The 137,431-nt window shown below is 40.1% G+C and overlaps 1 protein-coding gene across 1 annotated transcript; it reads left to right on the forward strand.

Moving 5' to 3' along the window:
• The first annotated feature begins 2,023 nt into the window (after positions 1-2,023).
• OLFM3 (olfactomedin 3) lies at positions 2,024-54,538 on the forward strand. The gene is made up of 6 exons (XM_062003634.1): positions 2,024-2,268; positions 37,114-37,260; positions 39,530-39,685; positions 43,827-44,046; positions 51,626-51,732; positions 53,224-54,538. Exons 1-6 carry the CDS (start codon positions 2,200-2,202, stop codon positions 53,899-53,901), a joined length of 1,377 nt encoding a protein of 458 aa, XP_061859618.1. The 5' UTR covers positions 2,024-2,199; the 3' UTR covers positions 53,902-54,538.
• The last annotated feature ends 82,893 nt before the right edge of the window (positions 54,539-137,431 follow it).

The following is a 137,431-nucleotide window of genomic DNA, read 5'->3' on the forward strand; positions in this document are numbered from 1 at the left end:
AAAAAGTGTGAGAAAAATAAAAGTAGGGAAAATAAGAGAACTAGTCACTGAGGTATCCTATAGAAGCTCTAAATACCTTCATAGCTGCCCTCCTGACTTCAGAACCCATGTTCCTGTTTTCAAAAGAAATTATTTCATTTAAAAACGACATCCACTTTGTTCTTTGGAGAACCTCAGCCTTTCAGGGCCATGGTACCACTACTCTCCTTATTAACGCCACATTATATATGCAACTGTCCCTTTTTTATATTTTTATTGCTATTTCCTAGAAAACAGACCTTTCACGTCTTTTCCACAGAGAAAGAAGTCAATTAAACTACTCTCCTTTCTATATCTTTTCATATTGTCTTTGTAGAAGGAAATTTGCAAGAGTCTGTGTCAGAGCGATTCTCTTTCCATTGTAAGACCCTGGAGTGAGAATGGAAGCTCATTCATAAATTCTCTTCCTGCCACGAGGAACTACACTTTGCAGGTCTATCTTCCATGGAAATGAAAGATCATGTTTTTATAAAAGATAGTGCTGACCAAAAGTGGGTTTTTCTAAGTCATCTTCAAATAAAAAGTACACTGTGATTCACTGTCAAAAGGAAACCTTGTTATTTTGGTCCTAGAAGAAATTCAGAAATCAAAACTCTCATAAAGCACTGTAGGAAAAATTGGCATTTTTGATCTGGGAACGTTATTCCAAGGATATGCCATCTTTTCAGAAAATCAATCTTTTTTTTGTTTGCAGAACAGTTTCTGCTACATCTGTCTTCCAGTCTCAACTCCTAAAGAAAAAAAAGACATCAATCTTATAGACTTGGAGAGAGCAAGTTAGAAAACACGAAAGTTAGAAAGCCCTGTTCATACTCATCCTAGTAGACACGAAACCAAAGCAGCCTCCTCCCAAGCTTAGGACTTTGTGGGTTTGGGTTTTTTATACTCAAGTTTTGCTTCTTTAAGAATATTTTTACCCTTTTGTTCTCTTTGCTAAGATTACACATCCTAAAAATCCACAGTAGTGTTGACCTTTTGTGGTCAATTTTGTGGCTGCTGAAAAAGTTCAAAATGTAGACCCAGAGCATAATCAAGACTCAAGAAAAAAAGTCAACTGTAAAGCTAATATATTTTTACTATGTAAAGCTGAAAAACTCGTGTATAACAACCTTATAGCTAATGTTACCCTAACCATAGATCATGAACTTGAGTCTTGTAAGGGAAAGTAATTGAAACTTCAATGTACTTTGCCCATGCTAATAGGATGGTGGTGTTACAAGCGTGATTTACGTTTGAGCCATAGCCAGCCGTGCTGAACGTGGAAGCCAAATCACATCCCTGTCTGTACTTGCTCATGTGTAGCTTGGGAAGAGTGACTATGAGCTGCTGCACAGGCAGACAGGAGCCCACGCAGAGCCCTGGCTGGCAAACCCGTGTTGTCCGACTACACATGCACTGGCTGATGTACAGAAAATGAGGCTCCTGATGGCACGGCTACAACGCGTCCTTGGGGGCATCCCACAGAGCTCCCCAACCTGTGACCTCTGCAGGCCCTCCCGCCACGCCAAAGCGAGGAGGCACGACGGCCCCTTGCTGGACCACGGTCCCGCTGGACAGCGGAGCGGCGGCTCTCCGCTCCCCGGAGCTCAGCAAAGCCCTGACCGAACCCGCTGGGTGGGAGCGTGAACGGGCGGGACGCGCCAGGGAAAATCCCTCTCCCCGCGGTGCCACCCGCCCGGCGCCCGGCGCTCCCCTCGGGAGAGCGGCTCCGCGGGGAAAAGAGGGGGAAGGCGGCAAAGGGAGGGTGCGGCGAGCCCGGCCCCGCCCGGCGCCGCCGCGGCCCCGCAGCCCGGCCCGCGCCGCACCCTGGCGGCGGCGCTGATGTCACATCCGCCGCCCGCGCCCCGCGCCCGTCCAGCCGCGCCCGCGCCGCCGTCCCCCGGCCCCAAACTTGGGCGGTGGGTTGGTCCGCGCGGGGAGAGGAGGGGCGGGGGAGGGAGGGACGGGGCAGCGCACGGAGGCGCTCCGGCAGCGCCGGCGTCGCCCGCCCTCCCCGCGCCGAGGCTGCCCGCGGAATGAGCGTCCCCCGGGTGGCCGCCGCCGCCTCCTCTCGAGCTCCGGGCGGGCGGGCAGAAAGCGCGGCTGCCGGCGCAGTCCCTGCAGCGGGAGCGGAGTGAATGACCGAGAGGAGCGGCGCGGAGAGGCAGCCCCGGCATCAGGATGCGGGCGCCCGCCAACATCCTCAACCTGCTGCTGCTGTCCTTGCTGGCCGGCCTGGACCCGTCCAAGGTAGGAGGAGCGCGGCGGGCAGCCGGAGCGGGAGGTGCGGCGCGGCCGGGAGGCTGCGAGGCTCCGCGGAGAGGCGGCTGGTTAGCCGAGCAGAGTTGGTGGCGGACGCGGCGGTCTGCGGTGCCGGGATTACCGGCACCACGGTGAGAGGCGGGCGGTCAGAGCGGCTACGGGCGCGCCGCAGCGGGGCCACGGCGGCGGGCAGGGGACGCGCACACCGCGCTCTTCCCCGCGGCGCCCCAGCAGAAGTTGTGCGGGTGGCCGGAGGAGCGGGGCCGCTGCCCGCGGCCGGGAGCTGTCCAGCGGCGACAGCGCCGGCCGCTCCGCCTCAAGGCTAAGAGATATTTATAGTGCTCGGTGACCGCAGCAGCGCGGGGAAGCGGCGAGGCACGGGCAGCGGGGATCCACAGCCTGCCACTAGAAACACATCTGTTCAGAGTGGAAGCGGAGGCGTCACGTGAAGACGCCGATTTCGGTGCTGGAGCCACGCTCCAGGCTGCTGCAGAGGTGTTCAGGTCACCCAAAAGATCGCATCTGACACGGGAAGAGAGATAAAAGTAAAGCCGGCGTTTAGCCACGCAGCCCGGCTCCTGAAGGTGGGTTTAGATTAAGTCATTCTGAAAAATCAGAGCTGCACTCTGACACTTCAGAGCGACAGCGACTGAAGCCCCCTCGGCCTGCAGATGTCTGTAGCGCCGCGTCTCGCAGATGTAGAACTTGTCTCATTTTGCCTTTTTGTCACATGCAAGCTTGTAACTGCGAGGATTACAAAGAAGCGCGGAGAGAAAGAATTCTGACGGTGTTGCCATCCCTTACCCGCAGCGGTCCGCACCGTGTTGCCACAGTTTACACTGCGTGGGGGTGAATGTCATTGTAATGATACCAGGGAGGTACCAGGCAATATTCGGCTCTTCTGGCAGGTTTTTGCTTTTAAAATGAAGGCATTAATCATATAAATTAATCATATATCAATACATATTTAATTGCCAACAATATGGGAGGGATGTTCCTCTTTAAAAATATAAAGATAGAATTTTAAGAGCAATTTAGTGGAAATGTGATTTACAGCTGCAGTATTCTGAGCACTTTTTAGTCTGTAAGACAGTGACAAAAAAGCAAGAGGTGATATAAGATTAATAACATAGCTAAATAATTCATTCTATCAATGTTGTTAGATAGGAGCTATTTGAAAGTAGCAGTTATTGCTATGTCTGTAAAGAGACTCGTCAGGCAATGCACAGGAGTTCCACATCTGTGTGAATAGCAGCACATGGTCACATTATAATTACAGGCTTCCACACCCTCATTTTGCTTTATTTTTCTATCTTCTATCATCCTTCACAAGATCTGTTAAAAGAGACTTAAAGAGACTGCGTGAAAGCAGGAAAGTCAAAATTGGTATCACTGTCTATCCACAGAAGAGTGAAACTGCTAACAGAGCAAGGGGGGATCAGCTGCAGAATTAGTCCTTTAGTTCAGGTGTCAGATATGCCCCAAAATAACAGCGGGAAGAAGCGCTCCATGTTCTGAGGCTGTCACCACCCAGCACTGAGCAGCAGGATGAGCCACTGGGATGCAACTGCAGAAATTAACTTCCGAAACTTTGCTTCCAGCCCTTTTTGCTGTGGCACACTGTGCAGAGGGCAGAAAAATGGCCTTTTGTTCATCACTCTACGTGACATTTTCAGACATTAAAATGTTCATTGCGGGCTCTTCTAACTTTGTGAAGGAGTCATGAGCTGGAAAGCTCAAAAGTCCTTTGGATCATGTAAAAATAAGAGCCCTTAATCAAAGGCTGGTGTTTATCAGAGCTAAACGGGGTTTTGAGAAATAAAAACACGAGATCAAATGGTTACTCACATCCATGGTTAAGATTCCACACCACACTGAGCATACAAAAAGATGCCACATGGCAGATCATCTTTTCTGTTGACTGTGAATAACAGATTTCATATCTCTGTGAAATGGGATATATGTAAAAATGTTTACAGGGTTTGGTTTTTTTTAGCAAGTACAAGAAGTGACTGAAATATTTTAGAAATGGAAGTAGAGCTCAGTTATTCATCTTGCTTTGTGCTAAACTGAATTGGAACAATAATTTTCTGCCCTGCAGGCTGGGAAGCAAATATACCATGTGAAATTATTGTAGGAAACAAGAGCATGTTAAATTCTTTCTTTTCCAAATAGAATTGTGCAACGTGCTCATGACTAGACAGACAACTTTTTACATGCCCTTGGCACAAACTATTCAGCTTGTTTAAATCACATCAGAGTTTTCAATATACAACATACATTCCTATTCATGACCTACATAATTAATATTCAAATAATAACTTATGTTACTCATCAACTACTTTAAAGTAATGCCTGGGGAAAAAGACTTTGATTTAGTATGGGGCCATCACTTACTCAAGGCTGCTGTCCACAGATATTCTTACACAGCTTTTATACTAAACTTACTGGGCTATTTACTGACAGTAAAGTGTTTAAGTATCGCCATCTTATGGTAAAATAAGTAGCAGAAACGATCCGTAGTGTGTTCCAAACTCTCTGGACAGTTTGGATTTTCAACCACAGAAATTTATTGCTCACACTTCTGGGGTTTTTTTTCATGCTACACATGATATAAAATATTGACCAGCTCTGGAAATTCTTTTAACCAATGGAAGACAGCTCACTACTCATTCATTTTAAACACTCTTAGTGCTAATTACAGCATAGCAGTTTTAAGAAGCTTGCTAAATGTTGCATCTGATAATTTGATTCTAACTTTTCTCTCTATTTACATATAAAAATACAAGAAAATAGAATTCTTCATGATAATATATTTCAGTAAAGTTTTGTTTCCAGCAGGGTGGTCAGATATTCAGCAGGAAGGCAGCTATAGGGACGGGGCTTGGAATACAACACCTTTCCTTCCTGCTATACTCAAGTGCAGTAGCATGAAGGAGGAAACTTCAATATTAGGAAATTGCTAAGAGTTACTGCTAGGTGGCATCTCTGTGCTGCTTTGCTACAAGCCTGAAGTTTTCTGTAATGACCTTCATAGTATGCAAAGTGGACTTCTTTCACAGAAAATCCAGCTTTTGCTGGCCATCATTTCAGAATCCCAGCAACATAACCAAGTAAACATCTTAGAGTGATGGAATGCCACTCCACACAGAAATCAAGCTGACCAGGTTTCAACATCTAGATGGTGTTTTTCAAGTTTAACTATGAAAATTTTTCATCTCCATTTAAATGTGTTCATTTTTCAGTGCAGTTACTGAACTTCATGCCCTTAACTTCTGTAATGGCTGCGTGTCTTACATCTGTAGAGTTGCGATTATTTGCAAAACCTTTGTTTTAGAAGAAAACTGCCAAGTACAGTCCCAAACAGAAGGGCAGTTACAGCAAGCAACTGTATTCAACCTGTACTCCTTGCTTGGGATTACAGGGTGTTTGGAAATGTTAACATTAAAAAGAAAAGCAAATTTGAAACCAGTCATCTCTTTTGGAATGCTCAATTGACCTTTGTGTTCTGGTCTGGGGAAAGCCTGTGTTTCTAGATTTTACAGATCTACAGTCTCCACAGGCAATCAGGCTACACAACCAGCCAGTAAAGTCTTTCTTTTCCCAGACTTCAAGAACCTGCCAGTGGAAGAGCGAGCTGCTTTAATGCTTCTTCACAATACAAATTAATTCATCCCTACTGAGAGGTTTTCCAACAAGAATAACATGTACAAACAAGGGTTACCACAATACACCTTTCTTGTTGGAAATATGATTCATAACTCTACAATACACTGCAAAATTAAAAGGAAATCACATCCACTGCTTGGAAATCAACATACCCTGTTTGCTACAGTATTAGCAGTCAACATGAAAATCATATAGAATTATTTAGCCTGCATGATTTAAGAGTGCTCTAAATCATTAACTGTTGAATATGGTCAACTCTAACTCGGTGTCTGCCCTCCTGTATCTGAGCAACATGATTCAGTAGCCATTGCAGAGCATCCCGTTGCTATCAGCATATTCTGGGCTCTCTCCCAGGTGTCATTCCAGTTACATGACTCTCTAGCAACTTCAGTCAACGGGTAAAGACCAAAGACATTTGCTAACACTACTGGTTCTCCCTGCAGTGGGCAACACAATGACTCCTAACCTTTCAGTCCTGGAATAAAAGATACTTCATATGTTTCCTGTTCATCCACACTTAATGGCACACAACCACTGTATGCCACAAAATCACAGCAAGGTGTTTGCCACATCACTTCAAATAACACATATGAAGCTTTTAGAGGATACCATGCAAAATGGGACAGGGACATTGCATGAGTGCTAACTCTTCTGGTGTCACATCGTGTTCCTATGCAACCTGATCTAGGTGGGACCTGCTTCTGCAGGGGGGCTGGACTAGATGATCTCTAAAGGTCCCTTCCAACCCCTACCCTTCATGATCATCATCTTTAAAACAGCTTTTTTAAACTGTTGATGCTGTGTGAAGAGACTTTTCTCCCCCTCTTGCTAAAACTAGACTCCTCTGTTATGCATTACTAATATGACTGCTACTTGAACGTGCTCATACAATGGTTATACACATAATCTAACAAAAAATCCAGATGTATACCCAGACATACGTGTATACATATACTAAGCAGCTCTTTTCTCACAGGAAACTATTTTTTCCCCATTAGATGTACATTGCCCTCAGGTAACCAGGCTTCCACCTTTCTCCTATATTTGGCCAAGTCATAATCCAATAAAGGAGGACCAATTCCCAAAATATGCAGGGAGTAAAAAGCTGAAGCAGAGGAGGTGACTGAGGGGAACAGGAAATGCAGCTGTACTTACAGCTATGAAAACAACATCCAGATAGAGCTTTAAAAACGCTGCTTCTACTTGGCTACAGATTTAACACAGTTATAAATTTCAAGTTCATAAGCAGCCCACCAGCAGGGAATCCTCAGAGGAGATCCAGTCGATTTTGGCCACTGAAATCCCTTTTTTCAATACAGTGGTATGACAAAAATGCTCCAGGGCATCACTAAGGCATTCTTAGTGGATCTTCACAGAAAACCAGTTAAAATTCTAAAGCCTTATATAAATCTTTGCAGCAGCAGCCTGGGAGGAGTCCTCTCAAGGACCATCTTTCACAAGCCCAGCAATCTATCCCACTGCTTCTTTCCACAAGGCAGTGGATTTCTCATTTAAGGTGAAACCTAGCGAAAATGGACTTGGCCTGGGTTCCAATACATCATTCTTTTCATGAGGGAGCATTCAGGAGCAAGTGGAAAACTTCTCTGACTTATAGAAAAGACCTGAAAATGCTAGAAATTCCTGCATTTAAGCCTAAGTGGGATAAAAACAAGAAAGAGCACAGCTCAGAATTCAGATTAGATCCAGTATTCACGTGTCTTAAACCAAGACGTGTGGCACAAGCACATGTTTCTATACACGTCAATCATTCCACCTAAGAACGTAACCTGCAGAATTCTTAGTGCTCCAAGCCAGGGAAAAACAAGAATACAGCAGCAGTACATGCTACTCATAAAGATACTGCACATGGTCTACAGACAAACATTCAGGAGTTACACATTTCTATACAACAATTCTGAAATAAGACCAAAGAGCTTAATTGTGTTCATTTAATCTAAGGATGCAGTATGCACTGCATCCCACACATTCAGCTAATACATGTGCCCTTGGTGCACCTGCAGAACAGAACCATTCACTGTTCACCTGATCTGACCTCATTTTCCAAAAGGGACCTTTTTCACAGAAAAACCCAAACAAAACAAGCAACCAAAAAAAACCCCACAAACAATCAGATCCAAATTTGTCCTTCTTAAGTATTTTTACTCACCTCTTTTCTTTCCTAAAAGGAAATGATCTTAATGCATTCACAGGGAGATCTCTTAAGAACTCTCAGAGCACACAGCATCAATCTCCATATACTTCCTTCTGACATTAATGATGTTTTTGTTGAGTTTGCTAAAAAGAAAGAAGAGGTGATAAATATCTTCACCATTCCTTTATTCAATCAACTAGGACATTTTCCTAACACAAGAAAGAAATTCATTCTCTACAGAAGACAATTCCTCTTTCTTGAGTACTGAGTCATCCTTACCACCAATTCAGACAGCTGATTATTTGTTTATCATATTTGCATTGGAACACTTTGAATGTTAACCAGAAAGGACAGTGTGTGCTTTCCAAGGAGTAAGGTTATAAGGAAAGCTGGCTGTTTTGTACTGAAAGCTACACAGAACTCTAATTTAGAAATGGCCAAAAAATTGCAACTTTAACAGTTCTGATTATGGCACATTATTATCCTTGATAAAATAAGGATACCCATCCACCACCAATGGCAACTTGATAGCTGTCACTGTCTGAAATACAGGAGATGCCCTGATTGCAAGATGCAGTAATTGAACATGAACAGTTAAAGGAGCATTTCTCTCTGTTCATTAATTTCAGATTCATAATAACAATGCTGAGTGATGGTGAAGCCCAAGTAAAAACAATGCTGAGATTACTCCTTAATGTTGTGCACAGCACATTGTCAAGAAATGTATCTGAGAAAAAAAAAAGGAGAGTGCTCTTGGATGTAGCTTCGTACATCACAGTATTACTTCCAAGAATCAATGACACTTCACTGTAAGCACAAACATACTTTTTTCATTAGTGACTCTAATCGTAAAGGCAAATGAACTTCTATCAGCAGCATAATTTATCAGAACACTGGAAACTATTTAAAAACATTGCTATTTTTATCATTATTGGCTTTTTTCCTGTCTAGAAAGGTTTTGACAGTCTAGACTTGGTTTTGTTAGACATTGGAGAATTCATATTTCTGCCTAGAAGAAACACCAAGACACCAGAATGCAAAATAATTAGGCTCCTTATGTGGATAACCCAAATCCCCACTCTGGACCATCTGATTGGGAACAGTACTGAAATACTGCTTTAATAAATAGGGGAAAAAACCTTCGTATCAGCCAAAGGAAGTTGGTACCATTTGTCCAGCTTGCTCTGTGTTGACTAAAACTTATTGATATATAATCTGTATCTTTACTGGCCAGCTTCCAGAAATAGTTTCCTAATAGCAACCTTTTCTGACAATATGGTCAATTCATACTAATAAACTAAGTACAGCACAATGTGCATAGAATCATAGAATGGTAGGGGACGGAAAGGACCTTTAGAGTTCATCTAGTCCAACCCCCCTGCAGAAGCAGGGTCACCTAGATCAGGTCCCATAGGAACATGTCCAGGCGGGTCTTGAAGCCCTCCAAGGAAGAGTCTCCACAGCCCCTCTGGGCAGCCTGTGCCAGAGCTCCCTCACCTGAACAGGGAAAGAGGTTTTTCTTATGTTTAAGTGGAACTTTTTGTGTTCCAGCTTCATCCCATCACCCCTTGTCCTGTTGCTGGCTACTATAGAAAAAAGGGATGTCCCAACCTTCTCTGCTTAGGGAAGGAAATGCAGAGCACAAAATGTTGGTGATGCAATCAGTTGACACTGAGGAGGTAACTGTAGGAAGGGATACAGGAGTACACACAATGATTTGCTTACTTTCACGTTTCATGGTGCTTATCACACATTGCATATGCTTTTTTTGTAGCTGACTTCCCGACCAGGGTTACTTACCAGAAGAACAACAGAAACAACCAGACATATCCTTTTTAACTCAGTAAACAGTCATGAATTAAAAATTGAGTTATAGTCAAAAGTAGGTTTAATAGGAACTAGCAGGCCTATGGATATGGAATTTCATAAGCTTTTCCCCTGCTCTGGTGTCGATGTCTTTTCACAAGGAAGAAAAACACATTATGTAATTCTTCACTAAGTATCCTTCTTCAAGAGCAAGGAATTTTAATGTTCTGATCCCTTCCGAGCCTTTCTCAGACTTTTAAACTCACTGAAATGACTAACTTAAAGCAGCCTTAGGTAACACAAGTGGAAGTTTTTCATCCTACATTCTCCTCAGGAACAGCCACATCTGTCTGCTGCGCTGCCTCCTAACCAAAGGAATCCTTGGAACTGGGACACATTTCATGTTTCTGTTTACTTCTTTCTCTGAAAAGCATGTAGCAGTCATTATAGCAGCAGCTTAAGCAAATTCTGAAAGCAGGCAGCCCTCTCCACTCCTATGGTTTTGGGAAATAGTGTTTACATCCTCCTGAAGCTGTGAAGCAACCTCTAAAGGGTGAGCCAGAACAATTGGAAGGGACTCGCTCAGTTCAGAGACTGCAGCTTCTTGAGCTCTCTTATTAAGTGCCAGTCACAACACTGTGAATAATATTATTCAGAAATTATTGAAGCATGTTATTAAAAACCAGAATGTTATAGAGATTTTCACAGATCTCCTTTCTTAGTCCCATTTCTTTAGGAAAATACTCTACAATGGGTTTTTCAGTGTATCCCTTTCAATGAGATAACTAAGCATCTAAATAATTTTCCATACACTAAACTGTAGCTCTTATTTGAGTTTAGACTTTAGCTTTACAATTGGATTTACACAACTAGGAACTTCAGTGCATTCAGAAGACATTAATACCCATGGTGACAGCAAACACTGCCAATCTGAGATCTCAGTGTAAGCAGAGATCACATACTTGACTTACTCATAATAAATGGTGGTGTTCAGTCTCAACCTCCTTACTGCAATTAGTTTTTCCCTATTCATTTTGTTCCACGTTGTTGTAACAATTCTACCTTCTTGCAGTGAGATTCTCTACGTTTTCAACATGTGGTACTGAGACTTTTCCAAGAAAACAGATAGAAAACAGTGTAGTTGTAACCCTGAGCTACTGTACTGAACAACAGCAAGGACACAGAGTAGATGATGGGAATGAAAAGGTTATCCTTTTTCTGAAGCAGAAAGCAGAGCACATTGAATATTTAGTAACTAATTCATATTTGCAGAAATCAACTGCTGGTTAGGTTTGGTGTCTTCTTACAAAAAAGTCAGATAAGCTCAGGCATCACAAAAGTCTACACTTACATGAGGTAAGGAAAACCATAGATATTAATGTTCCATTTATTGCATCGATAAATTCATTGTGGAAATGAAAGACAAAATACTGGTTGACAAAATCAATTCTCTTGGACTGAGATGTTTTATTCAGGTCTAGAATGAAAGTTTTTGGAAATACCTCATCTGAAAAAAAGGCTTCTGAAAAGCAAATTTAAGCCTGAAAGTTCCTCCTATCACCTCAACTTCTCCAGGGAAGCATCTTAAAATAAGTGTTGCAAACAATGTTCAAAATTGTGGTTGTTTGCATCAAGGTAAAATTGCATTTCCTGTGGCATCAGCATCATTCAACAGATTCTTTTCTTTTGGGTTAGCCTAATATACCCAGTGATTCACTTCTTAAATCAGTAGCTATTTTTCAGATTCACAAGGAGCCTTGTTCAAATTGTCATTTACATTATATTCACTTTACACAGCCAGGACATAATTTCTAGTCTGATAACTGATTTATACTGAACAGCAGTTACTTAACATACTTTCAAGAATGAATTTACTAAGAGGAATATGAGACTTCCCTCAATACTGGTCTCAGCACATTCCCAAGGACCTGTTCTGTGGTTCTGGCTCCCCAGTCAAGATGTATTCATGATAACAGTCCAGTAAAATCCACCAAAATTATCATAGAATCATAGAATGGTAGGCTTGAAAGGGACCTCAGAGATCATCCAGTCCAAACCCCCTGCAGAAGCAGGGTCACCTAGATCAGGTCACAGGGAACATGTCCAGGTGGGTCTTGAAGCCCTCCAAGGAAGGAGCCTCCACAACCCCTCTGGGCAGCCTGTGCCAGGGCTCCCTCACCTCAACAGGGAAAGAGTTGTTTCTTATATTTAAGTGGAACTTTTTTGTGTTCCAGCTTCATCCCATCACCCCTTGTCCTGTTGCTGGCTACTATAGAAAAAAGGGATGTCCCAACCTCCTGACACCCACCCTTTAGATATTTGTCAATGTTAATAAGATCTCTCCTCAATCTCCTCTTCTCCAGACTAAACAGCCCCAGGTCCCGCAGCCTTTCCTTGTATGAAAGATGCTCCAGTCCCCTGATCATCTTGGTGGCCCTGTGCTGGACTCTCTCCAGCAGTTCCCTGTCCCTCTTGAGCTGAGGAGCCCAGAACTGGACACAGGACTCCAGATGAGGCCTCACCAGGGCAGAGAAGAGGGGGAGAAGAACCTCCCTTGACCTGCTGCCCACACTCTTCTTGATGCACCCCAGGATGCCATTGGCTTCTTGGCCACGAGGGCACATTGCTGGCTCATGGTTAGCTTATTATCAATCAGGACTCCCAGGTCTCTCTCTGCAGAGCTGCTCTCCAGCAGTTCAATCCCCAGCCTGTCCTGGTGCCTGGGGTTGTTCCTTTCCAGATGCAGGACTGCACTTTCCTTGTTGAACCTCATGAGGTTTCTCTCTGCCCAACTCTCCAGCCGGTGGAAGTCTCAATTAGAACATTAAATAACTTTTGGAGGTTACCTCTCCTGGTCATTTTTTTCAAGGCAAGTATATATAGAAATTACATTTAAAAAACACATTAAATGCAACTGCAAAACACCCCAAAAGCATAGTGAAATGCTGTGTAATACAACTTCTCTTCCTGAGGTCAAATACAAGGAGTGACTGACTGTGAGTCGATACCAAGTTCAAGGAGCAGTTGGTAGGTGCTCATTCATGGCAAATGCACACTTGACTACATGCCAGAAACCTTGTCATGAACTCCTTAATAGCCTGGAGCCATTTGATAAATAACAGGTCATGAAATTTTATCTCATATATATTCCCAGTGCAATGTTAGCATGAATAATAGTTTTCAATTGAGAGGTTGTGATAGTATAATCTTATTATTTGCTTTTTTTTTATTGGAAGAGGAGATATTGATTTCTCCACATCCCTGTTCTTATTCTAAAGCCATTAAGGCTGAATTTCTGTTTCTCACATTTTTCATCAGCAAACCCAGGGCCTCTGGTTTGCATAGACTCTAGAGAAGGCCCTGGATTGGTCAATTCAGAATGATTAGAGAATTGAATTATCTTGTTGGTGAGATACTGAGGTACCTCCTGGGCAGTTTTTTGTTCCCATGGGAGATGCAGAAATGTACAATATACTGTGATCCATCTTCACAATTTTGTCCACGTCAGCTCTTGATTAACTGACAGTCACAGCCTTGCAGCAACAATCAGTCCTGTTTGAATGTATCCCAAAAGCAGCTCAGGATAGGAAGGTTGCTGCTGACATCCTGTCACTGAATACATGTGCAATTATCAAAACATTAAACCCATATGTGTTAACAGTCTTCCATGAGGATCAGCTTTAGCCACAAGCAAAAAATATGGTCTCCTGCACTTTAGTCTTTTGCAAAGCCTCAGGTTCCCCTCTGACTCTTTAACCTAAAGGCTAATCCTACTTCCACCTCTGCCTGACGGTGGAATAGGCAGGAATGTACTGACTTACAGATGCCTCCTTAGTACCCAACACAACATTTTCAAATGCTCTTGCTTCTCTTTGTGATTGTGTTGATATGAAAACGATATGGACATTATCAAGGCTCAACAGTATGTGTGTCAGTAATGCATGCAGTGAAATTAGACTTGCAGAAATGCAGTTGAAAGGCACATGAGTACACTGGGAGCTATGTCACAAAACATTGAGATTTCCAGTTTTACACAAGTCCCTCCTGGCCAAGAACTACACTGAAACCAGAAGCAAAGACTTAGAAAATTCCTCTAAGGTAGGAAGGTGTATAAATAGTGAAACTGGGTATATCTTTACCCTTCTAGTGAATTTGCACATAAAACTTCTGGAGTTATGTATGCACCACGTATTTCTACATTTCATGACACTGCAGGTTCACTTAGAACATCAAACAATCTGTCAGTTGTGGCTGTCACAAGGTTCAGTAGCTGATGCACGTTCTAATCCTTTTTAATGAGAAGTCTATCAAAATCATTTCAATGACCTTCTGCTGTACTAGTCCTGCAGACTCTGCTAAAATAAATACTTCCATATTAGCAGATGCTATAGCAATACATGTCCTCCTTGTTTTCCTTCCATACTTCTTGCTGTGATCAGCAATCTCTGCAGCACCATTCAAGGAGTTCAAATTTCTATGCCGTGGTCACCTTTTGTTGATCTTTCTTTGCCCTCTGTACTTGCTTTCTCATAAAACCATGTACATATTGTGTTAGTGTTCAAGTCAGTGAGTGGGAATATATTCACTACAGTGAGAGAGTAAAACCAGTGCCTCCAAAGTTCCAATTCCTGGCCTTACATTTACGTATGGTACCCTAATGGCTTTAATGACTGCTGTTCTCCTTAAGTCAATGTCGCTATGGCAGTTCTCTGAGATCTTTAGAGTTTCTTTTGATTTAAACAGCTTTTAAATGAGTTCCCAGCACCACAGCTGGAACATTTATTCAGGTGTCTCTTGCAAAATAATTTTGTAGGCAAGTCATATTGGTTAGTGCTGGTCCAGTCCATTTGAATCAGAAGTACCAGAAATGGCAAAGTACAAAGACTCCTCCCGTATCCTTGTTAGCAGCAACTCTGCAAAGCTCCAGAAAACTGACTTTTAAAGTAAATTTCATCATCCAGAAAAACAAAACCCCAAACCCACTTTCCCCTTCTCATTAGCATTCTTGGACATACGCTATTTGTATTTTGTGATATTCCTCGTTCAATAGCCTCTAGCACTTAAGAGTGACTGATGTCACTATTTCAGCTTCTAATTATTCTGGACCCCTACCTCCAGAAACTAATGTCTGAGGCTTTTTTTCTCATGTTTTTTTCATCTTCTCATCCATTGTCATAAATTTAAATTGCAGTTCTGCAGAATCACTGTATTGTGTCATCCTTAGTTTCCCAAACATCTGCAGTTTTTAAAGAAACCAGTAACTGTGATATCTTTCTTGTCTAATATTTTTGCTTCCCCTGCAGAAAATATGCTATTATTAGCTAATTTTGTACCAAAGTCCTTAGGCTTCTCCTTTCTTCTCTCTCCAAAATGCTAATTGGGATTCTGTACTCATAGATTCCATGTTTGCAATCTTGGGAGGCTTTCTGACTAGCCATGTTCCTCACAGATCCCCTAACTGCTAGGCATTTGCTTTTGGCTTGGTTTTTTTTCCAGGATCCTTGTTGATATTTTTCAGTTCTAAGAGATTCTCAAGAGTTTTGCTAAGTTTTGACAGTTCCTCCAGTCCCCTGCACATCACTTGATATGCTGAATTTTGTTATTTTTATTACTGTTTTTAATAATAATTGAAAGCAATTCCTCTGAGCTACAAATAAGTGCACTTCAAGTGAAATGCATTGATAACCTAAAGGAAGCATCCCAAGATTACAGGAATTCATATGATTATGAATCATGCATCATATGTGTTTGATCTTACTTGGAAGTCCATAACAGACACATCTAGTAACTTGTTCACTGGACTGGAAAGACTTTCAGCTCTCCTTCCAAGGGCATATATCCAAATTCTGCAACAGTTACTCCAATTAGGATCAGTGCAACTAAAATGCTTCATGACAGGCATTGGTGGGGGGAAATAAATAAATAAACCTCTGCCTAAAGGTACCCTTTTCTGATCTATTGGTGGTTTTGAGGAGGTAGCTTTTTAACAAAAGTCTGCTCAAACAAAGCATTGACTGTAGTGGGAAAAACTAGTGATGAGCATACCTACCATCATCAATTTAAAAACAAGCTTCAGAAATATCTCAAATAATCTACTTGGTTATTTTAAAATATAGCCAGGCAGAAAATCCAGAGGCATGTGCACTTCAGAGGCTCTGGTTTTTCTGTGAACTCTTCTTTGAATTCAGAGCATTTTAAAAGTGGCAACATCCCTTCAGAGACATCGTTTTGCCAAACGCAGCACATCCTCCCCATTTCCAGTAAATAAGGCTTTGCACTTCTGTTTTCATTAGGACCAGAGTGCTCAGACCTACAATCATTGATGCTGGAGGAATTCTTGCCTGACAAAATGACAAGGCTGTTTCCACAGTGTGAATGAATGCCATAGTGGTTATTCATTATAAGACACTACTTGAAGATTAACTTCCTTGAAGAGTAACTGGCTAAAAGACCAAAGACAGCACTGGAAGTAATGGGAACTTGAGAATAAACCCTTCAATGCCTAACTGGGGATACAAACGATGCCACTGCTGACTTGTAAAAGTGACCTGCACATCCGATTCAAAGCCACATGCCAGACCACCTGCACTGTTGACCCAGAGGCATGCCAGAAGAAAACCTTTCCAGAAAACTGTTGTATAGTCATATATCCAGCTGCAGTAGGGACATTCCCTTAACCATAGCTTTGGTGCAGCTGAAAGAGCATGCAAAGACTTTTTTGTTCCTTCAGTTGTCACATGGCACAGAAATGGTTTCTTCTGAACTATGTTGTTTGGAACAATGCCTATACATGCTGAATGCAGGAGATGTTGTCCTTAGGGGATAAAACACAAAATCAGTCTCCAATGATTGTCATACAGTGACACAGCTTGTGATGGGAAGAAGGATGGCAGTGATAAGGACTTAGCAGAGTGAGCTCAGTGGTGGGCCCATTGTGAAAAATGTACCAAGTACTCTGAGAAGTAGAAAGAATAGGCTTAGGAAGGGAAGATAACAAGGAAATGCAGGTGATATGATGTGAGATGAAAATAGACAATTCTAATGGAGACAACAAAAACTAAAATATCTGAAAGAAAACACGTCAGTAACCTGAGAACTTTTTTGTCATTCATAAAGGTACTGATCTATTAATAAAAAAGCATAATAAAAATAAGACTAACAAAGGAGACTGTGACTGGGATATGTTTTATTCCAAAAGAGACTGCTGTTTGCCTAAAGAAAGCTCTATGGCTTTACCTGCCTCTGCCTTCCAGCAAAGACAAAACCAAGACATCTCCAAAGAGAAAGCAGTGACCTGCTACAGCAGCAAGTTCCTTACTCACTTGCACCATAATCAGCTGGGAGACAGAATGTTACCATAGCTGTGACTAGGTCAGGTGGCCTGTGCCCACCAAAGATTATCTCTTCCTGGCCAAGCAGATCAGCGCGAGGTGCCGATGAAGAAAATGAGAGTGAAAAAGATCAAGTGGTGCAGTATTTTTCTTTCCTAACACACTGTCCTTGGCAGATAAGAGACAAAACAGACAAAAATCTTCCATTTTTTAAACAAACATAGCTTAAAAATTGTTTGTACTCCTTTTCTAGCAAAGAAAAATGATGACAGAGCAGGTGAACGTTGTCACATGGGTTTGAATACGAGCTTATAACTTGTACGTGCATTTCTAGAGGAGAACGAATTTTGCCTACTCATTTAAGAAATACCAATATATTTTATGGCTTATCAATCCAAAGCAGCTCAAACCTCAGCATTCAGGTTTGTGAATTAGTCATAAAATAGCTATACAGCAGGAACTGTTTATAGAAACACTGCTGAAAATAGTACTCTGCCTGTAGATTGATTCTAGTAAAAGAGGAAGCTAATTCTGTCAAATTGTTTAGATCAAATTATCTGCTTACCCTTATTATTGAGTGTATTTTAAACTATGCAGTGGGGCTCTCAGCACTCCTCAGAATAGTATGATACAGCCTAACACATTCCAGTGCTGCATTTTTTCTCCCAGTTCTTCACACTCAGATTCAGTCTCTGCTGTTGTTTATCAGAAAACCACCCAGAGTTCAGTAGTGCTTATGAAGTAGTATGTGGTTTACTGATCACTAGGGAGGGGAAATATCTGCTTCTCTTGTACTTTCTAAAAAGTAACTCCATAAAATTATGACAAATTAGAGAAAATAGACAAGGCATCCAAGTCATTGTATAAGCCCAAGGATAAAAAGAGAAAGAAAGGGATCAGTCCCTGAAGCCTTACAGAAGGAACGTTAAATACAATTCAGTGGCAGAGAAGAGTAAAAGACTAAGAGGTGATTGATTTTCCTTCAACATATGTCTTAAGAAATGTGTCAGAAAGTAAACAAAGCAAGGAAAGAGATACTGTACATTTGAAACAGAACCCTACACCATATGATTTACAGCTGTTCCCAGGCTTTATCACTCGAGCTAGCCATCAGTCTCAAGTAGTTTGCAACAAATGAAAACGCTCTTTCTTACTAGTTTTCCGGTTTCTTGTGACATCATTTACTAGATTTTTAAGTCATTCATTCGTATCTTGAAACAATGAGCAGAATTACATAAAGGCATGGAAAGGATAAGGGGAAATGACATGCTTTGGTTTTAATTGTTCTGTTTTATTCATCCCAAAGCCAGTAATTCCAGGCCATGCCTGGGGCTGCCACCCACACAGCACTACAAAGCCAGTGAGATGAGACAGAATCTCACCTCCATTATTTACCATCCTCGTCCCCACTTTCTGCCATCTCTCCTCCACACTGAAGGAATCCTAAGCTGGAAAAAACCCATTTTTTAGAGTCATTTCTGTCACCCAAAGTTCTCAGAGAGGTCAGGCAGAGTCAGGAGCTGAACCCATCCTACTGCTGAAGAGAAATTCCACTGCTTGATGTGCAGTGGAATTCTCAATTGCCTTTTCTCCTTTGCTTGAAAGATTTTTAACAAAGAAAGCCACTCTGCTATTTTCCTCCTGTTCATTATTAGCTAAATAGAACTGCTGCATAAATATTTTATGCAGGTAACACCTTAATCTTCAAATAAATCAGTCCATTACTACAGGTTGCTCTAAGTCGACCAGGCACGTATAAAGACAATAAACAGAATGATCATGCTTTGGAAAGGATAGATCACCTTAAGTGTTTTCTAGTGATCCAACAAGCAAAAGCAATGTCCAGAGAACAGTGTAAACAAGGTACTATTCTGAAAAGAGTCGTTCAGGTTTACTCCTAGATATCAGAAAACACAGTGGAACTCAGAACCTTTCAAGACAACTAAACCTGCATCATACCCTGTCATTTAATACTCTGTCACCACTAACAACCACCTTAAGGTAAGCTCAGAGTTGAATGTCATACACGAAAAGGCCTATGGAGCTGCACACCATTTACACCCAGTAAGGGTTTTCTCATCATTTTTCTATGAGGTGTGCAGATGCTGGTTCATTGTTTGCTAACACGAGGACTGGAAGACAACAAAACACAGCCATGATAGTTTTGAATTCATGTCCTTTTTTCCAAGACTACTTTGAGAACAGTGCAATAGCCCTGTGTGAAAAACAGAATGGTATCTTTTGTTTCTGTACACAGTGACAGGCAACACAGTTGCTTCTACCATGAACACTTGCAACCAAGTACTTTTGTTTGGCTACGCAGACAATATGGAGCAAAATCCTTAACCTAACTGGGGAAGAGTTTAGGGATTTAGCTCTACATAACAATTGCTTCTCGTTGTTACTCTTTGGTTCCCTTTCCCATGTTTAACGGTGAGTTAAGTTGTTGCCAAGTGTTTAGGGATTTCTTGTACATAATCTAGAAACAAAGTGCATTTCTGTGACGTTGTCTCAGACATGCACATATATTCTCCACACATTGTGAAACAGCATGCAGACATGGTACTCAGAGTCATATAGAAGGTATATGTATATCATGTGTAGGATACCCTTTTTATACCCAATGTACAGCTTAGGGGAGAGATTTTGTCACAGATGTACTCAACTTCAACCAACAGACTTTACATTCAGTTCTGCCTCTATTGTAGCCCCTCCTAGGTTTTAGGAATTTCACTGTAGTTTCATATCCATGACACGAACCCACACTGTCCATATCACGTGGGAGGTAGCAGGATTTTAGAACTCCTCTTTTTTGCTGGGCTGGACTGACCATGTTAAATTGCTGTGACATCCTTAGACTAAAGTCTCTGTCAAAATTCAAATAATTAGTATTAACAAAAAGAAATTAGGGGGCAATCTGAAAGATAATGAAATGGAAAGGAATTCAGTGAGGCTTATTCTGGACATAAATACCTAATGTCTTTCTGTGAATTAAAACTTGGTTGAACAAAGAACCTGAGCTGGGATAAGCTACTGTTAAACCCATGTGAGTAGTTCTGTGGAGTCCCTCTGAGGAGCTCTGATGGCACTTGGGAGATGGCTGATGAACTGCACAGCTCAGGCAGCTTCCAGCTCTGTGAAATTTGTGCAGCATGCCTATCAGGAAACCCTAACTGTGAATCAGTCTGCTCTTTACTCACTGAACCTCGGAAGTGCAGTAGAATTACTTGCCAAGTGACACGATCTGATCCCTTGTCCTTAATGAGAAGCGTGTTCCAAACCCTTCAAGCTTTTCTAGCGTGCAGAGTAAAATTCATTTCTAGATGATTTAAGGAGATTCTTCCTCTCTTTATAAGAATAAGCCTTCTGAAACTATATAGGTCATGTACCTCCAAATTATGCTCTGAGGATACAATTCTTAATGAGCATCAGATAGTTTTACTATTACAAGAACAGCACAAAGAAATAATTGTTTCCCCCTTTCCTCCCAAAGATGTTAATTATTACTATTAATATAAGAAAGTATTTACTATTCTTGTCACATTGGCTCATTTGCAATGGCAGATTATCTTGGGAAGAGAAGAGGCAAGCCTATATCCATTTCTGTATTCCTCCCTGCCCTGAAATTCTGTATAGCTCTCTGTGGGAAGAACAAAAGAACAGGACTCATTCCTCCTCATTTTCCTCAGCAGTCACACAGCTGATTTCACAGTCTAATGCTGAGTTCATAATGTTTCCAGTGTTTACCAAAAGAAGGGAGAGAGTACTGCTTGTATGTTTGACTTCAAAATATGAGACATTTCAGGAATATATTTTCCTGTATGACCTGGAGGAGGGAGGGAATGGTCCAGAGCTCAGCTGGTTCTTGCTCTTTCCATTCTTATTGCATCCCTGTTTACTAAAGGAATTAAGTCAAAAAAATATTTGTAAAGGCACAAGGAGAGACCCTTCCTTTGTTCATTCTGACACTTCCTTGGCATGCATGCTATCTCCATTTGGCAAAACTACATTGCAGCTGTCTGGAAGTGTTATTTAGTCTGTAATGAACTCTGCATGAGGTATTTTTAGATTTGATTTTGTTGAGCCTCCTCTGTTTTAGTAAGTTATTTCTAATTCATATGAGTTACATGAACCTGAGAGCTCCATTAACCTTTATTATTCCATCTCTGCAGTTCACAGTCTGAGCTCATGTACAAACACAGAGAAAAGATACATGTGAACCAGTGCCTTGAAAAAGACTTAAAATGGATCAAATGAACTACAGATTTAAGGAACAGATAAAAGGAACAACTAGCTTATCTACAGTAGGAAACCACAGTTGTTCTGTTTGACAGTTTTTAGTGGACTAGAGCCAAGCTGATAGTTTCTGACTTCTGTGTCTTGGTTTCTTGGCAGCTGTATCAGAAGAGCTCGCTTTCTGTCACTCTGCTGCCCTCTAAGAACATAGCTCATTTTGATGCTATCTGGGTGGATTTTTTTTCTCCCTTTAATCTGATATGAAGAAAAGTCTCTCTCAGGTACTTCAGAAGCTTGTCTTCTTCCCAGTCCATTCCCTCAGCCCAGAAACAAATCTTGTGCTCCCTACCTTCATCAGAACTATCATTGAAAACAAACCATAGACAGGAGCCCAAAAAGACATTTCATCTGTTACTCTACACCACAACAATTTCCATACTTGCATCATAAACCCCGAGTCCTGCATTGTCTTAGAAATACGGTTGAAAATAATTACCTTTGAGTACTTTATGCTGACAGAGGATGTCATTAAACCTCTTTCTTAAATGGGAAATGAACAAAGCTGTCTCAGGCCAACAGAGACTTCAGGCTATGCAGCTCTTCCTTTTTACTCTAAAGTCTTCAAAATCTCTTACTGAATTTATCATCTAAGCATTACAGAGTTCTCACTCATAACCTGTAACTATGTGGTGTGCTACATGGTGGAACGTGCAAGTGGGATAGAGCAGACCTAAAATACTGTGCTATGGAGAAGAAACTGATCAAGTCAGTGCCACGAAGAGTCACAAATTGTGTGTGGCCTGGAGATCAAGACTGTTATTCTGAACTTAACTGGCATGCCTTATGTTCCCTTTAGGCTTTAAGTCACTTCCAGTTCGTTAATTTCTTTGTTAGTGCTGCCACAATTACAAAGATGATGGCTTATATTGTATTTTGTAAAGAACATAGTACAGAGCAGTGACTTTCCCTCTGTGTCCCTAAACACTTTCCTACAGTATTTACATTTCAACTGATAGGATGTTACTTGTATTCAAACAACATCAGCCTCCTCCTTACAGCACTGTGCAAAGTCTCAATCAGAAAGTGTGGGTGCTGCCATCCTCTGCAAATGCTCTTTGGCACAGGACGGGACACATTCACCTGGAAATCTTTACCTCTGGGCTCCTATTTCAGAAACTCACTAAAACAATTTCTCTTTGATGTTTGGTTGTGCAATGTTGCAAGTGGCAATGTCCTAACTGACGGAAATGATGGCATTTGTAGAGATTCATATGACATTTTACAAAGCTCTTTTATAAGTTGCAGTATGGTTTCCTCATTTCTAAGTGTTCTGTTCCATTCCAGTGACCAACCAATAATTTACATGTTGCTTCAGGAGCAATGGCAGAACTCACATTCACATTCTTGTGCATATTCCTTTCATTCCAGGATGCCCATAAATCTGTATCATGAGTAGGAAAAATTATCTGCTGGAATAACCACCAGGGATTCTTTAAAGTGAAATTAGAGGTTTTCTCTCATAATTTCATTGATTAAACAGTCAACTTGTAGCAGGAAATTCTCTCCAATTGTTGACTGGAATGAGAGATGTTTCAGTGGGTACTAGTTACAGGAACTTTTATCCATATGTACATTCCTTTGTGTGTCAGTAAAACTAAATCAGACTTTGGTAGTATTATTAATTCATATGGAAAAAAAATCACCAAGAAGCACCACTGTAAAGAAGATTTTTTTAGTGAGATAGGCAAACTCTCTTACTATTGATAAAAACTCAAGAAACAGTAACACACCAGCCCTTTTCCTTTCAAAACTGTCACTGCACCAGAGCCTGGCAGTTCTGCTGAAACTTCCTAAAGCTTAACAGGTTTGCTTTTCAGGAACTGCTGACATGCATCCAAGAGCTGATATGATCATAAATCACTTGCAGTACTACAATCCTGGTGCTGCCAGGAGAACCTGTTCATCATACTATAAATCATAGCTGTCTGAAGCCAACAAGTGATTGTTCTCAGAGGTCCAGAAAGACAACGAGCAAGAGAGTAACACAACCCAGAGATCTCTTTATGATGAGACATCTTTTCTTAGCCAGTGTAGGACAGCTAGAGAGTCCCAAAGCATCCAAACAGAAACCAGAAAATATCTGTTCCTTGAATTATTTCAGCCTTAGCTCTTACTCTTCCATTTCTTTCTCCCTGTGGAAGAGCTCAGTTTTCAGCTACAGTGGTTTCCTTTTGGTGGACTCTCAACATATGACCTAATAGGAATCCCATACCAGACTTAGGAAAAGACTTACTAAAAAGAGTCACTACAGAATAAGGAATAAAGACTATTGCCATTTTCAGCTTTCTGTAATCATGTTCCAGACTGATTACTGTAAGCACAATCACCCACTGCCTTTCTTGTGTCTTTACTTTGACTGCCCCTAGTCTGAGACAGAATTATCCATCAGATTGCAGGTTATCCTGTTACTGCCTTTATGTGTTATTTTTATTTGTATGATTCCATTTTCCTTCTTCTCCTCTACTTTCTTATTTAATCTTGTATTAGCCTATCTTTGCTTTTTTCCTCTTTTACAATCGATTGCAGGCAACTGTTTTTCAACCCAGAAGGCTGAAATTACAGTATGAATATAGATTGGGAATTGCCTTACATTCCTCATAATTACTCAAGACTGACTATAGGCAGTAACATAACTGTCTGCATGGGATGCTAGGTTTTTATCCTAATGGTTACATTCCTCTAACATAAAACAGTATACTGTGTTATAGCTACATTGCAGTTCAGGTGCCTTTGGCATAAGCAATGGCTTTAAGTAACATAGAATTTATCATCTGGAATTTATCGTGCCCAACCACATTCTTCTTCAGGGATGTTTTTCTAAAGTATTGATGCCCCCAACTCTCTGTCCTTTCTGTTTCTATTTCAGTTTTAAAGGGTCTGTATAGTCATCTCAGCCACACTGTTTTCTCCAAATTGCCTCAAGAACTGAGAATGTGTTTTATTTTCTTCTCTACAGGAATCTAATATTTAAAAGTTGAACATTTTCACATATAGATTGTAGGGACAGTTTTCTCTCTTTTCCTATTTGTTAAATTCCTGGAGAACTGTTTTGTCTAATGGAGCAGTACTTGCATTTTGGGCTCAGAAACAATGTTGTTTCCAATTCATTACATAAGGAGAAATGAGGCATCTTGTGAAGTAAGCGTTAGAATATGAAGTCAGAAAGTCTGCATTGCTAAGCCAGATTGGTCTTTGGGGAAATGGGATATTTCCACCCCACTAAAAAGCTATTATAATCACATTCTTTTGATTGCCAAGCAAGCTGCACTACAGACCACATTTGCTCCTTCCCTAATGCATCTGATTTCTAATACCTCATTTTTGAGTCAAAGTAAGAGATTTTATCATTCCTGTTGTGAATCTTTTGCACTTCCCAGTTCCCAGCCTTCATCCCCATACTGGTTTCATTAGATTCTAACACCCTTGCCAAGTGAAGGACAACGTAAACTTATGACAACACAGGAACAACATCTTCTGAATGAAACACTATTTCCTCCAAGGGAAGTGCAAAGAGGAAGAGTAAAAGCAATAAATGGCATTTATACCTGGATAGTATTTGTAACCTTTGTACATGAAATCTGCTGATCAGCTCAATATGAATCCATAGCAGGAACAAAAGTCATCCAGGAACACTGGTTGTGATACTGCTTTGTGTTTTGCAATCTCTTCTAAACATACTGCACAGCCCAAAATTTATTTATAGGCCATTAATCATACCTTCAAGGGAACGACTAGGAAAGTCCATACTTGAAAGTCCCTTCGTAAATATAAGTCTGCAGTCTGATACCTCAATTTCTTAACAGAGGTACCCTCAAGCTACAATTCCAAGGAAAGTATTTGATGCTGCAAGGAAAGGTGGAAAATCTGAAGCCAGGGTACAGAGTTCTGAACAGAGATCCAGATCTGGGGATCAGACTCCAAAGTCAGATTGTTCTAAACCCAGAAAGCAGAGTGTAATACACAAAATACTCCACATTAAGGGAACGTTCTGCAGCCAGTGTATGCACTAAGACATGAAAGTTTTACAAAGAGGTCGGAGCATTTATTAAACCAACTGATAAAGTCGTTTGCTAAGGGGGAAATTTGGCAATCTATATTGCTTCAGAAATTGTGACTGAGGTCTGAAGGATCAAAACCACACAAAAACTGCAAACAGCCTCTTCTGAGCAGCTCAGACATGTATCTTAACAATAAACAAACATGAAAGACTGCCAGCAGCAAAACATTCAGTTAGATTTCAGGATAAAACAAGATTGCTTGACTGTCCCTAGTTAAGTGTGTTTTTGTAGCCTGCTTTCCCAGGCTCTAGGTCATTCCCACAGCCTCTCTTGCTTTTAGAGTGTGGCTATATCCAGTACCTTGGTAGACAACAAGTATATTTCATGTCTTTATCATTTTTTCAAAAGAATTCAGGTGCCCTTAGCTGGTATTTACTCTAAACTCTCTGAAACGAGAATTTGGTTTTCAGACCAAAACATCCATTTATGTTACTAAAAAAACCCACTGAATTTATCTCAAGTGAAACAGTTGACAAACTTTCTGTGGATCAAAAAGCAACCTAGAAACTCTTTCACATATTAGTAACTGATTAAAAGGAAGCATTGCAAAATGTTTCCTTTTGTGTCACAGTCATTCAACAAAATTTCAGTGAGAAGTTTAATATCTTAAATTCATCATACTGCAGGTTTTGATTATTTGACTATAACCAGCAAAAACACATTTGCAAAGTGACTGACATTTAATTAAGTTACTCCAGAGCTAAACTTTAGCACTTTATTATAAAACTCCTCAAATTCTTCCAGGAAAAACATGGTATAAATTCAAGCAGGGTTTTACTACAGTACCCTTCAGGAAATGGCTTGTGTTAGCTGGAAAACATTCACAGGGGAGTAAGGAAAAACAGCTCCCAATGGGGATAATTTAGACAAGTATTATTTACAGCCTTCAGCCTCAAGTGGTCATCGCTTGCATCAGATTTAGATCTGCAGAAGTTCATTTCCTGAAGAGTCTAAAATGGTGAGAAGCTGCCACAAGCTAATTAGTAGTTTATTGGGGTTTATTTCTGTTGACAAAGCCAACAACTTCCAAATTATCTGTTGTTGTCTATCCATTAGGCGAGTTTTCATGTTATTACTGGCTGCACACCGCTGAAGTCAGGCGTTCTTAGTTCTACTTTCCTTGCTCTTTGGAGCATTTTCTTCCCCTTTTACTGCGAGGAAGCTTATGAGGAAAAAAAGAACACGTGCAGCAGGCATTTCCCTGCAGCAACCATGTTTGCATGGTACAGAATGTTTTGGGGTACTTTAAAAAAAAACAACTCAAAACTCCTAAACATTAGACTTGACATTAAAGAATCCCACCCAATTGTTGCAGATAGCCCCGTGGCACCCCATCTGGCCCAAAAACAGACAACTATTTTCCTTAAGCATTGCTGAGGTCGTGTCCATCTGGAGTCGCTTTTCTCCTTATTTGTAACAGATTGACTATGTATTATGGTCATTAGAAAAAGCAATTCATGTGGCAGTCCATCAAAAGTGAGAAGTCAATAAAAAAGTATTTGTGGAAGGCAATTTCTTCAGCTTCCCACTTTTGACCTCTACAATATTTTCTTCAGCATCTTCCTATTTCTGCCAACCCATCTCTTTTCACAGAGACTTCAAATCGTTTTAGTTATAAACTCCAAACCGATTTCCAAGACTAACAATGATGGACCATAGAGCTTTCTTATTGCTATTTAATTGCCTTAATGCCAGCAGCACTTTGACAAATTGGCTAAGATGTATCCATTTTTGTTTCAGTTTCACATTAATGGGTTTTACTTTCATGATCTAACGTCTGGGTGCTTTGCAGAAGCAGGAGGCCTGAATCTCAATTTTCTCTTGCTTGGGACAGACAGTTGTAAAATACCAAAAAACAAAACAACTCCTAGGCAGCAGAATGGCAAGTCACAGCCCTGAGGATGAGCAGCTTGCCTGCAACTTGCTGCTAGTTTTATTTGGCTTCAAATAAAGAAAAGGATGCCATCATCATTTTATTATATTTCAAATACTAAATATTTTAAGTTCTGCCAACAACCATCAACCTCCTTATATTTACAAGTGCCTGAAAAGAATATGTCTTTCATTGTGCTCTTAAATCACTTCTCTATGGGATGTTTTGGAAGTACTGAGTGATTCAAATCTGATCAAAAAATATCATTGTAATAATGCTTTACTCAGCTCAGGAAAAAGGTAGGAAATAAAACTGCAGATATATTATATTCTGATCTTTGAAAACCATAGTTCAGTTCTGAGGCACTGACTCTATTGTTCCCAAGGTGGGTTAAGATGGTAAGAGAAAAGCAGGGACATTTTTTTCATATGGATTTTTCTGGAGATATTAAAGACTTGGGAACTTTCTCCTCCCAAACTACATTGGAAAACACTTATTTACACCATTTCATAGAATCATAGAATGGTAGGGGTTGGAAGGGACCTTTAGAGATCATCCAGTCCAACCCCCCTGCAGAAGCAGGGTCACCTAGATCAGGTCACATAGGAACATGTCCAGACGGGTCTTGAACACCTCCAAGGAAGGAGCCTCCACAACCCCTCTGGGCAGCCTGTGCCAGGGCTCCCTCACCTCAACAGGGAAAGAGTTGTTTCTTATGTTTAAGTGGAACATTTTGTGTTCCAGCTTCATCCCATCACCCCTTGTCCTATTGCTGGCTACTATAGAAAAAAGGGATGTCCCAACCTCCTGACACCCACCATGTAGATATTTGTCAATGTCAATAAGATCTCCCCTCAGTCTCCTCTTCTCCAGACTAAACAGCCCCAGTTCCTGCAGCCTTTCCTCGTATGAAAGATGCTCCAGTGCCCTGATCATCTTGGTGGCCCTGTGCTGGACTCTCTCTGGCACTTCCCTGTCCCTCTTGAGCTGAGGAGCCCAGAACTGGACACAGGACTCCAGATGAGGCCTCACCAGGGCAGAGCAGAGGGGGAGCAGAACCTCCCTTGACCTGCTGCCCACACTCTTCTTGATGCACCCCAGGCTGCCATTGGCTTCTTGGCCACGAGGGCACATTGCTGACTCATATTTAGCTTATCATCAATCAGGACTCCCAGGTCTCTCTCTGCAGAGCTGCTCTCCAGCAGTTTGACTCCCAGCCTGTCCTGGTGCATGGGTTGTTCCTTCCCAGGTGCAGGACTCTTCCTATTTCCCTGCTGCTATCAAGATGGTGAAAAAACCTTTTCACCCAAGCAACATGTCACAGAGAGCACACATCATACCTGTGATGTTTCTATTACCAAGGGCACACTGGGTTTCCAGGTGAAAATTAAAGAGTTTCTGCTCACTCTAAAGACCAAAATGGTGCTACATTGGCTGTTTATGAAAGACATGGTGATTCATGATACTGAGTGATGGTTCACAGAAATCACACAGCAAAATACTTCCCCATAATGAAAGAAGTTCACCTTTTAGCTCCAAATAAAGAATGATGACACAATTTCAACAACTTTTGTCTGTTGACAACCCATGCATCAGTATTCTCAGTTACTTTCAGGGGATGGAGGACTGATATATGAATGGTCTGGGTGCCAAAAGGACTATGTTTATGTATCTGGATCCTGAATACTATGTTCTATAACATATGATTGATGAGGCTTGTTTCCCAAGTTATTTTTTGCCCATGTGCAAGAAGTCCCTTCACTTTATCACTGTTAGCCAAGCTGCAGAAACAAATTACAAGACTTAGTAGAGATCTTTCATTAAATTTCTCTTTCATTTGCTAACGAGTTCATTAAATCTCCCTGTAAAATTAGTATCAAGTCTCAAAAGTTATATAAATGCCTTCATTAACCAAAAACTCACTCCTTTTTTATTAATTAGATCTGAAAGCTTATGTAAAGCTTCAACAGCTTTGCCTATGAATTTTATTCTTCACAATCACATTGCTATACAGTCTTTTAAAGACTCACTGACTCATGAGTGAATTTCCACCTAAGCCAGAAAGAAAAATGCCTGCGTTGAACTTGTGCACAGAAACCTTTTTCTCTGGAAATGCAGTTTTGCTTCTAAGCTATTCATTGATGCCCACACTCCTCATCTCATATTTTTCTCCTGTGAGGCAATAGGCCTCTCTACAGTTTTAATTTTGATACTCTGTTTAGATTTAGGGATTTATTAATTTAGGGATTATGGCTGCACACAGGGATTAAGTGCAGATGATGATACACAGTAGCCTTAAACTGCTGAAAAGACATTCTAAAAATATAGGTTACAGATTGTATGGAGAGTGTCAGTAAAAAGAAAGCTTCTGATGGGGTATTGCCTGAGTCTTCATTTATGCTCCTCTGTTGTCAGCTCACTAAATCCCACAAAACTGCAAAATTCCTGTCATCTTGTAAATTGGGAATGACGTCATTTCCTTTGGTCACAAATGCAACTAAAAAGAATGAGTGTAACGTGACATGACGTGTCCTTACTTTTTTTTTAAGAATACTTTGCATTTGGAAGCTGAAATGTGGGATGTCATTGACCAGTTTGATGTCAGAACAGCTTACTATGCTATAAAAGCCTCTTTCACTGCCATAGCCTGTAGGATCAGACATTCCACTGCTTGGCTGCAAAGCGACACAAAGCACAACCATTTTCCACTATTTCCTGAACTGCTGCAATCATGTGCTGTAATAACTGAAAAATCACTCAGTATTAGTCCAAGACCACAGCTTTCTAACTCAGAAAATGGGATGGAATGCCTGTTTGAGACACATTTGAAAAACAAGGTGAAGGATAGCACATTGTAGGGTTGAAGAATCACAAGCACTTGATGTTATGCCTTCTAAAAGTACAGGTGGGTCAAGAAGTTGAGAAATTCATGAAAGAGAGCATCATGAAAGATTGTTGAACACAAAGTTAGAACCCTTGGCCCAGTAAGTACCACGGTTTGCTGGAAGTTACAACAACAATTACTGTATGTTTGTTCTCTTCTTGCACTCGTCTTTTAAGCATCCAGTGCTGCCCATTGAACCATAGAATGGTAGGGTTGGAAGGGACCTCCAGAGATCATCTAGTCCAACCCCCATTGCCAGAAAAAGGAGTTAAGATGGATCAAGGAGATTGATCCACTGCAGACTTTTTTTTTTACTGGGATACCTATTTTGGAACTGAGCAAAAAGATTGTGTTTTCTCACTCAGACATCAGCCTTATCAGCTACCAGGTAGTATTTTGACAGCAGCCTGAGTTCCCTGGAGAAAACAACCCTTGTGTGTTCTTTTGTCCCAGGACTTTCAGTATCAGTTAGACAAAAGTATGTGAAACAAGTCAAAATGAATGCAAACAAGTGTGCACATTCAACATGGTACAGGTAAATAAAAGTACAAGACCTTTAGCATGTTACTGAGGTCGTTTTCATATTTAGGTCTTACTGCAATGTCTGTGTCTACAGAGAAACTAGAACAAAGAGGATTATTTTTTCTGTGCAGGAGCTGGATATGAGCAGACTCACGTTCTTTCACTGTTCTAAAAGGCATTGCTTCAGTGAGTTAGGTTTCTTGAGCATTTGAAACATCTCACAGCTCACCTTACCATCTCAGTCCCAGAAAACATTTAACACTTGGATACACAGAACTTCTGTATTCTATTGCTGGAAGACTCCTTATAAGATTATATAATAGCTCTCAAAATGGATTTCAATTTCTTTTTCAAGTTGAAATAATTGTGTATTGGTAGAGAAAAATCTGGCCTGAATTTGGTATACGAGCTCTGAAAACCTGTTTGCAGGGTTTTTACATGTTCATGATCACACACTCCTATAAAAACACATCCTTTCAGTTTCACTACAGGTTTGCTTCATACAAACTGCCAACATTCCTTAAGAAACATATAGTCTTTTGGAAGCAAATTCAGAAACAAAGTCCATAACTTCCTCTGGGGAAAAACAGACTACTATATCTATCTCCCTGCAAACTTTTCAGCAAGGTCTGCTCTAGAAATCCTTGCTCAGCATTTCTTCTTTTAAAAGTTATTCTAAAAAAAACAAATAAAGCCACTCCAAGGGCACAGTGATTTCCACACTTTTTCTCTGGTGGTTTGGGGTTTTTTTTTTCCACCCCCATACACTTGTGAAATTTAGAAAAAAAGATAAACAGCTACTGAAGATGGAGGTGAGCACTAGAGAACAGGAGATTTAACAGCAGATTACAGCCAAAAGAAGCCTCGAACTTCTACATGAGCAACCCACAATTTGTCCTCTCTTTCTGTCCAAACAGCAATGAAGACATAGTGAGTATGACAGCCCCAGATATAATGCAATATTTCTCAGTATAAACTGACAAGAACACTGAGAAATGTGGATCTTCACTGCTTCAGTGTTCTTTCATGAACAACAAATACCTTAATAACCAACTGTGAAAATTATAAAGTCACTGACATTCGTAATTGATGAGAGAACAACAAATCAAGGAAGGTTCAGAAAGGTTTCTGGGGTTTTCAAGAGCAGACTGAGAGTTCTCTCCCTTCTCCATCCACTTGCACAAATACAGTATCATATTTAGAGATAGACCTGGGCATACTTCTACCAAAGCAGTGATGGGGAGTTGGGGGTTGTTTGTGATTGGGCTTTTGCCTTCCAGACAGCAATGCATAGCACTCTGCAAGGACTACACTAAGTACTAATCGGCTCTGGCACCTGTATAGAGGTGAGTCACCCATGCCATCTCCCACTGGAAACTGCAATTGTTATTAGCCTAGAAAGGACTGTCTGTTTAGTGGTCAGCACAAGGTAGTCCAAAGTATTTGTTAGTAAGAGCAGAAAGACGAGGGGCAAATAAGGACACGAGTGTTCTAATGGATGATTACGTCTGAGTAGCTCCATCTCCTCTCATGCTGTGGCTGTTGTGTGCTGCAGTCACGCCTCTCACTGCCAGCCTGCACTGGGATGTTCATCAGTCACTATGAAAACTCATTAGCTGCACAGCAATGAGTCCTCCACTGCTGAAGCTTGGTGCTCTTCTTAGTACCATGGCAATGATCTCTAACTGGATGTCCCAAACTCTCCCATCTCTGGTAGGACTAAACACCACCCGAATAACCACTTCAGATACTCTAGTAAGTAGCTGTGATGTGTTGCAAGCCATCTTAATGCTGAAGTAGTATTATTTGCTGAAGTGCCAGCAAAAGCTTTAGTTTGTTGCCTCCTTGTAAATCTCTTTTTTAAGCTACTAAACTTCCTATCATCACTTCATGCATGCTTCTCTTTGGGCACCATAAAACTGCACAATGGTCTGCGTGTTGTAGTCTTACTATGAGAGGAAACGTTTTAAAGTAGCATCCTTAAATACTTAAGAACAAATGCCTTCATCTTGGGCACAAATGCTAAAAATCCTATGGCAGTGTCATTGTCTAGACTCTTTTTAACTATGTTTAATGTTCCAGAGAAATGTTTTGCATTATTAAGACAAAACTATCTGGCAGGAGGTTTCTTTTTGTCTGAATACTGTTATATGTGAGCTATTCACTACAATACGCAAGGGGTGTGATTCCTTCCTCTTCTTCTTTATCAGAGTACCTTTAAGCAAATAAAGAACTGCCAGAAGCAAAATAACATTGGTACTGGAAGGCTGGGTACCAAAATTTTAGAAAGGCTAGGATGGGTTACAATACAAATGACACAAATATCCCTTTTTATTGTTGATACTCACATACAGCAGCCTCTGTTAATGAAGACCTACAGAAATGCTGTGACTGCTCATGAGAAGCCTAACAATTAAAGTCATAGTTCAGCCGGACAAGAGGGAACACTACACTGTTATTCCTAAATTCAACTGGAACAGCATTTTCCTAAATGTTTAGCCAAACACTGTTTTCTATGTGTCTTTTTGTGTGGCTGCAATCAGATGTTTACATAACCGTGTGTTATGTAAAATGTAAATGGAATTGTTTGTACAGTAAGTCACTATGCTGAGAACTTGGAGTTTTAGTTGTAACTAAAAATGATGCATTTAGTAATCAATGTTTAATTTTCTTAATATTATGCATTCAGGGAAAACATTACTGCAGAAAAGCTCTGCATTTAGGATGCAAATGTTATTGCTTTAACATTAATTATGTCACAAGAAAGAATTCTGTTGTGTTTAAGAGCAGGAAATTTTATTTTCCTTAAATGTAACTTGTGCTCAAATGTAAACTTGAACTAGAGTATGCATGGCTAGTTCCTGTGCCAGGATGATATTACAAGCCATAAAGTTCCTTATCACATTTAAATCCAGCTTAAATTTGCAAGTGAGTAACTTCAAGATGCACACTAATTATTAGAGCACACATTTGTTTATACACACACACATAGATGTGTTAGTAAATATTGACATATAAACTGTCATACTTGGCTACAGCAGAGCACTGCTGATATAAATGCCTCCCAAGTATCATTTCAGTAATGCTCTTTGCACTCACTGAGTTATAGGCACATTTCATGTTGCAAGAGGGGTAGCAGGAGTGCCAGTAGAGCTAGGAAACAATCATAAAACCCTGATTATCTGAGCTTGGCAGCATCTGCCAAGTAAAGGAAAAAAAAAATATATATATGGACTTGAGTTGTGTGGTTTTGCATAAAACCAAACACCATAAATGCTTCTTTAAACATCAGATGTTGGCTGAGAGAATTTATGCCCCACGTGCTGAGTAACACTGAAGCCATCACTGGATGGTTTTTAACTGCTGTCAAGAGTTATCCCCTGGCAACTCATCCACTGAACACAGTTGCACATGCACTCCTCCAGAAGTTCTCCCCTGGCACAGATACAGCTCATAAATTGTATATATTGTACCAGGAAAAAGAAAGAATCAAAACCCTCAATTTCTTCCCTTCGGCTATAAGAACTGTACAGGGAGGTGGATCAGGGAAAGAGTTTCCTCTTTTGAGCTCTGTTCCATCCAGCCCCAGCATTGAAATTGCAAGCCAAACTGGAAAACACTGTTAATATTTAAGCAACCACATTAAGAATCTGCACTGCCATTTGCCTGTCACCAGTATTAACTGAAGTAACAGTTTTAGCAGAATATATAAAAGTGCAAGTGGAGAAATAAACCTTTTGGAGGTAAATGAAATGAGGCTGTAGCACAGCAGCCTGCCATGGCAATGGTTAATATTGGTCTTTGTAGGGACTCCTCTGTTTTCCCCAGATTTTCAAGAGCTAGCATAATTCATTATCGATGCTGTTCTCCTCTTGTTGTTTTCTTGCTTGTTTACTAAGGCTTGTGTCAGCAGCAAGGCTACATTTGAAGAGTATGCAGTAGCTTCTGGAAGGTTTTGATGCCTTCTAGCTCTTTCCCTGCAGGGCACAGCAGTTTCTGCTTGAGGTAGGGATTAAATGTCAAACTGAAAAATAACAGAGGGGGGAAAAAATAGCCCAGCAAAGTGCACCTAGACATGCATGGTGGGTTTTCTGTGGGATCACTCAGAATACATGTCCTAATGAAGGAAGCACAGAACCTCAAAGAACTGAAGCCTAAATTGTGGGAGTATTATGTGAGCATTTATTTATGCACATGCTGTCAATAACCACACATATACACATCAGGCCTGACAGTCTCTGTGATAAATATTTTCCCAAAAGCAGTTACTTTTTGAAAATCAAGCCATATACGAGATGCCTTAAGAAAATATCTGCTAAGTTATTGAATAAAGGGGTTTTTTCCTTAGACATAGCCAAGATAGACACACAATAACACTAGAATATACAAGTACTTTTGGTAGCACAGGCTGGATTATAATGGCTTTGCTATGAACTCTGCATCATCCTTGTATCTCATACATTCTCCACTATGGAGATCTTATCTGAGAATGCAGTAAAACCAGATGCTGCCAATCTAAATGTAGCAGGTATAAGGCTCAACTATCACAACTTTCTGTACACTCATAACAAGTATTTCTGCCCTGAACACATTCCTGAACTTCAACAAAAGCTTCTTGTCCCCGCTGTTGCATGACAACACTGTCTGGACAGAAGTTCCATGGAGAATCATGGAAACTACTGAAGTCGATAGAGCTTGCTCTATGAAGGGATAGGCTTCACTTGTTCAAGGTCATAGTTTTAGTATCTGCAAATGTAATTTTGTTTAGCTTTTCTTATTCTTCATGTCTTAAACCAGACTCCCTTTGCCCTAAAAATTTAAGGTCAAGACAACACGGTAGAGGCAGTGGAATTTAGCACTGAGCTCTGGGTATGCATGTCTGGCAAGCCCTGAGGCAAGTTCAGCTGTCCTCTTTTACAGTCATCTACATTGTGACACTGTTTTTCCTTGCAAAACCAAGGAACAACACTATTTTGATTTTTCAATTAACTCTGCAATAAGTGAGGCCATTCTTGAGAAAAATCTGTGCTCTTTTCTAACCTCAGTCTACAGAGGCAGTGCATGTCTTCTGAGGTGAGGAATGCTGCAACTTACTCTTCACTAAGCTACCAGTAAAGCATCAGTATCAAAGTTTGTCAGCTTAAATAGTCACTCTCTATGCTGACAGAGTACAACTTAATACAACTATTAATTGATTCCAACTGTGTCCAGACCAAAGTTGCTTCAGTGGCATCCATTAACATCTGCACTATGAAATTCAATAGTCAATACTATATTATTAGAGAAGAATCATACATAATACTAACTTCAAATTACAGTTAAAAATTACTTCTCATGTTCATTAGTTTGAATTCCATCAGTAGAATCTTTCCAGTTATCTTATCATATTGCTTTCCCTCATTCTTATGCTGTGTATTTCTATATGTCCCATTAGATAGCCAGATAGCTAGTCTCACAAGGTATCACACAGGCTTTAAATGCAGTGGAGTGTTAGCTTGGTCTGCAAGCAGTGCTTTTCATTCTCAGTCATGATTGCTGTAAAACAAGAACAGGTTAGGAATTTCCAGAGTTGTTCTGTCCCAGTGAAAGATGTGTAACATCTTAACTGCACTCTGCCACACTTGCCCTGACCCCTGTTCACCTAAACTAACCAAACACTTTCCAGAACTACGATGCAGAAAGCCTCTCCCTTTTGGTGAATGTGCAGTAGAAGTCATAGAATCAAAGTCAATGGAGAAGAGTTTTCTGTGTGCTGCATCTTTAAGAACAAACCTGCTAACCCACATCTCCAACTGCTTCTGAGCCAATTCCCAGCATGAGTCACATACACTGTGCTCTCTCCTTGGGGCTTTATTTTTCTTCTTTTTTTGTCTTTGTTTTCTCCATTAGTCTAAAGTAAAAGTCATTCAGGCTGAAAGGACAGACTTGTTCTCTGCTGATGAAAAACTGTAAGATCTCTTTGCAAAAAGAATTCAATCAACTAGTTTGTGCTGAATCACAAGCAAAAATCTCTTCTCATTCACCCTGGAAATAATGTGTGCTTAATACTTCTAGAGAACTGTTAGAAAGGTGTGAGATGTGGTATGAAACCAATCATCTAATTAGTTAAGAGCATAATGAGTGTTGACTAGAAGGAACCTCACTGCAAGCATGTACTTCAAAACTAAAAATACTCTGAGCTTGTAGGTTTTCGAACAAACAAACAAAAGCTTCAGTTGCCTTTACTTTTACTCTCATTACAGACTCAAATCAGCCCTAAGGAAGGGTGGCAAGTTTATAGCTCAGCCCAGGATCCCGATGGCCGTTGCATCTGCACTGTTGTTGCACCTGAACAAAACCTATGTTCAAGAGACGCCAAAAGCAGGCAACTCAGACAGCTGCTAGAGAAGGTAAGTCTTCCCAAGAAAGTCCTCCTTTTGATCACTAAACTTCCCATGCAAATCCACTCCTTTCCCTCTAAGTTTAGTATATAATGGAGTATTGAAAAGTTAATAGTAAAGATATTTCTTCAGGGTGTATCCTCTGCCTGGTTCTCACCACTGATTATTATTTGTCTGTTTTCCTTGTATCACACCTTTCCCAACCCAAGCCACTTATCTAGCCACCTCAAGTTCCATTTTCTCTCATTTGCTCCTCCCCAAATTCTTCCTTACACACAGATGGGATTGATTTTTCTGTGTAAAAACAGCTTACATATCCCACCTCAAACTAGCCAGTTGCTCTGGGATTTAAACTGCAGCTTCTGTTTCAATCATGAGACTCCTGAAGGTCATTCCTTGCCTCTTCTCAACAAATAACAAGACATAGACATGACAGCATCTGCAAAGCAGACTGCACAGAAGAGAAACAGTTCTCATTTTCTTTCATGGTTCTTTCCTCAAATAATACTGTCTATTCATTCTCTTGTGGTGCATATTTTCCCGAACAACCCAATTCTTTTTTCCAGTATTATCTGCTACTGCATATTAGTGGAACCAGTTACTAATGGTGAACTGTTATTTTGCATTAACGGTGGAAAAAATGCTGCAAGACAATCCACTGTCCTGCATTCCCTGTGTAAGCAACCAAGGTTATAGTTACTGTGTCACAGCTACTGGTACAGAACCTGTGCCCGAGGGTGTGTTTGAACAGCAGCAGAAAGCAACATAAAAGTGTAGCCTTAAAAATGCATTTTTAGTGTGCAATTTTCAGTATTTTTCTAGCTACAGAAAAATCACTCCAGTGTCAATATAATGCCAGTTCCCTGCAGATATTCCCTCCCTAAACTTCTATGATCTTCAGTAGGGACTTAGTTTCAGGTTGTGACAGAGCTCACAGCGCGAGATGCAGGGGGAGGACTCTGGTGAACCAGCACACAGCAGGAGCTACCTCTCCTCATGCTGTTCACTTCACAGAACAAGATTCCAGTCCCCAAACATTAAAATAGTAATGTAAAAAAACCAAACAACACATACTTTGTTTTGGGATGAGGGCTGGAGGTGTTAAGACCTCAACTTAGTTTCTGAGCTACCATAGAAAAGAACCTAAATCAGTGTTTTCTTATGACTGGAACTGTGTTAGTTAAGGGTATGTAATGTTGTATGAATACTTCACTAAGTCCATGCACAGTCACCTAATTAGAGCCTCTATGTGAATGCATCTTTTGCCAAATTGAAACAAAGTTCTTCCAAGACCTGAAGGACTTTGACTGCTTTCAGCAACTAGAAAGCAGGAGCTGCCAATGGCAACTGTGCTATAATAACATGTCCTACTTTAAGAGTGTTCCCTGAATGCACACATTCTGTAGGTCACGGTATAGTCATTTCAAACATGACTATCACTTCAAACATTGCATATTCTTGCAAACAACAGGAATACTGCTGGGTTTGTCTTAGAATAGTAGAGTTTTCTTGGTTTGGGTTGGGGGGAGGGGGGGTTCGTGAGCCAAAACTTCAACATGGTGCCTAACAGATTGACAGCAGTGGTGTTCTTCGTGTTTGGGGAAATCAAAACACTTGCCAAAACAGAGTAGCTGCCCATGCCAAAGGTGCCATTTTTATGGCTGGCAGAAGCACTGCTTTTGTAACATACTTATTTTACAAAACATCGTTTACTCAGATAACAGCTATTCTTGCTTCATTGTGATGAAGGTGCTCCAAAGTCCCTCACTCTACCAAAATAGATAAAGAAGTGGATATTCTTATGAGTTCCTTCTACTGAATTACTACATAAATGCTAGCAATAAAAGTCATGCTCTTCAGACTAACCAAAATCTCTAAGTCTCAGCCCTGTCCCTCCCAGGGTGGAAATATGTGACGTCTGACACATGCTGAGGAACAGGCAGCATCTACTACAAGAGCCAAAGTAGATTCCACTGCCTAACAGCCTTTTTTGAGCCCATTGATAATGCTGCTGAAAGGATTTCTATCTCTCCTCAAAGCAGCTAGCTCAAATCATTTATGGCATCAAGGCCTTGCTCCTGATAGTCCTCTGTTACTCTTGGTCTCCAATTTTTGTACTGTCATGCATGTGTGGAATCTAAAACTATACTGTGGTATAAATGATTTGCAACTAAACCATGGGATAAAGGTGCATTTTATTGCCTGACATTTAACTGCCTAAGCAGGAAAAATAATAAAGCAACAAGAAGTGCACTTAGAGAGTGTTCTTCTTTAACAGGTGCAGAATATGTCCCAATCTATTGAAGTTTTAAATCTACGGACTCAGAGGGATTTCCAGTATGTCTTAAAAATGGAAACACAAATGAAAGGGCTGAAGGCCAAGTTTCGGCAAATCGAAGACGATCGGAAGACGTTAATGACCAAGCATTTTCAAGTAGGTTTGATTTTACCAATAACTTTGGAAGCCTGCTGGAAGCAATGTACTAAGCAGCAATGCATGGACTGCTAAGATCTCACCTTTCAAATGCTCATACAAGAGAAAAGCATGATCAGTCTTCCTTCATGATAATAATCTTTCGCTCTGTTCAATTTAATTATAATAGGGAGTAACCATTAAGTCATAAGAGAAATGCCACTATAAACAGATCCCCGTGTTTTCTCTATCAATGTGCATGTCATACTGAGAAATATCTATTCATTCAAGCTCCAGTGATAAATGGGGAGATCCAATGGATCTAGCAAACAACTAGAGAGTTCTGCACTTCTACTTTTGCCTGACATTTACTGCAGCTGAAGGGAAGAAAGCCTGTAATAAATCAGGTTATTGTAATTTTTATCCAATGCTATTAAGATCTAATTTCATGTCTGAAGGTTTGCTATTTTGAATTTGGGATGGGGGAGGAGGGCAATCATTCCCAGTCACATTTGTGTGATTAAAAAAAGACTTCCAAGGAATTTTAATGACAGCAAAAAAACCCACAAGCCAATGTTCCTGTGAAAGAGGGTTGTAGAGAGTACAAAACAGCACTGTGGATTCTGAAAAAGCTATCTGAAATGCTCTAAAGGGAAAAATGTCACCAGAACATATTTAAGTTCCTTAGATATCAGGTCTGAGAAATTGATATTTCAAGACTGCAAGGCAGTAAAGTACAGAAAATACATTATGAGGATTATGTTGTGTTAACTGAATGTATATTAGGTGTTTATGAAAGTTCACATAAAATAGACTTGATTTCCTAATTGCTGCTAAAGTTAGATACCTAAACAATTACATTCATTTTCCAGAATGAATATCTAATGGGTCTTAATAATGTCAGGAATTGAGTACACAAATGATCTGACTACCCAACTTTATTCTTTATGCCATCATTTTTCGTTTAGATTGCAGTTTCATAGATTCATAGAATCACAGAATGGTGGGGTTGGAAGGGACCTTTAGAGATCATCCAGTCCAACCCCCCTGCAGAAGCAGGGTCACCTAGATCAGGTCACATAGGAACATGTCCAGGTGGGTCTTGAAGCCCTCCAAGGAAGGAGCCTCCACAACCCCTCTGGGCAGCCTGTGCCAGGGCTCCCTCACCTGAACAGGGAAAGAGTTGTTTCTTATGTTTAAATGGAACTTTTTGTGTTCCAACTTCATCCCATCACCTCTTGTCCTGTTGCTGGCTACTACAGAAAAAAGGGATGTCCCAACCTCCTGACACCCACCCTTTAGATATTTATAAATGTTAATAAGATCTCCCCTCAGCCTCCTCTTCTCCAGACTAAACAGCCCCAGTTCTAGGTCCAGTTGTCTTCAGATAATAAAAAACTTCTCCACCTTTTTGCCCTTTATCACTCATTGGTGCAACAGCACCACTTGTATAATGCCATTTTATATTCTGTATTCTCAGGCTACTTTTCCTTGGGAAAAAATACCAATATTTGAATGTCTGATAGGTGACATCAAAGGCAGCAGATTTGTGCAGTTCTCTAACCTTTTAAATATTCGATATTTGTGCTGGCCAGTCATTTAACTTCACTTTGACAGTTTGCCAGGAGTGTAAAACAGATTTCCAGCCAATCAAGCTATAGAGTAATTTAAAAGGTCAACATAATACAATATGCTGCTGGCTTTCTGAAATTTGACTTACTAAAATTTCTGTGCTTTTATCTTCCCTGAGACAAAAGAAACTCATTCTGGATATAGCATAACCCCTCATATCTGCAAGCACACGGTGCCAGAATGTATCTACCACCTCTCCATGTCACAACACAAACTCTTGTGCAGTCATCACAGCAACAAGCTAGGAGTGTCAGTAGAAACCAACAGAGGTATTCTCTTTACCATGAAAATACCAAAACCATCTTTGTATTGTTTAATGAAGTGAAATATTCTAATGCCACAGTTCCATGTTAATGAGAACCAAAGAGTACAAATTTGATCCGTATCACTCTTGAGTACACAGCCATACCTCAGGCAAACCAGCATCATTTATGCCAGGCAGGAGATACCTGATTGCCACAAAAAGTTACAGCAGTTTGCTCAAATGATATCTCATCTGGCAGAAGTTCCATCAGGATTAAGTTACCTGCACTGATTCTCTTAGGCATGTTTCATCTTCCTGGGTCTTTACAAGCTTTGCATTTTTTTCCATCACGGTGTACCCGTGACTTTTAGCAGTTCACTGTCCCACAGAACTAAAGTTTAAGTTCATCCTTTCAAAATGGAGTAACAAAAGCTTTGGCTTCTGGAGCTCTGCTTTCCATGCCACAAAGCCTACTCTCCTTACTGAGGGAAAAAATAACTCTTCATTTCAACAGCTCATTTCAAGCAGGCTCAAGTTAAGTTTTCAATCAGAACAGACAAATAAAGATAGTTTTAACTGTAGACAAAAAGCCTTTCCACTTCTGTTTCAGTAATTCTGCTACTATAATGCAATTGGAAGACCCTTTGATAATAGAACCAATAGAACTCCTAATACTCTCAAATCCCTTTATCTGCTTATAACTTAAAACACAATTTTCTAGCTATTAAGATGACCTGTGTGTGAAATACACTTCCTAACAGTACATATGAGCCTTGATTTTAAGTAAATAACCATTCCAACATGAAAGCCTGTTAAAACAATATAGATACATTAGCCAAGCAATAAAGAGGTACTGCAGAACTCTCAAGCTGTTTTAGACCATGTTCAAGAGGCAAAAATTCAGAGGTAGATCTTCAAGCAGCTCGAATGCTGACCCTGCCTATCAGCTTCTTTCACATCTCCTAGCAAACATGCATTTGTCACCATCATGCTGCTTATTTTGAAAATGCCCCACCCTGTTTATTGCATCCCTTAATACAAGTGATGTAACAAACTACAGCTGAGTCTTTGCACACCTCAGTGACACTAATCTCTAACCACTTTTGCTTCTACACCTCTTTCTTATGCTTTGAGCTTTAATTTAGTTCTTTTCTGCTTTCTCTTTTAACTTGCTGACTACTCCAGTTATTCTTCAGGACTTGGTTTTTTAATCCCTCCAATAGCCTCTCCCTGTGTATCCTCATCTGTTCCCAATCTCTGTTACCACCTTAATGCCTAACGAATGTTTATTTCCATCTTTTGCCTTGCCTGGTCCAGGCTTGCATCTCCTCCTGTGTCTGGCATTTCCTCATGGAAGTTCTGCTGTTTCCTCAAATCATAAAAGAGATACATAAATCTCTACATACAGCTGATACATCAGGAAGAAACCCGTCTGCCTCTCAATAAAGCAAAACCTTTTGACTGCAATGATTCTTTTAGGTTTTCTACAGAATCATAATCAAACAAAAAAACAACCTCAAACAAGGAGTTTAAATTTAACAAACTAAGACAAATTCTCAAAGTATGAGACTCAGCAAAAGTCTAAGAAAAGGGCAATCCAAAACTCTGAGGTTTGCCCTAATTTAACTAATGTTGTAAGAATAAGATTGTCAGCAACTGCACATGGCAGTGACAGTCCAGAAGAGACTGAGGAAGTCCAAAGGCACCTAGTGATGCAGCAGGATGACAAATGCAAAGCACAGTTAAGGATCATGGATTTTTTTACTTTAGAAAGAGTTATTTATCCCTGTGGCCAGAACAGAACTAAACAGTGTTCAACAGCAATGAGAAAAAAAGTAATTGAGTATTTCTAAGGAGCAAAATATAATTAACAGCTCAGCAACTCTGCCAGCACTGTAAAATGGGTGTGACCTCCCTGAACAACGCTGTGTCTTCAGGTCTAATCACCTTCTCTCAAGAATGACACGCTTAGCTGGGGTTTATATTATGACACACTTAACTGGGGTTTATATCCTCTGGCTAGAAAGGCAGACAAGTTTAGTTCAGAGCACTTGAAGATAATTGTTTACGTTCAGTAGAAAAACTATTCTCATGCATTTCATCTGCTGCTTACTACCATTTGTCTGAGGTTTCTAAGACTTTCACAATACACTAATAAATAGATCTGTAACTAAAATAATCATTTTCAAGACATTTTCATAATCAGGCATAAATACAACGTGGAAAAGAATTAGGGAATTGAACTCCTTTAAACTGCTCTAACACATACTTGATTGCCTTTAACAGGAGTTGAAAGAAAAGATGGATGAGCTCCTGCCATTGATCCCAGTTCTGGAACAATACAAAACTGATGCCAAATTAATCACCCAGTTCAAGGAGGAAATTAGGAATCTGTCTACTGTCCTCACTGGGATTCAGGAAGAAATTGGTGCTTATGACTACGAGGAACTACACCAGCGGGTACTCAGTTTAGAAACCAGGCTTCGAGACTGCATGAAAAAGCTCAGTAAGTTAACAATTTCACGGCAAATGTGCTCCCTTCAGCTGTAGATCTTTAATTGTCTCTCCATAGAAAAATGAACTTTTCTTGTTTGATGAGAGACTGCATTATCTTCTGATCTGTGCTACCCTAAGAACAAGTCAATCAGCATCATTCTAAGTTTGGAGCAGTATATCTCACAGAATGAGATACTACATGCTAAAGGAATTAACAGGGAAAATTATGTCAGCAACTTTAAGAGATTTACAACTGATTGATGTTCAGAAAAGCTCAGACAGGCGTTGCTATCCGAGTCATCTTCAGGATGTCAGTGTGTGAAAATATTTGACTGGGAAGTAGATTAATCGGTTTTGAGATGTCCACATCATAATGCTGTCATCTTGCTATGACACCTGAGGGGCCACTGGGACTGTATTGTCTTTAGACCTGTAGTATCAAGAGAGTTGTGCCACTCTCCAAATTGCAGTACAACATAGTTAACTGTTATACCTCATTTAAGGGAACAAAGCAACAATTCCTTGAGCACTGCACTAGATTTACACCAGGCAGCCTCTATCTTAGTTGTTCATGTGCTGGCTGTCAAACATTAAGCATCTCTGAAAATCAGTGCCAGTTCTGTATGAACTATCAGAACTAAAATATCAGGTGTCACTCAACTTCCATTACCCAAAGAGGGATAATTAGTGCCTACCTGCTTTACAGCCACAATCCAGTCTCCCCCCTACACCCACTGTGCATGCTGAGACTCCTGAATGGATCACTACTGCAATGTGGATTGGCTGCAGCCAGCAATCCAGCCCCTCTCTGAGAAATAAATGCTTTGTAAGTTAATATTGAACATGGATAAACTGGAAATTCCAAGGTTCAGTCCTGGGATTGGTACATCAGTTATAAATTGTGTGACAGTTACATTCAAATGCCACACATGCCGTGGATAAATGTGATTAAGTTGATAAACAGTGCCTTTCATATTTGAGCATTAATGAAATGAGAACAATGTAGCTTAGGGTAGCCTCTTAAATGATTTTTTTTTTTTCAAATTCTTTGTTTTACACTAGAAATAACACAGTGATAATGGGCTAAAACACATGAAAGACTTCTTCAAAGAGTAATTTCTTCTGATGCTGTTTTCCCCTCAGTACACACACATAACAGCACATCGCTGCTCTGATGGGAGGCAGGCAGCAGCAAAGGGCTGCACTGCAACGCCACAGCAAGTAAGACTCATCAGTGGTATTTTTTGAAAGCTTGGCAATAAGTTCCTTAGCACAAGATCACCAACTTGGATCAGTATCTTAGTTTGCTTTGCTTTACAGTATACCTTATAGCATCGATTAATGAAGTGACTACGGGGTAAGATACTTTTATTTATCAGAATGACTAGGTGTATTCACAGGGTTATTTCCCTATTTTTCACCCACATTTCCCCTCGTATCCACCCTGAATCCCTGCAACATTGTTCCTCGTATCCACCCTGAATCCCTGCAACACATTGTTTCTCTGATGTACTACTAAAAAAAACCTATTAAAATTATACATATTAAGAACAGAGAGAAAACATTTGTATTAAATAGATTATTAAGCACATCTATTGTTAAATGGAGTTTGACTTTCTCAAGATCTAATACAGATTTATTCATTCTTATTGGTATTATTCCCTGGTCTTAGATGCTTATGACTTGTACAGTGCCTGCTAATGTACTGGCCACATTTCTGGCTTACCCCTCTGCCACTTTTACAGGAAAAACAGCTTCAGTTAGGCTTACTGTAAGTAACTCTTGAAATCTGATGCTATGTGATGAGATCAGCAAGCATGAAGGATAAATGGCATTTATGCCTACAGCTTCTCCCCAGTCACGTTCACCATGCTGGAGATGATCCAGCTGTGACTGTCCATGCCAATCTGATGGCCAGAAGCCTATGGCAGCAGAAGGCAGGCTGGCCCCAACGTGCTACAGGACCTGGCCTGAATCTTCACAGATTTTGTTGCATTTCACAATATAACTATCTAATCAGCATATGTAATAGCCATTTTCCGTTTGTCTTCCTAGCAGGTGTTTTTCAGCTATATATAATGCATTATTTATATTGTTCAGGCCACTTAAAAGGGATCTCCCATCTGCACTGGCATCACTTGCAACACTCATTCACATACAGTAAGCAGTTGTCTTACTTTCACTGAGGTTTCATGATTACTGCAGCAGTTGTGATGACTGAAACTTGCTCTTTCCATTTGGAATAAGGGAAAATTTGTCCACAAAACTTTGAACACAATTAAACATGTAGGAATAGAGCTGCACACACCACAAATTCACTTAAGCTGATGGACATACGAGTCCTTTGCTGGCAGTCACATAAGGCATGTGCATTTACAAGATAAAGCAGGTTGCACAGGGTGCTTGGGACCCCCCTATTCTTGTCATCACATGTTTACAAAATTGGTAAAAAAAAAAAGTATCTGGGTAGTGCTCATAGAAGCCAATGCTCTGCCAAATGTTGCTTGTGAAACATGAAGAAACATGAAGAAAGAATAGTAGAATAGATACACACTGGACTCATTTACAGCTACATCTGATTATAAAGTAGAATCCAAACAATATTTTATAGTATTGTTTCAGGTTAGAAAGTCACAACTAGAATATTTATGCAAAGAAATTGTTACATCAGCATCAGAAGAGGCAATAGTGCAGGAGTGAGATCCCTTTCTTGATGTCAGTGGTACTTGTGCTTCCAAAGCATCCTTTTGAGGTTTGTTTTCAAATATAGTACAAAACTGTGCAACAGAGATATGTATTGCTATGCCCATTTTGTAGATGAAGAAAAACACAGCTCAGGAGTAGAAATGACTTTCCCAAAGATCACACAGCAAATCATTGCACGTATGCACACGTATCCAGAGGCTTCTGCTCTGCAAGCTCTGATACCCAGGCTGTACTGCTTCCTGAATTTGTATTATGCAGGACAACAGACATAAACCCATTCACCAAGAACTAATTCTTCATTCCCTCACATTAAAACGTTAAGACAAATTTGACCATAAGCAGAAGAGTGCAAGTAGTAAAATCCTTGGAAGTTGTTTGTGCAACCACTGAGAAAAACCACTCACTTCATTTTCCCTTATTTATTACCTGCAATAAATAGAATAATGATGCTTATGAACACTTCAAGACAATGTTTTGATTTTATTTCCCTTGCAAGTCCTCTTACACACACTCACTTGGTGTATATATTGCAGCTCCCAATACTCATTTGCATCACAGAGACGAGGACTCTCAACTCCCTATTCCTAGCTGTCTCCAAAACAGCCCCTGTCCAGCTGGGCTACCACAAGCTTCTCTTGATATTTGCACACTTTGGAGCAGCTTTTCAGATGCATTCTGCCCCACAGACTTTCCCAGCCTTCAGGGGTAGTACATCTACTTTCTTTTTAACTGTCACTTCATGCCCAACTTCTTCCCTAATATAAAGAAATAAATAGAGGAAATCACTGATAAATAGAGGAATCGACTGACTGGAGTCCACAGTACAAAACTGTTACAAGAGATGAATCAAGCCATAAACACTCAGATTGTGCATGATATGATGTTCCTTGTACAGTTCAATTTAGGAGGGGGAAACGCTCAAGAGGTTTGATTTTTCAATTACTATAATCGGTTGTGGCTGGGACTTTCTAATGTACACAAATCATTCTTTCAAGGTCAAGGGAAAGAGACTGACTGCTTCTAAAGATCCCACTAAACCTCTTAATGGTGGGGAAAATGCCTAGAAATATCATTTTTTCTCTTTTTTTCTTGGTGTTCCTGGACTTCTGATATTTGCCAGTGTGGAGACTTATATGACCTACCTTTCCACTAGCATCTGGTCCTTCTCCTGTCAGGGAATAGAAGAGCAGAGGTTTGCTATAAATCAAAACTTTTCAACCAGTAAAAAAAGCTTTTCCACTGCCACAAGAGTTATTTCCACATCCTCATTCACTCCCTTCTGCCAAGATAGAAAACAAAACAAAGAGGGAAAAGAAAAACAAAACAAAAAGAGCTTTTGGCTGTGTTTAAAAAGAAAATAATACATGGGCCATCTTTAATTCTCAGATGTCTCGCTGCTACAGAAAACTCACAGCCCAGAAGTGTTTCCCATTTCACAGGACATTTGTCATGATTCTTTTCTCTACATACAAAATGAGCTACAGAAAAGTCTCAACTGGAAACTAATTGGAATTTAATTTCAGGCTCCCAGACTTGCTATGCCACAAAAGTGTTAAGTAAATGATCCTGCCTTTCAGTGTATTAGTATCATCATTCCCTAGCAAGAAACCTCAGCATGCAAGATCAATTTTAATACAGTCACGTGAACAATTATAAGTTTCACTCTGCAACTAAGAATATAGGCTGGGATCAGATCAACACATTTTACAGTTCAGTAGCCAAGAAGAGGCTGTTTCCAACTCTGGTGAAGGAGTGAGGAGAATTTCTGGCAGGGTAGGAAATGATTGCAGCCACACAGAAAGCTTGCTTTGCTTGGCAGAAAACTGTTAAACATTATCTTGAGCTTCACTCTTGAAAGTGCTGTCATTCATTTAACTTCTGTATCAAATGCAAGATCAGGCTTGAGCAAGCTATAAAGGATTTATCTTCATACAAAGTCAGGAGCAGAAATTATTTCAGTGTTAGATTGACAAACTGCATGTTGTGGTCTTTAAAAGGCTGTGATATTCATCTGGAATAAGTTATTTAATTATATCAGTATGTCAACAATACTTATCTTAAAAACTACAAATTAGGCATAATTATTTTTTCCTGATTTCTTTCTATTCGTTGCTAGTTTTTGGATAATTATACTCCAAACTCCAATCAAACCCCTCTGAAGATTTGAGTTTAACTCATGCCCATTTCTGAGACTAACATACGACCTAAAATTAAAAGCCTACTCCTTGTTAGAATATAGTTGTCTGCTTTCAGGGGGAGTCAACATGGCTTGTCCAAGTGGAAATCCTGTTTGACCAACCTGATATCCTTCTGTGAGTGCATAACCAGCTGGCTGGATGAGGGGAGAGCAGCAGATGTCATCTACCTTGACTTCAGTAGGGCTTTTGACACTGTCTCCCACAACATCCTCATCAGAAAGCTCAGGCAGTGTGGCTGGGATGAGTGGACAGTGAGGTGGATGGAGAGCTGCCGAATGACAGAGCCCAGAGAGGGGTGATCAGTGGCACAGAGTCGAGTTGGAGGCCTGTGGCCAGTGGAGTTCCACAGGGATGGGTTCTGGGGCCAGTCTGGTTCAACATCTTCATCAACCACCTGGATGAGGGCAGAGGGACCCTCAGCAAGTTCCCTGCTGGCACCAAACTGGGAGCACTGGCTGATTCCCCAGAGGCTGAGCTGCCATTCAGTGAGATCTCGACCAGCTGGAGAGTTGGGCACAGAGGAACCTGCTGAGATTCAACAAGGACAAGGGCAGAGTCCTGCAGCTGGGGAGGAACAACCCCATGCACCAGGACAGGCTGGGGATTGAACTGCTGGAGAGCAGCTCTGCAGAGAGAGACCTGGGAGTGCTGGTTGATAATAAACTGACCATGAGCCAGCAATGTGCCCTCGTGGCCAAGAAGCCAATGGCAGCCTGGGGTGCATCAAGAAGAGTGTGGGCAGCAGGTCAAGGGAGGTTCTTCTCCCCCTCTGCTCTGCCCTGGTGAGGCCTCATCTGGAGTCCTGTGTCCAGTTCTGGCCTCCTCAGTTCAAGAGGGACAGGGAACTGCTGGAGAGAGTCCAGTGCAGGGACACCAAGATGTTGAGGGGACTGGAACATCTTTCACACAAGGAAAGGCTGCAGGAACTGGGGCTGTTTAGTCTGGAGAAGACTCAGGGAAGATCTTAACAGTTATAAATATCTCAATAGTCGGTGTCAGGAGGTTGGGACATCCCTTTTTTCTATAGTAGCCAGCAACAGGACAAGGGGTGATGGGGTGAAGCTGGAACACAAAAAGTTCCACTTAAACATAAGAACTCTTTCCCTGTTCAGGTGAGGGAGCCCTGGCACAGGCTGCCCAGAGGGGTTGTGGAGGCTCCTTCCTTGGAGGGCTTCAAGACCCACCTGGACATGTTCCTATGTGACCTGATCTAGGTGACCCTGCTTCTGCAGGGGGTTGGACTAGATGGTCTCTAAAGGTCCCTTCCAACCCTACCATTCTATGAACCTATGATTTCCAATCTAACAGCAGTTCATTGCTGTACAAAAACAGCCCTCAGCACACAGCAGTAGAGACCTACCTAAAAAAATTCCAGAATGAAAAATGCTGTACTACAATAACCCACTGCAGCAGACGTGGGAGATTCTTTAAAATGGGCAACTCCAATGTATCCTTGAAAGACTGCAAGATATATAGATGGAGATCACGTAGTACACAATGTCTTTGATTTGACACAGCAGACACAGCCCACCCTGCTCATGGAGGTCTCAGCATGTGCTTTTATCTTTGTTTCCATTACACCCCACGAGCAGTCCCTGAGTTGTCACCACAGCATTAACTCCCTTCTAATTGATTGAAACAGGCCTGCACGATACATTCCTTGCCAATTACTTAGCATAAAGCAGAAAAGCCAGGCTTGATGTGATCTTCTCTGTTGAGCTGAATAAATTCACTCTCGACACCAATGCAGTTTGCTTGCCCCATTTCTTGGATGGATGGGGTTATGCAATGGCTCAACTGCATCTCAGGGAGAAGCACTTCTTTTTAATTTTTAGGAATAAATTAAATGTGTCACTCCTTTTCCATTCTTATGGAACATCTTTCCTTCTAAAACACAATGTTTAATTTAATCACCTACACATCACTGTGTCCTATTAAGACTCCTGGTAAACATACGAATTCCACCAGCAGCTTGTTGCTAATAGGAATGTTATTAATGTCCCCTAAAATATAGATTTCTGGGTTGTTAGGAAGGTCAGCATCCACAATCACATCGACTCTCATTATTTCCTCCCAGACAGTCTAATAGGAGACAGCCTAATGTATCAAGAGCCAACCAATACAGCCAAGGTTGCTGAATAATTCTCCTATTTGCTTTCTTAACTTCAGACAGCTCTGCGTGTGTAACCACAGGGCATTCAGGCACTGGCATTTGTGTACAGCTACACATTTTGTGTACAAGCCCATTTCTTCCTCTCTGCCCTTAACCTCCTTGGTACCCTGCTCAATGGAAAACTGAAATGTGCATCAATCCCAGCCTTGCACTAAACTTTCCGAAGGCAAAAGTGAGGGAGGGGTTTATGTCTTCTATTAACTTATTATTGTTATTCACTTCATCTCAGAAGATTATTTATTAGGTTGGGTTTTTTGTTATGCCCAGAAAGTGTAACTGTGCTTTAAAATATATCAAAGCAAAAATCTATACAAATAAAACTTGTGTATCTTCACATATTTATGTTACTGATTGATATGGAAAAGTTCATACACTGAAGATGACAATCCATCTTCAACCTAAGCCTGAATCTCCTGCCGCCACTATTTAGTTCACTTGGTCTTGTGCTCTGACTGAAGTCAAGGAGAGTTGTGTAACTGTTTGCATTAATGCATTTGTTTGTCTAATTTCAGCATGTGGCAAACTGATGAAAATTACAGGCCCCATTACAGTCAAGATATCTGGAACCCGGTTTGGAGCCTGGATGACAGATCCATTAGCATCGGAGAAAAACAACCGGGTATGTTAAGGCACTGAATTTGTGTCCTTCAGGAGGATTTATATGCTTTATTTAAATGATTTTAAATATTTTTCCCCCTAGGAGGTTCCACTTGCAAGCAAGTTTCTTTTACTTTTGTCATTTTCACTGTTAACCCTCTACAGAGAAAAAGCAACAGAGTCAGTGCAAAAAATCCAAAGACAAAAGTTAGCCGAGCACCTTTGTGTCATTTCCATCAACTGCTTTGGGATGACACCTCTGTGCACCAGCTACACAGTCTTTTCTTCCTACCATATTTAATTGAGCTTGGAGCTTTAAGAACCCAAGTAATAGCACAAACATCAACACTTCTACCCAAGAGCATAACCCATAATACAGCACAGTCAAAGTGGCCACTGCTTTGAGGAGCTATTCTCTCCAACAAGGGGCTTTTGAAGTCAAAACACTAGGCTTCATTTGTATGAGATCCACAAGGCTCCTTTTTAGAAACAGAAAAAAACAAAGACAGTAGAAAAGGCAACCTACACATGGCAATAATTAAAGATTTACATGCAGCTCTTCCAGAACCAGTCCCATGGGCTCTCGCCTCCCCCAGGCACCTGCTCCTGGTTGTGGCCCTCTCCCTGCACATCCTGAAGCCCCTTTCTCATATACAGCCTCCACGTTTCTCCCACTGCCAACCTCTTAAAGTGACAAAGAGACCACCTGTGTGCATGCAGATTAAAACAAACTATACCCCTTGTAACATCTCAACCAAGACAAGATGGGGAGTTGAACTTATCTATACGCAAATATTTTGTTAGTCACAGAATCTGAAGGGTTGGAAGGGACCTCAAAAGATCATCTATGCCAATTCTGAAACAGGCACAAAGTTATCTCCAGAAGTTATTCTCTTCTTATGCCAGTCAGGATTTGGTTTGGCCTCTGGCAAACTGAAAAAAGGCACAATGCATGGGGGAAATGGGGGAAGGGAGGTTGGCATCCAGAACGTTAAAGAAAGTATTGATTTTTGTTATTCCTTTGATGGGGGAAAAAAGGTTCCTAAACTTTACTGGTTTCACTGCTACTGTACTTGGTTTCTTTACTAAAAACACACTATTTCTCACAGATTAGAAGTTCATCTGAAGAAACTTCAATAAAATGTATTCATACACATAAATCCAGGCTTAGCTCACACGCCATTTCCAATCTCTCAGTCTCTGGGAATATCTTTAAGCAAACCCCATCTAGCAGAGACTCAAACAGCGACTAGTCAAAAATTAAATGTCTCTGGAAATGAGTCACTGTAGTTAGTCACAGTCTTCTTGGGAGTTCACCTGTATAGGTCAGTTATGATTCAGAAATCCATGCTTTTGTAATAGGAATGAGTAGGATATCGTACTTTACCAGCATGCTGCACACCTAAAACCTTGGTTCCTTCTTTTTCTGCCGTGTATCCATCACACCATATCACTATCACGTACCACAGGTTGCATCCCAAGTGTTTATCCCCAATCTTTGTTTTCTTCCCAGGTCTGGTACATGGATAGCTACACTAACAATAAAATCGTCCGTGAATATAAATCCATTGCAGACTTTGTCAGCGGGGCTGAATCAAGGACATACAACCTCCCGTTCAAGTGGGCAGGAACCAACCACGTCGTCTACAATGGCTCCCTCTATTTCAACAAGTATCAGAGCAACATCATCATCAAATACAGCTTTGACACTGGGCGGGTGCTTGCACAGCGTAGCCTCGAGTATGCTGGCTTTCACAATGTCTACCCTTACACCTGGGGTGGCTTTTCTGATATTGACCTGATGGCAGATGAAATTGGGCTATGGGCTGTGTATGCCACCAACCAGAATGCAGGCAACATTGTCATCAGTCAGCTAAACCAGGATACACTGGAGGTGCTGAAGAGCTGGAGCACAGGCTACCCAAAGAGAAGTGCTGGAGAATCCTTCATGATCTGTGGCACCTTGTATGTTACTAACTCTCACTTAACAGGAGCCAAGGTCTACTATTCTTATTCCACAAAAACCTCCACTTACGAGTACACAGACATTCCTTTCCATAATCAGTATTTCCACATATCCATGCTTGACTACAATGCAAGAGACAGAGCTCTCTATGCCTGGAACAACGGACATCAAGTCCTGTTTAATGTCACCCTTTTCCACGTCATTAAAACTGAAGATGACACATAACTTTCTTTCCCTTCCCTTTGCCTCGCCTCCCTCCCTCCAAGCAGTGTCATTTGTGATGAACTCCAAAAGCATCCATCTCTCTCATTTCCTTTTAATTTACATTTCTCTTTTTCCATTAAGGAAAAGCAACATTCTTCTACCATACAATGCATTTCAAACACCGCTGTCAAAAACGGCCTGTTGGAAATAAAAGCATCTTAACTCATGATTCTACAAGGTCTGCCAAGACCTTGTCTTAAAAAGCACTAAAGAGGATTTAAGTGGATAAAGGAAGTTTTTAAAATATTATGATCTGCCTTATTTTAGAGTCAGAGACTAATGGTGGCTTAAATGCATGAATGTCTTTTTTTACCTCATTTTGGTTTGAATCTCTCGCTCCACTTCAGGAAATATTTTGGTAGTGTCAGACACATATTGCACATTGTATTTTCTTTTTATTTATTCCAAAAGAAAGATTTAGGGATTTAATTACCTTGGACATGGAGTACGATTCCTTTTGCTATCGCCCAACTTCAGATGTGGTGCTGTACAGTATGTTTTTAAATCTCTGGCAAACATTTTATCGACAGTATGTATATTTCTTACCATTGTAACCACCATTGTGCAATTGTATCTCTTCACTTATGTGAAAGTAAACTAAGTACTATTTTTTATAAAATATATTTGAGCTTAACTGCAGTTCTGGTTATGGGTCAATTGAAAGTGGTAAAAATCTGAGACAAGGTTATGTCTGAGAAAGACTAGTAGCTTCCCAGGTGCATGACCCCTATTCCCAGCTTTGCTCGGTATCTGCACTGTTCTAGGGCTGTGAGGATCAATGTCAGAAGTTGCTTTCCATAATCTTCCCATCTTCCTACTCAAAATAGAAGAACATTTACTTGTTGACAAAGCTCTTCTCTAGGATGACTATAATTAGGGATAAAACACAAAGGAAAAGACTCAAAGCCCAAATGATCGGTGTGAGACCTAGTAGCCACCATATTGCTTGCCCTTGCTGGAAAACATCTGCAATGCTGAGGCCGATCTCTTGCAAAGAAGTTTGGATTTTCCTAACAGTAGTATTGTTAGTTATGGTCAAAACTGGTTCCTTTAAGAAACAAGTATATCTGACGATTACGTGGCTCACTACATCATCTCATTAGAAGGGGCATATTTTATTGAGAAAAAAGAATGAGAAGCTAAAAGACGGATATCTGAAAACTGTGTGAAAGCTGCATCACAAAATCTGACTCTTGTCTTTAAACCCTTTGAAATTAGGGTCATAGAAACAAAGAACATTTACCAAAATGTTCCTTGTTTAAGAAAACAAAAGCCCCTAAGTGCACTGACATGTTGCCAGGTCTATTTCAAAGGTGTTGGATTCGTTGATTCTTCTGACGTACGAGCTGAGACCACCTCAAATCTCATGAATGTTTTCATAATTGCAAATATGTCTACATCCAAGTCTGAGTTACAATATAAGGCCATATGAAGTGGAACAACAAATTGCCTTTTTTTCATACTGGCTGCAAAATTACTCCAAAACTGGTAATTAGGTTTTAGGAGGGGAGGAAAACGACTAAGTACAACATAAGCAGAGAAAAGTTACTCTCCTGCTTCCATTTCCTGCCCCCTGCCCAGTTGAAATGATAGTTCTCTCTTACAATCAGTTACACAGCATTTGGAAACAAGTTCAGCTAAACACACACATTAAACCACTTCACCCCTGTAACCAGCTTTCTTGTATTGACAATGAAATGTCCTCTGTGACACAAAGTGTATGCAGCTGCTCATTAAAAAAAAACCAATTTTACATCATATGGGAATGTTTTATGAGAATGAAATATGTTCAGGTTTTTATCCAAAGCCCTAAAGCAAACCCTAACTTTTCCCACACACAGAGTAACTCCAACAAAATAGAACTTGGATTTCCAAGTACAGCATTCTGAAAGGCATTAGTCATCAGATTAAGAAATTAAACTTTTCTAATGCATCATCATAGACTAGACTAATAGTCGTGACATGAGGATCACTCATCTGAAAGAAATGGTTACTGCAGTATTTCTTTATAAAGATTCCATACTGCATAATTAGCATGCATACTTTAGTTCAAGTTGATGACACCTCTTACAGCAAGATGAATCTCACCCACTTTCAATGTCAGTTAGCCATTTAAAGGGTAACAGACTCCTAGCAGTCAAAGGAGAGAGAGACACCCTACTATAGGCTGCTAGAGATGAGGAGATAAGAGGGGTGGGAAAGACATCTCTGAAGGGTGATTTGTCTTACTGATGAAGGTACTGTGCTAAACCATGGAAGTCATATCCTGCCCTTCCAAATTAGTAACAATGGGTTGGATTCCAATACCTTTAAACATGAACTAACAGCTTGCACTGCCCACCTACAACAAAACCTGGTGAGACATAAGTAGCACTGCTTCCCACTGAGATGCTTTCATTTTTCTGTGAATCAGAGTTGATTACTTGTCTTTCCAAGCTGAAAATTCCAAGGTCATATTCCCAAAAGGCTGAAAACACCATACCTCAATATTTGCAAATCTGTGTTACAAACTTTGCCTTCATAATAGAGCAACACAAGCAGAAAATCTTTGTGACATAGCAGCAACCTACATACATATCAGCAAATAAAGTTTTAGGGTTGTAGTTGAAGCTTAGGCTGCTCATTATGAGGATGTACCAATACTATAGTGGAAAAAACCATTCTCCTTAAAATTAATAGTACAGCATAATTTAATATCTTACTGCCCTCTTTCTTCAAGGGATGAACATTTATAAGGACCATGTCATTCCTGCACCCAAACCAGAATCCTTAAATCTCACAAAGCTGTGCTGCAAGCAGAAAGGGATGCAAGCAGGGAACTGCAAGCAGAAAAGGATGCACTTAGGGAATTGCCAGGGAATAGTCTTGATTCATACCGATTTTTCTGCTAGTCAAAATGGGTTTGGAAATCATTTGGATGGGCGTGTAACTTCCCATAGATCATCTAAACATTCCCTGCTGCAATTCTTACTCTATATCCCTGGGAAGAAATGCTGAGCATTTGGGCATCTTTTCCAAAAGAGGCTGATGAGGGCTGGAGGTGCAGAGCTTTGGGAGAGAGCTGCATCTCAGCTCATTGGACTGACAAGCTTCCCACTGCACTAATGCTGCTTCACAACACTCTGTGATAACGGCATCCCACCAGAAACTCACACTCAAAAAGACCCAAGCACACAAAGACTTCAACAGACCATAGAGCTGAGTCCTGTAACTCACCTCCCCACCAAGAACAGAGAGAGTCTTACTGCCAAAGCAAGAAGTAAAGCCTATTTTCTAAGCTGAGCTTTCATCTGTAGCTCTCCCACAGATGACTGTACACATGCACATCGATATGTAAGCAAATACATTCAACTATAAACTGATCCTAGAATTATGGAACCCCAAGGTTATTTCTCCCACAGAAAACAGACCATTTAGGTTATGCAAAGGTTATTATCACTGACCTCAGTGGTTTCTCCAAACAGATCATCCACATGGTTATTCTAGCAATATGCTTAATCACCACTCTTATAATCTGTCAGCTTCTGTAGACTTTCCATTGCTGTCAGTCAGTGCATTTAGGAAGCATTTCAGACAACATCTAGCCTTCCACATCTCTCTTTCCTCAGGGGCCTCTCACCTAAGCAGCACAACATTGTGTCAGACAAGCTGCAAGGGTGGTGAACACAAGGGACACATCCTTTCTGCAGCTCTCATTCAAGTCAGTAGGGATTGTACATAAATGTAGCAGTTGGCCCTGGATATCAAAACTGTGCATCTCCTCTGAAACCACCACATGGAATAAATCCTCACATTGGTACCAACAGGAGTTGCCAAACTTTCTCATAAAAGTGTTCAGCTTGCTCATGCTAAACATGCTTTACATAAAAGTTATACTTTTAGTTAGTTTGAAAGGTGGTCACATGAAAAACATTTGGAGACAAATACCTCAAGTAATCTGAAAGAAATGTACCACACTGAATTGTGTTACTCCTTTTTCTAATGCTACCTCAAGTCATTCCCTTAGTTTCCCTCACAGAATCAGCCACATGTACAACCACTCCAGAGCATTTTTCTTTGCATTTCCTCTCCTTTACTTTGTTCTAGTCTTCCTGATCTTCACCTAAACCTGAACCAGCCCCTCTCATCTTGCAGCGTGAATTTCAGTGAAGGGCTGTTCAGACAGAACTCAGAACTGCACAGATTTATAGCACAGCAAACTTCATCTGGAGAAGATCTAAATTTATTTTCCCAGTTATGTAAAATTGAGCTCTAGTATGCCCATAAAGCTGCCCAGGAGCAGCACTGATTGTATATCATAGGTCGCTCTACAGAAATAATTTTAAACTGATTCCAGATAAATGTCTTCCCTTGTATTTGTTTATTTTTAAGGAAATATTTTGTTTCGTATCTGCAATGATAAGAAATTAAATTAGAATCATCTTTGGCCAGAGCAGGTTTAAACACCCATTTCTCTCTCCTGGCTCCAGGTGATCAGCAGTACTTCCATCTCCTGGAACTCAGGTGTGACAGATGCAGAGAGCATCCTGTCAGAAGTGAGTTAAGCTGCAAGTCTGTATCACACCATGCAGATAGGCCAGTTATTTAGTCTTCTCTCCTCTGGGTAAACTCAGCTTACTGTCACCCTTAAGGACATCACAGATTGATGGTAACTCAGAACTGTCACTGTCTGCGTAGCACTTTGAGAGATAAGCACCTTTTGAAGTAAAGTACACAGAGGTGTCAGGTGGTGTGTGCTCTTTCTCCAGAAATGAGCTGCTGTTGTTAGAACAGCCACCTCTTCAGGACTGCAAGCCACTTTACAGACACTAATTAACAGTTTCCCATTTTGTCAGGGAAGAAAGGAAATTCTAAAGAATCTTGTCCTTCAGGCTGAGTTTGGACAGAGAACCTCTCAGCTTAAGCTTAATGGGGTTTTGCTGGCTCACTGGGAGTTGATGTTAGATTTCCAATAGCTCAAGGCAGTGTATCATTCATTAGCTCCCCTGCAGCAGCAAATCTCTGTGCCCAAAAGTTCAGTTTCCACACTCTTAGCTGATTTTTTTTAATGGCTTTTCCTATTTTGTTTTCAACCTACTAAGGAAGCCTCTGTTCATTGGCAAGGTGTTAATTTAAACTCAAGAGTTTCAGCAGCAGTAGCATGTATTGCAAAGGTGGTTGGTTAGTTCATACTCATGATATGTCTGTCATGGATAATGCCTCCAATGATTTCTGAGGAAAAAATGGCACTTCTGTAAGGAGTTGCTTTGTTTCCCTTCGTGGAGATGGAATCCAAAGGGTGCTATATGAGACTACTTGTGTTTTGCATAGCTGCAAAGGTCTGTCTTTCCTACAGACTGACTTAATAACACCAAGGCTGATAGTCTTTACTGGCTTCCCCTGGACATAAAGAGGATTAGCTACAGTGCAGGGCATTTTACCCAATGCAGGATGCTCCCACAGTGTGAAACTCCTACACACCCTTCCTCAGGGCTCTACACAGTGCTACACATTGCATGCAGAAATAGCAGTGGGTACCTACATAAATATATATTTAGGCTCTTCACTAGCTCTCTTCTCAGCACAAACCTCATCAAAGTGCATACAAAAGCAGCTCTGCTCAGCAGGACAAATGATGGAGGAAAACAAGACAATTTTTATAGGCTTTCACACTCATTTGAGAGATAAAGTAGGACTTGGGAGATTCACAGGCCTCATCCTGGCCCTATGCCCAGGAATGAATTTCACTCTGAAAGGCTAAACCACACTCTTATGGCAAATGTTAATATGCTGTTATTCTAATAGTGTGGCAATATCATGATATAGAACAGAAGAATTACACCGTATACAGCAGGGCCCCTAATCTGAAAGGCAATAAACATTGTAAACTGTAACGTATTAAAACAAACAAAATCATCCTCAAGGACTGTTTCACAGCACATTCTCCAGCTTAATAACACTCAGTTACAGTCATTCAATAGAATATCCTAAATAAATACCAACTCAGCTGATTTTATTAGTATTTATCAATAGACATGACATATGCCTAGATAATTACAGAACTCAATACTTATATACCATATGGGAAATGGATATTTATGTCAGTCAAATGGCTCAGACAAAAAAAAAATCTAGAAAATGCTATAATTACGAGCATGGAACACTGCTGATTTGCTATATTAAAACAGAATAAGAAAACATGAGGAAATAGAAATATTTCACTCCACAGCACAAGATGATACTTATTGAAGACATAAATTAGAAATCAGTATATACAGTGCATCAACTAGATCTGGCTGAAAGAGCTACATACATTTCAGGCTTGTGTTTTCCTTTCCAAGTTGCACTGGGAAAATGCACAGAACTGACTTTACAGGTTATATAGACATAGATGCAGATGTAAATAAAGATCCTGATGCACCTGAATTTGACATGGTATTTACAACCACTCCTGGAATAGAATAGAGTATCTCTGAGCAATTTTTACACAGTGACTGAAGCAATAATATCAAGAAAAAATTCAACAGCACACTATATAAGAAAATGGTCCTAAAAAGTCATAATGCTCCTCCTTTGCTCACCTGAATAATCAAAGGAACCTTTGTAATAAAGTCAAGCAAACTGTCCAGCGTAACAAGGCTTTGGGAGAAACACAATAAGACAGAATAAGCCTTGTGTACCCAAGGTTCATGGCACTGCATAGGTAGTCCACTTGGTGGAGACTCTCAAAAAGGGCATTTTCCCCCCACTGCTTGCCACCTGGCCTGTCAGGAATTAGGTGAGGGAGATGGGAAAGGTTTATTACAGAAATGTTGTTAATGAGCTGACAGCTACAGCGGGTCTGGAAAAGCTAATCAGGCTTTATACAACTTTTTGTCTAATTTGTATTCTTTTGGGATATCTTACTCATCTGCTACTAAACAGGGATTCCTCTGGCCTGCCAAATAACCCATTTAAATTAGCATACATTTACATACATTGACATACAGATTGGCCCAGCTCTTGCATTTGGATATGGTCTTGTTTTAACCCACCTATTGATAATATCGATTGCCAAGCCTCCTCCTGTACGTTATGGAGCCCTTCCACCATGTTGTGCCAAGTTACAGACAAGGGGCTTTAGCATTTTAAGTAATGAGATATCATTACAAACCAACTTAGAAAATGCTCTGTTTTTCAATTCCTTTCTTACATAAAGCAATACTGTTCATTGATTTTAAAGGGGGCATTAAGGAATAGCTTCTGAAGAGAAAACATTTTTGTGTCAGTAAGAGTTGCAAAAGAACTGACAGATTTCTGTCATGTGAACAGAAGTTACACCTCACTTTTCCTTCAAGTCAACCCCAAGCTATCACACTCAACAAGGAACCCATAGTGGAGACAATCTGTGAGAAGTGTAATGGCCTGTGAAATAGGAAAGGTCAGATTAGAGAATATATTATTCATTATAGCCTTAAACTCTCAACTGCATGAATCTGACATATTTTGATCTCAAGCATTTATCAGTGCTTTTGGGTGTATTCTTCCATCCCAATTTATAAAAACTGAATAAACACAGAGCAATGCTTCAAGAAACTTAAAAAGGTCAACACTAAAACACTGTCCCATTGATTCACACTTCCCTATGCTCATTGAATTCCTGATGGAGAAAAAAAATCACGTGTTAGTTATGAGAGTTCTGTGACTGTTTTATCAAAAGCAAATCATATGAAGCAGTGGTTACCTTGGACAGTGGTTTTGGTAATACATAAAAGATACCACCATTTTGTCCATTGCAAACAAGTTGCCCTTAATGCAAAAGTTTTGGGGGTTTATTGGATAAACTGTAGATTGATTTCTGTTTAGCCAATGATTGTTACAAGGCTTGTCATAAATTGAGACTGCAATCAAAGTTTCTACAAAGACTGTAGTTCTACATTTCATTTTCAGCAGTAGCAAATTTCCTGGACAGAAATATTTCTAAGAAGAAGTACTTCTATGAAGACACCAGCCTCACCTTTCTGGATATTTCTGAGGTATCTGAGTTCCCTTCTTTCTGAAACAGCTATCATTCCTTCATGAGGCACATGCACCTAACTCCAGCAGAAAAGGCTGAAATAAATACCTTTCCAACTCTTACAAAATTGCAAGGAATGCAATTCAGCAGATAACCATGAATTTTACACAAAGCATCTATATAAAAGTCACTTTATTAAACAATTTTCTAGCTCAGTACACCTCCTTCAAGAATCTCCCAACCTGCACTAAGGAACCATTGCAGCTGTTTCCCTGATCACTGACTCAGATGACAGAGCTTTCACTGCATTCATATGCTAAAAATCCTTCCATTCTTTCAATTTTACAGAATGTGTCCATCAGTACCACTTACAATATTGTCTGAAATGCTATTCTACCACTCACTAACTATTTTCAGAGATACTGAATAGGTTTTCTCAGGCTAATCATTCATTACAGAAGCTGAAGTTGCTAAAGCGTATCAGCTGTGCTGTTCACGACCATTGAGGCTTTGGGGGGAGAAAAGATGGTGCAGCAGCTTCACAGCTTGCTTGTGGTAGTTAAACCTTTAGAACTAGTCAGTTTTACAACTAAGCTTCTATCTGCATTGTCAAGCAGCTGTATCAAACCTGTCACTCAAGGACAGTGGAAGATACTCTCAGTATCACATGGAGGTGGCTCAGACTGTATGAGGGTGACCACCCAGTAGCTGGTGGTTATGTCATTCTTTCCCACTGACCACTGGTGGATGATTACCTTCAATTTTATTGGGACTATAACAAGCATAAATTCAAAGACTGTGTTAAATGCAGTCAATGACAAGAGAGAGAACAGATACTTCAAAGCCTTAAAAGAAATAAGCCCACATTTTATCTCCATGAGTTTAGTGTGCAGCTTCTATAAAGGTCTACATTTAAATGCAATAATGTTTTGATGGGACTTGCTTTCTCTGCTTGAGAGCTGGATCTCTGTTTTGTAGAATTTCAAGTATCTAAATGCTAATGAAAATATCTTTGGGAAAGAAAACTCCCACTAGAACTTGCATATTAAGTTAAGCCTTTCTACTGAGAATATTATCCAATCCCACTAAATCCCGTTTCCGTTCAGTCATCAGCAGCTCTGTGCATAAGTAGATAGAATGCTATAGGGGATTATATCTGTGAAAGAACTATCAGCTCTCATTCTTTAGCAACAGCAACAAAAAAAGACAATTCTTAAAAAATTCATTTTAATCTCCCTAAATCAAGAGGTTGCTGACAATACTACGTGAAATCACACAAGTACCTTTAAGACCTTTACCAAGATCAAGACATGAGAAAGACTCGTGGAGATAGGCAGTTCCACTGTAACTTGCTTTGCTTGTAGCATGCTGGTCAGGAACACAGAGTGAGGGATATTACATTTGTCCCAAAATAGATTTAGGATTTAGTTTCTTGCCATACCCAAGAGCTGGAAGTAACATAACATAGGATTCAGTGATGTGGAGAATCACCACCTGAACAGAACATCCCCAGAGACGTATTAAAGCTAAAAACTACCAACTTTTAATACCTACCATCTTTTTCCAATGTAAAGCAATTGTATTTATCCTTCTGTCGATTCCACTTTCTGCCAGGAAGTAATGCAGAGTCTTCCAACTGGCAGACAAATGTTGCATATGTAGGGGAAATAGGACTCAGCACTTACTCAACCACTTTTCAAGCATTGGAGAAGTAGAGAAATGTGTCTGGTAGCTCCAGTAAACATCATAGTATAGACAGAGACATGAGAACCTGAAGTTCCATACCTTGAACAGCATTGATAAATAACCACACATGGATAAAACAATTACATTAAATATGCACTGTAATGTAAATTATCCTCCTAAAACAAGAAGTCCAGTGAAGGTTAACTAATACTGAATTCTCTTCACTCACTTCAGTGCACTGCAAAATCATCAGCTGCCATTACTTTATGCACTCCATTAATATGGATCATTTATAACGTGTCAGCTTAAACAAAATAACTTCCTCAAAACACACAGTTAAACTGCAAGAGGCACTATCTTTGATTGGGACTACAGCAAATCAAGATTTTTTTCTGTTTTTTTCCCCATCAGTACTTAAACTCAGATAATGTTTACAATCCTCTCCTCCCAAAGCTGTGGCGTTTTCCTATTCCAATCTTCATCTACTGCCATTCAGCGGGATCCCGATCAGCTGGAGAGTTGGGCACAGAGGAACCTCCTGAGGTTCAACAAGGACAAGTGCAGAGTCCTGCAGTTGGGGAGGAACAACCCCCTGCACCAGCACAGGCTGGGGAATGACCTACTGGAGAGCAGCTCTGCAGAGAGACCTGGGAGTGATGGTTGGTAATAAGCTAAACATGAGCCAGCAATGTGCCCTCGTGGCCAAGAAGCCAATGGCAGCCTGGGGTGCAGCAAGAAGAGTGTGGGCAGCAGGTCAAGGGAGGTTCTGCTCCCTCTCTACTCTGCCCTGGTGAGGCCTCATCTGGAGTCCTGTGTCCAGTTCTGGCCTCCTCAGCTCAAGAGGGACAGGGAACTGCTGGAGAGAGTCCAGTGCAGGGACACCAAGATGCTCAGGGGACTGGAGCATCTTTCATATGAGGAAAGGCTGTGGGAACTGGGGATGTTTAGTCTGGAGAAGAGGAGACTGAGGGGAGATCATCCCTTCTTTCTGTACTAGCTAGTAACAGGACAAGGGGTGATGGGATGAAGCTGGAACACAAAAAGTTCCACTTAAACATAAGAAACAACTCTTTCCCTGTTCAGGTGAGGGAGCCCTGGCACAGGCTGCCCAGAGGGGTTGTGGAGGCTCCTTCCTTGGAGGGCTTCAAGACCCACCTGGACATGTTCCTATGTGACCTGATCTAGGTGACCCTGCTTCTGCAGGGGGGTTGGACTGGATGATCTCTGGAGGTCCCTTCCAACCCCTACCATTCTATGATTCTATACAGCATTTGTGGTGAACAGACATTGCCTTGACAACTGTACATACATTTAAACTGCCACAGCATCAAGAAAAAATATATTAAGACTAGTCAGAAAAAAAAATGCCACCTACTATATCTATTCTTTTCCCTTCTGGCTTTTCTTTTTCCTTCTTTGAAGAGTCAGTGGCTTTATGAACTTAAAATACTTGGCTTTTTTTAGAGGACATGCCAACTCTTTTGAAAAGTTAATCATCTTTTCCCTTTCATCTACAGAAAATGAAAAGGGAAATTTACAATATCTATATGAGTAGACAGAGAAATAAGCTGTATTTGGTATCTTTCCCTCCATTAAATCTTAATTGATTGAATATTTAGCCAGATAATATCTAGTAATAGCCAATAAAACTATTGTATTGATCAAATTGCAAAGAGGAATATTTAGCAGAGTTTACTTTGATTCCTTTTAATCTAGCTAGTGGTTTGTCTCAAACAAAAACCAGAATTGATACTTAATCAATGTTTTCTGTAACAAGATCCATTCCTAATTGAACAGATTTACCTACACTCTAGACTGCCAGCATTAATTTGGGGCTTTTTGCAATTGCATTCCTGTGCTGTGTTCAGCTCTGGGCCCCCAGCATATGAAGGACATGGACCTATTGGAATGAGTCGAGAAGAGGCACAAAGATGGTCAAAAGGTCACCTCTCCTGTAAAGACAGGCTGAGACTTGGGTTGTTCAGCCTGGAGAAGGCTCTGGGGAGACCCTTGAGCAGCTTTCCAGTGCTTAAAGAAAGCTGGAGAGTGACTTTTTTCAAGGGCATGCACACTAAAAGAGGGTAAATTTACATTAGATATTAGGAAGGTCTTCACTGTGAGGGTGGTACAATCATGTCCCCATACAGCAAACCGAAGGTATCAGGCAGGTTACTCTCTGCTCTCTCTTCCTACGTGACCTCCAATCTACTCTGAGTCCTGTTGTTTTTCTCTACCCTATTGTTAGCCTTTCCAGGACAGATATCCTTACATGCAGTGAGAGGCATACACCTATGCCAAACATCTTAACCCAGAATTCCCATGTCATTACAGAGAAGGAATAAGAGGATGGAAGTGGAGAAAATAAATGTTAACTTCGCTTTCATTCCCATTTATACAGAGAACCTGAAGGCTACAAAAGGCAAAACAGACAGGATAAATTAATGATGAAGAGTCATCCACATGCATGTGCTGTGCCATACCTCCTCCCAGAGACACTGCTTCTTGCTTCTCCTGTCTCATGAGGACAGTGGATGATACACAGCTTTGTATCATTATCTCTTCACTCATATTTCAGCAGATCAATAAAGACTCTAAAAGACTCTTTGTTCCCTACCTCCCTACAGCTAAACATTGATTTAAAGTCACTAGAGCAGATCTGTCAGTCTCTGTGCACATCTCTGGTTCTACATGATAAAGGCATTTTTGTAGATGGTGAAAGATTTTGTTATGCCTCATGGAATGGTGTGAAGATGTCGGAAGGCTCTGGGAAACACAGCATGTTGTTAAGCACGGACTCAAAACAAATATGTGGCAAACTTCAGAGTATGCCTACCTGTTTTCTGGGAATTGAAGTTGTATTTCATTGCTGTAATGCATGTGTACACTTACTAACTTTTAGGATATATTACACAGATCACCTTTTGTCTCACAGAAACAGACCTGTGGAAACAGTTCCAGTTTATTGTTATCATATATCTCTTACAGGAGTTCCCACAGCAAATTGAAATTATTAAGGTTGTATCCCATAAATAAGTCAATGGAAATGCCTCTCCTGCTTGGCTGGGACAAAAACATTCCACTAATATTTTCCTAACAAAATAAATCACTGAACAGCTGATCTTCTGATTCCCTAATTGACAAGGGAGAATAAACTCAATGCTTCCTGGCAATTTACCTGTTACATTTCACAGATCTACATTTCAAATCCACCTTCTAAATGACAACTCAAATGGAAATTGCAAATGTGTTCTTTGTTTAGATCTATGCTTATTAAGATATAGATTGGAATTCATATACAAGTTTTCCAAAGCAATTGAACATTACAGAACCCAATTCATGTTTGAAAGACAACAGAAAATCAATCCATGCAAAATTAACAAATGTTTCCATTCTGTTCCCTCCTCACCAATATTTAGAAGGGAGAGACTGAAATGCTGTTTGGATAGTCTTAACTGATACCTGTTGTATATTTTCACAGGCATCTGAAGTGTTCTGAAAATGCAAAGCCATTAATACCTGTAAGGCTGTTGACAGACTCAAAACCCAGTCATTTTACAAAAGATCCTTCTGCATATGGCTACATCACAGCAAGTCCTTGAGGACTTCTGCTTTCTCCTTTCTGGCAGAGGTGCTCAGAGCAAAGTATTCCAAAGTGAAATCTCTCAAATCCCTCACTCTGCCCACATAGGAATTAGAGAGGGCTTTTCAGTTGGCAAACCTTATTTCTGCAACTCAAATACTGCATATATTGGAATTTTTTTTCCCCACAAAGAAGAAAATGTCATAATTACACGTGACTTCATAAAATAATTGTTAGATATACACAGAAATGATCTAGAACTCCTATATAGACACTGAGAAGCAACGTTTAACAATTTTGGCACCAGTGTGAACGTTGTCTGGCTATCCTCCCTTGGCTGAACACAAGTCTGGCAGCAGAGACGGGATAAATCTGGGCTTTTACTATTCACTTAATTATTTACTATAGCATCTATCCTAATGCCTGTCCAGGAGGAATTGACTCACTCCCTGGGAAAAGAATAAATTCAACTTCATCAGGAGCTAAACCTCAAATAGCACATCAAACAAAGCTTTTGGGGGCTGAAATTGTCCAATATAACTTCTAGAAACCGCATCCAATGTTCCACCCAATTTCTGCTGGTGGGGCTGAACTCCATGGAACACATTAAATCAAATGCTTAATCGGTGGGAATTTGCACAAGTCTATAAATGTCAAAGGAACAGTATCATAACAATGTCACTCTAATTCCCCCATGTCCCTGAGCCTTTCATTCACAGTATGGAATCAAATGGAAAACTATAAAAAAAGTTGCTAAATATCTACTTCAAAGATGTAAATTCTAGTCATAAAATACCATCCCCTGAATGCACTGTGACTTCCTAAGGTTTATGTGAGGGCAAAAATTGGCCTACTATTCCTTTCTCATTAGAATATTTTCAACTTCAAGACAGAAATATTCATATTTCTATATCAATCTCTTCAATTTCATCCCTAGATGAAATGACTACATTCAAGTATTCAACGGTTTCACCAAGTATACCACAGACCAAGTCTGTACAGAATAACAATGAAGGATTACACAGTTCTCTTAATTTAACCATGCAAAGAAAAGAGGAGACTGAGGGGAGATCTCATTAACATTGACAAATATCTACATGGTGGGTGTCAGGAGGTTGGGACATCCCTTTTTTCTATAGTAGCCAGCAACAGGACAAGGGGTGATGGGATGAAGCCGGAACACAAAGAGTTCCCCTTATATTCAAGAAAACACTCTTTCCCTGTTGAGGTGAGGGAGCCCTGGCACAGGCTGCCCAGAGGGGTTGTGGAGGCTCCTTCAAGAGGGCTTCAAGACCCACCTGGACATGTTCCTGTGTGACCTGATCTAGGTGACCCTGCTTCTGCAGGGGGGTTGGACTGGATGATCTCTGAGGTCCCTTTCAAGCCTACCATTCTATGATTCTATGATAATTTTGGTAGATTTTACTGGACTGTTATCATGAATACATCTTGACTGGGGAGCCAGAACCACAGACCAGGTCCTTGGGAATGCGCTGAGACCAGTATTGAGGGAAGTCTCATATTCCTCATAGAACCTGTTTCTGCAGAGGGATTGGACTGGATGATCTCTGAAGGTCCCTTCCAACCCTACCATTCTATGATTCTGTGAAAGTATTTTACAAGCCTTCAAGATTATGTAACAAGTACCAATTCAAAAGGTTGAATACAGGAGTCCAAAGAACGTGCTAAGGTATTTTATAAGAACAACACAACTATTTGAAGAAACAAAAGAGCCTGATAGTCTCAATTTAAACAGTTCATTACCTTTTCCTTAGGAAAAAAGAAAATCCATTAACATTAAGAATGTAAAGAACATTTTTAAGAGTGGGAGACATCTGCAGCTACATTGTTAGTAAACATCTGAAACCTCCAGTTAGGGGGCTCTCAGTTTTTCCCATCCATGCCTCAACTACGCATATATGCCAACAGTAATTATTTCAGCAACATGCAGTGTCTCCTGTGTGCCTGATATAACACAGAATACCCATCTCATTCTTATTCAATGTTTATTCATTTCCTCTCAGTTTGCACAGTTGAAATGTTAGTTCCAAGCAGAACGAGAATTGTTCCAAATCTCCAGACAAACACGTTGCCTTAAGTACAAAGCAAAGGAGAATCTTTAACAAGGTATTTCAGAGGCAGCTTATCTCCAGGGTATTTCCCATAAAAGTACTCTGCTCTTCAAATCTACTCATTTACCACGTATGCAGGCATCATATATTTCATTGCTCATCACACAGGTATTGAGGCTTTAAGAGTCCAAACTGATTTGGAGCTTGTAAAGGCAGTCCCACCGCAGCAGTTTGGGCATGCAGCACTCACACCTATTCTGCCAGAGGAACAACATATTTCTAATGAAGGGATGGCCAGTCAGATGCCTCAGCTCTAGATCCTACTTAAATTACTAAATACTGCTTCTATTCTGCTTTCATTTCTCTTATGATGGGCACCAGGCATTTATGCTGCAGCTCTAGAAGGAAACATTAATTTACCCAATTCCCCATGTACAGCCCCTTTACACGCCACGAGTAGCAGTCCCTGCAGTAGCAAAGGCAGCAGCTGTGTATCTGTGTTAGTTGCATAGCTGGACCATTTCCTCCCCTAGCAGCTCAGGTACTGAATGCACAGTGCCATGGGGAATTGGTGGCTTTTCTGGATAATCTAACATAGTCCATCAGCTACTTTTACAGATCCTTGCCAGTCTCCTAACAAAAGCTGGACAACTCCCTGCCAGGCTGGATGCAAAAATGAAAGGAAGTTTTCTTCTATGCTCCATTGTGACAGTTTCCTCTTTTTTTTGGCAGATTGTCTGTACAGTTAAAGGAAAAATTCAGCTGGAATCAATGTTATCTTCCAAATGCCAATTTGGATTTTATTTTGCCTAGAGCCACAAATTAAAGACTTGCTAAATTTTTTACTACTGTTGATAGTGCTGCAGATCCTAAAACAGATTGGCATATTGTTGGGAAGTGCAAGGCTCTCTTCTGATGAAGCTATTTCTGGTTAAATAGTATGATAAATCTTAGGAAAAAAAACAAAGACCTTATCTGTAACACATACAACATAATGCAATAAGTGGGAGTATAAAGTACTCGTTTCAGTCTGCTATAAAAATACAGGATAGCAGTGATGGTTGTTTGGAAAAAATAAAGACAAAAAGTAGGGGTTTTCTGACCTACAGCTAAAAGCAAAATTAAACCTCTCTTCTTCTGAAAAACAAATGAAAAATTATTGTATTAATAAGCATGGTGGAACATGTCACATACAAGTAGAGATACTCCTTCCTTGGAGGTCTTCAAGACCCACCTTGACATGTTCCCATGCAACCTAATCTAGGTGAACTTGCTTCTGCAGGGAGGTTGGACTAGATGATCTCTGGAGGTCCCTTCCAAACCCTACCACTCTATGATTCTATGAACTAACTCTTACAAGCTCTGGAAATTCATCACATAGGTTCTGTAGCTGATTTACAGCATCTTGTTCAAGACAGATGAATAACAACTGGATAAAGCCTAGGATAGAATCATCTGATCATCTCAAATCTAGAAAATATGATCTCTGCTTGAAAGAATTAGGTTTCTTTTCTGTAAAAGAGGGGAGGAAAAAAAAAAAGAGGATTGACATGATGATAGGTAACTGTAAGAGACAGCTGTAAAGAAAATAAAAGTAAACTGTACTCCATGGTCATTGCAGGCAGGGCAAGTAACAAGCTTAAACTGCAGAAGGAGATTTAAGTTACATAAAATATTCTCACTAAATAGATAAGCTGTTCAAACTATTTTCTCAACCCTAATATATTAGTGTTAGTTGAGTATCTTTAATATGTGGTCAGCCCTTACATATTGTGCACCGTATGAGTTTAAAAACCCCAAATATCAGACATGAAAAAGGTGCCTAATTCACTAAAGACAGCAACAAAACACCCCATCAGCTTTTGCTGATTTAGGATCTTGTCCCATAAGAAGATGCAACGCTGACATGGCTTGGTTTTCATTTCCTTCCCTAGTTGGCTACGTGTAAGAAGAGACAGAGTAAAACGTGCTATACTGAGCAGAAATTAACGTTACTAGCAGTAGCTGCACCAACCAACAACATTCAAAAAACATCAAGTGTTACATTGACAACTTATGGGTTTTGAGGCAAATAACCATGTGCTGGGAGTGTAAGTTTTGTCCTTTATGATTCATCTTGTATATAGTCCAATCTGATTCAGTTTTCTTAAGTACCCAAAAAGCAATATACTAACAAAAACATAGTTGAAAGCAGTAATTGAGTGAACCAGCTATGAATCCAAGCCTTGCGCTCATCTGGCAAGTACATGGCATTACAGAATAATTGTCTTCACTTTGCAGCTACACTAAGAGAAATATTTTACAGATAAAGGCAGGAATACAGTGTGAAAACCCACCTTTATTTTTCAACATGACTTGGACAAGAGCTTAAACCATCAACTGTGAGCTTTTAACAGCTTTGTGCCCGGTTTGGCACATTTACCATCAGGCAATTTCAAATCAAATCAGAGTGAAAGTTTGTACCTGGGTTATCAGTTGAAGAGTGATGGGATTCTTGTTACAAAATGTTTTCAATTACTTGTCCTTCTGAAATTATACAGTGAAAACATTCCGCTGTGGGAGCGGATTCAGATGCACGTTGCCAGCTGCAGGACCATGAGCTGAGCTGGGTTTCTTCTAACAGATTTTATTTTGAAAATACAAAGAATTTTTAGATAATAAATTCACTGACCTTAGGGCAGGAGAATTTTCAACAAATTTGAAACAAAGGGGCCAGTGGAGGAGGGAGGGAGCGAGTGCTCTGTGCTGCTCAGTCACCAGCTCCAGTTAAACCATGACACCCTCTGAAAAGAGACTTCATCAAATGTTGCTAAAATGTGTTTAACAACTCTCTTGACTTCAGGCAATAAAAAGTTGTACACAGCTCTAAGCATTTCATTAGATCTTCGATGTATTTTTGCCTGCTGCTTTAATCAATAAATTATGAAGACATGGGACTAATGTATTCCATTTACTTAAACTTGAGGTCCTTCTGATTGGAAGATACTTGATTTTCCAGTTACATATCATTCATCCCCTTTATATCTAGTCTACATTCTATCTTCTTACTGAACTGCCATTTTGTTACTGCAATGTTATGGCAACACATTCATACTTGACACTAATGGATTGGTTTTCATTAGTTTTTGATATCTGCCTTCATGATCTGACAGCTTTATTCAGAATGCAGTTAAGTACAAGATTCAGTTCTTCTACTAAGAACACAATTCATCTATTTCTAATTAGGTGCTTAATCAAAACATATTTCATTTGGTAGCTGAAGAATATAATGTAAGCACAGGGTCAAACAACAGGCCAGAAAACACCCTTGCTTTTCACCCTGAAATGCTGATGAGCACTTGTTTCAGACCATGAAAAGACATCCCTAACTGGTAACCCTGACCATGGAACTTGGAAATAGTGTTTAGAGAAGCCAGAAGTAAAATGATACCACCCTGCCAGGATGCATTGCACACCCAAATCATTTTGAACCTGAAGATTAACATCAGAACTGCAGAAGCAATATGAATAAATTCCAAGTTGTTAGAGTTGTGTTTGTTCTGCTAGGAAAATATTTTGTGAGTTGGTATTATACTGGCACTAAGTTCTGCTTATTTCTCTCCAAGGACCAAATGTTCTCTATAATAGAGAAATATTGTCTATTTATAACAGTGCTTTCCCTTTGCCACAAAGCAACCCGACAGCAGAGCAAAAAGCCTGCACCAGACCTGTGTGCAAATCAGCTAGTAGGAGGCAGTTGGCAGAAGCTGCATCCAGGATGAGATGCCTTGGAGTTCTCAACTGTGCTACCACTTACACATTCCCTTACAGGCAGCATAAGAACTGGCAGATGCCTAGTGAGAGGGCATGATGCTATCGTCTACCTCCTCTGTCTTTTAACACTATTTAAGCTGAGAGGAGGAAAGTACAAGGGAAACACAAACCTTCCATTGTGGTCTACAGAGTACATTTAAGTTTCACCTTTCCTGCACAAACAGTGAAAGGAAAGGAGCAGGTTGCTATTTTTACAAAGGCAGGTGATTTTTACAGAGGCAGATCTCAGCCAAGAAACTGAGAATAAGAAGGATGAGAAACTTCTAATTCTGCACTCAGTTAAGTAGACAACACCACCATATCTACACATATGCTAAAAGAAATTACACTTTTTAAAGCATTGGCAGGGTCTCTGCTTTTTAGATCTCTCCCAGAAGAACAGTTAGAGATATAAGCAGGTGTCAAGAATCAGATTCTCTGTGTTCTCCAGACACCGACTGCTTGCAACCTGAACTCCAGCAAAATGTGACTTTATCAATATTTCTCAATAGAGTGTAGTAGTATTGCACTAAAGTACAACTTAAAATCCTCTATAGTTTGCCCTCAGATTTCTTTATTGTGTCCTTTATACCACAACTCCTACAGCTAATCAAATAATACTAATTAGTTCTACCCATTAGTGGTGGTATAAAAATATTGTTAAAGAAAACAATATGTTTATGCCAAAGAAAAGTGGACTCAGTTCTTAGGTGTAATATTCTGTGAATACTGTTTCCACTATTTCTAGTCATTGATATGCTTCATTCCAGGCAAGATGGAGCACATCTCACCTCTGAAGCACTCAGCATCTTGCAAGATCTGCACTATTTTTCTTTCTCTGGATGCCCTGCACAAGTGGAGAGAATGAAGTTAAACATTTTACTAGTGATACTTTTAACAACTATACTGTTGTACATCACATGTCTCTCTGCAGCATCACAAATACAGGAAGAGATAACTCAAGAGTGAGCTAAGGGACCACATTCCTCCCCTTAGCATTTAAAAGATAAGTCTGAAATATGGGTTTCATTAGATTGAATGGTCCAATTTTCAGCAGAGACCCAGAATACACCTGAGACTGTAATTGCTTGCTGGACAGTTAATTGTCCATGAATATTGCAGGCATGGAAATGGATGGAAAGGCAGGTGCAACTAGAATGTGTGAATAACACACTCTAATGTTGATTAAAATACTTGTTTACAAGCAAATTAGTTGACAAAACATTTTCACACAATGTCAGCAGAAACATGTAAGTAATTGCTTTCTAATGTGACATTCAGCACCCTTCAGAATGACATAGAGATTAGAGTCATTTCAATGCCTTAAAGAAAACATGACACTGGCAAAATTAGAAAGCACTTGGTAGGAAAATTCTATAAGATGTTTTTAGCTGCAATATTTTATAGATTAAATAGATAAATAGATTAAAACAGAGACTGCAGATATGATCAGGTATCCTGTCTGTTGGCTTTTTGTCCTTTCGTCCCTTCTCTTGCTGGAATAGAGAACCACCCAGCAATCACGTGGGTATATCATGACTCAGCCAGCTCTCTGTTACCAAATATTCTCTCACTGCTGAAGTCACAAGCAGAGCTAAGTCATACTTTAGTACAGATCAAATGTACCTAAGGGATAAGTTATGTCAGTCCATGATTTGATTAGAAAGTGATTAGTGACTTCATTCACCTCCTTGTGGATGCCCAAAGTGGGAGACCTGACAAGAAATACTGATAGGCAGAGCTCATTCAAAGCCCCTTCCAACATCTGTAGTGCACTGAGAATCAAAAATGTCTTGGCTTGAGGATATGGACTAAAAGAGAAAATATAACTGAACTATCAGCATAGCAAAGGAAAACAAGTCAGGGGGCAGTTTCATCCCCTTGCTGATGCCTGTAAGTATGCACACAGTCTGAACAATTCAGGCCTGAGTTCCAGTGCTTTTCTGACACTTGAGACACGTCGAGAATCTCAACTGTAAAACTGAAAACTGGGTTGGTCCCAGCTGCATTTACAGTAAGGAAGACAACGGTACAAAACCATTTCCCAGCTCTTCACCAGATGCCATGCATGCAGAGACCTTGCCATATTTTGTTTTGAAAACCAGAAGTATAACATTTGATGGGAATTTCCAATTCCATTCCTATAAGGAATGTTACAGTTTCTGAGAGAGATTCATTACAACCTAACCCAAATGATTCAAATCATCATAGTTGTTTAAAAGTTTAGTCCAGAGGTCTGAAAAAGTGGATTCTTTTGACCCACTAACAAAAAGTCTTTGAGGGAAACACTGAACATACTTACTCTCTGATGTAAATTAGAGCAGCTTCAAAGCTGCTCTAAATTCTACTTTGTCTGCAAAAGCCAGGGAAATTATGCCTGCCAGAGGCTTCTGCAATACAGTATACTCCAAGGATGAAGAAGAGAGCAGACAGCTAACATACTGCCTTTATTCTGCACAGGAATCACTTCACCCCAGTCTCAACTGCACTACCTTTCATGAAAACCTTATCTGGCATTTGTGGCTAGCTGCAGTGGTCCATAAGTTCACCTCCAACTCTTGGAGAGACGATGTAATAAGCCAGAAAAAAATGTTTCAAAAACATTCCTGAGTGGAAAAACTGTAGAGATATTGCCACAAATATTTGGTTGCAAATTTGTCCAAACAGCTCTTGCTGTAAAATACACACAAGTGCTGCTCGTCACATCTCAGATACATAATCCTAAATGAAACTACAAAATCCTAAGCACCAAGTGACAGGCTGAATGCTGGGACAAGTCTATCCCAGCAACCAAAAAACTCAAGCTACAGATTTAGGAACATTTACTTTGGAGCAGATTCTGCTTAATTTACTCCAGCTGAGCAGAATGTTATTCCTCAAATCATAACTTAATATGAAGCCTAACTGTTGAGGAAAGGCTATGTTGCAGCTGCTACTACTGGATATAACTGCTGGCAAATGAAATCCTTCCAAGATGTCAAAGGACAGAATGCATTGCCATTGTTTTGACAGTTTGCTGGATTTATAAGCACTAGATGTCGCAAACCCCTTGTTGCTTACTTTCAAAGTACACTCAGTAGCAAAATACAGACTAGTGACCAGCTTCACCACAGGAAAAAAGGGAGCAAAAGCCTAATAAGTTGCCTTTGCCTTCAGAACTATGGTATTAGCTAAATTCAGCAGACTGCTGGTAACTAGTGTGAAATACCATATGATGTATTAGGCAGGAAAAGAGTTGCCACCACACTCTCACTTCTCCTCACTTCCCAGCACCATCACACTCTCACTTCTCCCCACTCCCCAGGATGACATTTTCCCCTACATGCTGTTTGACATTTCTCTGCACCTTTTTCTCCTAGTCATTACCTCCTGAAGTTTTTAACTTCCTTTTGCAATAATGAAGAAGAAATAATGCAGTAACCTTGGGGAAGACAATGCAGAGAAGCAAATAGAGAAAGTAAAATGCTTAACCCACTACATAATTCATTCATTGTATCTACACTCTATTACTTTGTGTTATGTATAGCTTCAGAGTAATGGAGAAAGCATACAATTGACTTTTAATGGATATTTAGAATCACAGAATGGTAGGGGTTGGAAGGGACCTTTAGAGATCATCCAATCCAACATCCCTGCAGAAGCAGGGTCACCTAGATCAGGTCACATAGGAACATGTCCAGGTAGGTCTTGAAGCCCTCCAAGGAAGGAGCCTCCACAACCCCTCTGGGCAGCCTGTGCCAGGGCTCCCTCACCTCAACAGGGAAAGAGTTGTTTCTTATATTTAAGTGGAACGTTTTGTGTTCCAGCTTCATCCCATCACCCCTTGTCCTGTTGCTGGCTACTATAGAAAAAAGGGATGCCCCAACCTCCTGACACCCACCCTTTAGATATTTATAAATGTCAATAACATCTCTCCTCAATCTATTAAGATTATTTATTTGTGGGAAAGTTCATTTTGTCTGAAGTCTTCAAAAAGAACAATTTAAGCTGCTCTGCAAAAAAGAAGCTGACTTGTGTCATGGTATTTCTTACAACGTAATTCTCAAACACTAATGTAAAAAGCTCAATAGAACTTTTGCTTTCAGGTACATCAGCTATATGCTGCTAAGAATTATATAAGTGGAAATGATTTTATGTTGACTATTGTCTATGGCGGTCTCAACAACACCTTCAGGGAGATAACTTAAAGATATGTTATTCAAAATATTATATTGATGCATTGCTGAGATAGACATTTTAATCCACAAAGCTCAGGGAACTTCCTAACCCAAGGCAGGTTCCCATAGCAACTGCAATTACACTACATTCACATATGTATTATTGCCTTTTCTTACAAGATAACAGAACAGATAGTTTGGCAATCTAAAACTCTCCTGGGATGTTGCTTTTATCATATTTGTAACCTTGTTCTGCAGTGTGCTACTACACTTTGAACCCTTAAAGTTGTTTTTGTACTCTGCTATGAATTATGTTGTATCTTGAAAGTCAGCAAGCCTGATTCTGACCTCACTAGCACCAGTGTAAATCAAGACTGAAACACCAAAACCATGGCAGTTCAAATCTCAGCGGAACATATAATGGAGTAACACATAAAGCCTGTTCCATCCAGTTTTTGTGAGAATAAGCTGTTGCTACGTGGTAATGGACTAAACTTCTTTTAAAAAAACTACTTTTTAAACTATTCTGGAAACATTCAGCTCCTCAGAATCAAACAGGACAAGGAGTAAGGGCAAGTTCTGTTTGCAGTTGTCTGTTGGTGAAGGAAAGTCTGAGTCAAACAGTCAAAACAAGATTTTACTCTGAGCCCTCTAAAAATCATCATCTGAACCCCAACTTAATACACTGTCATTGCTTTTTTAATATGTATATATATCTATATATACTCTGAATACACTTCCATCTGAATTTAAGAATGAGTGGAATGAATGCTCACACAATTCCACCATATCTCCTTTCAATTGGGTTAGACATTATAAGTTTATATTCTGCCTGAGTTAACCAGTGTTTCAGCACACTGAAATGCACTGAGGGTCAGAGCTTTAGAGGTATGTAAAGGTACACAGCTCCTGCTGGAGCAAGGACAGCTCAGAAACCTAAATATCTTAGATGAGCTGGGTTTACTGACGATGTGTGAGCTCGTGTACTGTCAAGAGACTGTAGCAGCAAGATGCTTCATACAACAGAACTGAACTTTTTTTCCTATTTAGATGCTTATGTGGAAAAAGATCAAGTATTTCAGACAAAATCAAGCTACTAGCATTTTCACTGTTATATGTAGAACTCCAAACTTTGGCTAAGAAGAGTTGAAGGGTTGGCCATTCCTAGAGTGTGTTGAACAAATGATCTCCACTTTCTCCTTGGAAAGGCAGAGACTGTCTCCAAATGCATTGATGGTATTTACAATGCAAAGCTATGAAAGGAACCATGTCTTTACTGACCTACCTTACAATGAAAAACCTTTAAACACAGCATGAGAGTGACTGTACTGTAAAGAGCAAATGTCCGTTGTTCTTTACCCAAAAGCTAAAAATCAGAATTAAATTTGAGCTGACTATGTATTTCAAATCCCATATCTGTAAATAAAAACCAGTTATTTTGACTTATATCACCAGGATACTGAGTATTTGAGCTCACCACTGTTTACAGCTTTCAGCTCAGAGCACCAGGCAATTCATGTTCTGCAGACTGCTCTGTGAGACAGCAAAACTCTGTGTACTGCTGTGCAATTCAGACCACCCTGCCTTCTGCATTAGGCACTCAGATAACGTCCTCAGAGTATTGGTCTTTACTGCACAGAGGTCTTTTCCAGACCTCAGCTAACCTCCATCGTGATAAAACGCTCCCAAACCAAAGCGGCTAGAATACAGCTTCAGGTGGATTTTGTGCACTTCAGAGTGTTTAAAATAGCATGAAAAAAATCTATTTGAAATCTAAGGAGATCTCTATCTTTTTAAGGAAAAGAATGAAAAAAATATCAAGTTGTGACTAAGCCAGATGAAATACTCTCCTGTCTTGTACTCTCCCAGATATTTGCAGATCGCAGAAATATCCACTCTCCCTCAGTTACTCTCTTCTGTGTATATGCCAAATGCTGGCACACAGGCTGCCCAAAGGGAATAGTATATCATCTCCAGAAAGTTGTTAACATAAGGCTGAGCATGTACCATGCCATCATTATGACAGCTTGCTCTAAAACAGAAGAGACAAGCAGAAGGGGGGAAAAGTGCACAGCTCTTGTTTCTACCACACGCCTACTTCTCATTCCTAAATATTAAGCTTACTATGATCTAGAAGACAGATAACTGACAAAGCACTTCAGCAACTCCATTTTCTGTAGTTTGTTTTGCCCAGTTTTGTCACTGACAATTACCAACAATCTTCTCCACAAGCTTCTGAATAATTAACTTTGGTCAAAATACATATCACAGAGATATTTTGCATGACAAGAGTCTCTCAGCTCTTCCCCTCCTGTGAGCTACAGGAACATCTGGATGTGACTTGCAGAGTTTTCTTGTACCACAAGAAACAGTAGGCTACAGCAAGAAGCCCTGCACTTCACGTTACTTGAAGTGACCAGTCTGGATCAAACACGATGAACAAACTTTGCTGTGTCATTTAGTTATATTATTTCTCCTTAATTCTACTGCTTCATTACAGTCCCACTCATGGAATTAGCCTGGAAATACTTGAAAACACATTACTTTACAATAAAATATTAATAGATTAATGTTTCCATTAGTTTCTTGAGTAGTTTTCCCAGGGTAGCCACTACAGCCCTGAAATACTGACGAACTCTTTTCCACCCTCATGTTGCCAGTTCCTATCACAGTTATTCTGTGCTCCTTCCTCAATACTACAGCAGTCTCAATAAACTCTGTATTTCTTGCCCTTTTCATTACATAGCCCTCAAAGAGATGTTTGATTTCCATTTCCTTTCTGCCTCTTGCATGATTAAACTGGAGAACCCATGTTTTCCATTCTGTAATTCAACAAAACCAAGAATGGTAAAAGCATAGTGTTTCTCCAATCAGTAATCACATTTATCTTCTACCTCTCGGTATTGAGAGTGGTTTCAAAACTGGATTGATACACACTTTTGACCTGGTTGGATCAACCTGCCGTTTCTCTATCACTTGCCAAAAACCAGCATTTGTTTGTACCTTTTATAAATAACTTCAGTGCAAGGATGTCCCTTGCATGGGCATAGAATGTCTAGTCAGAAAAGCAGAGTTAGGGTTAAAGACAGAGCAGTCAGAAAAGCCACTTGTGCTTAGGTGTCAGAGAAGGCCACAGTGAATCCAGCAGAATTGTTTCTCTTAGAGCCACTCATTTTCATGGTGCCTGCACATACAGAGAAAGGGGAACTCCAGCATCATGGTTTAAGTTACTTCTTGCTACTTCACCAAATCGTTCACGTGAAGAGTGACACAAAATGTAGTACAGAGCAAAATAACAGGTAGGCAATAACTCCAGGGTTCAGCTTTTCAGGCTTTTCTCCTTTTTTTGACTTTTTTTTTTAAGGAATCTTTAAACATTTTGTTTGTTGGGTAAAAATAACTGCTCAGACAAACTATTAGCCTGGAGCTATTTCTTGTCAGTGTCTGGAGCCTTCTTAAAGAATTTGGTTCCTTGACAATCATTACTTAATTATCTACCTTTGATCCAACTTATAAAGGAAATGAGCTGAAAATCTGTAACTGGTCAGTGTTTTGTAGCAGAAATATGACTCTGAACAGCCCTAACATAAATCCTTATAGGAAAGGCATTGGCACAGATGTGCTGATGGCCACATGATCCCTAATATGATGGAAAGAAACCAAATATTTGATTAGCCTGCATTTCAGCAGCATTTGTTCACTGTTTAACTCCATTTGAGCCATTTCTAAGTGATATATTGCAGGCAAGTAAAACTTTTTGCCCTTGTTTTGACCCAAGACAATTTGCACTGAAACAGATTTGCAACACTGATGGACTTTTTCTACCTTCCTGCCTACAAAACAGGCAACATGGTAACCTCGATATTAGCTTATTTTGTACTGAAAACTAAGTGCTATGTTTTGTGGAAACCAATATTAAAAAAAATTAGAGAAATTACACATACATTTGCTGCTTCTTCCCTTGGAGATTACAAACACCCTGAGGCAACACGTTTTTACACAGTGTTTGCTGTCAAGAAGCAATGAAGTGCAAATGGAAGCCAATTGAACTTAGCAATTTATTTACTCAGGAAGACAACAGCTGGAGAAAAATGGAGTATTTTAATAATTAGCCACTCTCATTAGATAAGGGACAAACTGGTATATGATCTGGCATTATAATAAGGAGATTTCCTTTGGGGAATTATGGAGAATTAGTAATTATCTTCCTCGAGGATCAAGGAATTTACTTCACCTTATCTGAGGATGTTGGAAACTATGAATAGTCCAAAATATCACTCCCTGTGTTTTTTTTTTTACAAAGCCTCAGGCAGTACAGATTTTAAAGTTCTTTCTTCAATGTTCAGAAACCACTCTGGTATATTCACTAGCCTGTTTCTCCTCCAAAAGCAAAGCTGCATAAAACAGAAAGTGTTTAATAATTAGATCTTATGTATCTGGAGAAATGAATATCTGTGTTGTCAAGCATGTATTACTTTGATATCTTCCTCAAACTACCTCTTGGGAATTCTTAATTTCAAATAGAAGTTTACTAATCCACAACAAATTTATGCCTACCAAAAAAAATGTTGACATCAACCCAAGTGTGACCTCCTGCTCCTGCAAAACGATTGAGACAACACATTTCTGTTCAGGAAGACAGAAATATCAAAAGGTATCAAACTCAGTTCAAAAAAACCACCTAAATTCCATAATCTACTATTTAACTGATTTAGAGATTCATCCTGCCAACGTGTAAATACCATTTTTCACCTCATTAGGACCAATTAAACCATGTTTTCATATTTATGAAAACACAGAACCAACTTCAAAGAAAAACAAGGTTGTGTAAAGGAGCTTTTCCTTTTAAGTTTGTGTAATTTATAAGTCCTCAGATTTCTAGAAAGCTAATTAAAAGATACTAACTCTTGGTAAATAAATATTGAGATGTGAAATATGAAAAAAAACCCCATTAACTTTCAAATATTAGTTCTGCTCCAACTGAATAATTCATTGTAAATCATTTTCTTGTGAATTTAGTCTCCTCTCTTATCACAAATTCTCCAGGAATTGACCCTCATTTTATTCAAACATTCAGTACCTGCAAGTATTTGCTGAAGATTTTATGTCAACAAATTTCAGTCCTTGGGCTGCTTGTAAAATCTTCACCTCAGTACTTCACCACTTTGTTGTTTCTGGAATGTTTGGCCAACTTAATTATATAACAATTTTTCTAGGGCTCTGATTGATAATAAGAGAAGACGAAACAATGAAGACCAAGTAGCAAAGAATGAAGCATCAGAGCAGGTTTTTGAACCAAAAAATAAAGAAAAATCCAGCGAAAACTGAAGGCACAGAACAGAACACTGAAATGTTTCAACTCAATCACTGCCTCACTTCACAGTCGTTTGGGCTTTTTATGTCTATACACTCGGACTTGTTAAGGGTCTTGAAGCTGTGTTTTCAAAGGTGCTTACATATCTAAAGATGAAAACAAAGTCAAGAAAGGATTTACACATGCATATAAACTCCTTCTTTTAATTATTGTTTTGAAAAGCCCATTTTGATGCTTTTTTACATCACTGGGCACCTAAACAAGCTTAAAGATCTGATGTTTTTGCGTGTCCTACAACTCATTGCCTCAGTTTTTCAGACGTGATGATTAATAACTGCTCTGTCAAGCTTATTTGTGGGAATTCAGTTAACTTACATACAGAGAGGATAAATCCAGTTGATCCACTATAGACTGACACAGTGCTGAAAAAAGGGAACATCCTGCTGTGACTATGGGCAGAATAAAGCAGCTCACTTCGTTGTCCTCAGTTGAGCCAGAACTTGACTAGGTGTCTGAGAGAGGCAGCACATGTCTCCTGCTACTTTAAAATCAAATGCTAAAAATAAGTTGAAAGGATGAACTGGAAGAAGCTTGCTACATTACACTCCTTTGGAATATGCAGTAATCTATACCTGTGATGGCCAAAATTGATCTTTATCTGTTTGATATGAACTTCAATGAACTGCAAGAGGCATCAGTTGAAAAGATGATGCTGATGCTTTTTGTTTCCCCCAAGGTATTCCTAAATGTAAGACTAATTCTACATGGAAATAGCATTTATGTTGACTCACTCTCCAACTACCTGACAGTTGGACTAAAAGGCATTCTTTACCAGTGAGGCATATTTGCAAAATTGAAGTAAAACCCAATACAAACATTTCAAGTTTGCCCAAGACTTTGCAGCATCCCCTGCATTAACACAATATTACATTTCTTTGAAGTTCCAAGAAGCAGCAATTGCCTATGAAAATAGTGAGAGAAAGGGGATTAATCCAGCATTTCATCTTTCTATTATATAAACCCATTTGAAATCCTCGGTCACAAGCTCCCTAAAATCAGTCACCATGTCAATCTAACAGAATAAACACTTCAGTCAGAATACAGTCCTGGCCTTCTACCCTAACTTTCAATAATAAAGCTCATAAGCAGGTATTTACATTTCCCAGAAAACACTGACATGCTTTAATTTCCTTTTGCTTTGACTCAGAAGCAGAATTAAAGTTTTTAAAACATGTATTTTCATACAAATTTGTTTTGTCTAATGCTGGAGCATTGGACCTCAAAAACGTGGGAAAAATACTGAACCTCATATTCAGGCTTTAACACATGCAAGGAGTTTTAGTTTAATGAAAATGCTCCTCTTCTTTTTAAGATTCTGTTTAAGCTGAGGCAGCACAGTAGAATTAAACACCTTTGAAACCTCCCTGCTCAGAAAGCGTGGTCCCAACCTCTATGCTGTGGCCACAGAGGCCATCGTAGAACACCAGTTTTTCATAGGAAGGATGGAAAAGGAACATCTGGAACTTAATTCCAGGAGTGTCTGCAATCCAAATACATCATTGCATTCAGATGGTTATCTTGCTGAGGCACTCTATGAGTACTTGAGAGAAGTAGGATATGAGAGACATGCTCAAAGTCACAGGTGATTGACATCCTGCGTAAAAGTAACCAGTGGCACTGGTTTATTAGAACTTCTATTGACATTGACTTTCCAAACAAAGTCACTGTCACATATTAAATTGCTATTCAGGGAAACCAAGTAATCTTGAATTAGTATTTATTGGAAACCAGTAAGACACCCACACAGCAGCACTTACAGTCATTACAAGAATTCCTGTGTAATACCAAGAAAGAAAAGGGATCTGCCCGGGCTGCCATTGCAGCTGCAATGCTGTGAAAGACATCACTGGGATTTAACAGCAAGGAAGAAGAATATCCTGCATCTTCTGCTGTCTTTCCAAACTGAAGATGTTTGCATAATTTCATAAATCTGTCTACTCTGAGAGTCAGAGAATAGAAATTAAAACAGCTGTCAAACAAGAGAGTGAAATGAAGAACATGGGGAGGGTAAGAGATGGATGCAGAAGAAAAGAAATGTGAACACTGTAGAAAGCTGCAGAGAATGACACAGCATCAAAGCACCCACCTGGAAGAAAGAAGAAAGCCCTTCAGTGTAATTAAAACATCATAACAAACAGATTTTACACCAGAACAGTTTTACACCAAATAAGTGTGCAAGATACCATAACAAATCAGACATTCCTTCTGTTTCCAGAAAAGACTGAACATGCCATTTCACTGAATGCTGCACTCCCTCCAAACAAAAAGGGCTGGTTTCCCTTCTGTTTATAACCAAGAGATATACAAATCATGTACTAGCGTGAATGATAGATGGATGGATATGGATTGATAGAAGCTGACAGCATGACTCACATTGTGCATCCATTACACTGTATTGTTTCCCTGAACACAGTTTAATCATAAGATCTTTTAGAATTTCTCTTCATAAAGAAAAAAAGGAATGACTGTGTGTTTAATAATGCCCTTATTTCCTCCCTGATATCTAGCACAGGATCCTGTAAATATAGAAATAAAGGAACTAAACATATACACAACTGTTGAAAAATAAGGACATTATTAAATAAAACACAATGGATTTTCCTTACTATTCACTCTTTCTTCACTTTTATAGGCTCTTGTAATAAATGGCAGTAAAGAAAAAGGGCCTTGAAATACACCCAGATAGAAGCAGCACTGATAGTTAAGCTTGTTGCAGGAGCTTAAGTATTAACTGTAGGCTTCCCATCTACCATAAGTCACTGTCAACCACTTCCTCCTGAGTATGACTACATCATCATTATATTTTCAAAGTTGTGTGATGTCACTTTCATCTATCAATTACTTCTTGCAAACTACCAGACTGCATCTCCAACGCTTAGGGCTTTCACAGCCAATTCATTTCAGTTGTCAACAAAAGTGACTCATGCTTTCCTACTTCTGCTTTGCAGTACTGCCTGGCTTATTGTATTACACATCTCAAACTACTCTTCTTGCTGTAATCTACTATAGTCAACCAGTTGTATACATAAGTATTTATTCCTATCACTTGCATAAGGTTATCACCTTTTCCTTTCAGCGTAATTTACTGTGCTCTTTACACTAATCCACACCATCTCTAGACGGTACCAGGACAGGCTCCATCTTTGCCTGCTCATTTTATTACTCTCAGACATTTTGATTATTTTTGTGTAAACTGATTATTAAATAATGAAACTATTTATCTGTAAATAAATCAATGTATTTACAAAAGAAAAGTATGGCAATTGATACTGTTTGTCTGCCAATTTATAGTACTGATGGGCTACAGACTTTAGACCCGCTCTAAACGTTCTTGCAGATCTTTGTAATGTCATGACCTCATTGAATACTAACAAATTCTTTATGCTCACAAATTAAGATTGCAGCTCAACAAAAGAGTGCCAATGCTTTCACAAGGGAGTTTTCTTGGGATGGAGAAGGGAATTGGGCTAGACTCACTCAGGTGTTCACCTTCTTTACAGTATCCTTCCTTGGAGGGCTTCAAGACCCACCTGGACATGTTCCTATGCAACCTGATCTAGGTGATCCTGCTTCTGCAGGGGGGTTGGACTAGATGATCTCTAAAGGTCCCTTCCAAACCTACCATTCTGTGATTCTATGACTACTGTTGATGAAATGCTGAATTTTACGTGGTTTGAGATAAAACCATTCTCAAACCTGTGTGTATAAGCAGTGACTTCCATTTGTGGCCACCAAAATATTTGCTTAGTTTCAATATGTTCTTACAGCTTCTTACTGTCTAAAATAACTTTTTTCTAGGCACTGTTTTGTCACAAATGACTCTCATTAAGTTCAGTAACTGATTTACCACTGACTCAAATGGGAGCAGAGTTATACCTATGCAGCACAGACATCATTTTCTTTGTCTAATATGCAGCAGAGAAAGGAATGGAGTCCTCTTTTTCACACAATGAAGATACATGGGTTTAATTCCTGTTTTAAGCATATCCACTCCTATCCCTGTGAAATTCAGTAAATTCCATAAACATGACTAAAGAATTAATATGTCCCCATACAGCTGTGGCAAGCAATCCACTGAGATAAATCCCTGTAGAGTTCAGAGTTTCTACATTTTGATTTCTGAATCCATTCACCTCAGTAGAGACACTAGCACAAAGCAGCTCTGAGGAAGCTGGAATTTAAAGCTTGTTACCCACCAGAACCCCAGACTAACCTCTATCAGTACCACTCTTTCTTTACAAACTCAATCAGTTGTTTAAGCCAATTAACATGGTATCACTTAAATAAATTTGACAACAATTAATTCCCAGGAATAAGTCCGTTTTACTGATCAACTGTATTAACATTAGGGGATCATCTAAACAATGCCAGCTACCAGAAGGTAGAAACTGAATTTCAAGTTCAAATGTAATGAAATTAACTGATAACAAAGATATAAACAACACTTCTGCTGCAGCTTCACTCTGCCAGCATCCACAAACAAAAACAGGGATGGCTCTACAAAAGTAACTCGTTAACCAGTTGGAAAGATTCTGCTCCCATCAAATGCTTCCCCCTCAGGGTCCTACTCATGGAGCAGACTCCTCAGAGTACTTCACAATCAGGCGTGGTCTGCCTAAGAAAAAGTTATCAAAACAGATTCTAATTATTAGAAACAATCATCCAGTTTCCTACATGAGCATATTAGTGAATATGTTACTGATGCTCATTTGTTCTTCCAACCCCTCCCATTCCTGATGTTGTTTTGACCGTGATTCCCCCTGCTGCAAGAATATCTTTAATCAGAGATGGGATTTTGCTGCTTTTTTGTTGAGCAGGTTAAGTACTGGGAATTCTCTGAGGATCTATAGGACTCCCAAGTTTACTGCTTTCCAGTTCTGTAAAGTGCCCAGATTTCATCAATCCAATGCCATTGTGACCAGTAGGATTTCTAAGGTATCCTTTCATTACCATTCCTGAAGCTAGTGGAGCCTCAACAACATTACAAAGAAAACAACCACCTTCACTTTTAAAAAGCCCTGATATTTTTAACAAAGGACAGGAATGACTTCTTTTACATTCTGAGAAGGACTGTATAGGCTGAGTTTATCTTTTCACTTCCATGATATAAGACCTTCATATCCTGTTTGTAATATTTGGAGCACACTATCATCTCCACTGAATTCTGCTCTCTTGTTATTAGATTTGGGGCCAAACTCATTCAAAAATACTTGCAGTAAATTGACATTTCTTACTTTTTTTTTAATATTGGTGATTTCACTGTTTCTACATACGTATAGAAAAATGTATGTAACAGATTTCACAAATTATTGATACCACCATGAACACCACAGTGCAGATTTGTAGCAATAACTGCAGCTTATGATTTTGTGTAAATCAAACCAAGGCTACAGAAGAAAAACAGGCTTTTCCTACCATGGGTAGCACTGAATGTGAAAACATGTATGTGTCTGCTCATTATTATTTCAATAGATTATTGGTGGTAAGTATTAAATAAAAACCTGATTCTCAAGCAGGGGGAGCCACTAAGTTCTGCCAGGCCCCTGGTTACAGTGCTTTAGGTGGAGAGAGAACAAAACAACGGAGAACAGGAGGAGAACAGGAGGAGAACAGGAGGAGAACAGGAGGAGAACAGGAGGAGAACAGGAGGAGAACAGGAGGAGAACAGGAGGAGAACAGGAGGAGAACAGGAGGAGAACAGGAGGAGAACAGGAGGAGAACAGGAGGAGAACAGGAGGAGAACAGGAGGAGAACAGGAGGAGAACAGGAGGAGAACAGGAGGAGAACAGGAGGAGAACAGGAGGAGAACAGGAGGAGAACAGGAGGAGAACAGGAGGAGAACAGGAGGAGAACAGGAGGAGAACAGGAGGAGAACAGGAGGAGAACAGGAGGAGAACAGGAGGAGAACAGGAGGAGAACAGGAGGAGAACAGGAGGAGAACAGGAGGAGAACAGGAGGAGAACAGGAGGAGAACAGGAGGAGAACAGGAGGAGAACAGGAGGAGAACAGGAGGAGAACAGGACTGAGAGGATGAGGGTGTTTTACTCAAAAGAAATGAAGAAGACAAGGAGAGATGAAGATAAGAGACAACAATAAGACATGAGGAGGCAATAAAGAAATAAAAATAATAAGTACAGAAGAGAGGGGGAAAAAATCAAGTAAAAGCATAATTTTATAGATTATTATATTTCTGTCAGGAATTTTATAATGTCATAATTTTAAGGGGAATTAGACAAAGAAAACCTCACATCCAGTAACCCACACTCCAGGTGTCTGTAGGGCAGATCTATGCTGATGCAGGAACTACCAACTCAAAGGAACTAACAGTTTGCTCTCACAAATACTAATATCTTACCACAAAGAAGCAATATAGGAATAGATCAGTGTTCTACTGGGCATAATGTACATTCCTACTCCATACTTACAACTGTTTGTTGATTCATCTTTCATCTTTTTTATTAAAGGAAAGCTGACAATCAGTCAACACATATGTCAAAACATCTGTTTTCAAGTTAAAGAGTGAAGTTATACAGACACTCTTAGGACTGAGTTTTTGTTGCAAGTTACAGACTATTTTATGTGTTTACCACCATAGTAATATCAGAATGTCCACAAGCTGATCTAGTTGTAAAAAAGGCAGCTCTTTCAACTCACCAAGTGAGTTAGCAAGAAATAAGTGAACTACCACCAATTCCGTGGGGAGCAAGACTAAGGACTTTGTGTCAGTCCACACACAGAGAATCCAGGTTGGTCCAGTAGATCATTACATGCTCCAGCAATTGTTATAAATAGATTTATAGGGAATATTGAAATACATAACTGATACAGACACATATACTAAAAATGTCACATATGGCCCATCCCACCATTCATCTGGGCAAAACAGTCCCTCAAGTGAGTTACCGATGCTGAAATATAAGCAACTTTGTTCATTTGCTCTGTTATTCATTGTTCCCAACCCTGCATTTACTCATAGAAATATTTAGTCTAAAAATTTTCACAGGTGGTATCCAAGAAAATCTGAGGCTTACATGAGAATATGTCCTGTGCATATGTTATAAACCGCCTTCCATTTCTTCAGCTGCTTTACAAAAGCTTGCTGTTGAAAAATGGAACAGAGCAATAATGTGTGAGTTAGGTGACTAGTCACACACCATCAAAATTCAAAATGAGCAGCTCCTAAACAACCTAATCATGGAAATGTATTGGCTGAGCTGTCTGGCAAGTACCTGTAAATTACAGATAGATCCCTAGAAATCAATAGCCATTTCCAAACAAACAAAAATATTCAAACTAAATTGATATTATAACTATTCTGAACATATCAGCTCTTTCTAACAGTAAGAATATAAATCAACAAGAAATGCAAGTTCTATCTACAAAGCTGACCTCACTCAACTTTTGAATCAAGAACCATGCTCTCACACACGTCTGTTTTAATCAAATGGAAGGTTTACTGCAGCAGCCAAGGCACAGCCCTAGCTTCATTAGGAATATGAAAATAACAAATACAAGAACTGAAAATCTCTAAGCCACAGCTCTGGCTCTCCCAGGAGAAATGCTCTGCAATGGAGAAGCTGCACAGAGGAGCAGCGAGTGGTACCCCACAGAGAAGGCTTTCCTTTAAAACACTATCTTAAACACCTTCCATTTTCCAACTTGGACTGATAATCTCTGCTTTGTAATCTTCTTCATATCTTCAGAAACAGAACCAGCACACTTAATGTTTGTTTCAGGAACTATGTACATAGTTCACAAGCTACAACAGTAAAACCTTAAATACACAAGTGTAGCTACAAGCCCAGTTGTGACGCACCCATGGGCGTTATACAGCCTGCAGAGCTGTGCCATGCAACCCTCCCATTGGTCCAGGAACAATTTTGGCACAGCAGTTCTTGACAGTATCAAGAAAGAAAGAATGGCTATGGCTTGTTATTTACCAACACACCTATTTTCACATGGATAGCCAACAGTCTTTTGACACAACCTTTGAATTCCGTTCTCCAAGGTTATCACGTTACAAATCAATGGGGCCAGCTGGGATCCACCCAAGGGTGTACAGTAAACAGTCACAGAATCATAGAATGGTAGGGTTGGAAGAGACCTTTAGAGATCATCTAGTTTACACTCAGATTGCTTCTAGTGCAGAATTATCCACTGCTTCATTTGATACCTTCTATTCTGCTGTAAGATAAGTTGCTTTTTCTCATAGTGCTGCTTTCAAGTGTCATCTTTTCCTTGTGTATCTTTGTTTCCAGCTCTTTTTTTTTAGGTGCAATAATTTACATGCTTTACTGGCAACATCCTCAAACAGCACATACAATGCAATACACTTCAAAATCAAAGAAGTATATTCCACCTAGGCCATATTTTCTGCTGCCATAGGTGATCAGACTGCAATGGCATTACACAGGCAGCTGGGACTGCACGAGGGTTAAGTGTCCTCTGGATATGGCTGTCTCACAGTTTTATACTCGTTGCAATATCCTAAAGACAGTAGTTGGGAAGGTTATTTTGCTCTGATTTTTAAGACATTTGAGAAGTGATTTCCCCTTTCTTCTTGAACATGGTATTTTTCACTTTCAAAGCCATTATCTATAGTAATTTGTGCATTCCCACATAAAATTGAAGAGGACCGTGCCTTGACCCTGACCCTCCCACCCAAGCAGAGGGAGTATGCCCATCACATGATCCAACACCACACTGTGTGCACACTACACAACTCAAATGTAGATGTTCCTATGTGACCTGATCTAGGTGACCCTGCTTCTGCAGGGGGGTTGGACTAGATGATCTCTAAAGGTCCCTTCCAACCCTACCATTCTATGATTCTATGTTCTTTGCTTCCCAATTTATTTTGTTTAAACTGCTCACACTTGAGCAGTTCCAGAGAAATGTATTTCCACACGTGACACACACACAGTTTTCAGTAGGAGCTAAAATATGAGTACAGGCCTCCAAGAAACTTTATTCCCAGATTCCATTGTTTGAGTGCCACAGACAGCATTTATTGTCTCTAAAGAATTCCATTTTATTTGTAAAAGTGCATTCAGCTATCCATCTTTCTGAGAAGGGAGTTTTCTGTCTGACAAATAGTCTTACAAAAAAACCCTGACATCTCATTTTCTTCTACTGTATTTGCAGGTAGCTACTGCAGTAAAAGAACAAGAAAACGCTCACACAAATCACTGCTTCTTAAAACAAACATTGCGGTGCTCAGGAACTTTATCTGGACGTTGTTACAAAGGAGAAGTAATCAAAAAAGCTATGCTTAGGGAAAAAAACCCCTAAACTCTAGGAAAAAAAAGAGAAACTTTCCCCTGGCTGAGAAAGGAAAGCCAAAGGGGAGGTGGGGAGGGAGTGAGAAAACAGCCAGAACCCACACTAAATTACAGGAGAAAAGCTGAGAAGAGATACACTGCAGGATCTGATCAGTTGCTCTTCAAGTTACTCTGAAAAGTTCATGCTTTGACTATAAAATCTAATACCTTGCCTCTTCTTGAGCATGTGCATAAGCACTCACACCTGCTGACCTCTATCTATTTCTAGTATTGTGCTTTTCACCTCAGAGCCCCTCTCCATCCTCTCCTGCCTTCTTCTTTTCCAAAGACAAGGTTTCTTACACCTGAACTCTGGTTTCTTTTCAGATTCTCAAGTGTTTTTCAACGTTAATGATTTTTGGCAATTAATCCTCTAGAGACCAAGCAATGCAGCCTGTGTGTTGTAACTTTTTCATTCTTTGCTTTGGGCCTTACCTCTTGAGAGAAAGAATTAAAACAATCTGCATTCTTAGTAAATGGAGTGGATGGCATAATAAAAGCAAAAAAAAGTGGAGACTGAAGTTGTGTGCTGCTGCTCTGTGTTGTCAGACACATCATTGCTCATTAAAACTCCAGTACCCTGAAGCTCTGGGGAAGTTAAGTGTTAAAAGTTTCTCATTGCTATGCTATTGCATTTCCTTTGCACTCTGAACCTGTTACTGGTGAGAGAAGAAATAACTATTAATGCCTAAGAGGAAGTTTATAGCTTGGTAGGATTAAAGCAACTTGTCCCATACAGTGACACTGCTCCTTCTCAGTATTTGCCTGCCCTGGCAGCATCCAGCAGAACTGTCTAAAGAAGATTTAGTTTTCCTCAGTAGATCACACAGGAATTTCTTACTGGGAAACCATTCTCTTCCTCATGAAGTTACTTGCTGATACTTTACATGCTGATCACAAATGTTTAACATATGGATGACTAGGACTGCTCTAGCTCAGGCTGTGACACTTCAGAGCCTGAGCATCAAAACAGCATTTTATTTCCTTTAGAGCTTCTTATTATCCAATTACTTTTCCTTTTTTTTTAACCTCTTTTTAACCAAGTTGTGTGCTAGAGAAGCCTCTTTAAGAGATGTAGATTACTCTAAAAAGGTAAATCATAGAATGGTAGGGTTGGAGGGGACCTTTAGAGATCATCTAGTCCAACCCCCCTGCAGAAGCAGGGTCACCTAGATCAGGTCACAAAATACAGAAGAGAAAAAAGGAAGTGTCCTATTAAATGCCACTTCATCTGCAGTTACTTCTACTTGATTTTGACATAGCTTTATGTAAAACAAAACTGGTTGCTGATGCCAGACAATACAGAACCTGCAAAGAATATCATAGGCTTACTTAAGTGTGGAAGAAAAGATGTGGTATCCTTCTAAACACACTGCAAATGAATACAGTAGAGAATTAGACTGTATCTAGTCTTCATGCCCACAGAAGGTTTTTCCAAACAATCTACACAGACAAGTGTAGCAGTTGTCCTTTACACCATCTGTGTTTTAACTTCAGGATGCATGACAGATTGCTGCCAAATACATCTGGCTTCTACAGAACTTTCAAGCCAAACAAATTTACATTACAAAGCAGCCTTTGTGCAACGTTCTGGGGCACTGAACAAATTGACTTTAAAAATAAATGCCATTGAATATTGATAAATTAAGCTAACAAGTAATTTGACTTCATAGTCAGAGATGTGCAGTCCTTCCAGAGTTTTCATACAAATAGAGATCAAATACTAAACAAGAGTATGCAGGCTTCAGACACAGAAGAAAAAGGACAAAGCAAAGGAGGTCATCCTGGTGAAAAATCAACTTGTCTGCAGCTTAGGTAGAATGGAGATGAGCTCTGAGAAAATGATGAAACAACAGTGAAACGGTAGGTGTAGCAGTTGGCCAAGATTTTCAGGCACATGTCTACTTTAGAGGCTAATATGAGCCTGTAGCATAGACAAATAAAATTAACTGTTAACATGCTTTGAGTTATCACTAAACACCTTGCTATCCTGTCACTAACGTCATCCAAGAGAACTCCAAGATGGAAAAACGGATCTACTGAACCCAGGGCTCTGAGTCTGGAACTGTGGGTATGAGGATTGACATCAGCCCCACACAGATGTAAAGGTCTGTGTTTGGAAAGGCTTTAAAAGAGCAACAATTTCTGTCATTAGTCATCCCTGGGAATGCCAGCTGTTAAAAGTTTACTGGATGAGTCATGAATAAGAAACTTCATGATTCAGATAAAAGAGAATAAAGACACACATAACCAACCATACCTGCAATGTAGTATTTCTGCATGCAAAATGATCACTCCTAGAGCTTCAGCTTAAAAAACTGCAGGTACAGTCCACCACATGATTTAAATCATTGCTTAACACTGTGTGTGTGTGTGAGTAACCCTGTCAACTTCAAAGGTGCTCTCCATAAGCTTAATACAAACCAAGTCTTGAAGGGTATGGTCCTACATCATTTTAGATCTGTCTCTATTACTATCATTAAGAGATGAGAAGAATATAGGTCAATTGTTTAAGATCACTTGATGAATCTGAAAATACATGGCATTTATAACCCACCCTACTTACCTTCTCCAAGATGGTTTATGATTTGAAATGATTTAGAGCTTCTTTTTTCCCCATCTGGGTGCAGAATTTCTCCATTATTTTATTATATCGTCTAAGTAATGCTATCATCACATACCTCATCACTAATAAGTCAAAATCTCGGCACTGTTAATGGCAATATTACAGACCTACACTACTATTAAAAATCAAAATGCTAAAAAAACCACAAAACCTGAGGAATAAGCTTCCAAAGACCAGCACAGAAAAACACTGTTTGTTACCTTAAAAACTGTTGCAGAACTTTTAAGGACACTGTGCTGCTCAGCTTGCTGCAGAATATAACTTTGTGCTCCTTGAGTCTTACAGGAAAATAAATTCAGTGTTCACTCAAACGTCCCAAGGAACTTCAGAGACAAACAAACAGAGTGTACATCATGCATACTGGCAGCATTTTTTTCCTCACTCTTTTCTTCCTGTTTTTTCCCCTCATGACTGAGAATATATACCAACTTCACAGGTTACTGCAGGCAGGGAGGAAGGTATAAAACACATCCCTCTGGTGAGGAGGCTGCCAGAGATGGCTGTGCAGTCTCTGGGGACCAGGAAATCAACACAACAGGGAACACTGCAGAATCTAATAAAATAGCCTGGCTGTGCTTCCCTCAGTCATTTCCTGATGGTTCAATGTTACTGAAAATACTTAAAGACAACAAGCCATGTAGACAATGTGCACATCCGTGTGCATGGGCATAATTCCCAGCAATTATGATGCCATACAAATCAGTGTATGCATTTTTAGCTACAATTTTCGTTCCTTCCACTATTCCAACTCATGAAACCCATCCCATGGGAAGTGATACAGATAAGCCATTGTTTGGAGTCACATCTGACAAGTGTAGCACTTGGGGACCTCTGCTAGAAGCTGGGGAAAAACACAGTCCCACCCAACCAGCAAAGAGGTTATGGCTCAGCTCTCTACAAACTAGTCTCCTGTTCTCTATTTCAGGAGAAGAGGAAGGAAACCAGTTACAGGTGATTCTCATCTTCTCCCACCCAGCATCAAAGATGGGAACTCACCAAAATGTCAGGGTTTCATACTTCAACACTTATGTAGCAAAGCCTAATGTGTTTTAGTGCCAAGGTAAGCCTCCATAGCATTGCAGGCTGGGGTGGGATCTACCTCACATCCCTCAGAGAGGATTTTCTCCATTCCTTGTGTACTCTTCACTTCTGTCTCCGCCTTCATTTTGTATGTGTGACTGATGGTTTTTTAAAACCCTCAACCATTAGTCTCATTCTGACATCAGCCAGAAGCTTTCTATTGGCTTTAGGAGAAGCTGGATTAGGCCTTAAATTTAACTTTACTCTCAAGAGAGAAATTAATCACATAGAAAAACAGAATCTAATTCAAACACCCTTTACTTTCTCCATCACCACTATGTTTCTATGGCTTGAACTTTCCCAAATAAATGTAAGTATGCCTGTTTTGTTATGTTCAAACAAGATATAGATTCAACTGGTTCCTGACACATTGAAAGACCCTCATCCACACAGAGCTGGAGTCAATACAGGTCATTCCCATCAGCTATCACATTGGATTAGGCTTAGAGAAATCACTGCTCAATAAAGGCACCAGTAAGAACAGCATGTAATAAGGAAACAAACAGTACACCTTTTACTGTCTTCTGAACTGGATGGCTTTCTATTTCTCTACTTCAAAAATCTTTTAAATAAGGCTTTCCCTCTTTTTCTTTGAGTGAAAGCAAAATGCATAGATTTTGCTAATTCTTTTCTATTTTTATGCATAACATATTAGCAGAATTTGATTCTCAGTTTAACACTGAGAATGACTCAAGTCACTATTATCACATCTGCAGATATCCTGTGACCTGCTTTACGTACTTGATTGTTCAGAGAAGTCTAGCATCAACAGAAAGGACTGAATGCACAAGGCACCAGAGGCCAATCACCACATCTCAGGTAAGAGCTATTAGGAAAAAACAAAGCAGCTTCCAATAGATCAGTATGTAAAGGGCATGCTGGACTGTAGGGTGCTAATTGGGTTAATATGGATTGCATTTGACTTGCAACACAAGCATGATGTTGCTTGTCTTTAACTAATGTGAATTAATATTTGTCTCTCTTTTTTTTTCCTGCCTACGTTTAACAATTTAAGTCTTGAGAGGCCTAGAAAGGCACAACCAAATTCACCAAGGGTATATGCATTTCCTTGTAGATAAAGCTTGCACTAGTGACAGCTGACTTTGGGGAAATTCATCACTACAAGGGGAGAACAGCTGCTGAGAAACAAGATTTTACAACACAAATAATTTGGGATAAACACTGTAAATAGTAAAAAAACTCCCAAGATGTTCCATAATGTGTAACAATCCTGTAGAAATCAAAACAAAGACAACAACATCTGTGCTGTGTGATGCTTGTGCTGAAGTCCACGGAGGGAGATTCACGATCCCAGATGTACTAAGCAGTGATTTTCATCTGTTTGTACACACACACATCATTACTGGAGTCCTAAGTTTTTGTGTACTGAACATGCAATGTAGTTAAAAACCTTTATATTCAGCTGGTACTTGAAGAATTAAAACTGTCATTCAGTTAATACTCATTTAAAATTACAAGAGCAATTCATCCAAACGTTTGCCAAGCTATTAGGCTGATGGGTTTTGGCACGGGTCTGCGGCAGCCTGCGTCATTCACGGCAGTTGACATGAAAACTCTTGCAAAACATTGCTCCGCTGAATCCAAGGAGCATTTTGTTTGATTTTTCATGGGTTATTTCTGTGACCATCCAGCATATTTCAAATGATAGGGTTAGTTCACAAACTTGTGCATCATTATGAACTTAGCAGAGCAGTGAAGATTTCCAGGGCGTAACTAGTACTTAACATTTTCACTGAACTCTGAAAATCATGGGCTACATGCTAATCTCAGCTAAAGTAATGCCAGAGCAGGGATCTACCTAGAAGTACAATCTGTCTTTGTGTCACTCCTCTAGAAAACTCTGCATTTTCGACTGTGAAAATTAGGTGTGACCTCCACGTTCTCAAGACAGTTTAGTAAGATGAAGGATAGTTTCTGACAGCCTCAAGTTGTGTCAAATCCTGGCTCAGCAAAACTTTCTGCTTTTGTTACCAACACTTTTTATGACCTTCAGAACAACCTTACTACAACCTTACTTGGTCCACAATCCTGATTAAAGCACTCTTGGCGTTCCAACAGGTAGATTTCATTAAGAGGACGTGCCTATCAGATATGAAGGGAAGTGATAATGCTAGGACAAGAAGAACTATTAAGCCATCAGCTATAGTCCATAGCATTTTCCATTACCACTTTCTTTTACGTTCTCAGCCATCTCAAATGTTCATGCAATTTTTGATGGCTTTCACTTGAACACTGATGTCTGGTTCATTGAAGGTTGGTTCTCTCCACTTAGATGAAAGTAATTTCTTGAATAAATGTTAGATCAAAAACCTAAAGGTTTAAGATTAGAAGCAGCAAAGTTGCAGTCTCTCCACATAGAATACATAACACCAAATGATACTAGTTTAAGTTCATCTTCTGAAGGCAATAGATATCTCACATTGGAATTCATTGTAAATGTATGTGTTCTGGCATGTGAAGACTCCCACAGATTTACTCTGTCTCTCAAAGGTTAAGCACCATACACTGCCTCTGTAGTCCGATCCCCTCAGACATACAGCACTTCCTACCCATGGAAATCCAGACTCTTCAACCTCTCAAGCTACAGTGCCAGCAAAAAGCCAGACTGACGACTTGAAAGGCATTGTGAGCCCACACTTCATTTTCATCACGCTACAACTATGTTAAGAGTGAAGAGGCCTGTCTTCTAAGAGAGTAAAAAGAACTTAATTGCTATCTGAAGGCTTTGAGCTGAGAGAGATGATGATTAGTCTGTTTTCACCAGGCTCTTCCTAGACACTATACACTATCCTTTGTCGTGCATGTCTCGACTATATGCAAGTCAAAGATAACTGAAGTTTTGAGTAACCACAAGGTAACAAGTGCAACCAAACCCCAAGTTTGTTTGACAGTACAAATAGAAATTTTTTCAGTTGTTTTGAAAATTAAGATCTCAACCAACTCAGGGGAAACTAAAGTAACTCAGACACTTCTTTTTGGCTTCTATTGTCAGCTAACAGAGTAGTTTTCTCTGTGAGCGTGAAAGCACAGCATATTTTATGTGCACATCACCGGTTAGATTGGCTACAGAGCCTCAAGAGCATCTTCTCCAATTCAGTTCTATTTAGAAAGAGTCTTCATATTTTGTAGTTTAGATAAAAGGAAGAGAGCCCAGTTATCTCTGAGTCTGCAGAAGCGTCCCCCTCACTAACACTCAGCACATAACACCGAGCAACCACTGTGAAGGGGTTCTGCTCAGTAACAGCTAACAGGGGAGCGCTGCCTTCCCAAGAAACCTCCTGCCAAAGAACACAATCCTAAATCAGGAGTTTGTTATGAAAGCTGTTTGGAGGAAACATTTGTCATAGAGCACCACTACAAATTTATTCTGTATGTATTTCCACAAAAACGAGAAGGTGCTCTCGAAGCCTTGAATTTGATGCCGGTGTTATGTTATACAATGACATCTTAAACAGTTTAATTCCAAAGTAAAAGTGAATGTGCTGTAGAAAGGAAATTGTATAATAGGCACTTAATGTATGAGAAGTCAGCATTATCTGGATCTTCCTAATCATAATTTCAGTTGTTAAAGCACCAGGGACTCCATCAGTATAGACACTATATTCTGATTCAATTACATTATGCATTAAAAAGTGGTGGTTTACAGCATCCATTAGGACTTGTTATTACCCTTGTGCCATACTCAATTGACCAAAAGAAAAAAGCTTTCTCCTAAGGGAGGTAAAAAACAAAAAAGCATATTCAGTGAAATGCATTAATAAGTACTCCCTGAGAGAAGTTTCAGTTCATTTCTTCCAGAGATGAGCATTCCTACAAAAGGCATCAAAGTAAACATCATGCCTCATTACCCCTTTATATTGTTCAGACACCACATATATATGTGTAACATTGATTAATGGAAATAGATTGCAACATTCTGTGACTCAGAATAAGTGACTCCAAAAGCTTAGCAGGACTAATGACAACAACAACAAAACCTGAATAAAACAAATTTAGCAGGCAGCTAATTCAAGCCTCATCCATAATACCCAGCATCTCATTTTCCTGTTTATCTCAAAGCCACAAAAAGAAAATACTGCCATTCTTAGCATTGCAATTGATGGCAACAGCCATGGGAAGAGATTTCACTTGGGGCAGACTGATGAGGTACTATTTACTGTTAATAATAATGAATCTAAGAGGCCAGTTTTGCAGTTCACCAATTTAGCTGTCAATTTAACTCTGACCTAGCACTTCTCCATTGTCAAACAGACAAAAAGGAAAAAAATCTGTTCCCAGACTCTGTACACAATGTTTCAGGCATCTGCAAGCTTTAACTACCAGCAACTGCTGTGCTGAAGCCACTCTACTTAGTATGCAGTGGTACTAATCTCCAAATTAGATTTTAAACACACTTAGAGTAATTCAGCCACAAGGTTATTTTTTTTGTAAGCAAGGTAGGTCATAACTGTTCCTCTGTTTATTGATAAATTAATGTATTCATCAAATAACTGCATTATTCTTGTTTCCAGACTTCATTCCACCAACAGGAACGAGCAGCAAACCTTTTTCCCCAATCTTCCAAGAATTTGACATGTAAAATATTTCTCAAAGATGAAACAATGTTGTTGTTTTATACATTACTAACAAGGCAAAGCATGTGTTTTAAGATTGAACTGAAATACTTCATTTGATCATTCTGAAGTCTTGTTAATGACGGGCAAAGCATCAAATTCATTTACGCTGAATCTCATTTGATTTGAAAGCAGAACTAAGAAATAAATAAATTACTCACAAAAAGAGCACCTATTTGTGCAGCTTTCTTTTTAGGTGATGAGATACTTTCAGCCAAAAAAGAGAGGTCACTATTCTAAATGTCCAATAAATTTACTCATCACTCATGCCACTGACACAATGGGATTTTAGGCTTTTGTGGCAACTGTAGGTGCCTCAACTCCTTTACTTTCCTATGATTCAGAACAAAAACTTCTTAAACTAATTGGTTCTGAATTTCATGAACAAGAATCATTTGTCATTCAAATACAGCCAACCCTTACTATGTCTCTAACTGCTCCTCTTCCCCCATTGTCTGTCCCACTGGCACACGCTGCTCATTTCACGGCATTACAAGCCTACTAGGTTCTGGCCATCTGCTTCCCTGCTGTAGTGGATCCCTTTCAGATGTGTTATACAGCACATGAGACTTCCCTTCATTTGCTCAAAGAAAAAAAAGTCTGACTGAAAAATATTGCCTGCATGACCGTACTGAGCACTCTTTACAAACTCTAGAGGCTTTTGATCAACACATTTGTCCCTGCCTACATACGATTACAGTTCAAATCTGCAACAAAATTCTTGCTGAGGTACATTCTGCTGAGTGCAAGTGTAGACTTACTCCTACAGCAAGCTCCACTCAAGTGAGGTCCTCTCCCCATGCAGATCCCTACTACAAACAACATAGTTCTATGCAAGATTCTCAAGTAAATGGTATGATGGTCACCCAGGAAAAGCACCATATCAGTGAATAATTTCTTGGTGTTGATACATAAGCTGAGTCCCAAACGTATGAATCTCGCTCTCCACAGCTTGTACAAAGGCATATTCCAAACATCACGTGGAGAGAGGTTGAAGCAAACAATCTCTTTTCAAGTCAGCGATGCTATGCTGAGTCATTGTCATTAAGCATCTGACTTCTTAGCTGTGCCGGTCCACCATGAAATCTGATTAAGTCTAACCTTTATCTGATGATAGAAAAATATCTTCAAATACAAACATGGGATTTGGTTTTTTCATGGATTTTGTTTCCTGGGTGGGGGATGAGTTGCTGCTGTTCTTTCTCATTTGGAGGGACTCACTAACATTGGTCACTAAAGGCTTGAGTGTTTTATCAAATCATTCTAAGTTTGCCACCTAACCTTTTCTTTTCCCAAGGTGATCTGCATGACATTCAGCAGTAGATGCCAGCTCACTATTCTTTTATGTCATTGGCTTATTGCTAGAATAAAAACAGTCCAGAATCAAATTAGAGGCAAAATGAGACTTGAAACAGGAAAGCTGAAAATGGTAAACTAAGCCAGCATCTATTTACTTTATCCCTTCAGATACTAAGAATATAAAATACTATTTACCTTCACATGCCTGAAAACAGCATAGAGCCACTGGCTCAAGAAAGCAGCAATGCAGGAACAATGCAGAAGGAATTTAGGAAGGGATGTGAACTCATTGATGACCAAATGCATCAGCTGAGCACAACCAGCACCAGGACTTGACAGCCCTTGGGGTTTTTTCCCCCTTTATGCAATGTATTAGTTGTTAAACACTGTGGCCTGTGTCATGCAAGATGGAGCAGATAATCACAGTGTTTCCTGTTGGCTTTGAAATCTATTGCTCCCACAGCAGCCTAGTATCCCACAGCAGGAAACCAAATGCAACACACCCTTACTGCTTATTGCTCATTATACTCATTGCTTTGCAGAGCTCAAATATATGACTATGCAACAGTTAATCTGATGCTGCTGCAAGTGCTTTTCCTCAGGTCATCTTAGACATTAAAAGGAATACTCCTGAGTAGAGCATGTCCATGTAAACCACAGTAAACAGCAAAATTAAAGTTTCCTTTTCATAGAAATACAAATAAAAGGACTTGATGTTGACATTGACTGCAACACCAGATACATCTTTGGGCATATAGGCTTGTCTCATGCACAGTGACTGAAATAAGATGGGATCATTAGAATGGAGAGTATATAACCTTGCAGTGGCCTGTAACTTTCACATGTCTTGGGGTTTGCTTTCCTCATTGTCTTAATGTTCATATCTCAGGGTGATGATTGTGACCATAGCCTTCTATTTATTAGACAGAGCTGCAGCTTCAACATTTCACCTTACAAGAAATGGATTTGTTTCACCAGTAACTGTACAGCTGGACACTACTACAAACAAAGACAAGTGGATCTAGTAGATAATACTTCTTTCAAATTCACCTGGGAGTCATGTAAATATACAAAGATATGGGATAAGATCCCAGTCCTACATTTCTTAGCCTGAAGTCCTTACAGTCTAGGGGACAAACTGCATGACATCTACTCAGGGAGTGTGATCAGCCACACACACACACACAAGATTCCCACAAAAACCACAACACAACAGAAAACCAGAAGTGAGACAAGAGGAAAGTAAGCAGCACAGAACACAGATCTTTTTTTCTGATATAAGATGCCATAGAATTTGTGATTTCTCTTTCATTCTCATTGTAGAATTGTGTTTATGCTTATCTTTTTCAGTCAATTGCATCAATATTGTCTTCCAAAAGCAGCTCTTTCAGACATTTAGAATGCACAAGCCCATCTTGCTCTCTTTGTTCCAGCAGTATATTTAAAATCCACATCTCAGAACCTGATGATAAGGAACTCTTATTCTAATAGGAATTATACAACTTCATTGTTCCACAGTACAGAGATTGTGCTGAGCTTTCCACACTCAAATGTAAAAACTCATAGGTAGAAAGTATTTCTCTGCCTGTGAAACAGTATTCTTTAGCACAGAACCAGGATCCAAGAAGGCTTTATGTCCCAGTTAACAAAGGTACATGTTTGAACCTTTGGAATCCATCTTCCAGATTTATTCAAATGCTCACTCGATTGTACTCCAAACCTTGAAGCTGTGTTTGCAGCACTTTTAACAGGAATTCAGCAGAGTCCAGTTGCAAAACAAGCTAGACAAGGCTAGGAATCTCATGGTAAAACATTTCTCTGGACAATGTTTAATGGAAAGTATTTTTGTAGTATTTTTTGTAGCAATATGTGAATGTTGGAATAATGGAAAAGCATTCTCTCTCACAAGAGAGATGCATCTGTCATTGCAAACTGCTGCAGGAGATAAAACCCTTGATTAGCCTGAGTCAAACTGTGGATTTTACCCTGCAAATTCCCCAGATCCCAAATGAATGTTCTTTTCAATAGACTGTCATTATTGCAGGACACTTTTGTTCTATGAAATACTTAAAGGTTTGGTTCATGAGGAATCACAGTGGTATCATGTTGAGGTTAAAGTTACTTCTACAAGGCTTGTTTCTGATCAGTCACGAGAGAAATATTACAGACTTGCTGGAAATGAAGAAGCAAAGCTAAAATATATTGCTAGAATCAAATGGGTTGTTTCATCTTGATTTTCTTAAAGTGGCATAGAGAAAGAAAGTTGACAGGTCAAAACCACCCACATGACCTTTATGATCCACATCCTCAGATATTAATTTTCTTCTTTTGTATCTCAGTATACAATCACAATAGTACATTAAAATTATTCTTACTGTCTAGCCACTGTCATTAAGTTTATTGTTGCAGTTTCTGTAACACACCAATGATAGTGCCATAACTAGAATATATCAGTAGCAAGAATTTACCCCAGCATTGTGTCTCTATGTGTCTGTATGCACATGTGTCTTCTAGTAGATCACTTATTTTTAGACCCAAAGACTTTTAGACCTATTTTAGTGACATGAGAAGTGAAACAGAGAACTAGCTTGTGCTCACAAAATATCAGTTAACCACAGACTGAGTGACATCTAAGAAAAACAGATGTTCTAACAGCAGACCCCAAAAATACAGACAGAAGACTACAACAAAGGCATTGGAAATACCAAGAAGAGGATAACAGAGACCACAGAACTACCAAAACAAATCAAAGAAGACTTAATAACAATCATTTTATAGATGAAGGTTTGGGAGTAGAGTAAAACCTGTTTAGGAGTGACAACAAATAGCCAGCATAGGTAAAACTAAACATCAATAACAGATGTTGGATGTGATGTAGAGGTATGATTCGATGGAGGAAGAGCAAGAGAGCAGACTGTGCTAGCAATCAAAATGTGACTGGAAGAAGATGTAAAATCACAGAGGAAGAAACCATCACATTTCCCTGCAGCAAAGGGCTCAGGATGAAAACAACTCATTGTAAAACTACCTCCTACTACTCTTCCTTTCAAGGAAAGTTAGCACATGAAACTTAGGAGCCAAAGCAGCGTGGGAATAAAGGGTAAAGCAAAAAAACTGTGGAGAGACGACAAAGTTTACACACGTTCGTTTATACCATCACTGCAAATGAGCTGTAATAACTACATCATTTGCATATTAAGTGTTAGTATTGTGACCAAACTAAAACAATCCTTTGATTAGGTGATTAGCATGACATTAAAAATTCAATCTTGGCTTCAAGTACATTTCTTCAGCCTGCACAAGATGGAGAGGGTGTTTGGTCTGGTATCCTGCCTTTGAAGGCTGGTTGTTATATGGGAATGTGGCCTTTTTTATCACATTGCCATGGTCATATTCTTACTAGAATTTAACTTGGTTGAAATGGATTTTGCTCAGTAATGAAGTGCAAACAACTGAAGCATTCCACCCCAGCAAAAGTTGCATGCTTGTTTTTATTTACTGCAGACAAGAACGTTTGCACTTTTCTGGATAATGAAGTAGCTTCTCCTCATCCCACCCCTTGTTATTACCAACACACACACAAAATGCAACTCATTTATGTCGAACTTCTCACAATTAAATTTTCCCTGGTCATTTTCTATCAAGCTCAAATACCTCTTTATGAGCAACATGCAGATTAACACACATTTTCCAAGTCCGAAAGGTTTAAAGGACGGGAAAGCTATGTACCTGATGCTATAAACATAATCAAGAATTGCCATGTTCCTTCAATGCAATACTGAAATTAAACTTCTCTGCTGCCTCTAAGAAACAACCAATAGAGAATTAACATCTCAGCTAAATGACACTTTATTTTTTGTGCTACACAAGGCTTTGTCACTTTTGATTTCTTCTGGAACACCTCAGCTGAGCTGTTGCAACAGAGAACATGAAGAATGATTTCAAAACAATGCCTCTATAACTTTCACTTCTCACCACTATATACCAACCTAAGAATGACATAGCATCTCCAGGAAAAGAGTATTTTGAACAGAATTGAGCTGACCCAGGCTGAAACCAAACCATCAGGAAGAAATGTCTCAGAGAGCAGGAAGGGGAAGGAAAATATGGAGGGGAAACAAAAAAAGTTCTTTTTTTCCCCTCCTATTTCTGTTACCATTGGTAATTGCTCTGTCCACAAAGAAATCCCACCTCCAATTCATATCTGTGTCTTTTTTTCATTCACAATATATAACAGAAGAAAAAAGGTTATGTATAAAACAACCATAAGCATCCTGTGCTACTTCCACTGCCCCTTGTGCTGCACCATACACTGGGTGCATGCACCAGGAGTTCAGGAATACAAGCTCTTCTGGGGCTTATCACTTAATTGGCAATTATAATCCTATAATTAACTACAGAAAAAAGGCCTCTGGCAAAAAGCAGCTGGGCAATTCAAACATGAGATGCAAAATTACTCCTAAAACCAGGCAACAGGCAGCTTATCTGAAAATACATAAACAAACCCCACTAGACAGCACAGTCAGTTACTGTTGCCCACTCAGGCCTCTAGGCACCAAGTGGCCACATCAGTTCAGAAGTGACAGGAAATGAGTAAGAGGGAGAAGTCTGAAGAATCCTGACTCACCTTGTTGTTGTAAACACCCTGATATAATTCTCCTAGCTGACAATCACTTACAGAATTAGTGGTACCAGCTCACAAGAGTGCCACCTACAAAAAGATGTCAGCAAGACAGAAAAGCTAAACTTGATCCACCCTGCTGCACTTCACTAAGTTCTTCACATCACACTGTTAATTATATTCATGTTAATTATAGCAACATGTGCATCTGCAGCCAACCTGTTCTTTTAAGAGAGAAGCAAATGGCCAAAATAATGACAGAAAATAAAATCTAGTGAGATTCACCTCATCTTTTCTTTCTGCTATTCAACACATCTTTACCCTGTCTCCCTGCTCTTTAACCCACCACTAAATTACTGACATTGCTAGCAGTAGATGATAGTCTTGCCACGTGCTACTGATTTCTTCACACAACATAACTGATCCCCATCAACCTACCAGGTCACTCAAAAGGCATTTAACTTGAAATTGCTTAAGTAACTGAGGTCTTTCTTAGCTGTAGAATATTTGTAGTTGTACATGCTGAATGAGTAATTCAGCAGTGCCTCAGAGAGACTCCAGCTGCTGCAGCTAGCTCCAGAAAGACACCAACACACACATCTATGCCCATCTTAAAAGATAAAATGAAGTAAACCAGGCAGCTGCTTCTCTAAAGAGCAGCTTGTGTTATTTGTGACCTCAAGCCTTTCACTTAAAGTCTTTCACATAAGCAACTCCAAAGTTAACCTCAGTTGTGAAACAGCAATGGATTGAAGATTTCGCTTACGAGTTTAAAAACAAAACCATTCCTACTTTGCATTCATAACATTAAACAAGAGAAGTTTGAGTTCCAACTGAACAAAACCAGAGGATGGATCTTGTAAAATGTATGAGGTTTCCTTTTTCTCAAATGAACAGAATAATGCATTTTTGTATCAGTCACCAGTACGTGGGCACATATCAGCCAGTACTTGAATAAACCTTTGCTTCAAGACACAAGGAAAGGTAGAGAGATGAGGAGACAATATATAGTGGTATGAGAGCTCTGCCTTCTCCCTTCCTTGACCAGTCAGTTTGCATCTCAAGTGCAGAACTGCTCTGGTAGCAAATCAAGCTGTCCAGCAGTATGAGCTGGGAGCCCATACTCTCAGATTTTGACCTTGCTGCTTGATGCATAAGTAATTTGTCAGTGACTGGAATCCAGGCATCTCTTAAATTAGTGCCCCTGCTGGAGGCTCCAGGGCCATTCCTGCCCTCTCGCTCTATTTCTCACATACTAGAAAACATGGAAGTGTCTCCAAACGTATTGTGGTGCTCAGGGCTCTTACAACTCGGGTAAAAGGTTTAAAATCCCTCAAAAATTAAAGCAACTGTCTCCCCCTCACCTGGACATGGCAGCTGCTCACAAGAGTACAATAAACCAGGCTGCAGCACCTTCAGCAGCTCTTTGGCTTCCTCCTTGAGCAGGGTGTCTAAAGTTACTCACGTAATTTATCTCCACTTGCAAACAGCCTCAAGATTAAATTCACCAAAACATGTAGTTCCTGTTACCATGGCCAAAAACATATTTCATCCAATATTATTTAAATCTCTTTCAAATACTAATCCACAAAGCTGCTGAAATAAGATTTCTTGTTCTCATAAATACACAGTAAGATGCTGGAAGTGCAGGAGCTGGATGACTAGCAGTTTACTGAGCTGTACTGCTGGGAGTTCAGTGGGGATTTTACTTCACCTTTTTTCTTTTAAAACACCTTTAATCTGTATTAGGAGCTTTTAAATACAGTGCAGGATTCTGCCTGTACATCAGTTTTGTATTGCCAGCATGGAGTTGCATCCATAGAGTTAAACAAGACGTGACAGGGACCAGAGCTCAATGGCAGCAATAAGTAATGATACAAACAAAAAGCATCCTACATTCACAGCTTCAGAGCAGGTGAGCTAACAGTAAATGGCTCCATCCAGACCACAATTAGATACTTTTCCTAAGACCAAGCCTGTAATCAGAGTGAAAACTCTTGGAAAACTTGGAAGGGTTGGGTAAGCTTTGAGAGGTTTCCAGAGTGGGAAAGTAACATGCTGGGAAGACTCAAGAGACAAGTGACTTACTGCACCAGACAGGCAAGTTACTTGAAATTTCTATGAATTTCTGCCCTAAAGGAAGATGATGCCAAGGTTTCCATTCACTGATTATTGTGGGTCAGACATTTAGCTGAAATCAGAGTGACAGGAGCAAGATGGACATTTGGGTCAAAAATCAAAGCATCTGAGAAAAAGAAAATCTATTTTTGTTTGTTAACTGAATTTTGGAAGAAAGTTAAAATTCAGCTTTTCAACAGAATTAGGCTCCCATTTAGAAACTACCTCTATAGCTGTTCTTAAGCTTGCAGAGAATTGTTTTCAGTTTATCTGGAAATGCAAGCTTTGCATCCACCTTTAAGATGTTTTTAAACCTCTTCATTATTCATTGTTAAAATGTGTTGATTCTGTTCCATTTAGGATGTGAAATATGTCAAAAATGTCTACTTGCTATCCAGCACTACACTTTTCCCTGGGTATGGCCCTTCTCACAGCATCTATCACCTTGCAGTCTCCTCACATTCCACTCCACCAATCAGCTAGGTTAAAAAGAAACTTTCCCAAAAGCCAAAAATACCACCTGGATGATCTCACCAGCTCCCAAATGGCAGAAGAGTTGTGTAAGTCTGCCAGTAAATGCAGGGAGCAATTCCAGCTTACCACAGTGGGAACAACTCTTGTGTAGAACTGCAGAAGTCAGGTATCCATTGGAGAGGACAGCATATCCTAACGATAGGTTTGTGTTTGGGGTTGGGTTTTTTTATCCATAGCAACTCAGTGATAAATTCTGCCATCACCCCAACAGCATCCAAAGATCTAAAACCCTTAAAAACCCCCTTCAAACTCAATTACCTAGGTGTGCTTGAAGTTCACAGAAATCACTGTTCCTCTGTGTGACACAGTCCAAATTCTGCTTCATGTTAGATTAGCACACACACCGTGACACATTCATCCCAGCAGTGCCCTGCCAGAGGCACACAGGTGTAAGAGAGGAGCTTGGCTCTCTCAAAATCAGATTTTTTCCTTGTCCTTTTTACAGTATTCCAGTTTATGAAGAGAATGTTCAGTCCTACTTCACTGTGATGATCTTAGTGGCATAAATCATCTCCTATAATTCAGTTCTCTCTCCACATTCAAACCAGCTATTGTATTCAGACTGAAACAGATTTGTTTCCTTTGACATGTGAAGATACAAAGTGCACCTTTCAATCCATCACTCAGGAGGATGCATTGCAGACAGCAGGAGAGGTTGCGATGCAGCCGCCTCTCTGGCAACAGGAAAAGCAGCATCTGGAGTTAACTGAGCTAAGGCACTGTCATCCCATAACATGAAACCAGATCATATCAGCTCACAGTGCCACCAAGCTAATTTTGTGTGCTTTTGAACACTTTGCAATGATATGTTCCTCAAAACTGAGTAATTCAGTAGGTGCATCTGAGAACTGAGGCACTCCCTGTTCAAGCCTGACAGCTAAACAAGGGCTAGACCACAGTAAGCCTCAAGGACAGACATATGCAACTCTCATCCAACTGATGGCCTCTGCTCTCCTCAGCTGGAATCAGGCCAGATATAATTATCAAGCACACCTAAAAGAAGCTTTAACTGAGGAAGACTCAGCCTTCTTTTCCCCTCCTTAGGCAAAAATGAAGGTTGAGAATGGCAGAAACAGAAAGTGATCCTCTATACTCACAGGTTTTTGTTTGGTCAGTTTTTGTTAGTAGCAGACTAGACTTAGATTTCTATATTGAGCTGGTAGGTAAGTCAGTAAAAAGCTCAGTAAACCTGGGTTTTCAGGTTCTATTTTGCTTGTTTCAGAAAGTACTTCCTCCCTTCAGAGCACAGTAAGCTATAGCAGGAGACAACAGGAGGCGTTAGGTCTAGATTTAACCACCAATGTCATGTAATTAAACAAAGGCTTAACGTTTCCCTTGGCATACAAGGACTTGACCAGAATACAACTTTGCTTTTACTTCCAGTGCTTTCATCATCTATGGAAGGAGGAAGGTATGCTCCCATTCTGCCCAGTAACCTTTTCCTTTACAGATTTTCACTACCTGAGCAGTTCAAATGCAAGTGTAACGACTGGCACCTTAGCAGCAGCCTGCAAGAGGCACCAAACAAACAAAATCAAACCCAGCGATGCCCACTGACAGCTGTAATAAATTAAATTGCCTATCCCACTTCATTATGCCTCCCATGAAAAAAAGACTTAGATGTAAAAGGAGCTATTCAAAACCACATTCTGTGTTTCTAATAATCTAAGAGTTAATTGTTTTCTGTACTGTAAAGCTAACAACCCTTTTGTGCTCAGCACTGCATCATGGCATAGGGCTGCCCAGCGAGGAGGTACCAAGAGACAATGTAAGGATCAAGATGTCACCTTCTAAGGCTGACTTAGAAGCTACTAGTCTGTGAAAAACACATTTCATTTGTTTAGACGCCTTCATTGTCTCTGCCACATCTGTGCCATCGTTCCCAAACGAATCCAGTATCCTTCCAGGCTGTGATGGAAATCACCCTTCCCCTCTGCCGCGTTCGGGTTTCAGGCTGTTGCTCAGTGCCACCTGCTGGAGTTTGGGGAATTGTGTAGTGAAAGAAAACAGCAGCGGGCTCTGCAGTGGGGTTTGTGTGTGCTTTTATTTACCACATCTACCACCATGACGGCTTGCGGCTGCTCCAACAGTTGGACTATTTTCGGGCATGCTTTACCATTCCCTTTCATGTAAAAGCTTTGATGATCTCCCTTGTCTCGAGAATACCATTATCTGCATAATGGATGTCATAGATGGTAGAAACATGGTCATTTTAAGCATGTTTTAATTATGACCAGGTGTCACAATTAAATATCAAATAGATGTTATAGTACGTACAACAGATATTAAAAACACACATAAGAAATAAATGTAATGGGAGAAGGAAAACAAAAGATAATTTAGTGTAATTTCCATTTTCCTTGACAAGCTGCAAAATCTAACATAGCTCTGTATTTAGGGAATCTAAAGACAGCTGCTTTATATCATTGTGTCTGTTTAGGTCTAGTTTAGACAGTGCAGTATTCAATCAGCTCAGTCCCTGAGCTTAAACTGACTTACAGAAGTCAAATGTTTGTTTAATGCAGCAAGTGTGAAGAGAAAGATACCTAAAAGTGTAACAATCAACACATGAAACACCACATTACCTGCTTGATATCACAGAAATACTCCCACAAGCAGCAAAGTAAATTAGAGCCCGAGAAGACATCTTAGACACAGTATAGCTACCGCAGTGTGGCATTCTGTCTGAGCTCTTTAACCCTCTTGCAAACTCCAGTATCCAAAACCCATTGCTAGCAGCCCCCAAGGATCATGAAGCTTCAGCTATTTAGAACTGTATCACAGCCTTCTTGGGAGACTGGAGGAACTGCTGCAGCTTTACTGTCTTTTCCCTTGCTGAGTAGTGCTGCTGGGAGGTACATGTCAAGGTTTTCCCATACTTTGAGCATATTGGTTTTTAAAGGTATTATAGAAACATTCCTACTATGCTTAGTAAGGGATTGGTTTTGAATCAAACTACAAACAGATGCTGAGCAGCAAAGTGCATGACTCTTGTGTTACCTGCTTAGCCATGTATGGCTCAGCACATGGTTGTTTTTAACACGATGGGTACCTGCAATAGCCTGAATGAAATTAATAAGATCTGACAGCCAAAAATTCATCCAGACAGAAAGTCTTACCAGCTTATGAGGAAGGCCTAGGCCTCAATACTTCAAAGAGATTTGGATTGTGCACATATGTATGCTTATTGACTTTTCAGCCTTATCACATCGTCAGGATGCAGCTGAGCCAATGACAGGGCCTTTAGTCTCTGGCAGCATGTCAAAACCTCAGCCACAGTACTGCATGTCAAATCAGTTTGATGTACAGCTATTTTAGCAAGTAGTCCAGGAATACACTAAGCATTTACAGCCTGGCCCCAAAACATCTGCTTCCAGAGCTGACTGTGAGTTTATGCATCCTAAACTGTCGGAGGTCATGCCTTACACTTTTCACTTTCTTGGCTTTTCATTCTTCTCTCCCTGTCTTACTATACAATGTAACAGACACCTATTTTCTTCTGTAAGCTACCAAAGCTTACAGTAGCCTGGGTACAACACTTGGCTTTTCCCCCTAAGCGATTCTGTTTCACTCCCTCAAAAACCTTGACCAGCACTCACCATTGCAGAGGGCTCACTGCAACATGAGGTAGCTGAGGAGTCCCTACTAATCATTTTACAACTCTAGTCCTCTTTTCCTGCTGCCTGAGAGGATGGCAGCATTAACCCTTACACTAACAGAGAAACTAAAGTACCATGAGGTGAAGTATTTTGCTCCTCTTACAGAGCATGGCAACATCAGGACAACTGTTTTCTAAATCCCCATCATTTCCACTGCAGCACACTATTTCCATCAAAGATGACACCTCCTTAGAATAACACATGACCACAACCCATGACCAAACAGTCATTGCTCCAGAAGTCACTGCACAGACCAGGAGACCGAGCTATGTCTGCTTTCAGGAAGTTCCCACAACATACATCTATTACTCAGAGTTAACTGCCAGTCCACTGCAAAGCAGCAGACACAAGGGCTGCTTTTATTCCAGCTTATAGTAAAACGACACCATAGTTTTATGGATTTCCAAAACTGCAACCTTGTGACCTCAAAAATGTTTTCTGGGACTTAAAAATCACCAAAGTGGAAGTGGAAAGCTGAACCTCTCTGCTGCCTGTCCCCCTAAATTCTTAGCACAAGTACAGCAAAGTGACACCACCACAACTGAAGTCAGAGATAGCAAACGATGAATAAAAAAGTTAATAACTATCTTTTTAAGTTTATACTGCTGTGGCAGTGCCTAGAGATCAATGAAGAGTAGTCTTACAGTGCCCAGACCTGTACAAACATAAAGTAAAGTGACAGCTACAGGCCTGACGAGCTCATAGGCTAAATAAAAAGCTTACAAGGTTAAAAAGATTCTTTCCATCAACTTCAGGAAGCTTTCAGATGGACTCTAGGGCATCCCTGATGAGGCAGCCACAGCAGTATCTATCTCTGAGCAAGCACTCTAGTAGCTTCCTGTGCTTCCACCCTTGAAGATGGGAACACAAGAGCTAACTATGCATTTTAAACCCTGTTTGTAAAGGCATCAGACACTTGAAGAAACATAAAAGTGCCTGGATCCAGTTTGTAAAAGGTGTTTGGATGCACAAACCCCACTGAAAGAAACCAGCCCCATAGAAACTTCAGAACCCAAGTACCTTTCAAAAATGGGAACTTTTAAAAGCAAAAACAAACCCACATACAAAAAAAACACCCCACCCTTTTATTTTTTTGAACCCTGATTCTTGTTCTGCTGCTCGGTTAATAGCATCCCTTTCAGGACATGATTTGGATGTGGGGTTTTTTTCTCCTCCAATAACTTCAGCTTGTAATGGATTACATTTTGAAAAGCAAATCAGGCATTCTGTGGGTCACACAGATATAATCCGCCACTTCCAGGACCTACTCCTCTGCACCCTTGATGTGTGGACATACTACTATCCATGACAGCTGTATCTTTGTCTAAAGCAGAGAATACATCCCTCACTCTTTAAGGGTGAGAGGTTTGTGCCCTGTGAAAAAAAACTGTACCATTACATCCAATTTGAATAACATCAAGCATAAAGATCCAATGAGTGATGTTTTCCATGAGAAAATGATTCTTCCAGAGGGTATTATGTTGCTCTATGAATATGAGATTCACCAAGTCGTCGTTTGCATGTGCTGCATGACTATTATCAATGCACGTGTAGGTTAGCCAGAACTGGGAACAGATATGGAAATCTATGGAGTCTGACAACTTCTTCCACATTAGCAAGATCCCTCTGCCTTCACATTAGGATGTTTCAAGGGTGGCAGGAGAAGTGTGTACTTCCTTTAAGTAGCACTGCTGCTGGGGAGCAGAAGGAAGAAAATATCTCCCAGACAAGATGCTTGCATTCGTTCTCCCAGTCGTTTTCCTTCTTTGTTGTGCACATGAAAAGCTCGGCTCTCTTAAGACTCTTCACTGCTTTCTCCAACAATCTCAGAACCAAAACTGTCTAGCAGACTGCAGCTTTTTTCCTCCTGCCACATGCCCAGTCAGGTTTCCCGACAGCCCACTGCCCCTGTAATTCCTCCGCAGTATCCTCAGCTGTGCTGGAACAACCGAGTGTGTTGTAGGTACTGACTGGAATACAAATATCATGTGCCATTAGCACTGTGAGTGCATAAGATGCTCCCACTCAGAATAAAGGTTATAAGAAGAATTAATGAAACTCTGAAAAACATCCTTAAAGGTGTTAGATTGTGTTATGTTATGGACAAGGGGCTCACACAGACACAGGCGTGCTCTTTAAGCACTGACCACCACAAAACAAAGACTACGAACCTCTCAGCGATCACAGCATGACAGCAATCTGCTTCAGCTGTTGCTCTCACTAAAAATAATGTCATGTCAGATACTGATATATCCAATTGTGTGCAAATCTACAAGTATATTTAAAACCCTGGCACTGGGTTCAGTGGGAATTCATTTTTCTAAGTGCAAATACAAACGCACACAGGTAAGAAATGAGAGAATACATAAACCTCTCCCATCAAGGCTAAAAGTGTGTGTCAATGAGTGCTTAAAGAGGCTTACCAGCTTTTATTTCTTTCTTACAGCCGTTAGGCTCATGAAAAGCAGCCACTCATTTACTGCTTGCTGCCTGTGAGTATCAGAGGTCCAGTCAAAAAGAGTAGATTGTGTAGTGACATGTGTCTAAAACACCACCAAAAGCTTTCATTGAGGACACTTTTAGAATTAGTAATAAAAATGCAGAAACTCAGAAGGAAAACTGTTGCTGCATTTCAAGTGTAAAGTCTGACTACCTTTACCTGCAAGTCACACTGTGTCACACTTGTGACTGGCCCTGGTCCTGCAGCCTTGATTTACATCAGTAACCCTTTTGCTTAGGAAATGTCCCCCTGGACTTTGTGAAGTCTTTCTTCAGATGAAATTGCCGCTGAGCTGACCTGAACACGTGGATCTTCTCATGGGAAAAGAGCATTCCTTAGTAGTAGAACTACAGCACGTTGTCTAATATTTGTAATGGTATCTGAAGTTTAAATTAAGGAAGGGACTGAAAGACTCCTTTGCTCTGTGCAGATTATGCTGTATGCCCTAAACAACAGCTGAAGTACATTGCTTTCATTACAACTGCTTATGTTAAAGCTGAGATTTCAGTCTCCAGTTGAAGTCACAGCCAATAAAATAAGCCATGTATCTCAGAAGTTTTCAAGAAACAAAGAAAGTGAGGAAGGAAATAATATTATGCACATTTTACAGATGTGAAACCAAAGTCTGGAATAATTGGAGTTTCCCAAGTGTACTGGGGAGCTCACCACTAACACCAGATCCCTTGAGCCTTAAAGCAAGGAATTAAACTCAAATAAATGTTTGGTTTCCTCTGTTTTCCTTCACTTCATAAATTTGCTTCTTTCTTTATAATTAGATTTGGGGAAAAAAAAAAAAAAAAGACTGCTCAGTGACATGAGAGGGTAAAGCTAATACTCAAACTAGAGTAGCTGAGGAAAGCTTCCATCTCTGTATTCCCACAAAGCTGCAAAATGCCCTTCTGCTCCTCTCAGTGTACACTGATTAACAACAGAACAATAGCCTACGTGGATCAGAATACAAATTCTTCTAGTTGGATCTCCTCTACAACAGCAGTCAACAACAAACACAGAAAAGAGCACAAAACTGGAGTAAACGGGCAGTGATACTTCCTCTGAAAACTCTCTCAACTTCCACTAATCCACAGCTCTGGGACTTCAATGCTGTGTCTTGCAATAGGCAGCTTTAACTGAGTCGAGTGATAACACCGACTACGTGATACGTGAGAATAAGACTGTAAACTTATTGTGACTTTAAAAAGACATCAATACAACTCTGAAGAAGTAGCAGAACATCTCCTTTTTCACCTTGCATAGCTTGCTTTTTACATGCTTACTTTATATATTAGTGTGAAAATACGAAGGTAAAAGGTCCTATTAGTACTCAGAAGCATTACCACCACGTTGTGTAGCTGCTTTGGAAAGCCTATGCTTCTCTAAAGCCAAAGATGCATCACAAAGAGTTACTATAGGGAACAGACAATCTTCTAGTAATAAATCTAAATAAATGCTGACAATACTGTACTAGCTCAGTACAAATGCAAGATATGGCCAGTTTTTCCTGGGAAACTGAAGCTCAAGACAGTAAGGAATGGAAAAAAGGTCTAATGGCAAGAGAAAAGAGGAAGTGTGATGAGACAGGCAAGAGGATGAAACCTTCAAGAATGAGTCATGGAATCACAGCATAAAAGACAACATGCAATAGTAAGTCATTAAGCATAGCTTCTGGCCATGATAACTGAATAACTAAACATTATGTGATATTCTTCATCCCATTATGTATACACTATTGTATATTAATTCAGATACACAAACTTTGCATGACAAATCATAAGCAGATATGATGCCACAGATCAAAGATAAACTCTTAAGTAGCTGCAGGTAAGAATTGCAAATTACATCATTATATTAGCAGCATACCATAGTCCTAGCTAAATAATTGCTAGAATTAAGAGACTGATGGTTAATCTTGTAGATCATTCCATAAAGCTCTACCTCAAACCACCAGAGATAAGCAAGACAAATATTTTTCTCTGAGGAAACAGAATGTTAAACCCATATTTGAATTCTGCTTTGACTTGTTAATAACATTTTTGCAGCATAAATAACACAATAAATGACGATTCTGAAAAACAACTCTTTATGCTCTTCCAAATCTCCCCAAGCAGTCATTTGCCATGATACCCATCTAAAACCTGAGCAACGCACAGGCAGCTGTTGTGCTCTGATCCTCCCAATGCTGACCGCTCTCATCTCATTATTCATTTTCCCACATCATCTGTACCCACCTGCTGCCTGTTTATACACAGATTATAAAATCTTTGGGACAGGAATCATGTCTTTGTTCTGTATTCAAACAACATCTGCCACCTAGTAACTGACTACGAACTGAATTACTTCTCACTGAAGTAAAACAAAGATGCAGACAGACATTACTGTCTAAAGACAAGTGAGATTTGTTTCCTGCTTTTTCTTTCATTGTCAGACATGTTCTGTAAAAATATTTTTCAAGCAGATTCATTAATTAGCTCGTTTTCCCAGCCACCATCAGGCAGTTGCAAAGGCCATTGTTCCACATGCTAAGAAATGAGACTCCTCAAATTACTGTAATTATTTTGCGCTGAAACTCTTGGAATTCAAAAAGCTTGTGATGAAAAGCAGCATGACTGGGGTACGACTTCAACATAAAAACTAGCAGCAAAGTGAGATGAACACTGGCTGGGGTTTCAAAATTCATCATTCATCACAAATAACCAAATGTCCTCAGACTCAAGTGTGTGACCTTGGACACTCAAACCAAAGCATTCAAACCACAGCGGAATCTTAGTCTGCAATACCACAGAATGGTGGTGTTGGAAGGGACCTTTAGAGACCATCTAATCCAAGCCCCCATCTTCTTATAAAACTTCCTGTATTTACAGGGAACACAGGACTTAATTATTTTATTGTCCATGTCTTACTCTGCATTCTAGTAAAGAACATGTCATCTAGAATAAGCAGATCAACTCTGATATTTGGATTTGAGCATAGTAATTGAAGGCAAATTGTTCCTGCTTCTGTAAGTCTGCCATGCTCACAGAACCTCTACTGCTGTTCCACTCTGTATTTTTACTTTCATATGGATGGATTTTCCAGAAAATTCCTAATAGGATGACAAGAGTATTACTTACAGTACATGTATCCTTAAGGTCTTTGCCTTTAGGATGTGCAAGATACATTTATGTACCAAGGCAACAAATGAAGGGTAGTTGCATATTTCATCCTCTGTAACTCAAGATTTAGGCTGCATGCCATGTTGACTACAAGTAGATTCTCCACGTACACATATAGCTCTTATTTCTGTATAAGCTCCTACCCTCTGCTATTTACTTGTTGGCACCTTCCTTTATTGATGACTATAAACTATTACACAGCACCAATGTACCATTTTTCAAGTCTGCCTTTCAATACTTGTTATTTTACAAGCCCATGTCCCTGCTTCAGCGTATAGCTGATTTTCCCCACAGGTCAGTGCCATAATACATTTGCACCATGTTCCTTTCTCCACTTTATTTCTAGAGAAGTTCTCATATATTGTTTGACCTTAGAAAAAACTACCTTGTCTCAGGATGGAGATGGAGCCTGCTTAGGCTGCTGTAGGACTGCTAGCAAAGCAGTACGTGGTGACCATAAAACAAATGCTGCATCACGGGAACTTTCATTGCTTCAGTTATTGTTACATGTTTCATGTGACACCTTCTCAGGATCTTTTCTTCAGCTACATAAACCTCTCAGCACCAACCACAGAGCATCAATGTAAGCTCTTCACATTGCATTTGCTCTGTGTCCTTATTTTATTATCTGCGTAGCTGACACAATTAAGAAAATGAACGTAGCTCCTAGATAAACATTATGTTGTCCTCCATGTGCCTGCCTTGTCAAAAAGGTCATCACTCCAAAACACTATCCCTATTATCCTTATTTCCTTGCATGGAATATACTGCTAGACATTCTTTTATATTGCAGGGAACCCAGGCTCTGAGGACCTCAACTAAAGTGGTATGTCAGAGGAAAGAGAGAGCTTCTTCAGTAGGAAGAGACTATATCTTAAGGTGCCCTAGTACAGCAACAATGCATTTGCAATTCAGTCTTTTAACAGGCACTATTAAATCTGATCCACCAAGTCCAGTCTTTACCATAAAGACTCATAAGGATGCCTTTGAAGAGGCTTAAACCTCCAGAAGGCACCAGATGGACTGAGTTCCCATTGAAAGTTCCGGAGCAACCACATACTTTCCTCCCAGACTGGGAATAAAGCCATCCTGTATTTCCCAAACTGCATCTTATCTGCTTTGCACTAAGGCATGTCTGCATTCATTACAAACATGTTAAAAGGCACTCCATAGCTATGTGCATTTCTCTGTAGCAAAAAGCAAAGCCGGACTGTCCTCATACCAAATACAGAGTGACATGGTACCATGGAGAGTGCGTTTTCCTGGGGGTTCTGGTACCAACACACATCTCCACACCCCTAAGTCTGGCACTTAATGCCTTGGTCATGATGGATCCCAGCACTTCACATTGTACAAATTTCCAGTCACCCTATAAAATTTCTTTCCATCCATTTAAAGTTTCAGTGGCAAGAAACCTTTGTGACATGCAACCAAAGGCCTGGCAGCAGGTCTAATATAGTGCTAGGTTTTAAATGCTGCAGTTATCAGTCACACCACGGAGCGGGTCATGCATAACAAAAAGTTGCTTTATTAGCTTGATGGAACACACAGCATGTGCAAAATGACAGAATGCAGCTACAGTGGAAAAGCCAAAGCTGATGCAAAATACACCATCATGTCCCAGACAGCGTGTGCCATCCATGATAATACTAGAGATCCACTCTAAACACTGCGTGTTAGTTAACAGTACATGCCTGAAAGATGACAGTTGGGAAGTCATCCAGGCTCAAAACCTAATTTTGCCTTCTTCCTTGGGGTGAAAAGAGGAAATAGAACTAGGAGGAAATTAATGCATTTTCCTGCAAGTTGCAATGTAGAATAGACACATAACATCAATAAAGATGAACTTCTCTAAGCCTGTTTTTTTACCCTACCTCAGTAAGCATACTAGTGAATTGCTCCCCATCCCACTCCCCAGGCTCTCTTGTCTTTCTCCAAAGCAGACTGAAGCACTCTTCCTGACATCACCAGCCAAGTAGCAGGCCTTTTATTATTCAAAAGGCATACAGCAGTTATTAAGGAAGTGAAAGGAATGCAGCCTATTTAGGGATATAATAGAGAATGACCAGAAGCGAGGGGCCTCCTTTAATAACAGGCCATGAGCAACTGCAATTCACTGTTGTTAGGCTACTTTGTGCAAACCAAATAGCTTATTAAAATGCATTGAACACAATGATAAGCATTTATGACGTGATCTGCCTCTATGGACAGTCTTGGGTCTCAGTATGTCTCCCTGGCACTTTTCTATAGATTCCCATTAATCCTATTACAAGAACTGCAGAGGACTGGAAATGTTGGATCGCAGTAGGCTTCTGTCACAATTCTCTCTGCTTTGTTGGGAGAAAAACAAAGAAAAGTAGTCAGATAGCTGCACAAATTCCATCAGAAAAAACTAAAATCAATGAAATGTGACACTCTGTCTCCCTTGATATATATTGGAGCAGGAATGCCAAGCCTGGGATTCCTTATGTGTGACCTAAACGGTGGATAACATCTTTGGCTATCAAGGTATGACCAAGATATTTAGGAAGTGTTAAAAAAAGTGAACTTTTGTCTGTAGGATACCCTACATTCAAAGGTATCCATACTACAAAAAAATCATTTTAGTCTTGCTTAATTTTCATAGAATCACAGAATGGTAGGGGTTGGAAGGGACCTCTAGAGATCATCTAGTCCAACTCTCCTGCAGATGCAGATTCACCTAGGTCAGGTCACATAGGAACATGTCCAGGTGGGTCCTGAAGCCCTCCAAGGAAGGAGCCTCCACAACCCCTCTGGGCAGCCTGTGCCAGGGCTCCCTCACACTAAAAGAGTTTTTCCTTATGTTTAAGTGGAACTTTTTGTGTTCCGGCTTCATCCCATCACCCCTTGTCCTGTTGCTGGCTACTATAGAAAAAAGGGATGTCCCAACCTCCTGACACCCACCATTGAGATATTTGTCAATGTTAATAAGATCCCCCCTCAGTCTCCTCTTATCCAGACTAAACAGCCCCAGGTCCCACAGCCTTTCCTCATATGAAAGATGTTCCAGTCCCCTGATCATCTTGGTGGCCCTGCACTGGACTCTCTCCAGCACTTCCCTGTCCCTCTTGAGCTGAGCCCAGAACTGGACACAGGACTGCAGATGAGGCCTCACCAGGGCAGAGTAGAGAGGGAGAAGAACCTCCCTTGACCTGCTGCCCACACTCTTCTTGATGCCTCCCAGGCTGCCATTGGCTTCTTGGCCACGAGGGCACATTGCTGGCTCATGGTTAGTTTATTATCAATCAGGACTCCCAGGTCTCTCTCTGCAGAGCTGCTCTTCAGCAGTTCGACCCCCAGCCTGTCCTGGTGCAGGGGGTTGTTCCTTCCCAGATTTTAAAGTATTATTTCAAGTTCTGATGTGATAAAGAACTTTTTCATCAATAGCAATGCAGTGATGCTCCTCCTTGCATCAGCACACCTGAATCACTAGGCTCAGTGTATATATAAATAAAAAGACTCCAGCAGCACAGAGATAGGGAGCAATTTTCCAAGACAAAGCTTGGGTCATCACTGACATGATGTTAACTTGTAATCAGGAAATGCATCAGCACCAAGGGTGGGATCATATAAAACATTATCTGCAGCATCTGATGAATTTTTGTCTTCTTCTCTGGTAGATCTAAATAATAAATGTGATGCACTGTGACTCACAATGCTTTATCAGGGTATTTGGAGAATAGACACCATTTACAACTGAGGAATACACCAGAGTGAAATAACTACAATTTGCAATCACTAGCTGCATCTCTAAAAGCTGCAGTGAAAGTGAGCTCTGCCACATTGTTGCCAGAAATCAGACAGATGGATCCCAGTGACAAACGTTTACTGATGCTTTAAACTAAAATTATTTGCTTTCCTCACATTTTTAAACATTCTGTGTAAAAAGTGTACTGTGAGATGAGTCGACACGTTACTCTAGATGTTCAGTATCACTTTAGGTCTTATAGCAAATCCATCCCAGCAACTTTATTTTTCATATGGCACTTCTGTGGCCCATGTGCCTGTACATCTAAAAACACAGCTGCAAAGGCCAGCACTAACATGGTGATCTACACCTATGAAAACCTACAAGAGCACTGTAATTACTTCCAAGCAACCTTAAAGATGGTATTTAAACACTTGCATCTGTGGTAACACGTTAACGATGCACAGACTGCCCATCAGCACACACTTAGAGTGCTTACAGCACACAAACAACATCAATACCATTTGTAAATTGGAACTCAGAAGGATTCAACAGCAGGAGCTGGTTACACACAGCACTACCACCAAGTCAGGAACCGATTTCCAGCCTCATTTCTTTCCACATTGCTTTGAAATTGATTGCAGCTGCTGCTTCTTATATTCTTGTGAGCAAGTCACTCACTCAGCCCTCAAGCTTTAATAATTTTCTGTCTGTTGGCAGTTTCATAAGCCTTCTCTTCACAACCCCAACTCTGTTTTCCTCACTACTCATGAGAGCACCCTGAAACGTGTGTGGCTCAATTCTCTTCCCTTGCTGCTCTCTCCGAAATGCCAGCGTCAGGCAGCCTCGCTGAACACCCTGCTCTCACCCCATTGCACTGACCAGTGATTCATCATACGAGTGACCCCAGCATGACACTCAAGGGAGTACTCACTGTTGAGAACTCTCAACAACTGGGACATGTGAAGACAGAAATTTATTGCCACATCCTTGGCCTGAGGGCTAAATTTGATGCTCGCTCTGGTACAGCAGCATTTGCTGTGGTAACTTCAGCTCAGCGTTCTGCTTACATAGGAAGGCTGGATCTAACAGAAGTAGGGCTATCAAAAAGAGTGAATTAATTGCCTGATTTGGGGAGGGAAAAATAAACACAAATCCTAGAGACAGGGGCTTCTTTCTGCTGCTTCTGACTTGTGTATCTTTATACCACCTCTGCAGCTCCCAAGCCTAGAACTGGCCTCACATACACAGTCCCAGAGCAGCTTAGAACACGCTACAGTTTGCTTTGTGCAACTGTTGAAGGCAGCTCCATGGTGCTGTCATTATCAAGTGCTTCTTGAGTCACATGCACATCTTCTCAGGAACCAGCACCACAAAGAAAGAGCACAGAGCTCTTAAAAGATTCTTCACTGCCATCAAGTCTCTTAATGCAGAAAGAGCATAAGTTTTGTGGGCCATACTCTGAAACTATATGGCCTTATCTAGAAACACCCAGAGCAGAAGGGTAGAAAGATATTTGTGTTTAATAGGTAAGATCAATATTTTCAAATGCAGGCTGTAAAGCTAGGCATCTCCATTTGCACTAAGGACTTGAAATAAACAGCCTGAATTTCTGAAGTGCTGAGAACCATCTGCTCTTATTTGCCTCAGCAGTTTTTGACAAATAAACTGTTTAATTAGATGCTTTGGCATGAACCTGATTGGCTAACTTTTGACACTAGATGTTTAGAATATATATATATATATATATATATATATATATACACATATATATACATAGAGAGAGTGGAATGATTCCATCTAAAGCAAATATTGCTTCCACTCACCATAAGGCCTCCATGTCCTTCACTGCACCTTGGAGTAAGTATAAAAATCTTAACTGCTCTTTTTTTTCCCTTTAATTCTACCACACCAGTAAAAGTTTACACGTTAAAATGACAAACACAAGATTTTTTTTTACTCCAGGCAGAATGCAGCACCAAAAAATGAAGTTTTACATTGCTCCTTGCTCAGACTATCTGCACCATGGGCTAAAATATATGCAACTAAAATAACACTTCAGACTATTGTATTTTGCCAGGCACACCCATCTCAAAATGAAGGGCAATGCAGAGATACTTAAACTATCAAAGGCACTAGTTGGGACATATGTATTGTGCAGTGCAACATCACAAAGCATTATCCTACTCTACCGCATCCAGACTAAGCTCTGCCATCAGTCCAGGCTTACTGGCTTTGGTGCTGTCCTGTTATGGCCACACTGCTGGTACTAAGCTTTGTTGCCAGGGATACATATCTCAGATTCTTCTGGGGGGAAATTACTCAGACTTGCAAAGAAGCTAGTAAAATAGGAATGAAACCTTAAATGTCAGGGAAGACAATACTTGAAAACACAGTGTTGTTCTTAATGCTTTTGTGCAGTAGTGTACCTTTTCTGTGCACGCCATTGCACACAGGTAAAACACGTGAGGCTTTGTTTGGGTTCAGGTAGGGTTTGTTTTAAACATTACTACAGTTTTGAAGAAGCTTAAGCTCTGATTTGGAGCTGCTGCTTGGAAAGGTCAGAGTCTGAACTACTGGCTACATACAGCACCTTTGAAATACTATTTGCTAAATCTATGACGCCCTAAACCCCACCAATACCTCTATGAGCTGCCTCAACAGAAACAGTAAACACAGTGACAAAGATGCTTAATAAAATACATTTAAGTGGTCTTATACGACAAGGTGTGTCTGTGCTACAATCAGTAAGCTGAGTTACACATCTCATGTCCCATCATCTTTCAGCTCAAATACTTGGGTTCCTTTCCAAAGGAAGGGAGTCTTGGCTGAGAGATGTGACACTGTCAGACAGGAGTTAGGAAGTGACATCAGAAACAAAACAAAGCAGGGCACAGGAGAATGCCTCTGCCCTCCAACATAGATACAGCCATTCTATTCCTTCCCTGTAAGTCAAAAAACTCTCCCATTTTTATCAAGATAAAGATGCAGAGGAGCATTTTTAAACAAGTGTGGATAATGTCAATAGATATTCATTTTAACTCAAAGTAACTTTAGGCACTCGTAGGTTCTTAAAAAGAAGCATATTGTAGAACAAAACAGCTTTATGCTTGAGTAAATTGCTTTATGTAAATGAGTGATGCAGTAGATCTAGCTTCTAAACAGCATTATTTACCAGCAGATCACAAAGTTATTAACAAGTAGAAACATACCGTTGCTCATTTTATGCTTGAGAACACCAAGTCTCAAACAGGCACGATGCGTTATTACCTTTGCATACATTGTAAGCACACAACAGAGCTCAGAATGAGACCCAGATTTCCAATATCCATATCCAGAGCTCTTAAAACAGACCTGCTTTTTAGGTAAATAAGTATCATTAACAAGAATATTCCCTTCTGGACAAATGTTATTCAAGCAGCCAGCTATTCTCTTTTTTCCCTCTTCTCTTGTGTCTAACCAAACTAGACACAATGGATCTCTGGGAGAGACACACTTCTCTTGCCCCCTAAAATACAATTAGTCTTAATCAAGCAGCTTGTCCTTGGCATTAGCAAGCTAGAATTGATATTTTTCTCAGTATGAAATCTTGATTGCTAACAATTAAAATGATCAAATAGTCAATGAAATAACACTGCAGGTACGTAAAAACAGTGCATCCATACTCAGCTCTACCCTACCTCATACATTCTAAATGTGCAGGATGGTAATTCCCAAACTCCATTTACCATAAGAGGATTTCTACACATGTATTGAAAGGTTAAAAATCAATTTGCTCTTATCAAGTCCACGTACTCCAAAATGAATATGAAATGGCTATTTTAGGTCAACATGTACTTGCTCAATAAAATATGCATTCATACTCCTCTGCAAGCACTGAATACATTCTCTCTCCACAATAATAACTGTACCCTTTCCACCCACAGGTTGTCCTTCTGCAGTCCCTTTCAAGACAGGATTCATTCATAGTAGACCTAAAACTGTCAGAACTGGCTTAAGCATCGTTTTTCCAGTGGCAGCATCAGCATAAACAATCCCTTTCATCTTCTCCATCCTACTCCTGACTCATTTACGGAGCTGCAAGTGTTCATGAGAGTATTTTGCAAACCACACAAGGAGCAGCTGGATTTAAGAAAGGTTGAGGCTTTTTAACATCATTTAATTGTCTAACTCAATTCACTAAATTGTTCCTTGAACAATGACACAATCAGTAGAAGAGGAGGGGAAGGGCAGGGAAGGGTTGTACTGGTTTTGGCCAGGATACAGTTAATTTTCCTCAGAGTAGCAGATATGGTGCTACATTTTGGATTTGTGACCAAAACATTGTTGAATGAATTAAAAGCTTTTGAGAATCTTATATTTGTTTCTACAAAACTCCAGAACATTTCATGATGGAATCATTGCTTTCTAAATGAGTTTTCCACAATTAATTGGTATCAGAAAAAGGTCTCAACATGAATTCCTTTGCAGGTAGCAAGCTGTGTTCTTGCCTCTACAAAATGTGATTTCCCAGGCTCTACAGAATGATTTAAAGCAAGAATCCAGGTTTAAGATGATACCATGCCCTGTTCTTTAGTATCATCTGTATTCTTCCTGAATTTGTGGAATGTTTGTGATGCTCAATCTGTTGCTCTCAAGGTTGCTTTGCTGCAGTTCTCTTCCATAGGAAATGTCAGAGAGCTCCCCAGCTTTGTCTTGTTTCCATGCCCTCCCAAGCATGGCATCTCTTTAGTGTTTCCCAGTGGAAAAAAAAGTGTAAAGCAATTTTATTGCAGAGTTGCATCTATCTCTTTTTTTGTTTTGAAAGACATTTCTTTAATATCTTCTTTTAAACCCTTCCTAGTCACCCACTTCTTCCAAGTGCTCATGTTTATTGAGGTGTAGGATTACAGACAAACAGTTTCAAGATCTCTACTCCCTAAACCTGCAGCAAGAGGTACACTTGGGACTCAAAAACATCTCACTGATATTGTTGCTATGGCAAAGCTTAGTGCGAGTTTAGAGACTGGGCATGCAGCCAAGAAGAAAATGGGAAGGGCTGACACATGACATTTCCCCCTTTGTTCTTTTCATACAATTTGCTTTCTGCAGCTCTTCTCAAGAGCACAAGAAATGTTTCAGCTCCAATTATCTCCACAGGAGCTTCATTTCCCCCCCCTCTTTTTTTCCCCCCCTTTAAGATGACATCAGAGCTTTTGTGACTTAGATTTTCTTCTCCCTTCAATTCCAAATGAATTACATGTGCTCATAGTAAATATTTCCCACAAAGATTGTTATCAACTGTGTTATTTCCTCTTTCATAAAAGAAACAAAGTGGGAAGTTGGAAACACAAGCCTCATGGCTTTCTCTCAACTCCAGTTTAACTTGATGGACAAGAACAACAACATTATCTGCAAAAATAGGTATCAGTTTGTTGCAGAAAGCAGATGTTTTTGTTCATCATTGTAAACAGCTTTCAAAACCCCTCACCTACTGTATGACTGCTTCTGTCCCCTCATTGGGGAAGGCTGGTATAACTGGATGCAATTAGAGAACCAGATTAACTGTAACATAAACCACACTATCATTTTTAAGTCTCTTTTAAAATATTAGAGACTGTAGCTTGTAGAAAACATTGTTTTAAACCTACACAGTTGTATTTTAATATGGAATAGCATGGTGGAATACAAACCCAGCACAGGTTTAGCTATATATTCCAAATAAGTAAAAAGACCTAAAGGGACATTAAATCATCTTTGAAATGCCATGACAAGTCTAGGAGACCTTATTTTTTATAGCTTCCCCAGCATCTGTGTTGTGGAAGTTGTAGAGTTAAATTGTTTTGATGCACTATGTTAAGAGGACCATAAGACCACTCCAACAAGCATGCCACATCCTGAAAACTGACCTAGCTACACAAACCAGGTGTATTTAATGCTATTTATTCAAGAAATAGATGAAGAAGAGACATCTATTTGTACATCTAAGATACTTCTGAAGGAATTAGACACAATACTATCAAAAAATTACAAAAGGAAAACAATACTAAGCAGGAACAGAGTAAAATGGGAGTTGCAGGCTCCAGAGATAACCTTCAGACACCAGAGGTATTGACTCCAGAGCCTAAAACACAACAAGGAGATGGACACTAAGTTCTTCACTCCGTATCATGTTCTCACAGGGAGACACATCACTCTTTGACTGGGCTTCAAAATACGAGGTACCACAACCCCTACACGACCACCAGTGCAATAGTGGTTTTGAGCAAATGAAGTGCTGGCCTTCCTCAGTCTGCCTGATACCCACAAGGGAACCTCAGAGTGTTTGGATGCAACACAGGAGTTCAGGTATCATGTAGATGGGAAGCTCAGGGTGGTGCCTGAAAATGTCTTATGAAGGAGCCTACAGCCTCCAAGACACCTGATCCATCAGATTATGAGTTTAGTCAAGGCTGCCACTCTAAAGCTGTATTCTGGCAGCAGAGTTGTAGAGCAGCCCAGTCTACAGTTAGGCACAAAGGCTAATGAAGAGTTGATACAGCCCTACTGTGCTACCTGCACTGTGTGCTATTTCTGAGGCCAGCATCCTCCACCACCTTCCAGCCCCAGGCCATGCCAGCAGAGCTCTGGCAACCACTTGAGCAGAAACAGCAGAATTTTGCATCTTCTGCATATCTGAGTCCCGTTGACATTATGCCACAACTCAACAAAGTTTCCCTACCACGGATAGCAATGGTGTTCAAGGTTAAACACATCTAAAGTCAAAGCCTCAGTCTGCTACAACAGAACACAAACTGAACTTAGTGGCCATTGGTAACTCTAACCTGATCAGACATCTTTATTTCTCCAAAATAAGCAATTCCAGAGCACTGTTCTTTCAAAGATACTGACATTTCCAGTTCAGTCAAGTTCCACAATGAAATTTTAAAAGTGTCCTTTACAGCAATTAAATTTTGTGTCTCGATTGATTTTAAGAAATCCATTCCAAAAGGAATAACTTCATGGCAGAAGGGAAACGTTTGAGTTATTCCCCTGTATTCTGTACCCTCACAGTAATAGGATTGTGAGCCTTCCATAAAAAGAAGTCTATCACACATGCCTCTTACAGGAATTTTTAGAAAACAAATAAACCCTTTGAGAAGTGTCCTAAAACTCGGAAATATTTCAAACTCATATCCTGGACAAAGTAAGATCACAAAGGAGAAGATTAATCAGCAGGCTAGTGTACAGTAATAAACTTCTAAAGCAGGTGTAAAGTAGATAATCCTTTGAAACCATGAGAGCTATCAATAGCACTATTAATCTAGGATGATATGAAATAGAAACATGAGGTACTTACTCATGAACTTCAGCTTACACCAAGGACTGACAGCCACTGTCCTTAGTTACAAAGACTACAATTACTTTCATCGTCACTTGAAAGCAATTAACCAGTCAGTGGCAAAAACACCTGTAAGGACCATAGAATCACAGAATGGTAGGGTTGGAAGGGACCTTTAGAGATCATCCAGTCCAACCCCCCTGCAGAAGCAGGGTCACCTAGATCAGGTCACATAGGAACATGTCCAGGTGGGTCTTGAAGCCCTCCAAGGAGGGAGCCTCCACAACCTCTCTGGGCAGCCTGTTATGAATGAGGCATTAACACAGGCAGGCATTTCTGACTGGAACTGTAGCACTTCAAGATTTAATAATATTTGAATAGGAATGGTAACAGTGTTTTGCTGAAATGACTGAATGTGGACTGCATTGGGAAAAAGCACTGTATAATCTGATGGCTTTATGAACATCATGAAAACACCACGGCACAATACAGGAGGGTTTAAAATTGCTGCAATCCTTTTAGCCATCTGCCCAGTGTCATTAACAGTTTAAAGACACATGATGGAAAAGACCAAACTTATTTTTTTAGCAAAAGAGGATCCACATAAGGAAAATACTTCTATTCCAGAGATAGTACCATAAATTTCTTCCTGAAAGACAGATCTACTTCCATACTAAAATGCTGTAGCAAAAGGTTATGACCCTTTAACAGATGTTTCAGCCATATTAAAAACACAAAGGATGTCAAGCTTTAAGACCTAGTTCTGGGACATTAGACCATAGTAAGAAGCTTAGAGCCAGACACCAAAACCCATTCAGAAAGTGACTCTACCAAGTAAACTCTTCCCCTTTTTAGGCTGCTGATTTGAAAATATCATTTGTATTTTTAATCTGTGGTTACACTGCACAGAATGAGGAAAGCTCAAAGAAGGTGAGCACAAGAAATGCTGAAAGAAAAAACACTCAGCATTTAAAGGACACCTTTCTAACAAAATGGATTAGGAATGGCTGGAGGATGAGGAAAAAAGACTGTTTGGGTTAGAAACACATAGCTGAATCTGCAAGGAAACATCAGAGGTTTCCAAACTGGCAGCTGTCTACAGAGAGCTGCTCAGACTCATGGTGTCAACTCCTCTGCTTTTGCTATCTGCAGTAAACTCCTGCCTGTCAGGTATTTGGAAGCATTCAGCCTCAGACAGGTCCTGAGCAAGGGGCACATACAGGAAACCTGCATCTGGCTTCCCACATGCAGCCGGTAAGCACGGCACAACACGCTGAGGGCAGCAGCACTTGAAGACTGCTACTGGTTTGAAAATCACCATGTTACCACTGGGTATCTTATGGAAGCATTTGAACTGTGAGGGCCACAGAGATCTAGAAACTCTAAGCAAAGCTATGCCATCCCTAAAATCTACCCAAGAAAAAAAATCCAGTCACATCCAGGAAAACCAAGTTAAATGAAAGTGTGGGTACTGGATTATACTTCTACATTAGCAGCTGCCAAAGAGATGTTTCCTGCTATCTATCAAGCTTAAATCTCAAACAACATGGGAGCACATAACTCGCAGCCACACAATATTCAGCATTCTTATTTGTGGTGCTGTGCACAGCACCCTGAGGGACAAAGCAGTGCCACCAACCCAGCAATCAGCTGCAGCAGGGAAGGCTCAGAAGTGAAGCTCCTTTTTATCTTTTGGAAGGATCACATCTGTTTCAAATCAAGGGAGGCAGCACCTTGAGCAAGAACAATTCTGAAGCTGCTGCTAAGCATGAGAGGGAGCAAGTTCCAGCCAAATAAAAACATTCAGACTGCTGAGAGATTACAAGAACTAATATCAAGTAGGGATTTTCTTTAAAAATACTAAGGCTATTGAAAAGATTAGGCTGCCTGAATTTAATCCCTACTTGGCAGATATCTTTATACCTTCACTGAACTTAACACAGTTTCACTGATTTTTCTCAGGCTGAAGATCTAAATGCAACTTGGTCACAAGCAGGCAAGTTGTGTGAAGTTTCACAGAAATTAGGTGCACAGATATCTACAGAAATTCATCTACAACTCTCTAGAGATGGAGAATGACTAAGAACCTCTGCATAGAATTCCTGATCTACCCTCAGGCAGAAACGTTTCTCTTACATGCCCTACAGTGACAATGAAAGCTAAGAAGCCAGGCCAACTTCAGAAACCATTTTAGCAACCACGTGAGGCAAGTGGAAGTTAACTATATTCCACAGGGCTGGATCCAGAAACAAAATTTTACTACATACACAAGAAAAATGGAAACTCAAAATAAACAAGTGTGCAGTTGGTGTTTAGATCTATTTCATATGTAGCAAACAATGACAAATTCTGATTTCATGATGAGCCTATCCTCCTATTTCCAAATTGCTGACTGAAGTGTTAGTCAGCTGCTGCAGCATCACAATACTAACAATTTACAACTAACAGGTGAACAGTTCAGCTTTACTCCATTATAGATGCAGAGAGGCTTAAACCTCTACTCACTTCCACACCAGCAGAAAGCAATGGAAATACATACTTTACCCAAACAGAGCAGCATCAGACTGCACCAACAGGTTTTGTTTCAAACAGCTTTCTGAAATAGTGTTAATTGCAGTTCAGGGACTGCTTGTGTCAACTATTTTGACACGTGTAACTAACAGATGCTCTATGACAGGTTGTTGAGAAGTCTTGGGAAAGCAGAATAAAACTTTTCTCGATGTAGAAATCACTTTATCCATTAAGCAATGGGAGAATCTTTATCCTCACACTACTTGTCAAGATTTAAAGCATATTACCACAGGAAATCTATGCAAGCCTGTCTAGCTTCATATATATATATAGGACCCCACTCCAGAACACTCAGGTTTACAATCTGACCACCAACTAAGAAGCTTTCAGGATTTTGTTACCAACAAAACTCTGCAAACCAAATGACAGCTTAGAAAGCTGACATTAGCTTATTGCACTGCTGGGTACATGGGGGATCTCTCTGCCAATCATGCACATCCAAGTCTCAAAAGCTTCACAGATGTATGCAGCTAAAAGATGCTTCTTCATACAGTTTCCAAGAATTACCCACCTGTTTCTAAGAAGCCTATTACATATGCAAACTATACAACATAGGTCACACATGCTCAGTTAAATGAGGAGGGGTCTCTGGAGATCTCTGCTAGTCGTTTGGGGAAAAATACCCTCACTCTTTCTACCCTTAGTTGGTCATGAGTCATTTCTGGATACAACTTGCAACTTCTGTTTTTATCACTCATCCCACAAAACCACAATGTTCATCCCAGATAAAGGGTACAGCTGGTTATGATGACTTGGGTCTCTATTTTACCCAAGGTCTTCATTGTACCCAGGTAGTTACTTTCTTGATATGCTTTGCTGAAATAGCTACCTTGTTACTTCCCTGGTGTGCTTTGATGGCATCAATTTCAGACATTGAAAACTGAATTAAATTGATGCTACATATCTGTATTGAGACATTTTGGATGACCAAAGTCATCCAGACACATGGAGTTACACACTCAGCACAGCACGTCCTGGAACTCAGGGCAGAGTCTCTGATAAATATAATTTGTCACTCTGCTTTTCCTACAATACATAAATGAAATTACTATGAACCATGCAGAATTACCAAGTGTGCAACAATCACTTTTACCATCCACTTCAGATGCCATGGGGAAGATTTATTGCACTGCCAGATCTAACCTGCCTTATGTGAGACTTTGACCTAAGCAGTGAACGTTGAACTAGAGTCAAAACTGAAGTGTAAGTACAGTCACTTTAAAGATTCTATAGGTTAAATTCTTATTGCATGAGAAATACACAGGCCTCCATATCCTGCAACTGTTGATTATTAAACACTTGCCAGTTGCCACAGCCAATGAAATGGTAACTCAGCTAGTTAAAATACCACAGTAAAAGACTGTTTTTCTGCCAAAGCATGTTTGACTTCAGGTAGTGCCTCTAATTGGTAAAAATAGATGTCTGCTTCAGTGATCATCCTCAAATCATAATTTTCTCACTTACTGGATTTCTGTGATTTAACATGCAGTCATTTTCTCATTAAGACTTAAATATATCACACTTGAACAACTGATTGCTATGTTTAAACCACATTTGAGCCTTTCTTTGCTGGTGCTCCTGCCTGTGACACCCAGAGCACTCAGTGGTTTGCTTTCAGAAGCCAACACGCTGTACACAGCAGCCACACACAAGTTAATTCACACATCCAATTGTTGATTAAAAAAATCCAGCTCCTCACTAAAGTCCTGGACAAAGAGTAAACCATTAAGCCAATCAGTTTCTCTGTATCTTAAATCTCGCTGCAGGTATCCTATCTAAGCCTTTGAAAACATTTGCCTTCAAACCTTTAGACCTTTTGTTCTCTCAAGGTTCTGGTTTCTCAGATGACCCTACGAGTGCACATATCCTGAGCCAAGGACCTGCTCACTGCCATGTATGTGTCCATATGCACACAGTCTCACAGCTGAAGGAAGAAAACTGACTGCCAAAGCCAGCTGACCAGATTAGCAACAATTGCTTTAGAATTACCTAACACCAGACAGATAAAAAGTGACTTTACTGGGAAAAATAATTCATTTCATTTTAAGAAAGAAAAACGTTTCACCTTGCAGGAACAGCAAAGCATTGAAATTGGAGAAGGAACCCACATGTCCTTAAAGCATATGCAAGTACCAACACAATGCATGTCATCCCTTCTTTAAAGCACATGCAAGTACCAACACAATCCCTCTAGAGACTACTTCAATGACAACAGAATACATCAAAGCCACATCAGAGAGAAAACACATCTCTTCTGCAAATTGTGTAGAAAATGTTCCACATCCTGCACCCAAGTGTAGAAACCTATAAAACACAAGGGTCACTGTCTATCACCACAGCTGACTTAGCCATGATTCAAAGACCTTATTGAGGCCCAAGGGAGGAAAGAGTTTGAATCAATTTCAATGTAATTCCACTGAATTAGGTGTGAACACAATTCTTCAGGCAGGTTATCTACCAAAATATAGTCTAAAACTGCTCTCAGGGCATACTGAGTTCTCTGCTTAGAAAACTACTGCAGACTACCACGTGGGTAGACTCACATGTCCACACTCTGCCAAACTAACTCCAGTGTGTACATACCTCCAGGCTGGCTGCCACTCCATGGGCACGCTGACGTAGACAGCAGAAATCCGTTTACGATTGCTGCAGTGTTGTGACAATGACTGTGGTGTGAACACCCTCACGTTCAGTTGGAGTCGGGCTGAAAAGTGGCTTTCCTTGCCCTGTGGGATTAACAAGAGACGATTTTCACAAAAATATTAACACAAGGAGATACAGCAAGCTACTGCTAATGGAATGGCTAAAAGGGGGTCACTGAAAAAAGGCCCTGCAGATCAAAGAACTGAAGGACACTTGCAAGACAGCCAAGAATGAATCAAAACAAGACAGGCTTTCTGGCAGCAAGGAAACTACTTGTCAATATTACAGTGACAGAATCTACTGCCAGCTGAGAGGCACAACACAGAGACTCCCAAGTTGATGGAGAGTAGGGGGCAGAACTCAGCCACCAGTCCAGCTCTGTGATGAGCACCAGTGTCAGAGGCAGTCTAAACTCTAGGACACATTTTGCTGAAACAGGTTCCACTGCACATTTGAACAGGGGGAAGCATTTCATAGCACTGCACTCTCCCACATCATGAAGCACAAGTCATAACATTCCAACCCAGCATTTTAACAGGATATTTCAGGTTGTAGAGCATATTAACGGGCAGGAGAGATTCTTCTGGATACAGCAGTGATTTGCCTTCACATGATATCTGACAAAAGCAGACAGCTATCAGCATGGCAGGAGCAGTAGCCTGAGAACAGCGACCCTCTCTTGTCCAAACCATTTCTTGCAAAATGGTATTTTACCAGATTTTTCCAGAGAGATAAACTGGAATTTTAAGAAACAGTTTTTCTAATGGTGGCAACATTACCAGGCACAACTGCCCTACCACTTGCTCTACACTAGACAGCTATACTTTTTCTCTACCTTTTCAGGGGAACCAGTCTGGCAAATTGTTTCATTCTATCTCTTTTTGCACTCATTTTGACATCTAAACAAATATGCTTCAGCTTCCTGGGCACTGAAAAATAAAAAATCCTTCAAATAGGTATCTATGCTATCACCAATGCTGTTAAGCCAAGTGACTGAGTCCTTCCCACCCTTGTTCTCCCACTTAGCAAGCGCCTCAGAGCCCTGCTACCCAACTCAGTGCCAGCCTCCTCTAACAGACACAAACGAGCATGTGCACGCACGTCAAGGGAACACACAAGTGGTAAGTTCTATGGCAAATAAAAGTGCAAGAGAAGAGATATTAAAAAGCAAAATCTCTGGTTTCAATGCTGGGAAAAGTCCATAAGGGTAGTAGTTCAAACACAATATTTTTGAAAAGTGAGGAACTTGGAAAGAGCAGCAGCCATCTGCTACTTTCAGTTCTCTTGTGGACGCTGTATTGAATGATGCAATGCTTTGCCTTCCAGAGCTTCAAAAACTGCAGGGGTCTGTAGGGAAAGCTTGGGGGGGAGCAGGAAGCAGTGGGGGGAAGAAATAAGTCTGAAAATGGCTCCAAAGTCTGAGGACCAGACAGCTCAGCAAGGGAGAGTCCTTGGACCTGCCAAGAAGGCAGTGAAGTGATTCAGCACGACCCAGCACAGCCACACAGCGATCAGCCTGATTGCCCAACAGCTCACTGCGAGCCAGGACTTGGTGCAAAGTAACAGCATGAAGGAATTCATGAACAAAAAGACCACTTGGCTCGAGAACATGCTCCAGGCTGAGGGACTCTGCTTCTCCAAGAGCAGCATGCCACAGCCCCTGGCACTGGAAGCAGCCGACGCCAGTGAGTTTCTGCCTCCTACAAGCCTGAGCCTCTGGCATTGCTCAAAAGTCCCAATGCCTCAAGCCCCATGTTGGTGCTCACTGCCACAGCTGCCCTGGATTGTCTGCAGAAGGTCAAGCTGAAATCCACTTACACAGACCACGTGCAAATGCATCTTTTCTTTTTTCTTTCCAAAGTATCAACATACTCCTGAACCATGCAACTAAATGTGAACCCCAGGACTATTTATTCCCAGCTTTCATCATTTCAATTCTTCTTCATTGGACTCAAACTTGAAGTTTTATCCCACAGCTTTCACAAAAGCTGTAATAATTCCAGTCAATAAAGCTAAAGAACAAATAGTGAAACTGCAGTGTATTTCTGTAGTTGTGCACACACACACACATCTGCACTTGTGAAGAGGTGCAAATCATAGACTGGTAGGGTTGGAAGGGACCTTTAGAGATCATCTAGTCAGACCTTCTAAATGGGGCTGGAGTTATCATGGACAAAACAGAACATGGAAATTCATTAGAAGATATTTACAGATCATTCCATGACATCATCCCTGATATTTCATTTACTATTTCAGATATCCTGTGGAAGCATTAAAAAGGGAGTATACTCAATATTTACTAAACCTCTATCTAACACTAAACAAACAGCCTCTGTTTTCACTGGAGAAATTCACGAAGTTCATGAAAAACACCCACGAGGAACTCACCAGATTACATCTCCCATTGCCTCTGCAACTTGAATAAGATGGTTTTTTATTATCTTTGTAACTTTAATAAGATTTTACTACAATATAAAAGGAATTTATTACAATATAAATGGATTTCTGTCTGCTTGGAGATAAACTGTCCTCTGGACAGGAGTCAAAGCTAATTAAAAAGTGATAAAACAAGACAGACAGTGAACATATGTAAAAATGAGTGAGGGGATGTTCCAGCCCCTATTGATTTGATATGTGTTTGGATACATCACTATTTTTAACTATGGAAAGTCATGGGTCAGAAGGATTCTGAAAATCAAATTAGAAACAGAGTTTAGATTTAGGAGAAACCACAAGAAACTTTTTTCATCAGTACAAGAAATGAAATACCTGACACGGCTACCAAAGAGGCATAAGCTTTAAAACAATTGGATTGAGACAACTTTTTTTACTGCTAAACTGTTTTCAGCCTTGAAATGTAGACATAAGGGGAAATTTTCTCTCTCACTGATATGCTGCAGCTGTCTTTGGTGATTTACACACACTAAATGCTTCTTCTGTGCTCTTGAATTAAAGAGAAAATAAGAACTACTCTCTTGAAGACTTAATTGCTAATAAATGTGGGTTTATATACATATGAACTAGTTAAGTAGGGAGAGATATTAGGCCTACATATATATATGTAAATCCAAACTAGAGAGAGAGGGGAACCA

Source organism: Colius striatus, chromosome 10 (genome assembly GCF_028858725.1).
Source record: "Colius striatus isolate bColStr4 chromosome 10, bColStr4.1.hap1, whole genome shotgun sequence".
Taxonomy (NCBI): Eukaryota; Metazoa; Chordata; class Aves; order Coliiformes; family Coliidae; genus Colius; species Colius striatus.

Excerpts from the sequence above, each read along its gene's own strand:
- OLFM3 (XM_062003634.1), top strand. The coding sequence starts at position 2,200 with ATGCGGGCGCCCGCCAACATCCTCAACCTGCTGCTGCTGTCCTTGCTG. Across the intron at positions 2,269-37,113 it reads CCGGCCTGGACCCGTCCAAG|ACTCAAATCAGCCCTAAGGA; the intron begins GTAGGAGGAGCG and ends CTCTCATTACAG. Across the intron at positions 37,261-39,529 it reads TCAGACAGCTGCTAGAGAAG|GTGCAGAATATGTCCCAATC; the intron begins GTAAGTCTTCCC and ends CTTCTTTAACAG.